At 52.1% G+C, this 137,652-nt stretch overlaps 7 protein-coding genes across 8 annotated transcripts in view; 2 read left to right on the plus strand and 5 right to left on the minus strand.

Moving 5' to 3' along the window:
* Positions 1-9,643: 9,643 nt before the first annotated feature.
* Podnl1 (podocan like 1) lies at positions 9,644-17,481 on the plus strand. The gene is made up of 10 exons (XM_051169330.1): positions 9,644-9,661; positions 10,424-10,645; positions 11,780-11,873; positions 12,212-12,276; positions 12,395-12,504; positions 13,145-13,301; positions 13,707-13,822; positions 15,741-16,398; positions 17,093-17,241; positions 17,318-17,481. The coding sequence occupies exons 1-10, from the start codon at positions 9,644-9,646 to the stop codon at positions 17,448-17,450; spliced, it is 1,722 nt and encodes a 573-aa protein (XP_051025287.1). The 3' UTR covers positions 17,451-17,481.
* Positions 17,482-18,010: 529 nt separating this feature from the next.
* Cc2d1a (coiled-coil and C2 domain containing 1A) lies at positions 18,011-33,275 on the minus strand. Its single transcript, XM_051168729.1, has 29 exons — positions 32,991-33,275; positions 31,449-31,584; positions 29,257-29,369; positions 29,100-29,165; positions 28,748-28,882; positions 28,434-28,656; positions 26,070-26,188; positions 25,804-25,876; positions 25,629-25,700; positions 25,407-25,537; positions 25,266-25,338; positions 24,490-24,623; positions 24,002-24,113; positions 23,744-23,916; positions 22,251-22,373; positions 22,107-22,165; positions 21,916-22,032; positions 21,072-21,145; positions 20,943-21,001; positions 20,805-20,856; positions 20,252-20,351; positions 20,087-20,177; positions 19,822-19,959; positions 19,673-19,734; positions 19,117-19,180; positions 18,908-19,034; positions 18,638-18,714; positions 18,506-18,553; positions 18,011-18,429 (listed from the first exon to the last, which is right to left on the minus strand). The coding sequence occupies exons 1-29, from the start codon at positions 33,048-33,050 to the stop codon at positions 18,409-18,411; spliced, it is 2,832 nt and encodes a 943-aa protein (XP_051024686.1). The 5' UTR covers positions 33,051-33,275; the 3' UTR covers positions 18,011-18,408.
* Positions 33,276-33,538: 263 nt separating this feature from the next.
* On the plus strand, positions 33,539-53,554 carry Brme1 (break repair meiotic recombinase recruitment factor 1). The gene is made up of 8 exons (XM_051169331.1): positions 33,539-33,732; positions 34,169-34,219; positions 43,571-43,745; positions 45,059-45,137; positions 48,010-49,248; positions 51,872-51,969; positions 53,037-53,129; positions 53,428-53,554. The coding sequence occupies exons 2-8, from the start codon at positions 34,189-34,191 to the stop codon at positions 53,552-53,554; spliced, it is 1,842 nt and encodes a 613-aa protein (XP_051025288.1). The 5' UTR covers positions 33,539-33,732; positions 34,169-34,188.
* A 1,122-nt stretch (positions 53,555-54,676) lies between these two features.
* On the minus strand, positions 54,677-64,774 carry Nanos3 (nanos C2HC-type zinc finger 3). Of its 2 annotated transcripts, none has more exons than XR_007833199.1 (2): positions 64,676-64,774; positions 54,677-55,069 (listed from the first exon to the last, which is right to left on the minus strand). XR_007833199.1 is itself a non-coding variant. In XM_051169179.1 (2 exons), exons 1-2 carry the CDS (start codon positions 58,384-58,386, stop codon positions 55,002-55,004), a joined length of 525 nt encoding a protein of 174 aa, XP_051025136.1. In that variant the 5' UTR covers positions 58,387-58,493; the 3' UTR covers positions 54,677-55,001. The 2 variants fall into 2 exon arrangements, 1 of the variants encoding a protein (XP_051025136.1); XM_051169179.1 differs by lacking the exon at positions 64,676-64,774 and adding an exon at positions 57,930-58,493.
* A 25,869-nt stretch (positions 64,775-90,643) lies between these two features.
* On the minus strand, positions 90,644-118,459 carry Zswim4 (zinc finger SWIM-type containing 4). Its single transcript, XM_051168681.1, has 14 exons — positions 118,319-118,459; positions 116,157-116,358; positions 113,111-113,467; positions 111,519-111,667; positions 111,292-111,442; positions 108,806-108,973; positions 107,571-107,924; positions 106,166-106,303; positions 105,653-105,907; positions 105,209-105,344; positions 101,982-102,136; positions 98,680-98,843; positions 94,131-94,212; positions 90,644-92,760 (listed from the first exon to the last, which is right to left on the minus strand). Exons 1-14 carry the CDS (start codon positions 118,454-118,456, stop codon positions 91,901-91,903), a joined length of 3,309 nt encoding a protein of 1,102 aa, XP_051024638.1. The 5' UTR covers positions 118,457-118,459; the 3' UTR covers positions 90,644-91,900.
* A 9,593-nt stretch (positions 118,460-128,052) lies between these two features.
* Positions 128,053-132,356, minus strand: C26H19orf53 (chromosome 26 C19orf53 homolog). Its single transcript, XM_051168674.1, has 3 exons — positions 132,190-132,356; positions 132,050-132,105; positions 128,053-128,486 (listed from the first exon to the last, which is right to left on the minus strand). Exons 1-3 carry the CDS (start codon positions 132,275-132,277, stop codon positions 128,349-128,351), a joined length of 282 nt encoding a protein of 93 aa, XP_051024631.1. The 5' UTR covers positions 132,278-132,356; the 3' UTR covers positions 128,053-128,348.
* A 2,322-nt stretch (positions 132,357-134,678) lies between these two features.
* Mri1 (methylthioribose-1-phosphate isomerase 1) overlaps positions 134,679-137,652 on the minus strand; it is a 6,012-nt gene continuing 3,038 nt past the window's right edge. The window contains exons 3-5 of the mRNA XM_051169142.1: positions 137,127-137,303; positions 136,813-137,037; positions 134,679-135,198 (exon numbers count right to left, since the gene is read on the minus strand). Of these exons, the coding sequence (XP_051025099.1) occupies positions 135,038-135,198; positions 136,813-137,037; positions 137,127-137,303 (563 nt within the window). The 3' untranslated portion in view covers positions 134,679-135,037. The remainder of the gene's footprint in view (positions 135,199-136,812; positions 137,038-137,126; positions 137,304-137,652) is intronic.

Here is a 137,652-nt window from a genome sequence, read left to right on the forward strand (position 1 = left end):
CTTTTGGTTCGGTGAGAAACCGTGTCTGAGAGAATATGGATATGCACTTTAGAAAATGACACCCAGCAATCTCCAGGTGTGAATACATCCATAACACACACACACACACACACACACACACACACACACACACACACACACCACAAAAGGGTTTTCTATCCCCAACCCTTTCTTTCCTGAGACTCAAACTAACAGTCATCCTCCTGTCTCAGCCTTCCAAGGGCTGGGATTACGTGTGATACCCACCTCATTCAGTACAAGAACGCTCCTCAACATCTTTGCAAATCTTAGATAAATGTGAACTGCTTTCCAAATAAAAACTTGGGGGCTGTTGGGCATGGTGATGCACACCCTTAATTCCAGCATAGGAGGTAGAGACAGGAAGAGCCTAGCCTGGTCTACATAGTGAGTTCAAAGGCAGACCAAAAACAAAAACAAAAACCATTCGACCTCTGAAATCCAAATGAAAGGCACCAACTCCTACCTAGAGGTTGGCTTAGATGGCAGTTCTGGCATCCAAGAGCATCTGGCTCCGGCCTTTGTATAAGTGAGTTCACTAAGTCATAGTGGAGTAATAACTAGCACGTGGTGTTAACCTGATAATAGACAGATGACAGACAAGTAGGAAGATGGATGGACGGGTGGTGGGTGGGTGGGGGGATGGGTGGGTGGGTGGATGGGTGGATGGGTGGGTGGGTGGATGGATGGATGGGTGGGTGGGTGGGTGGGTGGGTGGATGGGTGGATGGGTGGGTGGGTGGGTGGATGGGTGGGTGGGTGGATGGGTGGATGGGTGGGTGGATGGGTGGATGGATGGGTGGGTGGGTGGATGGGTGGGTGGGTGGATGGGTAAATGGATGGGTGGGTGGGTGGATGGATGGATGAGTGGATGGATGGATGGGTGGGTGGATGGGTGGATGGGTGGGTGGGTGGGTGGGTGGGTGGGTGGATGGGTGGGTGGGTGGGTTGATGGATGGGTGGGTGGATGGGTGGATGGATGGATGGGTGGGTGGGTGGATGGATGGGTGGGTGGATGGATGGGTGGGTGGGTTGATGGATGGGTGGGTGGATGGGTGGATGGATGGATGGGTGGGTGGGTGGATGGGTGGGTGGATGGATGGGTGGATGGATAGATGGGTGGGTGGGTAGATGGGTGGATGGATGGATGGGTGGGTGGGTGGATGGGTGGGTGGGTAGGTGGGTGGATGGATGGGTGGGGGATGGGTGGGTGGATGGGTGGGTGGATGGATGGGTGGGTGTGTGGGTGTGTGGATGGGTGGATGGTTGAATGGGTGGATTGATGTATGGATGGGTGGGTGGGTGGGTAGGTGGATGAATGGGTGGATGGATGAATGGGTGGGTGGATGGATGGATGAGTGGGTGGATGGGTGGGTGGGTGGATGGGTGGATGGGTGGGTGGATGGATGTGTGGATGGATGGGTGGGTGAGTGGGTAGAGGGATGTGCTGTGGGAATTTTTCTGGAATAGGCATCCTGACACCGGTGGACCAAAGCTAGGCCAGCTCCTGAAAGGCCGTGTCCTTGGTTCAGTTTGCATTCTCAATTTATACTCTAAAACCACAAGTTGGGGCAAGCAAGCAAGCAAGAGAGAGTTTTATGGAATCATATGTGACGGTCTGCTTTTTCTCTTTAAAGGCATTTGTCACAAGCTTTTTAAAATTATTGTTAATTTATTTTTATCTTTATGTACATTGGTGCCTTGACTGCACGTTGTCTCAGTGAGGGTGTCGAGTCCTCTATAACAAGAGTAACAGTTATGAGCTGCCATGTGGGTGCTGGGAATCCAACCCGCGTCCTCTTGAAGAGCATCCCTCGTGACAAGCTTCTGTGTAAGCTTTTAAGATGTACGGTTTGAGCCGGGCGTGGTGGCGCACGCCTTTAATCCCAGCACTCGGGAGGCAGAGGCAGGCGGATCGCTGTGAGTTCAAGGCCAGCCTGGTCTACAAAGCGAGTCCAGGATAGCCAAGGCTACACAGAGAAACCCTGTCTCAAAAACTAAAAAAAAAAAAAAAAAAAAGATGTGCGGTTTGGCAGTCAGGTGGTTAACAGCAAAGGCCTACAGTTTCAGCTATTTCCTCCAGTCGTTCTGTTTCATGGAGGAAGCAAAGCTTGGAAAGGAGCGGTACAAGCAGTGCTCTAAGTAAATCTAATGATGGGTCTGCTTGACGGTGTGCTCCTACGGATGGGCGGGTGGGTGGGTGGGGTCTCCGAGCAAGCCTTCTCTCCATGACTGTGCTTCCTGCGGCTGAACTCGCAGCTTCTTTGCCCACTCAGGCACTTTTGTATTATGGGATGAACGGTATGAACAGTCATCGCCACTGTTGGGAATGGTTCATCTTCCAGATGTTCTCACGAGCACTGAACTCCTGGGCTCGTTTCTTGTTCTCTCCTTGCAGTCGCAGAGTTGGGGCAAGAAGGCAGCCGGTTCCCAAAGAAGTGGCCGTTGAGGATGCTTCACACAGAAATGTTTTGGGTCTGAGTTAGGAGTGTCAGCCTTGAGACCGGAAACAGCTCAAGCAGCAGGTGACAATTTACAGATACAATGTGCACCGTGGCCCAGGGCTATCGAATTGGGCATCTTTTGTTTGTTTCCTTTTTGTTTTTTGTTGTTCCCTGCTGAGTTTCTCTGTGTGGCCCTGGCAGTCCCAGAACTCACTCTGTAGACCAGGCTGACAAACTCACAGAGATCTGCCTGCCTCAGCCTCCTGAGTGCCACCAAGCCTGGCTAACGTTGAAAGAATTTTTAGCACATGAGATCTTAAAGCATAAATTCTACCTGTATCTGACGCAGAGTGCACACTAAGCTATTAGGTTCCTTATAATTCAAGTTCTTATCTATAACCTACTTATAACACAATCTGCTTGGAGTCAGCACCATGTCCCACCAGCTGAGGGCTTAGTCTTACAAGACTGCCATATTTCTCAATGCTAGGTGCAAGAATATGTATTTTCTTCCTTCCTTCCTGCCTTCCTTCCTCTCTTTTCTTTTTTCTTTTTTTCTTTTCTTTTCCTTTTTTTTTTTTTTTGAGACAGGGTTTCTCTGTGTAGCCTTGGCTGTCCTGGACTCGCTTTGTAGACCAGGCTGGCCTCGAACTCACAGCAATCCACCTGCCTCTGCCTCCTGAGTGCTGGGATTAAAGGTGTGCGCCACCACACCCATTGTTACATGTACTCTGATCAGTCATTGATCCAGGTTTCTGTTGCTGTGATAAACACCAATGCCAAAAGCAGCTTGGGGAGGAAAGGGTTATTTCACCTTACAACTCTTAGGTAGGTCACACCCAGCCATCACTGTTGGAAGTCAGGGCAGGAACACAAGGAACTGCACCAGAAGCCACTCCCTGGCTGGCTTGGCCGGATTTTTTTCTTAAATATCTCCCAGGATCATTGGTGTGTAACAACCCAAGTGCCGTACAAAACAGCCTCGCTGGGATAGGGTGCATCTCAGTGGTAGAGCACTTGCCTGTACTGCATGAGGCTGGTGGGGTCGCCAGAACCACCATCGATGTATGTGCGCACACACGCGCGCACACACACGCATGCCCACACACATGTACACACATACTCACATGAGTAGTTTGCCTTGCTTTGGGATTGTGTCCAGACAAATCTGTCATAAATTGAATCTAATTGAGTTAACACTGTATTGAGCACATCTCAGTCACTGGGTATCAATGAGGTCATAAGCCATCCTTACAGTGCACAGCAATGGAGCCGTGCTGTGCACTCCAGGGCTGCAGCCTTCTTTAGATGTGTTCTTTGCAAGTCAGAAGCACAGTAGCATCCCCATGGGAATATCCGAATTAAAAATGTATCCTAAACCCAGTGTGGTGGCCTTCGTGTCCATAATCCCTAGCACTTTGTGAGTTCGAGGCCAGCCTGGTTTACAAAGTGAGTCCAGGACAGCCAAGGCTACACAGAGAAACCCTGTCTCAAAAAATAAAAACAAACGAAATGTATCCTAATTATCAAAAAGATACACCCTCAGTATATCATTAAAAATACGCGGCTGCAGCATAGAGATACTGGGTGTAGGTGTGATGGGTTCTCCTGATTTTTGCCACGTGACTCCCAAACTGTCAGGTTGCTTTTGTGGGACTTGGAACGTGGCTTGTGGCTCGGTGGCTTTGTGGCTCTGTGGCTGGGAGCAGCTCAGTAGTCAAAACCCATGCAAACACAAAGACCTGAGTTCAGTCTTCAAATCATGTAAAAAAAAGCCAGGTGTGATGGTTCAAATCTGTCAGCCTAGCGCCGAAAAGGCAGAGACACATGGATCCCTGGGGCTCACTGGTTGACCACTCTTGCTTAGTCAGTGAGCTCCAGGCCAATGATGAGACCTTGTCGCCTGAGAAATGACAGTTGAGGTTGACATTTAGCTTCCACATGCATGTGTACACACACTCTAGTTGTACACATGTGTGCACACACAGACATTTGTGCATGTATGCCCCTAGATATATGCCTACATACATACATAACCACATGCATGCCTACCCATATGTATAACAAATATATGTTGGAGGATGACCTGGTGTATTTTGATGCTAATTACTGCTTGCTGTCTGTGTGACCCACCTTTTGCTTAATAAAAAGCCATCTCACCTGGGCAGGGCAGGAGATAGGTGGGACTTAGAGAGAGAGGAATCCTGGGAAGAAGAAAAGAGAGACCGCCACAAGGAGAAAGGAGAGAGACCTGAAGTGAAGAGAGGAAGGCCGCCATGGGTTAGCTGGAGGAGAAGCACATGGCCGCTGGCGTGGATGGAGAATCCAGCCCAGATGAAGAACATTAACAAGTATTTGGGATTATGGATGGGAGGTAGCTTGATAGAAGTTATTGGAAGCAGCTGGCATGGGATTGAGGCAGGGATCCCATGCCTGTCCCACTATGGAAAGTAGTTTAGAGGATTGACATCTGCCCTGCCCCAGGTTAACTAAGGCTATTTTAACATATAACAAGTGTCTGTGTCTTGATTGCTAGCTGGGCCTACAGATAATACAGATAATTTTATAAAACAATATATATACATATGTATATGTACACAAACACATACACACACACACACACACACACACACACACACACACACACACACCATGTCCTGCCTGGCTCCAGGGACTGACCTCTGGGTGGCAATGGAGTGAAGAGACAGAGACACAGACATGGAGAAGCTGATGTCAAAAGGTCCACGCTCTCGGATGGCTGAACAAGGAGGCCAGCAATCTCCTTAGGAACAGGCTCTGTTGGAAAGCAGCCTTCAGGCTGCCAAGGTTGGAGGAGAAAATCACAGTGGACACTTTCTGCACAAACTGTCAGCATTTGCACTTGGACTGCAGGAAGTCTCTGCCGTCCCTCTCCCCATCGCCTGGGAAGGGGGCTGCCCCTCCCCTGGCTGAGGCGCTGAGGTCCCTGACATTGCTGTACCCCTCTCAAATAATACACATTCACTCAGGGCTTCACCTTTTTCCTACCCCCAACTCTTGCATACTCCCACACACATGTGCATGTACACACACACACATGAGTACACACATGCCTACTATCACGTAAACACATTTCTACACACATGAACAGACACACACATCCCCCCTACAACACACACATGCATTCCTACAGGGTTTTTCTGTGTAGCCCTGGCTGTCCTGGACTCACTTTGCAGAGCAGGCTGGCCTCGAACTCACAGAGATCCTCCTGCCTCTGCCTCCCAAGTGCTGGGATTAAAGGGGTGCACCAGTTTCAGTTTATTTTCTATTACTGTGATAAGATACTATGACCAATTCATAGAGAGGTTTGTTTTTGTTTTTGTTTTTGTTGTGCTTACGGTTTCAGTGTGTTAGAGTCAAAGTTGGCAGAGCAAAGACATGGTAGCAGGCAGATGGAGTAGGAGTTGAGGGCTCACATCTTGACCTATAAACAGGAGGCATAGAGGACTGAGTATTTTAGAATCTCAGAGTCCACCCCCAGTGACACACCTCCTCCATCACAGCCACACCTCCTAATCCTTCCCAAACAGTTCCACCAACTGAGGTCCAAATATTCAAACATACGAGCCTAAGGGGGCCATTCTCATTCAAACTACACACACACCCATACACATGCATTCACATGTGTGTGCACGTATGCAGCCTTGCTTTCTAGTGCCAATGTTGAAAGTTGTTGGGAATTGTAAGAGGCCTCTAGGAAACAGGGTTATTTTCCCTGGTGGCCATGAATGTTTTACTCACAAAAACTGGTCAGGTACCCTGGGTATCCAGACTCCCTTTTCTCTTGTTGTCTTTCTACTATGCATTAGAACTTAATGTGGCACACAGCTCTCAACCAAAGCTCAACAGAAGCGCGAGGATCTCAGTGAATTCAAGGCCAGTACGGTGTGAAAAGGAAGTTTCAGGACAGCCAAGGCTACACAGAGAAACCCTGTTTTGAAAAACCAAATGTTGGTTTGGTTTTTTTGGTTTTTTTGTTTGGTTTTTCGAGACAGGGTTTCTCTATGTAGCCTTGGCCATCCTGGACTCACTTTGTAGACCAGGCTGGCCTCGAACTCACAGCGATCCGCCTGCCTCTGCCTCCTGAGTGCTGGGATTTAAAGGCGTGCGCCACCACGCCCAAATGTTGTTTTTTTGTTTTTTGTTTTTTTTTTTTTGAGACAGGGTTTCTCTGTGTAGCCTTGGCCATCCTGGACTTACTTTGTAGACCAGGCTGGCCTCGAACTCACAGCGATCTGCCAGCCTCTGCCTCCCGAGTGCTGGGATTTAAAGGCGTGCGCCACCACGCCCAAATGTTGTTTTTTTTTTGTTTTTTTGTTTTTGTTTTTTGGTTTTTTTTTTGAGACAGGGTTTCTCTGTATAGCCTTGGCCATCCTGGACTTACTTTGTAGACCAGGCTGGCCTCGAACTCACAGCGATCCTCCAGCCTCTGCCTCCCGAGTGCTGGGATTAAAGGCGTGTGCCACCACGCCCAAATGTTGTTTTATTTATTATTTTACTACTATATGCGTATATAAGTATGCGTGCATATGCTCCATTGTGCTCGTGTGGAGGAGGTTCAAGGCCAACCTGTAGAACTTGGTTGTCTCTTTCACTATGTGTGGGCCTAGAATTGAACTCAAATTGTCAGGCTTGACAGTAAGTGCCTTTGCCTACTGAACCATGTTGCCAACCTGGTTTTGTTGTTCTTGTTGGGTTTGCTTGTATTTGTTTGTTTGTTTTGGTTTTGGTTTGTTTCGTTTTTTGAGACAGGGTTTCTCTGTGTAGCCCTGGCTGACCTGGACTCTTTATAGACCAGGCTGGCCTCGAACTCACAGATTTCAGCCTGCCTCTGCCCCGCAAGTGCTGGGGTTAAAGGCATGAGCTACCATGGCCTAGATCTGTTTTTATTTGTTTGTTTTGAGTTAGGGTCCCTGAACTCGCTTTGTAGAACAGGCTGGCCTCAAACTCATGGTGATCTTCCTGCCTCTGCCTCCCGAGTGCTGGAATTAAAGGCGTGCACCCCCTTAGGCTCATGATCCCCCCTCTACCTTCTTCTGCTGGGCTCACAGGTGTTCTTATCACAGAGGGCTCCCCACGTTCTGATCACAAGACACATTCCAGAATATAGTTGTCAGCACGTCTCAATTACATGTCAGAAATTACAGCAGGGTACACTATGGCAGACCACACTTTCTGTCCTCTGAATCACCAACCCGACACGGAAAACAGGCCTAGGGCACAAGAAAAAAAAACAAACACATGGAATTAGAGGTTATAACCCTCTCCACACCCAGTTTGCACATCCCTGGCTTTTTGTTTTTTTCTTTCTTTCTTTCTTTTGTTTTTCGAGACAGGGTTTCTTTGTGTAGCCTTGACTTATCCTGGACCTGCTTTGTAGACCAGGCTAGCCTCGAACTCACAGAGATCCACCTGCCTCTGCCTTCCGAGTTCTGGGATTACAGGTGTGTGCCACTGTGCCCAGCTCTTTTTCTTTTCTTTCCTTTTCTTTTCTTTTCTTTTTGTTTTGTTCTTTGAGATAGAGTAAAATGTAGCCCAATGTCTTAGTTAAGGTCTCTCTATCTGTGAAAAAAGTACCGTCATCAGAACATCTTGGGGAGGAAAGGGTTTCTTTCCTTTTACAACTCTCAGGTCACACTCCATCCCTGAGAGAAGTCAGGGCAGGAACCCAAGGCAGAAACCTGGAGGCAGGAACCAGTGGAGGATCCGTGGAGGAATGCTGCTTCCTGGCTTGATCTTCACGGCTTGCTTGGCCTGCTTTCCTTTCTTTTTTTTTTTTTTTTTAATATTTTTTGTTTATTTGTTATGTATACTGTGCACATCAGATCACATTACAAATGGTTGTGAGCCACCATGTGGTTGCTGGGAATTGAACTCAGGACCTCTGGAAGAGCAGTCGGTGCTCTTAACCGCTGAGCCATCTCTCCAGCCCAGCCTGCTTTCTTATAGAACCCACGACCACCTGCCCAGGGCTGGAGCTGCCTAACCCTACAAGCTCATCTGATAAAGGTGTTTTGTCAATTGAGAGTCCTTCTCACCAACTCTAACTTACGTCATAAAATTAGCCAGCACACCCGGGTCGCCTTGGGGCTCAATACGTAGCTGAAGGTTTTTGTTTTCTGTGCATTAGTGTTCTGCCTGCATGTGTGTATGTGTAAGGTGTCAGCTCCGCCCCGACACTGGAGTTACAGACAGGTGTGAGCTGGCGTGTGCATGCTGGAATTGAACCCAGGTCCTCTGGGAAAGCAGCCAGTGTTCTGACTACTGAGCAATCTCTCTAGCCCGTCCACTTTCTGAGCCTCCTTTAGAATCTTGGGAGTTCTAGTTTCTTTTTTTTTTTTTTTTTTTTTTTTTTTTTTTTTTTTTTTTTTTTAAGATTTTTTCTTTCTTTTTTTAACTATTTGTCTATGAGTGCTTTATCTGCTAAAGAGGGCATCAGATCACATTATAGATGGTTATGAGCCACCATGTGGTTGCTGGGACTTGAACTCAGGACCTCTGGAGGAGCAGCCAGTGCTCTTAACCTCTGAGCCACCTCTCCAGCCCAACACTTGCTGTTTAGAATCTGCTGCTGGGGGTAGCTGGAGCAGGACCTGAGCAGGAACTTTGTGCAGAAGCTGTGGAGGAAGGCTGCCTGCTAGCCTGCTCTCTGGCTGGCTCCAGCTTGGCTATCTTTCCTACTGCTGAGGACCGCCCGCCCAGCTTGGAGTTCCAGGAGCGCTGGGAACCGAACTCAGATCCTTTGGGGAGAGCAGTCAGTGCTCTTAACCACCACCTCTCCAGCCTCAGAGCTTTTATTTGACAGCCCTTTGAGGAAGGAGTCTTTCTTTCATATACATTTAACTCATTGCTTGTTTCTGAGACAGGGTCTTTTGTTTTGTTTTGTTTTGTTTTTCGAGACAGGGTTTCTCTGTGTAGCCTTGGCTGTCCTGGACCCGCTTTGTAGACCAGGCTGGCCTTGAACTCACAGCGATCCACCTGCCTCTGCCTCCCAAGTGCTGAGATTAAAGGCATGTGCCACCACGCCTGGCTCCGAGACAGGGTCTTATACAGCCGGCACTGGCTGCCTTAGTCTCCCCAGCTGGGCTTGAAACCTGTGCCATATGCTGCCCACCAACCTGCGTTAGCTTATTAAAGTCTGCAATGTTTCTGGAAGGTGAGGTAACCATGACCAGTTACTAAAAGGGAAGCTGGGGCACAGTGCCCAGGTTCAAGTGGGCAGGCCAGGACCCAGCTCCCAAGGCTGGCCACCAGCCTCTGCCTCTCACATGAATTTCTTTCCAAGAGCCGTGACTATTTGGGGAGCGGGCTGTGGCTACCAGGCAGGCATGAAAACAGAAGCCCAGTACTCCCTCATTTGAGCCCTTCTGGCTGGCTTCATCTCCTTGGGGACTCTCTAGTGCCTCCCCCCTATCCACTGGCACCCCCTGTTCCTGTCTGTGGTCAGAGCAAATACCAGATAGAGTGGATGTCAGCTTTTCCTCAAACATTCCTCTTCGTTGTGGCTGAGGTTATGAAAGTAGGGATGGAGAAGTCAGGGAGGGAGGGATGGGCTAGGCGGATCTGCCACCCTATCCAGCCTTCTGCCTGCCCTCTTCAGGGAGGGGAAGGGGATGGTATAACCGCCCCCCGCCCCCAGACCCTGTGGTCTAGCTCTGTGTGTGTGTGTGTGTGTGTCCCTCTGTCCTATGCCGAGAGATGGAGGGCAGCTGTAGTCCCAGCAGACACTGGAGGAAGTGAATGCTGGACGGAAGCTCAGGGGAAAGGCACAGCAGGGCTGACTATGGTAAGGTGGGCAAGGAGGGACTGAGGGCGGGTCTGCCCAGCCCCTGCCTGGTTCTGCTACAGGCTAGGTGGCCAAGCCTGCCCTGCAGAAGGGTACTCCTCACCAGGTAGCCCGCTGACCTCCTGGCTATACTCCAGAGGCCTCAAGAGCTGTTGCTACTGCTGCTGCTGCTGAGGTGGACGACAGCCTTCAGCGAGGACCTGGCCTTCCCACACTTGGGTGACAGCTCACAGCCCCCACTGAGGCCCTGTCCTTGGCGCTGCTCCTGTCCCCGAGACGACATGGTAGACTGTGCTGGCCTGGACCTGAGGGTATTCCCAGAGAATATCACCAGAGCTGCTAGGCACCTCTCCTTGCAGGTGAGGGCTGGGGAGTCAGAGACCCAGGGAGGCATAGGGTCCAGGCAGGGTTCATGGGGGAGGTCCACATGCCAGAGTTGAACATGGCCTTGCTCTGACTAAGCCCAGCCAATGCTAGAGGTAGAAGTGTCAGGAGAGCTGAGTTTGGGGTCAGCATTTTTTTTGTTGTTGTTGCTGTTGGAAAACAATGACATTTATTTGAACAGCTTCATAAAACCTGATTTAAAAGTTTAGAAAGAAAACACAGGTTTCTAGGTTCTTCTGGGTGGAATAACTTCTCTTATATAAAGAAGAGATATTTTCATGTGTAATAGTGTCCTTTCTTTACAGAAACTGTTGTCGTATGACACATATGCACAAGGGTTAATACTGTAACACACTGTACATGGCCAGTGGGGCAGGGCACGTAGCTCACCAGTAGCCCTCATGGCCTGTGTCACGGGGTCAGCATCTTAGAAGGAGTAAAATTACTTTGTTAAAACACAGCTGGGTGGCTGCAGGGGCTACGGTGACGGTGGCAACGGTGGCGGCAGCGCATGTCTTTAATCTCAGTACTTGAAAGGCAGAGGCAGGTGGATCTCTATGTGTTCGAGGCCAGCCTGGTCTACAGAGCTATAGCTGGGATTACACAGAGAATCCCTGTCTTGAAAAATAAACAAACCAACAAAAAGGCAGAGTCCTGGGGCGGTTGTTGTGTTGTTGGAGGTCACTGGGAGCACTCCGGGGTAACTTGGGACAAAAGCGTGTTGGGGGCTGAGGTCAGAGTCTGTTGTGGTGACCGCAGCACTAAGGATGCTGAGGCAAGAGGATGGACACAAGTTCGAGGCCACCCTTTACTGCATAGAGAAAGCCTGTGTTGGGGGAGGCCAGATTCCAAATTAGCAGCCTGCGTGGCCTGGGGGCTCAGGGTAATTGTGTTAATTGTTGGAGCCCAGTGCCTTGCAAGTCTCAAGGTTGTTTGTGGTCAAGGAATCGGATGTTTTCCTTTCTCCCCCTCTTCCTCTTCTCTCTGGAGATATTAATTAGGGCCTTGTGGATGTTAGTTAAGCAAGGGCTCTGGCACTGGGATACCTCTCCAGGTTACAAGTTGAGGAGCAAGGGACAGGCCTTGGTGCGACTGTCTTTCCTTCGCAGAATAACCAGCTGCAGGAGTTGCCCTACAACGAGCTGTCTCGCCTCAGTGGCTTGCGCACCTTGGACCTGCACAGCAACCTCATCTCCTCGGAGGGTGAGAGCCTCAAGCTGGGAACAACCAGGTCCCCGCCTCTCTCCACATCCGCCGTTTTTGCCAGTTGTGGCCAGCTCTTCGGGGGGGGGGGGGGGGTTTCCACAACTGCTGAGCACGGTGGAATTTTGAGGGTTGGGGGCTGGGGGGAAGGAGGTGGCTGTGGCTTTTGAGTAAGGACAGGGTGTGTGTGTTTGTGTGTGTGTGTGTGTGTGTGTGTGTGTGTGTGTGTGTGTGTGTGTGTGTGTTGCGCTTAGGAGCCTATGCTAGTCCCTAGCCTTCAGAGTGGGGTTGCTAGTATCCTGGTTCCCTCATCCATTGCCCACTGTGCTCCCACCCAGGCCTGCCTGATGAGGCATTTGAGTCCCTCACCCAGCTAGAGAACTTCTACGTGGCCCACAACAAGGTGAGCCTGTATCCTTGAGGGCACAGCCTGGCTGGGGTCACCCAGCAGGCGGGACCTGGGGGTGAGGGCTGAGGAGCAGGAAACTGGGCACCAGGACCAGACGCTGTTGCTGTTGCAGCTTTCTGTTGCGCCCCAGCTCCTGCCACGCTCCCTGCGTGTCGCCGATCTGGCTGCCAATGAAGTGGTGGAGATCTTTCCTCTCACCTTTGGGGAGAAGCCTGCACTCCGGTAGCCTTAGCACCTGGCTCCGCGCCCCTCATCCTTTGATTCCAGCATCCTGCCCCGAGGCCAAGGGGAAACAGGCCTGTCCTGGGGAGTGTGGACATGGCCCAGCATAAGGAGAAGCAGAGGGCAGTCCAGTTTTGGAGGCTCTGAGGCATAGCTTTGCTCTGGGGGTGGGGAGTAAGAAAAGGCTGGAGGGCTCTGGGGATCCTGGGGCATGGCCCTGTGCTGGAAGGTGGGGTGTCAGAGAGGGATCAGATCAGTTTTGGGGGGATCTGAGGCACTCAGCTCAGTTTGGGGCTATGTTCCTAAGACACGGCTTCAGCTCTGTGTGTGGAGTCTAGGGTTAAGGCCCTGGACTCGTGGGAGCTTGGGTGCTAAGACAAAGCCTCATACACCATACACTAGACTAGGACCGATGCCATCTACCTCAACACACACACACAAACACACACATACACGATCATGCACACACAAGTGATATACACACATGTATGCACACATATACATGAACATGCATGCACACATGCTGGTCCTTCACTCTCAAACAGGCAACCCCAGCTGGAGTTCAGGGGTCAGGGGCAACAGCTTGGGGAGGGTGGTGCACACAGGCAGAGGCTGATGGCCGCAGCATGGCTCTCCTCAGGTCTGTGTACCTCCACAACAACAGACTGAGCAACACCGGCTTGCCGTCTAACGCCTTCCATGGTTCAGAAGCCATTACCACCCTAAGTCTCTCCAGCAACCAGCTCAGCTACCTACCACCCAGCTTGCCAGCCTCCCTGGAGCGGCTGCACCTGCAGGTACACACACATCTGGGCCTGTGGGCCCTCCCTACTCCTCTGTGGGACTACTCCTCTTTCATCCTTTCAACTGCTGTCTGGAATTCCAAATGTTAGAACAATCACCATACAACAACAGTAACCAGGCGTGGTGGCTCATGTCTGTAATCCCAGCACTCAGGAGACAGAGAGGCAGGAGGATCTCTGTGAGTTTAAGGCCAGCCTGGTCTACAAAGTAAGTTCCAGAACAGCCAAGGCTGCACAGAAAAACCCTGTCTCAAAAAATGAAAACAACAACAACAACAACAACAACAAAAACCCTTCCACTCCCTTGCACAGGGAACTCCTGGCCACTCGAGAACCTTCCATGGCTTCCACGGCCATCCACCACTGACCTTCTCTCTTCTTCTCTTCTCCCTTATGTAGCACAATCTCATCTCCAAGGTGCCCAGAGACGCACTGAGCCTCCAGACTCAACTCCGTGAGCTGTATCTGCAGCATAATCAGTTGACAGATCGTGGCCTGGATGTGACTACCTTCAGGTAGGTGCAAGGCCATCTGTCCCATGCCGGCAGCAGTCCCTTCCTTTGTAGGACTCTCGATCCAGGACTTCATTTAGTGACTACTTAGTGAACACCCAGCTGCCCTGATGACATAAGGGGCATTACTGTATGCTGTGGTGTCCTTGTCCCCTGCCACCCTTGCTTGAGGTTCTCTTACCCAATAGTTATGGTTTTTTGTGTGTTTTTTTTTTTTTGTTCTCACACATGCTAGGAAAGAAAACCACTTGGCCACAGCCAGTCCCTCCCTCCAGGACTCTAGACAGGTAGACGGGAGCTCTGAGTGGAACCTCAGATCTTGTGTTCTTGTTTTGTTTTCAAGACAGGGTTTCTCTGTGTGGCCCTGGATGTCCTGGAACTCACTCTGTAGGTCAGGCTGGCCTCAAACTCAGAAAGCCACCTGTCTATGCCTCCAGAGTGATGGGAATAAAGGGATGTACACCTGATTCCCCACCCACTTTTTTTGGTATAAAAAGATTTATTGTAGAAAGGAGGAAGGGAGAGAAAGAAGGGAGAAAAGGGGACCCCAGGGGGACAAACAGAGGGAACGAAGCTGAGGAAGTGACAAGAGAGAGCCACTGTTTTTCTTTGTTGTTGTTGTTTTTGTTTGTTTTTTCAGACAGGCACTCTCTAGCTATGTGCGGTGATGCACACTCTGGGAGGCAGAGGCAGGCGGATCACTGTGAGTTCAAGGCCAGCCTGGTCTACAAAGCAAGTCCAGGGCAGCCAAGGCTACACAGAAAAACCCAGTCATGAAAAACAAAAACAAGCCGGGCAGTGGTGGTGCACGCCTTTAATCCCAGCACTCGGGAGGCAGAGGCAGGAGGATCGCTGTGAGTTCAAGGCCAGCCTGGTCTACAAAGCAAGTCCAGGATAGTCAAGGCTATACAGAGAAACCCTGTCTCAAAAAAAAAAAAGAAAGAAAGAAAAAAGAAAAACAAAAAATAAAAAATAAAAACAAACAAAACGACACGCTCTGTGTAGCCATGGCTGTCCTGGAACTTGCTGTGTAGACCAGACTGCCCTCCACCTCATCCAGCTCCACCTGTCTCTACCTCTTGATTGCTGGGACTAGGGATATATTGCCACAATGTTTTGTTTATTTTTTATGTTTATGGTTGTTTTCCCTGTGTGGATGTCTGTGCAGCACATGTGTGCAGTACTCAAAGATGGAGGCTGTAAGAGGACAGTGGATCTCCTGGCACTGGGATTAAGACAGCTGTGAGCTGCCATGGGGATGCTGGGAACTGAACCCTGGTCCTCTGGAGGAGCAGCCAGTGCTCTTAACTGCAGGGCCATCTCTCCAGTCCCACCCTAGGTTTTTTTTGTTTTTTTGAGACGGGGTTTCTTTGTGTAGCCTTGGCTGTCCTGAACTCACTTTGTGGACCAGGCTGGCCTCCAACTCACAGCGATCCACCTGCCTCTGCCTCCCAGGTGCTGGATTAAAGGCGTGGCCCCTGTTGTTTGTTTTTAAACTCTGTTTTATTTTATTTCTCTGTGTAGCCTTGGCTGTCCTGGACTCGCTTTGTAGACCAGGCTGGCCTCGAACTCACAGTGATCCGCCTGCCTCTGCCTCCTAAGTGCTGGGATTAAAGGCATGCGCTACCACACACGCCCTGTTTTTAAACTCTGGCTATATGTAGTGCAGGCTGCCATGGAACTCACAATCCTCGTGGCTCCCCTCACGAATGCTGGGGTTCAATACCTATGTCCATGGCCACTCTGGGCACCACATGCATTTCTTCTATGCCGTATCAACCTAGCTTCGTTGCTCCATCACTTTCAACTTGATGTTTAAATGAGTCCCTAAAACCATTTCTTTTCCTTTCTGGTAAGAGCTATGGTCTTGAAAGTGACCATTCCATCACACACACCCCTCGCCCCCTCTCTCTCCCATCAGCAAGCTGAGCAGCCTTGAGTACCTGGACCTGTCCCACAACCAGCTGGCCACAGTGCCTGAGGGTCTACCAGGATCCCTGACCATACTGAACCTGGGTCGCAACTGTATCCAGCAAGTGGAAGCGGTGAGGCTGCGCAGAGCAAGGGGCCTGCGCTACCTGCTGTTGCAGCACAACCGGCTGGGGGCCTCGGCGCTGCCCGCTGGGACGCTGAGGCCTCTGCGAGCCCTGCACACGCTGCACCTCTACGGCAACAGGCTGGAGCGCGTGCCCCCGGCATTGCCCCGCCACTTGCAGGCCCTAGTGATGCCCCACAACCGCGTGGCTGCCCTAGGCGCGCGGGATCTGGTCTCCGCGAGAGCCCTGGCCGAGCTCAACCTGGCCTACAACCGCCTGGCCAGTGCACGCGTGCATCCCGCCGCCTTCCGCCGCCTGCGTGCCTTGCGCAGCTTGGACCTGACTGGTAATCAGCTGAGCCGGCTTCCGGAGGGCCTGCCCGCCAGTTTGCGAATACTTAGACTGCAACGCAACCAACTGCGGGCCCTGGAGCCGGAGCAGCTGGTCGGCCTGAATAAGCTCCGGGAGCTGAGCCTGGCGCACAACCGGCTCCGCGTGGGCGACATTGGGCCCGGCACCTGGCACGAGCTGCAGGCGCTGCAGGTCAGGGGTTAACTGCAATGTGGTTATCTCCACCCCACCTTTGGGCCAGCTCTGAGCCTAAGCATACCACAGAGCCCCATGTGAGCAGCCTGAGCTGGCTAAAACAGACCATGTCAGGCTGTTGCTAAGTTCCCACCTCATGGTGAAAGACTTCTGAGCACTCACTCCTCCATTCTACCCAGAGATTGTGGCCTCTAGTTTCGGGCCATTCAGCTGGGCACAAGACAGGGCCCTTCCTTATCCCTCTCTGACCCCAAACATCCCAGTTAGAGTAAGAGGCCCTTTGGGTAGTCGCAGAAGATAGACCGTGAGGAGGAGCGGAGCCAGGTGTGGGGACTGTGCCTGGCTCCACAGTGTAGGGAGGCTGCGGGAGGATTGAGTTTGAAGCCAGCTGAGGAAAGAAGAAAGGAAGCGGCTGGGAGTAGGGGGAGTCGGGGGGGGGGGGGGGGGGGATGGGTGGGGGATTTGGAGGAAGAGAAAGGAAACTCGCAGGTGGAGACATCTACCTCCCATGGCTAAGACAGAAACAGAAGAGGCGCAGTGGGTGTCTGAAGTGAAGGGATTGGGCAGCCATCAATGAACAGGGATCTGGAGAAGGCCTGAGCTAGGGATGGAAGAGAGAGAGGACTGGGGAGGAGAGGGGCTGGAAGCCCTTGGGGTGCCTGAGCCTGCCATGGTGCTATGTACCTGTCAGGTGCTGGACCTGAGCCACAATGAGCTATCTTTTGTGCCCCCTGATCTGCCTGAGGCCTTGGAGGAGCTACACCTGCAAGCTAACCGGATCAGCCATGTGGGCCCAGAAGCCTTCCTCAGCACACCCCACCTGCGTGCCCTCTTTCTCAGGTGAGGGGCAGGGGAGTCTGGATGATGACCAGTCGCTTTCCTGTCACTGCCCTAACAGCCCTGCCTTTCTGCACAGGGCCAACAAGCTACATATGACAAGCATCGCAGCCGAGGCCTTCCTGGGCCTTTCACACCTACGTGTGGTCGACACTGCAGAAAACCCGGAACAGGTCCTGGTCCAGCTGCCACCCAAGGGCAAGGGGCCCTGAGTCCGGAAGGGCTAGCCAAGTAGCCTGGCCCGACCTCCAGTGGCCTGCGGACTGTGAAGGTTCTCATTTGGGGCCTTGGAGGCTGGGCCTAGTCTGCCCAGAGCTGGCCAGAGAACAACAGGCGGCCAGGGGCTGAAGCAGGAAGCATGCTGACTTGAACATTCTGGGGTGCAGACCACACCCCTCCACCACAGATGGTGATGGGAAAAATAAAGTAGACCTCCTCTCATGTTCACATGGGACTCAGTGCCCAGTGGGATCCATCTCTCCCCTGCATCTCTAAGCAGTGTCTTTTTCCATCCCCGAGTCCAAGTGGGGAGACAGGGCTTTAGGATAGTAAGTCAGTTGGGTCCCATGGCCTACGACTGATGTGGAAGGCCTGAAACAGACACACAGGTCTCCAAATAGTGTCCTGCAGAGTCCAGCCTTACCGTGTAAGCCCAAAAGGCTCAAGCCACAGGCTCACCCAGTCCTTTCCAGGGCACTAGGCTGAGTGGGGAGGCCTGGGTCAGGCACTATGAGGGGCCACATCAAGGCAAAAAGACAAAGCCGAGGCAGTGTGGCCTTGGCTGTTTATTCTGTGTTGGCCCTGGGGGTGTGGGGGCAACAGGGTTGGCACAGTCCCTAGAGAGCCAGCTGAGCTTGACAGCTCAGAGGCATCTTTGGAGAGGGCTGTGGGTCAAGACTGGGGAGGGAAGGATGTAAAGTGCTCGCAGAGGCCCTCTGGGCTGTGTCCCAGCTGCCCTCCCGGCTCCAGATGCTCCTGGATGTGCAACAGGACTCTGCAAGGCTCAACCAGCCAGGCCGGGGTGAGGGTGCTGTCCCGATGCCCCTGTGGCCGGGGGCCTGGACAGGGTGAGTCCAGAACCAACTGTCCGCTGATTGTCTGCTTGTCTGCTCGGTGACCCTGGAGCTCTGCCTGCACTGGGCTGTGGGGCCTGTGGTCCAGGGATGGGCCTCACCTGCGGAGTCGCTGCAGCTGAGGGAGACACAGGGGGTCAGGGGACCACCACCACCACCACATGCAGGGGGCCCCCACCTCTGTGGCCGCTTACCTCGCTCTCCACCAGGTTCCGCCGGTACAATGCCTCCTTTGCAGCCTCCTAGGGGGAGGGGTGATTGGCTGACAGTCCAGGATGACCCCGACTCTGTAACCCAGCACGCCCCCCCACCTAGTTCCAGCTTACCCTGCTTCCGTCATAGCCCAGGCGCCGGGCGGCTTCTGTGTAGAAGTGCAGCTGGCGCTCCAGATGGGTAGCATACTCTTGAGAAGTGGCAGTGGGGGTCAGGGCTAGGCAGCTGCTTCTCCCCACTTTTGTCTCTGTCCCATTCCATGGGATTCTCAGTTCCCTACCCACTGCACACACCTCTCTCCTAGAAAACAGGCCTCTCTCCAGCCCCTTCCTTGATCCTCCCTCTCCAGACCCACCCATCCCCAGACCCACTCCTGCGCCTACCCCTGCGGATGCCAGCACCCCCCTGTTCCAGCTGTGCCCTCTGCCACTGGCTACGTTGTACTATGTCCTGGTACTGCTGGGCCACTTCTGGGGGCACAGGCCGGCGTGCCTGCCTCAGAGCAAGGATCTGGAGGGTACAAAGAGGGTGTGAGCCAATCTGGGGCCCGTCCCTAGGCCCACCCCCTGAGTGCAGCAGGACAGGCACCTACCTTCCTCTCCAGCCGTTCCTGGTCAAAGGCCAGCACACTGAGGCTATGCAGGGGCCGTGTGGACCTGTGGGGTAGAGAGGACGATGAGGGCCTACAGACGAAGTGGTGGGGACCCAGAGGAGTCAGCTAGGCAGAGGCACAGGGAGGATGGGTGGGGCTAGGGGGTCTCAAAGGGCCTCAACAAGTCCAGAGACCAGGAAAGAGTAGACCTGATGCTGGAGGTTCTGGGCTATGCCTGTCATCCCAGCACTCAGGAAGGTGAGGCGGGGGGCCATGAATGAGTTTGAGGCCTGCTTGAGGGAAAGAGAGACAAAGAGAGACAGAGACAGAAGAAAAGTAGAAGATTGAAGAAAGAGGAGGCTAAATATGTTCCTAATGGTCAGATCATACAAGGTCTTAAAGGTCAAGCAGAAGCTTTTAAAGTAAATTCCCCCAGAAAAGGGGTGTCAAGAATGGGTTTAAGTCACACAGGTTATGGTCTGATGGGCCTGATAGAAACTACAGAAGGAACTGAGACAAGTGAGGAGCCCCTTCACTGTGGCCTAGCCAGACTTACCTAGTCCCTGCTTCCCTGGAAGAGGCAGGTATGGGAGGTACCTTTACTTTGGGCCCAGTGACCTGTTTCGGTAGAGAGGCAGTCCTGTGAGTCCTGAGTCCCTGGCCCCAGCTCTGCCCACAGAGGTGACTGATAGGCAGGGGACTCACTGTGGTCACAGTGGCTGGGAGCTGATCGATGACCAGCCACCTCTCAGTTGTCGTCTCCAACTGCTGGGCTGTCAGTGGCTCCCGGATCCGGACCATCACTTCAAGCCGTCCACCTGTGGGCCGGCGACCATCCAAAACCTAGGTAGGAGTAAGAAGTGGGGCTCTGGTCAAAAGCAGCAGTTTCCAACAGGAGCCCTCGGGAGTGTCAGCGATGGCCCTGGTAACAGCAACCAGGGCGCTGAGAGACTGCAAGCGCCTGCCTTACCTCCAGGATCTCATGGACTTCGCAAGCCGTCTCCAGCGTATCCAACTTCAGCTGGGCTGTACCAAGCACCCTGTCAGTCTTGAACAGCCCCCTGTGAGGAGAAGGTGTGGTGCTTGGCATACTGCTCCAGGCACTGGGGGCCCAGAACCTGTGACCCCGGCTCACCCCTTGTGGACCACTTCGAACTTGATGCCCTTGGTTTGGATGGCCCTTCGGAAGCCACGGTGACCGCGGTTAATGCAGAGTTTGAACTGCTCCTTGAATTCTATGCAGGGAAGGAGGGAAGAAAAGAGGCTGGCTGTGTGGGAGTGTACACGGCCTTTTTGTGTGTGCACGCTGTGTACGTATGTTCAACTGGAGGAGAGTGCAGCTTCAGGTGTCAGTCTTCACTGTCCACCTTGTTTGAGACAAGGTCTCACTCATTGCCGTGCACTGCAGTGTGGCCCACAAGCCCTGCTGTCTCCCCCTCACTGAAGGAGTGTGGGGTTAGAGGCATGCTGTCATGCCTCATCCGGGGATCCAAACTTGCACCCTTCTGCCTGCACTGCAATGGCTTCACCTGCTGAGGCAGCTCCTTTCTTCAGTCATTGTTGTTTTGGTGTCTTAGGCAGCTGGGGTGGAGGCCCACGGCCTGTACATGCTCGGGTGTACCTCTGAGGTACAGTTCTACTCTGGCCCTACTTTTAGGTTATCTTCTGCAGAAGGCAAGGCGACTCACCAGGGGAGTCTGTATTTTTGACCACACTAGTCTTGTCTTTCTGAGCTTCTTCCTGTATCAGGGAGGAGACAGAAATGACTGGGGCCCAGACCAGACCTGAACTTCTTGGTCCCCGATCTGCTTAAAGGTTGAACCTACCACATTAGGGTAAGGGAAGTCGAACCGGACAAAGGCATCCAGGTCCCCGGGGGACAGCCCTGCAGGGAGACAAGGGTCAGACCATGGCAGAGAGACCAGCCCACCCTTGCCTGGGGGCTGTCCCCTCACCTGTGGGTGTGGGCAGGTTGATGCCCTTCACGATGAACAGGAGCATGTCGTTGTTGCTCAAATCCGGAAAGATCCTGTCAGTAGGCAGGGAAACAGAGGTAGGCACCTCAGCCCCGACCTGCAGCTCTCATTTCCCTCAGTGGAGCAGGGAGCCCTCCAGACTGTGGGGTGCCATTGCTGGGTTCAGGCTATGGAGTTGGGCCTCCCTTGCCTGGCTACTGGGGTCTCTGTTAAGTGCTCGTGTATTTATCTGGCGCCTACTTCCGTTTGCTTGTGTATTCCTGTATTTGCTGTGTGTGATATGCACATGCCCCTCTCCCTGCTCACCTACCCCACTGGCCCTCATCTGCCAGTTTTATTTGAGCACCTACTATGTACCTGGCAGCATCTTATCTGTGCTCTTTATTCTATATTCCTGGAGTCCCACTGAGTGCCAGCCAGAACTCCAGTGGTTGGAGGATCCTTTTCTTTTGAGATAAAAGTCCTGTGTAGCACAGGCTGGCCTCAAACTCACCATGTAGCCAAGGCTGGCCTTGAATTTCTGATCCTCCTGCCTCTGCCTCCTCAGGGCTGGGGTTACAGGCTTGTACATCGGGTTTATTAGGCCCTGAAGCCCAGGATCTCATGCATGCTGACCGTGGATTCTACCAGCTAAGCTACACACCTAACGTCTTCCTTTCCTTTAACACTTACTTCCTGAGTGTCTGCCCCATGTCAGCAAAAGCCTTTGGATGTCTGTCTTATCTCCCACCATCCACTCCCTGTTGACCAGGATCAAGTGCCACAACAGCTTCCAGAAGTGTCCATCCCTCCCCAGCCATACCCAGGGGACTTCGGGCCCTACTTGATGACACTGAAGGTCCTTTGCTCAAAGCGGGCTGAAGGTGTGGGCAGACTGCGGGCAAAGGCTTGCTTTAAGGTGTCCATGCTCCGCTTACAGTCTTCAGCCAGTTTCTCAAACCTAAAGGAGAAGGTATTGCATAGGCCCTGGCCAGCTGGACTGCCAGCACAGGCACTGGTGAGGCAGGCACTTACTTAATTGTTTCAGCAATGTTGCCCAAGTGGGTGAATTGCGTGGAGTGGTTCAGACACATCTGCAGGGCAAAGAAGTGAGGATGGGTGGGAGGCCAGGAGGAACAGTACAAGGGGACAAGGACAGGGCGACTGTTGGGGACTTACTTCATGTTGCTGTCTCAGGAGTTTGGTAAGCTCCCCATAGCGCCGCACAGCCTCCTGAGACAGGCCCGGGCCAGGCCGCTGCACCAGTACAAAATCGTCCTTGTTGACCGGGGCAGGTGGCACCTGTGGAGGATGAAAAGTGCCTATTGGCTGACTAGGAGCAGCCCGTCTGGTTCTGTGTCATCTTCTCTGCCTGTTGCTCTGGGGCACTATCATCAACCCTGGCCATTATTCTATCTCCTGTGTGGGGTCTTCCCTCAGTTCTTATACTGCCTACCATAACAAAACCATCCTTTGGGCACCCCTGGCTGTGCAGCCCTGTAATGTACACGTGCAGGCCCTGCTTTGTAGCTGGGGATGCAGCAGTGAACAGACAGCCAAGCACTGTAGCACACATGGTGATCTTGGCATATAAGAGTCAAACGTCTGGGGACAGCACAGGACACACAGTGAGTTCAAGGCTTGCCTGTGTACAGAGACCCTACATCGAAAAAATAGAACCAAAAATCTAAGAGGAGGGAGTGAGCCAACAGGTACCTGGGGGAGCATTCGGGGACGAAAAATCACATGCAAAGACCCTATGGCTAGATTGTGGCTGGTGTCTGAGGAGGGAGGGAGGGAGGGAGGGAAGGAAGGAGGGAAGGAGGGAAGGAGGGAAGGAGGGAAGGAGGGAAGGAGGGAGGGATCGAGGCAAACCATGCAAGGCCATGGGCCACAGTAAAGCTCTAGATTTACCTGTGTGTCGCTGTGGTCTCCCTAGCTAGAATGTATGCCCCATGTGCCCCATAAGGGTGGAGGCATTTGTCTATTTTGCTCAACATTTGTTCCCAGGACCCAGTGTGTGCTCCATACAGATTTTCTGTCATTGATGTTGCTATCATACAAGGGATCCTGGGATTCTGCCTGATTTTGAGGTGGGAATGACTGCAGGCCCCCAAGACAAAAATGATGCTCTGAGTGAACAGCCCTACCCAAAGGACAGAATCTGTTAGCCATCTCCAGAGCATAGTGTCTCTTTCCTAGTAATGGCACGCAGCATTGCTCCCCACAAGAAACTACCAGCCCCAGAATCCTTTGGCACCAGGTGTGACTACGTGGCTAGCTTGGGCTAATTAGAGACAAGCAAAATGACAGGTTCTGGAGGCAGCAGGGGGCAGAGGACTAGAAAGAGGTCAGCGTGTTCCCAGCGCCTGCATGACTCCTTTAAGCCACTGTCCTTTCTGTCCCACCCCTTCCATAGGCGCGGGGCAGTGGGTCAGTGGTCCATTAATAGGACAAGACCCTAAGAAGATGAAAAGCAAACCTGGGCCCCACAGGCATCCTGTTGTAGAGCCCAGGCTGTCCTAAGTGACATGCAAGAAATAACTGTCTCCTTTCAACTGCTGTCTTCCAAGGGCCTATCTGTCACAGTAGCTTAATTGATGACCAATACATTCTAGATCACATGGTGCTAAGGGGCCCACAGGCGGCACACATGGGTGCAGAGGCCTCACCTTGGCAATGTCCACAGGCAGCCCATTGCGAGAGGCCTCCAGCATGGGCTCCAGCCCTTTGGCCTGGCGCAGGTGCATCTTGGCGCCCTCTACATCGTTCCTCTGCTTGGCGCGCAGCGCGGCCTGCAGGAGCTGCTTCCTCCGGCCCTCCAGGAAGGTCAGCTGCTGCTGGGCTGAAGGTGGGGAGGCCTTAGCGGGGGCTGCTCAGCCCACTGCAGTCAGGTTGGCCTGGGTAGCCAGGGTAGGTGGGGCACTTACCCCTGGTGGATGTGCCCTTGGAGGCAGCTTTGCCTGCTGGGGCTGGTCCTGAAGGGGGTACCCTAGAGGGCGAGGACTTCAGCTGGGTTGTGGGGGCAGCAGGAGTGTTTTGCTACAGAGGAATAGAGAGGTCAGGGTGTTCCCAACGTCTACAATCACTCATTCCCAGATGTCAGAACCTACTTCTGTGGTTCAGGCTGGCCTCAAGCACACTATGTAGCTGAAGCTGACTTTGAACTTCTGATCCTTCTGCCTCAGCCTCCCCAGGGCTGGCTCATGCTCAGCACTGAACATACCTCCCCTCTGCAACAGCTCTGCACAAGGAGGCTATTCTGTGCCCTAAGGTCCAGGGAGCAAAAAGGCTTGTCAAGAGCCCTATGCCATAAAGTGGCAGGCCTAGGCTATGAGGCTGCCTCACTCCTACTTAGGCCAGACCTCCCAGGACTTTGTCATGTTGTCACTCCCCACCTCAGCCCTGACCCTTGCACCTTCTTAGGAGCTTCATCCTCTTCCTCATCCGAGCCTTCATCGTGGTTGGCAAGCTTCATGGCAGTTTCCAGGACCCCCACCAGGCTCTGCTGGGGGGGCTCTGCAGACTCCAAGCCCTGGATTGGGGGGAAACCTGGGCGGCAGAGTGGCCTGGTCAGTGGCCCCCACTGTTGGAGGCCATCAACCCCCTCCTCCCACTAAGGAATTCGCTTCTTTTTGTTGATTTCCTGAAACAGCCTTACTGTAGCCCAGAGTGGCCTTGTGCTTACAGTCCTTTTGCCTCAGCCTCTCAGCTTCTGGGGTTAGAGGTGTGTACCATGCCAGTCTTACTGCTCTCTGCACACCAGAGATGGGCCCTGGGGCTTTACGTGTGCTAGGTAAGTGCTCTGCACCCTCCTGCCCACCAAGTCTGACCTGCACCCTCCACTTTCCACAGAAGACCTGTAGGCAGCTGAGAACTCAGGTTTCTACTCTGCAGAGGACTCAGCAGAACCAAGGGAGATAGGGAGGGAGGAGGACAGCTGGAAGACAGAACAAGCCCCAGAACAACTCCTGATTTGGAGAGCTTTCTAGTTTCCCTGATGCAAACATTTCTGTCATGACTCACTTCACTATGGTTAAGAGGCCTGCAAAGCTCCTGAGTGCACAGCCATGGCTGTACGAAGCAGGTCATAAGCAGGAACAGACCAGCAAAGGCCAAGAGGAAGGAGTGGGACGGGGGCCTACCCTGGGACAGACCTTACCTGGGAGGAAACACATTTGGGGTGGGGCCTACCTGGGGGCACTGGCAGCTCAGCCACATCCACAGCTCGGCCTGCCTTGTGGGCTCGAATGGCGTCTTGGTATTGCTGCAGGGCACAGAGGTGTTAGGGGGCCAAGAGAGGTCCTCAGAGCATTCATCCGGCCCCCTACACACCTTGACAATGCGCTCATGCATGCGTGCCTTCCGCTGGTCACCCTTGGCCTTGGCCTGGGCTGCAGCCACATGGTACCGTTCCATTCGCTGCTCTAGCGCCTCCAGGAGGGTCCTTGGGGGTTGGGGAACCTCTGGGCCAGAAGAAGTGGGAAGCAGGTTAAGGGTCAAGGACAGTGAGGCCCTGGCCCAGTCTGCCCACCTCAAAGGATCGTAGCAGCCTACCTGGCCTGGTGGGTGCCGAGGCAGGACCCAAAGGTTGGGCTGCTGGCAGGGAAGGCTCTGGGGACAGCTGGTCTGGAGACAGAGAAGGTCAGTCCAGTGAGGGGCTTGCTTGGTGATCTTGGGCAGCACTGAAGTGAACAGTAGGAGCAGGAAGAAGCATAGGACAGGTACTCACCAGGTGGAGGGGGCAGGCGGGACAGGTCCACCAGTTCCCCACGGCTCAGGGCCTCCAAGACAGGGTCGAAACTCTAGGAAAAAAAAAATAAGATAGGTAGGGAGGGGACTACCAGGACCCCAGGGGTGTTTCATACCCTGCCCTGCAGAGGGTTCCCCTCCCCCCAGGACCACCCAACCCATGCTCTACCAATACTGAGCTATTGATACAGGCAGAGAGCAGCGGCTCCCTCCATTGCTAGGCCCTGTATGTGGACCAAAACACACCTTGGCTACTCTCAAGTGTCTGGTGGCCGTAGCAGTGTCACCCTGATGCTTGGCATGGAGTGCAGCCAGTTTGTATTCACGCTGGAGGCTCTGCAACTGGGCTAGGGGGCTGCAGGGATCTAGAAGGAAGAGTAACACACAAGGAGCCTGGGCCGAGCCCACCACACAAACTATATGAGTCTCACAACCAAGTTTTGAGCCCATTTTATAGATGGAAGCCTGAGGTTCAAAGACCAAGCCTTCTGCCAAGATCACTCAGGTTTTTTTGTTTGTTTGGGTTTTTTTTTTTTGTTTTTTTGGTTTTTCGAGACAGGGTTTCTCTGTGTAGCCTTGGCCGTCCTGGACTCACTTTGTAGCCCAGGCTGGCCTCGAACTCACAGCGATCCACCTGCCTCTGCCTCCCGAGTGCTGGGATTAAAGGCGTGCGCCACCACTGCCCGGCGCCCCCAGAATTCTTGAAACCCTGATGGTTTTCATCTTAAATTTAAAAAGTAGCCAAGGTTACCACTCACAGTACCTTAGAACTATAAGCATTACAAAGAGACCATGCAAGCCTCTTTCTGGGTACTTGTGGGCTAATGGTGGAACCGAGGGCCTCACACAAGTAGGCAACTGCATGGTCACCAAATTACATCTAACTTTCATACTAGTCTTTCTCACCAGAAGGGGCAGCAGGTAAAGCGCCTGCCACTACCTGGTGGCCTGAGTTTGGTTTCTGGGGCCCACATAGTAGAAGGTGAGAACCGACTCCTATGGGTTACCCTCCGAACTTCCCATACATTCCATAGCATGCACAGTCCCCCAACCCCAACTTTAAAAAGTGATTGGAGGGCTGGAGAGATGGTTCAGCAGATAAGAGCACTGTCTGCTTTTCCAGAGGTCCTGAGTTCAATTCCCAGCAACCAAATGGTGGCTCACAACCATCTATAATGTGACCTGGTGCCCTCTTCTGGCCTGCAGGGGTACATGCAGGTAAAGCATTCATACATAAAATAAACAAATTATTTTTCAAAAGTGATTGGAAACTCATCAACATTTACTTTAATAAACATTTCTTAGATTTATTTTACGTGTATGAGTGTTTTGCCTGTAGGTACGTGTGGATGCCACATGCATGCGTGGTGCCCTTAGGGGCCAGAGGGGGTATCAGTTCCTTTGAAACTGGAATTACAGACAGTTGTAAGTCACCATATGAGAACCAAACCTGGGTCCTTTACAAGAGCAATAAATGCTCTTCACTGCTGAGCCATCTCTTCTCTTTCTTCTTCCTCTTTCTCTTTTCTTCCTTTTCCTCTTCCTCTTCTTCCTCTTTTCTTTTCCTTCTCCTCTTTTCTTTCTCTTCCTCCTCTTTTTTTTTTTCTTGAGACACAGTCTTATATAGTCCTGTTTGGCCTAGACTTGCTATATAGACCAGGCTAGCCTTGAAACTCAAAGTGGTCTGCTTGCAAGTCCTGGGAGTAAAGGCTGCCATGTATGTGCCAGCGTGTCTGACTCACTGTAACGACAGTTTTGTGTATGTGCTATTATATGTGTGGATATGTGAACCTGTAGAGGTCAGAGGTCAACATCAAGTATCTTCTTCAATTTTGAGGACTTTTTGAGACACTTTCTCATTGAACTCACTATGTAGACCAGGTTAGCCTTGAACTCAAGAGCTCTGCCTGCCTCTGCACCCCAAGTGCTGGGATTAAGGGAATGTGCCACTACGGCCAGTTCTATTAACCACCTTTAAGTGCACAGTTCGGGCCATTTATACACATCCATAAAGTGGTACAGCCGTCTGGACCATCTCTGTAATTATTTCTCCAAACTGAAGCTCCACCTCCATTAAACATTCCCTCCTGTTCCCCCCCCAGCATGCCACCTGCCACTTCATTCCCCGTCCTCGTGATGTGACAGCCCCAGGCCTCCCATGAATGAGTTAGTGTCTCTGTCTTCTACAGCTTCTTCACGTAACATCATGTCCTCATGAGTAAGAAAACAAAAACAAAGCCAGGCATGGTGGCACACATGCCTTTAGTCCCAGCGCCTGGGAGGCAGAGGCAGGCAGATCACTGTGAGTTCGAGGCCAGCTGGTCTACAAAGAGAGTTCAGGACAGCCAAGGCTACACAGAATATCCCTGTCTCAAAAAAAAAAAAAAAAAAAAAAAAAAAAAAACAACAACAAACCCCCCAAAACAAAAAACCAAAACCATCCAAACAAAAGTCATGTCCTCATGGTTCTTCCATGTTAGAGCATATGCTAAAAATAAATTCATTCTTTTTATGGCTAAATAATACCCCATTGTGTGCACAGCCTACACTTTGATGTCTCTGAAGAGCCCACTTAGACCCCAAATCTCCCTGGAGATACCCACCATTTACCTGGGGGGATCTGGGGGTTGGCAGAGGTTTGCACGGTGGTAGATGGAGCCTCTGAGGTAGTGCCAGACTCTGGGACGGACAGATTTACAGAAGCCAGGTGGGGAGTAGCATGGGTGTTGCTGTGCCCAGTCGCTGGTCCCTTCCCTGAGGCCACAGGGGGTGGGATGTCTGCTTCATTGATGATGTTGCCCTTCCTGGCAGAGACCAGCAGGTTTTCCAGCGTCTGAAACAGGATGCAATGTGAGTCTGAGAGGTTAGCTCGGTGTTCTCAGGGTCCAGGTGGGGTCCCAGCACCCAGCCCTTATCCTGCTCACCTTGAGGCCCCGTTCATAGCGTCGCATCTTGGCACTGTCCCCAGCTTGCCTGGCACTCTCCACTGCACACTGGTAGAGGGCTAGCCTCTCCTGCAGTGTGGCCTCTACTCCTGGGTTGGGGCCTGAAGGCTTTTGCTACAGGAGGGTTGGGAATACAAACTGGGTGTTGACCCCACTTAGGCTACCTTGGCCAACCCCTGGACCAATCTTCCCTGACCCCAGTGATGGAGATATCACAGTCCAGAGTTCAGAGGTAGCGTGTCACCTGTGTCCAAGGTCACATGTGCAATGAAGGAAAGGTGAGCCTTGAACCCCAGGCTGTGGGTATCTGTGTGACCTATGGGAGGCATACCTGGGCCACAGGCATCAGGGGCTCCTCGGCCTTCTGCTCTTCTCCAAGGACCTCATTTAGCTCTGCCTGCAGGGACACACGGCCAGGGTAGGAGGCAGAGGCTGCTGGACAGGGCACTGGGATGATACGCTGCCACCCATCCTGGCCCTGTGCTCACCAGCAGGTCCTCATCAGCCTCCACATCGTCCTCATCAGTCCCCTCCTCGTCCTCGTCCAGGTCTCTCATGCAGAGCTGGGCCATCTTCTCAATGGCCTCCATTGGCAGGGGACCTGGAGGCAGGAAGAAGCCTCAGCTAGGGCGGGATCCGCCCAGAGCCCTGACCGCCCAACCTCACACTCATGGCCCCCAAGAAGAGCCACGGCAAACAGCAGAACAGCAGATGCCCTTCCCTGAGCTCTGTGGCATATCCCACTGTCCTGGAGCTCTGTTAGTCTGATGCTATCTACCATCCATCATCCGCCAACACAACCCCCGAGCACCCATTTCTCCCTCTGTTGCCGGGCACCCTGAGTGTGAACCTCAGCTCTGCAGTGTTCTCACTGGGTGACCCTGAGCCTCCCTGGCTTCAGCACAGGGCTAGCTTAACAGCTATCTAAAGGTGAATTAAATTCTTGGAGCGGCAAAGCATACAGCTGCGCCTGCCTCATCCGCAGATAACAGCATCCCTGGGCCTGTGCACTGGCACCTTTACTGCATTCCCACCCTTGTGCTTGGGGTTATAACTAAGTTGGGCAGGGTGAGGGGTGGGGGAGGCTACTACATAAAGCTTTGTCAGATAAGCTGGACAGCCAAGATCACTCCTAGAACTCCCCTGTGGCAGATCCAGCATGGCTACACTGGACAGGAGGGATGACTCACATCCTAGGAAGGGTGGCAGAGATGTTATCCTGGCACTCAGAACATCCTGCAATTGGGCTTATCAATGATTCTGGAATCTGACCATTTAATCACCTCCACGCTGGATGTGGGTAGGTGAAAACACAGCAAACAAAACCATGAGTCAAATGGGGGGCTGTATCTATGGCATCTTGTTGCCATGGCGCTTACGTTTTAAGGAGACGGCGGTCTGTAAAGTTCTACAAGAGTTGAATATTAAATGCTGGGAAATACAATTAAAGTAGCATTTTACATTTACTTAGTGTTTGTGTGTGCATGTGCCCAGTGCACATTTGGGTGCTACAGCACATGTGTAGAGGTCAGAAGACAACTTTCTTTTTTCGGTTTTTCGAGACAGGGTTTCTCTGTGTAGCCTTGGCTGTCTTAGACTCACTTTTCACTTTGTAGACGAGGCTGGCCTCGGACTCAAAGCAATCCACCTGCCTCTGCCTCCCAAGTGCTGGGATTAAAGGCGGGGTTTTTTTCGTTTGGTTGGTTTTTTGTTTTTGTTTTTTTTTTTTTAAACAGGGTTTCTCCTGTAAGTCCTGGCTGGCCTGGACTCTTGCTTGTAGACCAGGCTGGCCTCAAACTCACAGAGGTCTGCCTGCCTGTGCCTCCCTAGTGCTGGGATCAAAGGTGGGCGCCACCACGCCCGGCTACAGGACAACTTTCAAGGGAACATTCTTTCCTTCTACCATGTGGGTCCTGCAGACTGAACTGCAAGGATCAAACCCAGAGTTGGAGTTGTCAGGTTTGAGGTAAGATCCTTTACCCACTGAGCCACCTCAGTGGCCTTCTGGCCATGGTTTTAGTAATGACACACAGCCTTGCCTTCTGTGTGCATCTGTGGAGAGGGTTCCTGCACGTTGACCAGTGCACAACGGACCGGTGACCAAACAGACCTGTGGCTCCCACCTGACGCACGCGTTACTTTCCAGAGGCACAGATTTACTATCTATGCTCTGAAACACCGAGCAGTCCTTTGCTTAGGGCCACTGTGAACAGTGAGATCACTCACATTAAAGCACACAAGCGAGGGGCTGGGAAGATGGCGGTGAAGAGTGGAAACTGCTCTTGCCGAAGAGCTGAGTTTGGTTCCCAGCACCCACGTGCGGTGGGTCACAACCACTTGTAACTTCAGCTCTGGGGAATCTCACGCCCTCTGCTGGCCATGTGGCATGTACACACAGACATATACACACACAAAAAAAGTTCTTTTTAAAAAAAAAAAAAGGCAGAAAAATGAGGCAGGAAACACACTGGAAAAGGCCCAGCTGACCCTGTCGCCCAGACCCTAGACTCCAGGAAGGTGGCGGTGGGTGGGTGGGGTGGGGAATAGGGGGGTGGGGGGTAGGGGGGGGCAGGGGGGCTCCTGTTTTCCTGCCCTACATCCAGCCCAGTGCTCAGCTCCAAGTACTGCCCAAAGCGGAAGTTCCATAAATGCTCGCAACCGTGTTGACCATCACTCTCACCTTTGCCTTTGGGTTTCTCCAGGGCCTGGGGCTGACCCCCCACCAAAGCCAAGAATTCCGCCTCCAGTTCCTCCTCGTTCACTCCGTCCTCAGGGATCATCAGGCCGTCTGGGGAGAAGTCAACCAGCAAACCAAGCTGTGGGGACAACCGTGGTCCAGTCACACCTTTGTATACATACCACTCAGCCCCAGGTGGCCAGGGCGGATCCAGAGAGTTCGCGTGGGACGCCGGAACCAAATCTCTAAGAGTGAGCCGTTTCATGGGGAGACCAAGAGACAAGGACGAATATATCACGCAGCAACACGGCTCAGCAGCAGAGACCCTGCCTAGAATGCACCAGTGTGGGGATGGAAGACGCATACTCATCAAAAAAGTGCTAACCGGAACCCTAGCATGTGCAAAGCCCTGGGTTCCACCTCCAGCATGCCCAAGGGAAAGAATTTAAAAATGAAAGCCCTGGGCTGGAGAGATGGCTCAGAGGTTAAGAGCACTGGCTGCTCTTCCAAAGGTCTTGAGTTCAATTCCCAGCAACCACATGGTGGCTCACAACCATCTACAATGTGATATGATGCCCTCTTCTGACATGCAGGCAGAGCACTGTATACATAATAAATAAATAAATGTTTTTTTTTAAAGTAAAAATAAAAATGAAAGCCCTGACGACAAGTTGAAGCTGGGTCTTGCCTGTAGACCTGCCCTCCTGTTTTGGCTAAGGACCAACAGAATGTGATAAGTTACGTGAAATTACCCTTTCAGTAAGTCTAAACTGGCCAAATACTGGCAATTATGCATGGCTCCACCTACTGGGAATAATAATTAAGCACTATAATCTAGCATTTTCCATAATAATTTCAATAAGTCTCTACAAATGTCCTTTGATTTAAGGACTCTTGCTGGTCTCCATTCCACAGGTGGGCAAACTGAGGCTCAGAGCTACAAATACATCTTTCAAACGTATCAAGAACAGGAGCGAGCCTGTGGTCAGATAGACTCGCACCTGGCCACTGGGCTAGGCCCTGGGTGCTTGGTTCAAAGCTGGGACAAATCAAACTCCCACAGGCTCTGGATCTGGGAGTACCGCGCTGGCCTACAGGCATGCAGGTTTTCCTGTACTCCTGTCTGGACTGACATTTCTGTCTAGCCAGGCTGTTCATCCTTATGACCTTGGTTAGATGCCTGCCTCTCCGATACTCAGTGTCCTACTCTGTGCAATGGGAGTGAAGAGTGTGGCCTGACCCAGCTGATGCAAAGGCTTGAAAAGCCGGTCTGATCGCTTCCCCTTCCCGCCTGGAACTGCTGCAGCAACAGGTGTTCCCCGAAACCAGGGTGGGGAGCCAGAAGCTGAATAGCCCAAGCCAGTAGGCCTTACAGTCGGGGAGCGAGCCTCACCTCGGAGGGGCGGGGACCAGGGTTCACCTGCTGGCGAGGTTCAGGCTTTTCTGGGGGGTGGGGCACTCCCCGTGAGTGTGACGAAGGCTGGGGAGAGGCTCTGAGGAAGGGTGAGAAGGGACCCCTCGGTGGGCAGAGAGGCGCACACTCACCTGGCGGGCGGTGACAGCGCCTCGGCCCGGGGGTGCTGGGGGTCCATTCCTCTTGTGCATTTTCCAGGCTCGAAGCCCGTACTACCGGCCCCAGCACCTTGGCCTTGCCCTTCCTCTTCGGCAAAGCTGGGTCTCGGAGCTCGCGCTTTTCCTGAGCTCCGAGTCCCTTCTCTGCTCCCGGCCCCTGAGATTCTCGAGTTTTGGCCGCCCTGCTTCCGCCTTGGCCTTCAGGAGCCCGGCCAGTAGATTCGTGGGAATCTCTGTAACTAAACTACAATTCCCGGCATCCAGTGCGTGAGCGCGCATGCGCCTGACGTGAGGTGGCGCAGAGAGGAGGCGGAGCGTGCGTAAGGCGCGGGGCCGGTGCTGCGCGATCGGAGGGCGGGGCCTCGAGGGCGGGAAAGAGGCGGAGCGCTGCAGGTGTGAGGGCGCCGTGGCGTGACGTCCTATAAAGGCTGTAGCTTCTCACCGCTGCACCCCGCTCTGTCTGACTTTGTGGGTGTGAGTGTCCCTGCTGTTGGTCACTGTGGGGCAGGTCGCCGCGCGGAGCCGGGTTCATATTGCAAGGCCTCAGGCCTTCGCATCCCTCAGCGCCTGTTTGCCACGCGGTCCTCGCGACTGCCAATGTGGGCATTTCCCCAAAAGGTCACACAAATGATTTAGGCGATTTATTCCCCATCAGATCCAAGCTGACCTCATCCCTACTAAGGACAGCGCGACTTCCATAACTGCTGTGGCCCAGGTTGGTTCTGGCTTGCCGTAGGTCCCACTGCCCGAAGACATGGACCAGAAATGACTCTTGCCTTGGGGTGGCCTTCCTAAAGCATTTCTTGACTTTGATGGGTCTCCAGTGGCCTCTCAAAAGCTCCCAAGTACCCCCACATCCTAGATAATTAGGTTCTGGGCGGGGGCTGGGGGGTGAAACAAAGTTGTCTCCAACCCAGAGACTAGTGCAGGGATCCGGAGGAGGTCAAAAGATAGCACTTTCACACAGGGAAAGGGTGTGAATTTCCACCTGGCCATAGTCCAAGATGGCTGTATGATCTGGCGTCCCACCCAGTGGCCTGGAGTCCAGCTGACTCCCCTTATCCGGCTGCCAGATGGGCTCAGTGGAGGAGGGAAACTGTGGGGGCATATAGTGCTGGCAACAGCTGGAGAGTTTTGTTTGTTGTTTTCAGATTTCTCAGGAAAAGATAAAATGAATAATAAGAAGAAGCTGCGGAACTCAGGTATTTGGCTTATTCAAAATGTTTTTTTTTTTTTTTTTTTTTTTTTGGTTTTTTGAGACAGGGTTTCTCTGTGTAGCCTTGGCCATCCTGGATTCACTTTGTAGACCAGGCTGGCCTCGAACTCACAGCGATCCGCCTGCCTCTGCCTCCCGAGTGCTGGGATTAAAGGCGTGCGCCACCACGCCCAGCTCTCAAAATGTTTTTAAAAATGTATTATTAATGAATTAGTTAATTAATTTTGATTTTTTTTTTTTCCAGGCAGGGTTTCTCTGTGTTGCCCTGGCTGTCCTGGAACTAGCTCTCTATATAGACCAAGCTGGCCTCAAACTTACAGAGATCCACCTGCCTCTGCCTCCTAAGTGCTGGGATTAAAGGCGTGCACCACCACCGCCCAGCCTCAAATAGGCTTTTTAATATGAACACAGGGCCTTCTGCATGATAAAACACTCTACCGTGAAACCACATCTCTGTCCCAAGTTGACCTTTCTGTTTTTGTTTTTGAGATGGCAGATGGGATTCTTGCCATGTGTTCTAACTAGTTTAGTGTCAGTTTGACACAAGCTAGAGTCCTTTGAGAAAGGGAACTCTAAATTGAGAAAATGCCTCCAAGAGATTTGCCTATAGGCAAGCCTGTAAAATGTTTTCTTGATTAATGATTGACGTGGGTGCAGTCAATCTGGGTGGGTCCAGTTTACTGGGGAATTCTGCCTGGGAGCAAGAAGAGTCCTAAGTTATTGAAGAAATCAGGCTGAGTTAGCCATGGGGTGAAAGCCAGCAAGCAGCGTCCCTCCGTAGGCAGTGTGTCAACTCCTGAGGATCCCACCCTGACTTCCTTTGATGACGGGCTATGATGTAAAGGGAAGTAAACTCTTTCTTCCTTGACTTGCTTTTGGTCATAGCGTTTTATCACAGCAATAGAAATCCTAACTGAGACTTCATGTAGGTCAGGCTGGCTTTGAGATTGTGATCCTCCTGCCTCAGCTTTCCAAGGGCAGGTGTTTTGATGTGTAAATACACAGGGGCTGCAGAGGTGGCTCAGCGAAGTGCTTGCCAGACAAGCATGAGGACCTGCGCTCAGACGCCACAACAGTTTTTAATTAATTAATTATTTATTTATCTGCCGTGGTGTTTGCCTGCTTCACACACGTATGTCTGTGTGACGGTGTCAGATCTTGGAGTTACAGACAGTTGTGAGCTGCCATGTGGGTGCTGGGAATTGAACTCAGGTCCTCTGGAGGAGCATTCGGTGCTCCTAACTGCTGAGCCATCTCTCCAGCTCCAACTAGGACCATTTTTTTAAAAAAGATTTATTTATTATGTATAGAATGTTCCACCTGCATGTACCCCCTGCATGCCAGAAGAGGGCACCAGATCTCAGTATGGATGACTGTGAGCCACCATGTGGTTGTTGGGAACTGAGCTTGGGACCTTTGGAAGAGCAGGTAGTGCTCTTAACCTCTGAGCCATCTCTCCAGCCTCAGAACCATTTTTAAAGAGCTAGGCATGGTGGCCCTGACTTGTAATCCCAGTGACTTGGGTCAACTAGTCTAGCCTATTAGGTAAGTTCCAGGTGAGCGAGAGACCCCCTTAAGAAAAGTTGGGGGCTGGGGAGATGGCTCAGTGAGTAAAGTCTTTGCTGCGCGAACAAGGACTTGAGTTTGGATTCCTAACGCACAACAGTTGGGTGTAATAGTGTGCATCTGCAACCCTGGGGAGTGCAGACAGCTAGTCTAGACACAGCATGGAACTTGAGGTGCAGTGAGAGAACTTACCTCAGAAAATAAGATGTGGGGCTGGAGAGGTGGCTCAGAGGTTAGGAGCACTGTTTTTCCAGAGAGCCCAAGTTCAATTCCCAGAACCCACAATGGAAGCTAACAACCATTTTGTAACTCCAGTTCCACCCCGTCTTCTGGCCTCAAGTGGGCATGCATATGGTGCATAAACATACATGCAGAGAAAACACCCATACAAATAAAAAAATGTTAAATGTACAGGATACAAGTAGAGGAAGGAAAATACCTAATATTGACCTCTGACTCCACACGCTCACTTAAATTCAGGCAAGAGCACTGGCATGCCCATGCAGGCACATACACGCACACACACCAAGGAGGGATGCTCCTGAAGACTGACGGCAGGCTTTGGGTTCTGCCCTGCGCACATGTACTCCCTTCAACACACTACCTTCTCAGTCTGGTGCTGAACTTCTGGGCTCAGGTGACTCCTTAGCTTTCTAGGAGGCCGAGACCACAATTACCACCACCACAGCCAGCTCTCGCTAGTACCTTAAAAGAGAGTGAAGAGGCTAGTAGGAATAATAGAAATTATGGAGCAGGGCCTATAATAAAAATGAACATTTTCTAGTACTTCCCCTCGCCTCTGGTCCCAAGGCTAGGAGGCCGAGAGGTTTTGTCTCACTTCAGGTTTCAGGGTCGACGTGTAACTATCGAAGAGATGATTCCTGCAGAGGGCTGATGCCAGATCATCTGATGTGTGACTATTTCTAACCCAGATCCAAAAATCTGCTTGGTTGGGCTCTGTTCACTGTGCTTGTGGATAACCCAGTCTATGTCACAGTTCCAGTTAAATAACTGAGCCATAATAATGGACCTACCGTGAGTTATTTTATATTTTGCAGTGCTGGGGATGAACTCAGGGCCTCACACTCTACTACTATGCTTTACCCCTAGCATAAAAGACAGATAAAGAGCCGGGTGTGGTGGCGCACGCCTTTAATCCCAGCACTCAGGAGGCAGAGGCAGGCAGATTCCTGTGAGTTCAAGGCCAGCCTGGTCTACAAAGCAAGTCTAGGACAACCAAGGCCACACAGAAACCCTGTCTCAAAAACAAAACAAACAAACAACAACAACAACAACAAAAAACAACCAAAAAACAAAAAAAGGCAGATAAAGGTGCCCCTTGGTCCATTTCTGACTGAGCCTGGTATGTCCATGAGTGCCACTGTGGCTAATGCAAACTGTGACTGACAGTGTATCCAAGGGTAGCCATCTGTTGACTTTGCCCTAGCTAAATAATAATAACAACAAAATTGGCCATCATCTGTGAGGCCTGTCTGTACAGAGTGTGGCTCCTGGTGATGGTGGCCGTCAAACAGCCACTACCTGGCTTCACTCTCTGTGCGCCCTCTCGTGGGGAAGGAGATGCTCTGGGTTTCTGATGTCCTAAGCTATTTATCACACGTGTGTACGTATTTAGGTGAAGTTTGTGCATCTGAAGATTTTTGTTTGGAAATACTGTGCATGGTTTTGAGAGAAAGCCATTTTTTTCCCCTTAAAACTAAAAACTTGAGTCTACCATTTCTGGGTTGCACTGAAAAAACTACCTAGCCTGTGGTTTTCCCACTGACAGCCCCTCCCCCACCAAGTCCCTGTCTTGCACACCGCACTCCTCTGTTCATCTCCCTGGAATCTGAATAAGTTTAGGGAGCCCAGGATCTGTGTCTCCTTTCCCCTTCCCAGGAGAGGCCACCATTCCCCACACTGGCTGGCTTAGCAAAGTTCCAGTAGGACCCTGATGCCTGAGAGGCGGGGACGTGAGGACTTTGAGAGGATGTACCCCTCCTGGGTCTTTTTTTACAGTTAATAGTCAGTTTCACACTTTCTTTAAAAAGTATATAAATTTGCCACAAATAAATCTCATAACATTTATAATAGAACATACAATTTTAACATTTTAAGCCGAAAATTAAAATAAAACTCAGTTTTTAGGGACCCAGGGATTGCTCAGTTGATAAAGTGCTTGCCTTGAAACCATAAAGACCCTCACAGCCCATGTAAACGCTGGGCGTGGTGACACGTGCTTGTAGTCCCAGCACTGGGCAGAGGAGCAAACAGGCGGATCCCTGGAGCCTGATGGGCAGCTGCCCTGCCTACTTGACAAGCTTCAGGCGAGTGAGAGACCCTGCCTCTAAAGACAGGTGGACAAAACCTGTCTTAGTTACTGCTCTATTGCTGTGAGGAGACGCCATGGCCAAAGCAACTTAGAAAGGATTTAATTGGGGGCTTGCTTACAGTTTCAGAGGATGAGGCCATGACCACATGGCGGGGAACACAGCAGCAGGTAGGCACTGTGCTGGAGCAGTAGCTGAGAGCTTACCGTCTTATCCACAGGCAGCAGGCCCAGGGGAGGTGGCGGGGAGCAGGGGGAGAGAGAGAGAGACTGAGACTAGGTCTGGTGTGGCATTTTGAAACCTCCAGTAAATTCACATCTCCTAATCCTTCTCAAAACTTCTGTCAACTAAGGACCAAACATTCAAATACACGAGCCTGTGGCGGCCATTCTCATCTGAACCCCCACAGCAGCTGAGGAAGCCACTGCCCTCCACACATGTGCACCCTGCCCCCCCCACATTTTTTTTAACTTAAATTTTTTTTTTCTTCTTAGGCTAGCAAGATGACTCAGTGGGTAAAAGTGCTTGCCTCTAAGCCAGTCTACCTCTGTTTGATCCCAGGAGTCTCAAAGGACAGAACTGACTCCTACACATGTCTCCCTGATACACAAATAAATAAATGTAATAAAAAAAAATCAAAGCCAAGGGTGGTGACACGCCTTTAATCCCAGCACTCGGGAGGCAGAGGCAGGTGAATCTCTGTGAGTTCGAGGCCAGCCTGGTCTACAAAGTGAGTCCAGGACAGCCAAGGCTACATAGAGAGACTCTGTCTAAAACAAAAACAAAAACAAAGAAAACAAACAAAAATTTCTCTGTGTATCCCTGCCTGTCCTGGAATGTACTCTGTAGACAAGACTGTCCCAAACTCACAGAGACCCTCCTGCCTCTGCCTCCCGAGTGCTGGGATTAAAATCATGCGGCACCACCACCCAGCATGAAATAAAATGATTCCATTTATTTAAAACCCAAGTTTCTTCATTTTGAAGTACTGGGTATGAACCCGGCCTGGACATGCTAGTCCAGCAGGCCACTTTTACAAACTTGGTTTTTGTTTGCCCGGGCGGAGCTCCTTGGGGGGTAATCAGCAATGGTTGTAAATATTTTTTATTTTCATACTGGGGTGGAGGATATGAGGGAAGATGCTTCTGGCACCTAGTAGGTGGCAGCCAGAGCAGGTGCTTCTAACCTACAATCCCAGGACAGCCCTCAGAACACAGGGTCTCTATGAGGACAGCTGTGCACACTGCTGCTCCCTGCCCTGTCCAGGAGACTGACTTGTTTGCAGTACTGGACTGAAAAAGGTGCCATAGCTCAGCAGCAGAATGCTCAATTGCTTCATCCTTTTAGAGTTGAAAATCCGTTGTGCCAGTTGTGGTGTCTCACACATGTAATGCCAGCACTTGGGAGTCTGAAGCAATCTGAGGCTAGCCTGGATCTCTCAGTTGAAAAAATAAACTTTTCATTTCGAAATAATTTGGGGCCTAAATGATAAGTCTCAGAAATAGTTTGAGGAGTTCTATCTTTTCTTCCCTAGCTTCCCCTGTCATCAATATCTAACAGAATAAAAGGACAGTGGTCACACTATGAAGAACAGAAAACCATGGGCTGGGGACATGGCTCACAGGTTAACAGCACTGTCTGCTCCTCCAGAGGTCCTGAGTTCAATTCCCAGCAACCACATGGTGGCTCACAGCCATCTAGAGTGTGATCTGATGCCCTCTTCTGGCCTGCAGGTGTACGTGCAGCTAGAGCTGCACATCAATAAATATTAAAAATAAACCAGGCTGGGCATGGTGGCACATGCCTTTAATCCCAGCACTCGGAAGGCAGAGGCAGGAGGATTGCCGTGAATTTGAGGCCAGCCTGGTCTGCAAAGTGAGTCTAGGACAGTCAAGGCTACACAGAGAAACCCTGTCTCAAAAAGCCAAAATAAAATAAATAAATAAATAAAAACCAAGAGTGTGCTGGTGCACACCTTTAATCCCAGCACTCAGGAGGCAGAGGTAGGTAGATCACTGTGAGTTCAAGGCCAGCCTGGTCAACAAAGCAAGTTCAGGACAGCCAGGGTTACATAGAGAAACCCTATCTGGAAATGCGCCCCCCCCCAAAAAGAAAAGAACAGGAAACCAACCTCATTATATTAGTACTTAAAAAAAAAATTTATTACTCCTTTCATACTCTTCTGTGTACAGCTGGACTCATTCAGGACTCCCACTCCTACCAGAATCCGCAATGTCCAAGTGCCTTATATAGAACACCGGAGTGTTCGCATAGCGTCTACCAGTGGACTCAATCCCTAGATGACTAAGAATGCGGAGCAGGATGTAAATGATATGTAAATCATTACACTGTATTGCTTGGGGATGCAGCTAGGAAATGTCTCTACTCCATTAGTATACAGTTTTTCTCCATGATTGGTTAAACCTGTAAATGAGGAACCTATAGCTACAGAAAACTGTCTGCACACTCAAATACTGAGGTCCCGAGATTGCCTCCCGCCCCCGTGTGTGTGTGTGTGTGTGTGTGTGTGTGTGTGTGTGTATGTGTACATGCGCATGTGTTATACATGGCTGTCTTAGTGGTATGTGCAGGTGTGTATGCATGTTGAGGTCAGATGTCAGCATCAGGTATTTTCCTCGATAACTCTCCGCTTTATTTTTGAGACAGGGTCTCTCTCTGAACCTGAAGCTCATCAGTTCAGCAAGACTGTTTCCATGCCCCACCCCGCCTCTGAGCGCTGGGCTTATGGGCAGATATGTGATTGCCTTGGCTTTTACAAGTGTACTGGGAATCCAAACTCAAGTCCTTATGTTTGCATGACAGGCCCTTTCCTGACAGCCATTGCGCTAGCCCCTGTGTTTTTACTGAGTACAACCACCACACACCACACATGCTGACTTACCAATTCTGGGTCTGTTTGGTTTGTTTTGGTTTTAGATACAGGGTTTCTCTGTGGAGCTCTGGCTGGTCTGGAACTTACCTCTGTAGACCAGGTTGGCCTCAAACTCACAGCTGTGTGCCACCATTCCTGGCCCTTAATGGCTTTAAAACACCCAGTGTTATTTGAGGTATTGCAGCTTCCCTGTTACTAGGGTATCTGTCTTTCCTAGGGTGGAGGTGAACCATGGATTTGCTCATTTCTTTCTGAGACAAGGTTTTACTGTGTAGCTTGTTAGTATGTAGACTAGGCTGACTTAAAGGTGTCATCACACCTGGCCAGGAGGGAGGAATTTAAAGAATGGTACACATTTTCCCCTCATAGTGAGACAAAAATAATCAACAGCTTGTACCTGTTTTGTGCAGAGTGTCTAGGCCACTTAAGAGGCACAGGGATTTCTCTGACCTTTGAGGAGAAAACAGGATAATTGGGTCCACCCATGGCAGGTCACTTCTCTTGGCCTTGGACTGCACAGCCCTATGGACCTTTTCCTGTGTGTCCACAGATGGGGTAGAAAACTAGGAAGAAGGCCCTGGCAGGTGATGAAAACAGGCCCTTTACTTCCTGTATCTTCAGTTTTTGGTGTGGAACATGAGGTTCTGCTTTATTTTATTTGAATTAGTCCTGTGGGGACTAATCATAGGAAGTACTGTTCATGGCTGTTGATATTTTTGCCTTTTATTTTGGTACAAATGTCCATTGAGTCAGCCAAGCAAGCTGGTGTTTAGGATCAGTCTCAGGCAACCAACCAAACAAAGAAATTTATTTTTGCCTTTTGTGGCAGAATGAGAGGTGGAAACCTAAGACACATCCTCAGGAACTTCCTGGGCTCACAGTGCTGGCTGGAGCAGGCACCTGTGGGATGACAGCCTGGACAGCTGCAGGGCCTTAGGGAGGACAGTGTGTGCCATGGAGACTGCTCAGCAAATGCACAGCAACAGAACAACAGAAAAAGAAAGTACTGGAAGGCTGGGGCATGGCTTAGTACTAGAATACTTGCCTGACATGACCACGGTCTTCAGTTCTATCGTAGCCCTGTTGTATGTTTATGTGTTCATGTTTGTGCATGTAGGTACAGTGCGTGTGCATTTGTGTCTGCCTATGTCTGGTAGAGGTCAGGTGTCTTCCTCAGTCACTCCCCCCTTGTTGAGTCGGGGTCTCTCCTGGGCCTGTAGCTCACCAACTGGTTCCCATGCTGTGCTTCAAGCACTTTGCAGCTAAAGTCATCTCCCCAACTCTCTAGATTTTAATATTTATTTATTTATTTATTTAGGTTTTTCGAGACAGGGTTTCTCTGTGTAGCCTTGGCTGTCCTGGACTCGCTTTGTAGACCAGGCTGGCCTCAAACTCACAGCGATCCGCCTGCCTCTACCTCCCGAGTGCTGGGATTAAAGGCTTATTATTCATTTTTAGCCTGAGCTGAGCCTAGGAGGAGTTTGACTGAATTCCAAACAAGGCAGTATTCAGGTTTGGCTTTTCTATTTTTTTTCTACTTACCTGGGAAGAGGCCCATTATACAACAGGTGCTCTATAGACATGCAAGGGAGTCGGGAATGTGTGGGCTCTAGACATGGGCCAGATCTGGCTCTTGGTTGCTGGGCCACAACTGGCTCAGTTGGTGAAGCGTATGTGAGGTGGCACACTTGTAATCCCAGTCCTGGGGAGGCAGGGACAGAATGTTCCCTGGGGCTTGCTGCCACCCAGCCAGCCTAGCCTACTTGATGAGTTCCAGGTCCCAGTGAGAATGCCTGTCAACAAACAATAAGCTGAGTGATTCCTCAGAAATTACACTACATGTTCACTCCTGACCTCCACACACATGCACATGTATAAACAGGTACACTTGCATGTACACATACAAAGTCCTGGAATCAGCTTCCGAAATGTAGGTCACCTGTCATTCCTGCATTTTGGAAGCTGAGGCAGCAGGATGGAGAGTTCATAGCCAGCCTGGGCTACACAGTAAGATGCCACGTCACCAGAAAAGAAAAAATCTAAATGTATGGCTTTTATTATTAATAATAACATGATAATAAAATGTAAATTACCAGGCAGCAGATACTAGGTTATATGAGGTTTATTAAATGAGCATGGGGAAAGAAGGAAAGGGGGAGGAGTGCCCCAGAGAGACAGAGGAAGAGAGAAAGAGGTAGCGGGGAGGGGTGGGGGGGGGGAAGGAGTAAGGAGGTAAGAGAGGATAAGAGAGGGGTCGGTCTGTCCTTTTATACACTGGGCAAGGCCACGCCCCTGTGGCACATAGGCAATGACATCACAGGTAGGCAGACTTAAGCAGAATACTAACATTGGCCACAAAGGGAATGGGTCCCCCATCTTGAATGGGGCTCCCTCCCATCTCCCCCTCACCCAGTAAGCATCAGAACTAGCCTTCCACCCTCATCACAGACCCACTCAACTACAGACCAGCTGTGGTCCTGCCGTGCTAAGCTGACAACTAACTAAACCTGATCTGCATCCCTGCCCCTCACTTCCCTCTCTAAACCAGGGACTGGCCTCCATTCCCCAAAGCCTTCTAAGAACCCACGGCTGACAGACTCCCACGGAAGCCCCCAGAGCTCCATGCTGGTCCACTCACAACACTCCAGAGAGCCAGCCAACAGCTCAGAACCTGCTGCCTCTGCAGAGCAAGCTGGGGAGGGACCACTGCCCGAAGTTTCCAGGTAGGTGGCTCAGACTTTGCAGCAGCCTTCTCCTACTTCAGTCACTCACAGCAAGCCCATGGGAAAGGCAGAATGGAGTGGGCCAGGATGACCTGCCGGCACTGCAACCCTTTCTGAGGCTCAGGCTCAAGCCTTGCTTCTCAGAGCTCTCTTCCTGAGAGAACGGCCACAGGTGACACCGATTCAGTCTCAATCTCACCACACTATAGAACAGAGCTGGGAGAAGCTCAGGTGGTAAGCAACTCCTTTGACAAGCACAAAGACCTGGGTTTCATCTCTAGAACCCATGTGGAAAAGTCTCATCATGGTGCTGAGTCCTGTAACCAGTGCTGGGGAGACTCGGTGTCCTGAGGATGACAACTGACATTTCCCTTTGGACTCCACACGCATGCATGTACATGCACACATGCGTGCATGCACATGCACACATGTGTTAGAAAAACAGTTCAGTCAGGGTAACATATGCCTTTAACCCCAGCATGTGGAAGCTGAGGCAGGTAGACTTCTGTGAGCTTGAGGCCAGCTTGGTTACATAGCAAGATCCTATCTCCAAAAGGAAGGAAAGAGCGTGGAATTAGGAGGAGCAAGTGACTGGTGACTGAAGTCTTTGGGGAAGACACTGGCCTAGGTGACCACACTTACTGAATTTAAAATGTTGAGGCATGTGTTCAGCCCACCACAGCTCTTTTGTATGTGGGTCTGTCTGACTTCAGTCACAGCAGTCTTGTTCACAGTGGCACCATGAAGCCACAAATGTTCACGCTGCAGACTTGTGTCAGGCCTGTGGGGGAGGAAAATGGAATTGATGTATCTTTTAAACTCTAAAAAGGACTTTCAGGGCCTCCCTGGAGGATTCAGAATGACCTTTTCTTTTTTTAAAGGTTGTATTTATTTTATGTGTTAAGTGCTCTGTCTGCATGTGCAACTGCAGGCCAGAAGAGTGAGTCACCATGTGGTTGCTGGGAATTGAACTCATGACTTATGAAAGAACAGACAGTGCTCTTAACCTCTGAGCCATCTCTCCAGCCCAGAATGACTTTTCATTTAGGTTCTCATTTACTTTTGTCCTTTGAGTGTGTGTGTGGGGGGGCTGGGGGTGGTGTGCTATATATTTCCGTGTGTGTGTATATGTGTGTGTGTGTGTGTGTGTGTGTGTGTGTGTGTGTGTGTGTGTGTGTGTTGGGGATAGAACCCATAGCCTCACATACTAGGCTCCACTGCGGGAACTGGACCTGACCTTCCTTTGGGTCTTGGTATGTAAATGACATCAGGAAGGACTTGGGTCCTTCTCTGTTTTGCTTCTGTCCACTCAGCTGCCCTGTGGAGGATGCAGGAGCCGCCTCTGATCTCCCAGGGTCCCCAGAAGAGCTGAGCCCCCTGCCTCCTTCCCAGGTGAGCCTCCTGTTGTAAGTTCTGTATCCTGTTCCCAGCCAGCAGCATGTCACTGCCCACAGGGCTGCAGGGACAGAAGACAACTGCTGTGTGTGAGAGCACAAGAACGGAAATCAAGGCCAAATGTGGTGGTATACACCTTTAATCCCACAACTTGACAAACAGAAACAGGTGAATCTGAGTTCAAGGCCTGCCTGGACTAGCCTGGGCTATAAAGTTAGACTTTGTCTTGAGAAACAAGCCCAGTGTATGCCTTTAATCACAGCACTTAGGAGGCAGAGGCAGGGGGATCTCTGTGAGTTTGAGGCCAGCCTGGTCTACTGAGCTAGTTTAGGACAGCCAGGGCTACACAGAAAAACCCTGTTTCAAAAAACCAAAAACTAAAAATAGAGGAAACAAGGTAAGGGGGTGAAAGGTTAGGGATGGTGGGTAACAGAGGTATGGTTGGGGTGTAGCTCAGTTGGAATGCTTTCCCTACCGTGCATGAAGCCCTGGGTTTTATCCCCAAGGCTGTATAACCAGGCATGATAGGACAGACCTGTAATTCTAGTACTCCAGAGATGAGGAGAGGAGGACCAGGAATTAAAGGAAGTCAAAGTCAACTTCAGCTATATATCAAGATCTAGGCAAATCTCATCTCAAAAAATCAAAAATCCAGAAAACAAACAAACAAAACAAAAACCACCTTAAAGTAAGGAGGAGTTTGGCATAGTGGCACACACCTTTGGTCCCGGCACTCAGGAGACAAGAGCCAGGCCTGGTCTACATAGTGAATTCCAAGACAGCCAGGGCTACACAGAGAGACCTTATCTCAAGAAAAAGAAAAAAAGAAAAGGTTGCACAGTAAGGGCTCGCCTGTACCTGAGCACAGTGCTCTAGCAAGCATGAAGCTCAGTCCCAGCACTGCACAAAGAGAAGAGAAAGGAAGGGATGTGCTAAGGCTACTCTTCTGAGACCCTGCTTTGTTCTTGTGTTGCTCTTACAGAACTCGGTTGGGAGGTTTGTCCCTCAGTTTTCCAAACCAAAGAGGACAAGAGTAAGAAAAGCCACGGCATTGGAAGAGGACCCAGAGAGCTGCAACGCAAGCCAGGTAAGCGCCTGCCTTAGTCGGCTGCTCCTGCTGCTTAGCCATGCTCTTCCCTGACTTCTGCAGCTCTGTGCCCCGTAAGCACTGCATGCTAAGCATTGTCTCTGAGACTACTGCGTGTACCATGATACAGAAATCATCAAATTCAGAAAGGTAGTGTGCTTTTCCTGAACCTCCTCTGCTTCTTTGGGCTTCTTTAGCAGCCTTTTTTTAAACATAGGGGCTGGAGAGATGGCTCAGCAGTTAAAAGCTCTGCCTGCTCTTCAGAGAATCTAGGTTCAATTCCCAGCACCAACATGGCAGCTCATAATGATCTGTAACTCTGGTTCCAGAGAATAAGATGCTCTCTTCTGGTCTTCAAGGGCACATGTAGTGGTGCAGGCAAAATACCCATATCATGCACATACATATAAAGTCAGAATGTGTGTGTGCGCATGTGAGTGTCAATGCCATCAGAGGCAGAAAAGGGCACCAGTGTCTCTGGAGCTGGAGTTGTAGTAGTTGTAAGCACCCTAAAGTGTGCCAGGAATCAAATTTGGCCCTCTGCAAGAATAGTATACTCTGGTAACTGCTGGGCTGTCTCCAGCCCTCGAGGGTCCTAGGATTGCCCCTGCCTTCATGAACCCTGGGGTTGACAATGCCACTTAGGACACATGCCCTGATCCTTCTACCTCTCCCTGAAGTGCTGGCAGGTAGGTCTTCACAAACTCATGTCCAGGTCAGGATGGCATGCATGCGTGAGCAACACAGGCGTCCGCACTGGAAGATGTGAGTAAAAGGAAGTGATCTGTACCATTTGTTGCACTAGGACTACAGTGAGCTATAGTGAGCTCACAATAGAAAACCTCTGTTTTCACCATTATCGTTGGGTTTTTGAGACAAACTCTCACTTTGTGGTCTAGACCAGCCTCAAAGTCTGATTCCCTCCTCAATTTCTAAATGTGATACACATGTGCCACCAATTCTAGCCCTGCTGTTTTTGTAATGATGTATTTCTTATTGTCCAGATGCATGTATGTGGGTGTGTGTACATGTGCCACAGTGTGGGTGTGGGAGAAAGCAACTCTGTAGTCTCTTCTCTTCACCTTGTGGATTCCAGGATCAAACTCAGGTCATCAGGCTTGACAGAAAGTGCCACCGCTACCCACTGAGCCATCTCACTGGCTCTGGTATATCTTATCTAACAGGTAAAGGGTCTTGTCACCAGATATGACAACCTGGGGACCCTCATTGCGGAAGAGAGACTCCCACAAGTTGTCCTATGGCCTCCATATGTATAACATGGCAAGTGTGCGCGCGTACACACACACACACAAAATCTGATGAGTCTTATCATTGGGCCAACTGGTAGCAGAGACTTTTTTTTTTCCTTCCATTTTTCAAGACAGGATTTCTCTGTGTAGCCTTGGCTATCCTAGACTCCCTTTATACATCAGGCTGGTCTCAAACTCACAGCAGTCTCCCTGCCTTTGCCTCCTGAGTGCTGCAATTAAAGGCGTGTGCCACCACGCCTGGCTTCGGTAGCAGAGCCTTTAAATCCTTCACTGATGTGGAGATAGGACTCAGGGCCTTGTGCAGCTAGCAAGCGCTCTCTTACGGAGCCACCCCTACAGCCTACCACCTGGGTTTTTATGCTTTGACCTCCTAAGTGCTTGGTGCTGGCAGGAAAGGACCCATAAAAAGAGGGGCTTTTATGTTTCTTGTCGTCCTGCCTCAGCACAAAGCTCTGCCTGGAGCAGCCCCTGGTATCTAGTGATGGGTGTAACCATCTGATCTTGAAGACAGGGTCCTCAACTAGAGGACCTAGAACTAGGAAAGTTCCTCAGAGTGCTTCATTATCTAAGGCCAGGGTCGAATCTTTTATTTCCACAGGGAACAGAGCCAGAGCTGGGTGCCCTCCAGGCGGGCAGCCAGCCACAGGAAAAGACCCCAGGGTTCCCTCTCCATGATGCCAAAACACCAGAAGACCATACATGGGTAGATGCTACCTGCTCAAAGGCGAGGACTATCTCACCAGATATCGGAAGCCCAGAGAACAATGGTTTTGAGATGCAGAGGACCACAGTTCAAGACAGTAGTAGCCAGGAAAGGCACCTATCAGATGCTGATGCTGAAGGGAGGGAGGCAGAAAGAAGAGTCCCACAGGAAGGAGGTGCCCAAGGAGAGGGAGCAGGGGACCAGCAGTCTGAGGAGCCCCAGGAAGGAGAGGACATCCTCTACACTTCAGCATCAGTCTCTGCCTCAGACCCTACCACACCATGCCTAAAGACCTGGTCTGTGACCCAAGACCTCCCTCTCCCCACACACGTTCTCAGCAGCCCAGCAGATGCCCCTCTTATGGACAGTGTCACCACAGATGAGAGCTTAGATCCCTCTGTGCTGCAACGGAGGGCTCCAGAGGTGGCTGGGCTGCTGGGCTCTCTGGATGGGCAGACCCCTGGTGGAGGCTGCTGTGGGACTCTGCTGGGCTACACGCCTCTTGCTGAGGAGACCACAGCAGGCAGAGAGGAAGCCAGCTGGGAGGAGAGGTCCCCTGGAAACATCCTAGGGAGCTTCACTGAGGCTGCAGTTCTTGGGAAACAAGAGCTCCTGGTGGAAACTGGAGAGTCAGGCCATATAGCCCAGGAAATGGGTCCAGGGGTCAACACCAAGGACCCTGGCTCTGATGGACAGTTGCTAGGAGTGACAGAAATGCAGCCTTTACAGGCACAGCCCACAAGCCAAAAGGAAGTGGAGTTAAGTAGCCTGGACTGCCCTCAAGACTGTGAGGGCCTCAGTCTGTCCCCTCATGCCTCCTCTCAGCTAGAGCATACTTGCTCAGCTAGTGACCTTCCCCAGGAGACCAAAGCCTGTCACAGCAGCCCAGACATTCCCACAGACCTGGCAGGGCAGCAGCAGACAGATGTCAGTTCCAGAGACCAGGCTGCATGGCAGGAGTCCTCAACAATGGAACTAGACTTCCTGCCTGACAGCCAGATACAGGGTGCCTTGGATGACCCCAATGTGGAGGCCCGACCTGACCAGGTAAGAGCTTTCCTGTACTCAGCAGACTCCCACCTCCTCCTAGGTGACAAGATGGGGCTGATGTACCTGACACCTCAGTTACACAGCACAGGTGTCTGGGGTGGGGGCTCACAGCAGCTTTGGGTAAGGTGGTTTTCTGCAAAGGTAGACCTATTGGCTATTGGTGTGGGCCTGGCCTGTATGCTGCTAAGGAGCCCTAGGATAGGGACAGACAGGGACTTTGTCAGCCTGGACCTCCCTCCCATAACTAGAGCCCTCAGGTGTGCCACCCATGCCCAGCATCTGCCCCTGGCTCTCAGGGGAGGTGGAGGACCATTACCAGCTACACAGGTCAGGAAGCCAGTGAGTGTCCTCACAGCAGAGAACTGGAAAGAGTCCGCACACCTTTGAGCCTCACTGCACATCTTCACTGATCTTCCTACACTTGCACGTGTAACTGTGCTTTGTGTTGTAGTTCACACCACACTAAGGGTCTTGTCTATCCACAGCTGCCCGGATGTGACCTTCCGTGCCTCTGAGCAGAGGTCAGCCATTCGAGGCTACCTGTCAGCCCCACCCCTGGGAAAAAGCACTTGATCTGACATAGGGATAATACTGCCACATGCTGAGACTAGGTAGCTTTCTCCCACACCGAGTGTGGTACAGGGGCTGAAGGAGGCCAGGCAGCTGCTGGAGATGGGGAGCCTGTGGTGCACCCATGTCTCCTGGAGTCTAAAGCTGCTCTGCCTTGGAACATCAGGCTGGGTGGCCTCCAGAAAGCTATGGGAGTGTCCTCCCAAAGAGCCAGGGTGTCACACTGACCCACAACCTTCTGTTGAGACACTTAGACTGTCCATTTTGCCACTCTGAGGGAAGCTTTTCATTAGACAACCTCTCAATGCAAACAGAGTTTTACCTCGCGCTCCATCAGAGAAACAGGCAGCCACACTTCAAGGAGGGAGCCTGCTCTTCCATCCTTCTTGGGGATCTTGGGCTGTAGGCGTATCCCAGTGTGGCTTGTCTTAGCACAGGGAGAGCCCTGGGTTCCATCCCACTTCTGTAAACAAAACCTATCAGGACTACAGGAACCTGACACAGCCTATGCCAAAGTTAACAGGCAGCACCAGCCTGGGAACAGTTAGCTTTTGACACTGGGCATTCCTAGAAGGTAGAGGCTAGCTCTCCCAACATAGGGACACTTGGGAACAGAACAGGGAGAGTCTCCTGCTGACCTTACACACAGCCACACAGCCATCCCAGAGGAAGGCGTGCCTCTAGGTCACCCTACAGTGACAGACTCTCTGCCCTCTGTACAGTGCTCTCCTCTCAAGAATGTGGTTTTCCCTCAGCTCTGTGTGTCTGTGCAGGACACTTCGGTGTGTTGGTCTGACCCTAGTGCAGCTGACATGGCTGAATAACAGGAATGGAGCCCTGGGCTCTATCCCTTGTACTTGGGGGGAAAAGCAGATTTTTTTGGTCCCTCCTAGGGTTTGGGCACCTGCTGGTCCTATCTGGCTGGGGTTTCTGGGCCTTCCAGGGCCCCTTCTGTCAAAGGCAACACCCCACAGGCCTGGTGGGATGTGCTCCTTTTAGGGGGAGATCGCAGTGTAGTAAGGTGGGCAAAGTGACATCAGATTTCATTTCGTTCTAGATGGGTCTTGTTGCCAGGCATGGTGGCGCACACCTTTAATCCCAGCACTCAGAAGGCAGAGGCAGGCAGATCTCTGTGAGTTTGAGGCCAGCCTGGTCTACAATGCGAGTTCAGGACAGCCAGAGTAACAGAGAAACCCTGTCTCAAAAGACAAAACAAAGAACCACCTAGATAGGTCATGCAAGGTTGCCCTGGCTGGGCTCTAATGATCCTCCCAGGTCTGTACCACCAGCCCAGCCACTGTCTGCTCATGAACCCCATGCCAGCCTAGATGCAGATTCCTTTCCGTATAGGATACTTATGCCTGAGGCAGGTAACACCACCTCTTTTCAATGGCTGCCACTTGGGTCCTGAGACAGTGTCTCATTCGCAGGCCACACTGACCTCAACCCTTCCCCCACCCCATGTTTTCCTGTCTCAGTCTCCCAATTGCCAGTGTTTCACGTGCCCTGGCTCCAGGGTGTCTGTCTCTCTCTTTTTTTTTAAAGAGGCAGGATCTCAGACTCACACTGACACTCACACAGGGTAGCCTGAAAACCAAGAGGCTAGCCCCAAACTCATAAGCACCAATCCTGCCCCAGCCCCTCAAGTTGCTAGGATTGTAGGTGTGTACCATCTTGCCTGGATGTGTTGTTTTTTCAAGATCGTCTATGTACTTACTCCTGGCTGTCCTGGAACTCTGCATGTAGACCAGGCTGGCCTTGAACTCACAGGATCTGCCTGCTTCTGCCCCAAAAGTGGTGGGGTTAAAGGCGTGCACCATTGCACCCAGGATTTTTAAGATACTTTGGGACACTTCCACTGTGATCGGGATAGAGCTCATCAGTGTGTACCACATGCACAGCAGCCTGTTGTGAGGACACTAAAGGGGACAGCATGACAGTTGTGTCTGGAGCCCCTTGATGGCATCCTGCTGCTTCTGTGGAAACTCAGCTGAAGTCTTAGGGGCTGCTTCCCTGTTGGTGACTCACACGCTGTCCCTACTCCTTCCAGGATTTTGCTGCAGGGGATGTGCCAGGCCTTGGCTGCCCTGTCCCTAACCCAAATGCTGTTGGAGGATCCCCAAAGGCAGTGGCCAAACCTCAGCCCAGGTAGGCTTCCAAGTCAGTCTCCAATTCAGAATGGGAGCCCATATGCTCCTGGGAACCTAGGTGACACCCAAAGGGCCTGTCCTTAGGAGCTGGGTCCCTTGGGGCAGTCGCTCCAGCATGTTGAACTGTTGGAGCCTCCTTGTATATGGGTGTCCTAAGAGGAGGAGCCTAGGCATTCCTGAGTCCCATGAACTGGTCTAAGTGAGGCTAGGAACTGTGGGCAGACACAGTCTTGAGGCTGCCCTCAACTCTGGCTCTGGGCAGCTACTCTGGGCACTCTAGCCCACCCTTTCCCCTTCCTACCCTGTCTGGCCTGGGGACGCCTTCCCTCCACAAGCCTGTGTCTGCAGGCTTATCAATGATTTACTGCCAAGTTTCTGTTTCCATCAAGCAATCATCAAACAGGGCTAGGTTGCCAACCTGACCTCCTTTGTCCCTTTTCCTCCCCAGCCTCCCTTCTGCCACGTGTCAGCACACTTCCTCCTTCAGTGTACCACAAGCAGGTTAGCCCTGTTACCCACTGTTACTGAGAAAGATCTCAGTCAATGGTGCTCCAGCGAGGTGACACTCAGACCAAGCTAGCTATTAACCTGAGCTGACAAGGCCCTTACTGTGCCCATACATAGAGGCTGCATTTCCTACAGGGATATGCATGTCCCCGTCAGACTGTCTTGTGTGCCAGAGATCATGGGGAACAAATCAGAGTCAGATGACCAAGTGTTGAGAGGGGGCAGTCCAAGGAGTTAGTCTAACCATCAAGACAAACTAGGGAAGAATATTCCAGAGTCCTTAGAGGCCCTGGAAAAATGGTCAGGAAGGAATTCGGTGCACTTTGAGCAGACAATGGAGGAGCCAAGGTCCTTTTCAGGTGGTGCCTGTTAGTGGGAAGGGTCAAGGAATGGCAGGAGCCCAGGCATGGCAGTACATGGTGGCAGGGGCTGGAGCCCAGGATGTTGGGTGGGGGTAGGAAAATGGGCAAGACATTACAGAGAAGCCCTTCTAACCCAATGACTGACTGATCATTTTGAGTCCTCAGGCCAATCCTTCCTTTCTCCCCTTCCTGACAGACCCGCTATAGGGACCTGGGCCCAGGAGGCCTGCAGGATGCAAGATGCCACAGACACGGTGCGAGGCCTCGTGGTGGAGCTTTCCAGTCTCAAGTAAGGGCAACTCTAGTCACTAGAGGGATAAGGAACAGAGTAGACACTGAGGTCGGACTACAGGTAGTGAGGGAATCAGGTAGCCCAGCCCTGGCTATCTCTGCCTCAGCATTGTGCAGTGGAATCCAGATTGTCGGCTCTAACCTGCATGTCCCAGGCTGTTATGTTCATAAAGCAGGCTGTGCTTACACCTGCCATCTGGCACCTGTGAGGAGCCACTGGCAGGTGTGGCTGAGACAGGGCCCTGTGCAATGGGGAGGCCACAGCTAGTTCTGCCCTGCTTCTGCTTCTTCTACAGCCGGCTGATTATGAGCACCCACCGGGACCTGGAGGCCTTCAAGCGCAGGAAGACCAAACCTCTGCCTTACCTGACAAAGGGGTTGGGGAGCCTTGCTAGAGGGGATCAGGGCTGGAGGGACCTGTAGACTGCTGCAGCCTGTGGGGGTCAGCTTACCATGGGCTCTATGCAGGAGGCTGAGGGTAACCTCTTGGCCAGGGTCAATATTGTTCCAATGGGAGAGGGTGCCTGAGCTTCAGCAAGTCATTTGACAGAGCATGGCCCCACCTAGATGCTCATCCCGGTTTGCCAGCCCAGGCTCAGGAGCTGAGCTGCAGTGGTCCTTGTTTGTGGAGGGGCTGGTGTCTTTTCCTCTTGTGCCTGTCTTTCCCCCGTGCTTTCCATGTGACTTTTGGGAAGGCAGAAATAAACGATGCAGTAGCAGCCAATGATGTGTAGCTGTGGGGGAGAGGGTCCTGGTCCCTATTCTAACCTCAGCTTTCCTGCCACTGCCTTCACCCTCAGAAGGCTGGGTGGAGGCCGCCAAAACACAGGTCAGGGGCTCTCTAGGAGAAGGGCTATGTGTGCATGGGCAACACATCCACACACAGGTTGGAGGGCACCGAGCCTCCCTGAGGTATTACAGCCAAGGTCCCCATCTACCGAGCTCTGATCACCCATCTCACCCCACCTGCCAATTGGACCTGACAGTAAGGGCTGTGCCAGGGGTAGCCACCCTATTTACAGAAATCTGTGCCTGGGATGGCTTAGGCCTCAACTCTCACACCCTCCTTATAGGGGAAACTCCATGTAGGAGGCTGAGTGACAGGCAAGGTCTTGACTGGAGGGGCAGCAGACCCATGTCTCATCCAGCCCCCCCTGCTCCTAGGCTCACTTTGGTTGGTGCTCTGTCTTATGCAAGGAGCTGCTGCCCCAGAGCCACTCACAGACCTGGACTACCAAGGACCCCTCCTCCTGTCACCTTCCTCCTTTCTGGCTCCCAACCCACCCCAGGCCAGGAGCAAGGGGATCCCTGGAAATCTAATTCCCATCCCCAGAAAAATATGGGCTGAGGGTAAAGCCTCTCAGCTTTCCCCACAAGACATCGCGCTGAAGAAGGCACACAAAACTGTGAGGAGCAGCTCCTCACCCCGTCAAGCCACTGCCCTTTGTGCTAGCCTGAGGTACCCGGAGAGGCAGCGACAGTTCTTGAGGGATTCTAATTTGGTTCTCAGTCCCCTCAAGTCCTGTGCAGCTTCAGGGCAAGGGGAGGCCCTCATTTTGCATACCAGTATGCAGGGAGTGCCCTAATGCAGTCCACTCCTGCTTCAGCTCCCCAAGGTGACCCCAAGATTCAAAGAGCAGTTTGTCAGGTGGGAGGTGACAGAGCAAGGGTGTGATCTATAGAGTAAAGGTGTCCCTGCCAGCCAGATTCACACCCGCTGTCCCAAGACCAGGCTCCACTCCTCAACGTTTATTGGGCGCTGATGCAACAACACAAGCAGGAACAGGGTAGGGGAAGGCCTAGCGATCTGACAAGACTGTGTCCAGACCCCTGGCACGGGTGCCACCACGGTCCTTCCTACTCCAAGCTCCTAGGCCTTCGTGGAGGGACAGCAGGCCGAGGGTGAAGGTCCAGAGGGCTTCCTGCCACTTTTGGAACCTAGAGGTTGAAAGCAGAGAAGAGAAATACTGAGTGGCTCAGATGGCCAAGTGGCACCTAGGGCCTCCCGTGTTGCTGCGCCACCTGGTGGCCATACCTGGGGTTGTCAGTCTGGGGCCCAAAGCTGAGCCAAAAGCACAGAAATGGTACTCAAGTGAAGGTGGCTGCAAGGAACCTTGCATCTCTTCACCCAGAAGGCAATGCGTAGCTTGCTGGACAGTATGCTACTGAGAGCACTCTCCAATACCAGGGAGGTTCCCGTCACTCCGCCATCTATGGCTCCTCATTGCCTGCTTCTCCAGACTGGATCCCTTTCAGGCCTCAGTGGGAGGGACAGGGCTGTGGTATAACAGGCAGAAGGTCCTGGCTTCCAGCCCCAGGATCAGACAACTAAGACTCTAAAAGGAAGACATGGTAGCTCATGTCTACCCCAGCAACAGGGAGGCTGAGGCAGATCCAGGTCTGGCCGGAGCTGAGTGCAGGGGCTGACTCAACAAGAGAAACTGCTGCACACAGCCATGGCTCAGCAGCCAGCTGACTGCCTGCATCAGCTTCAGTGTCCCGCCCACGAACTTTCATTTTCTTCCTGTGGCCTCACACGAGGCCTGCAGAGCTATTAGACATACAAGCACCTGACATTCTGCATTTTGCAGGCGGATGCAGGGCAGCCTGAGCTACAAAATAACATGCTGTCTCAAGAAACCATTTGCTGGGGCTGGAGAGATGGCTCAGTGGTTAAGAGCACCGCCTGCTCTTCCAAAGGTCCTGAGTTCAATTCCCAACAACCACATGGTGGCTCACAACCATCTATAATATGATCTGATCCCCTCTTCTGGCCTGCAGGTGTACATGCAGACAGAACACTGTATACATAATAATAAATAAATAAATCTTTAAAAAAAAAAAAAAAAAAAAAAAAAAGAAACCATTTGCTGGGTATGGTGGCACATGCCTTTAATCCCAGCACTGGGGAGGCAGAGGCAGGTGGATCCCTGTCAGTTCAAGGCCAGCCTGGTCTACAAAGCAAGTCCAGGACAGCCAAGGCTACAGAGAAACCCTGACTCAGGAGAAAAAAAAATTAAAAAGAAGTCTAGCCAGTAAGACCACTTGCAGTTCTGCAGAGGACCTCCCATTTGGTTCCCAGGACCCATATGGCCACTCAACCAGCTGTGACTCAAGTTCCTGGATTTCCTCTATCTTCTGGATTGCTCACAGCTGATGCACATACATGCATAAAGGCAAAACATCTACACACATGAAATAAAATTGTCTACATCTCTTGAGGGCTGGTGAAGTGGCTCGGTGGGTGTAAGGGAGCTTGTAGTCAAGCCTGACCACCTGAATTCTGTCCCTAGGACTCACATGGTAGAAGAGAAAAACTGACTCCTGCAAGGTGTAGGGGTGTGTGTGTGTGTGTGTGTGTGTGTGTGTCTGTCTGTGTGTCTGTGCGCGTGTGTGCATGCACACGGGCATCCATGCATATACAACCACAAATGAAAACGCCAGGATACCCTGCACTAGGGTGCTATTGTCTCTCTGTAGACACTTGGCTCTGAGATACTGACTCTAGGGTTCATCAGCATGGAAAAACATTAAACTTAATAGGGCTGGAAAGGTGACTCAGTGGTTAAGAGTACTGGCTGCTCTTCTAGAGGACCAGGGTTCAATTCCTGGCACCCACATGGTGACTCTTAGCCATCTCTAACCGGTTCCAGGGGATCCCAGACCATCTTCTCAAGTGTATGGGCATGACATTACATGCAGGCAAACCACTACCATATATAAAATCTTTTAAAAACCTTTTAGTTTCAGGCACCCAGGACAGGCCCTGGAGGATGGTGTTCTTCCTTTGTGGGGGAGATGGGGAGGCCCCATACCTTAACAGCACACAGACCCACCACCCCAGTTCCAGACAGGGTCAAACTGCAGTCTCCTCAAACCACTCCCTACCTGCCCTGCGGGGTAGATAGGGCCTTGAGAACCATGACAGCCACTTTCCTGGGGCTCTGCAACCCCTTGGCTCTGGTCGGATGTTCCTGCCAGAATTCTGATGAAGCCTTCCTGCCCATCCCTGCCCACCCCACCACATGCCTTGTGCATGCCTTGTGCTGTGCCTGTGGAGATTAGAGGACAACTTGAAGGAAGTCAGTTGTCTCCTTCAGCGACATCCCCAGAACAAACTTGGGGCTTCAGGGTTAGAGGCAAAGTCTTTACAAACCACGGGGTCATCTTGCTGGTACCCCAAACTCACTTTTTATGTTACTGACTGGGGAGCAAACTCAGGATCTCATAAACATTTACGCATGAGTCCTCACTCCAAACTCCCAAAAGTGACACCCTGGGATCCAATGATTCCTAGCCACCCACCCCACGGCACACACCCAACCCCAGTCACTTCCCACCCCCCAAACAAGAAATTAAGACTCCCAGAAGTCACCTCCTCCAGGAAGCCTTTCTGGGACCTCCTACCCCATCTGAGCCAACTGCTCCCCCCTCAGCATTGTCTTAACCTCCACCCTGATTTCTTCCCAGAAGCCAGCGAGGGACAGGTGTGAATGAACAAATGATTTCAGGGTTCAGAAAGGGTTAGCATCTCCCCCCCCCAAACTTCACAACTCTTAGCCCCCAAGTAGAAATCAGAGCTCACCACAACACCCAAGAACATCTCTAACTACCATGCGTGCCTGGGTTGCTCAAAGAGGGAGAATAACCTGTGAACAACCAACACAGCAAGCACAGGCCCCCTCCAGCAGCTCTACACTGTGGGGTCTGGCATCAAACACACTTAAGTACCCCAAAAACCTGAGAGCCTAGAATAAGTCCCCTCTCCACCCAGTCCCTAAGCCACCTGCATAGCCACCTGCTGCTGCTTCTCCTCCAGGGCGGTGGCCAGCATCCTGTGTCTTTGCCTTGTCAGGCCGGGGCAGCTTTTTGCCTGCAGAATTCCGGGTGGTGTAGCAGTAGACGGAAGTGTAGCCCTGGACGGTGAGTGGGCAGAAGCGTCGGGTGTGGGCGTGTTCCTGAGTGGCCCCACACTGGGGACATACATAATCCCGCAAGATGGGACACAGGACCCGGCCTGCCTCATCTTTCAGGACATGGGACTGATAAATGGCCCGGGACTCTCCATTGTGTTTGCAGAATGAACAGAGCCGTTCTGGTGCTGGTGAGGAGTCTTTGCTGGCTTGCTGGCTTGCTGGGCTTGGTTTGGGCTCTGGCTTGGGATCCAGCCTGACGCTGGGCTCCTCTTCCTCATGCAGGGCCCCAACCAGGCTTGCAAGACCCAGGTAATCTGTCCACAGATTGAAAGTCCCCATGGCTGGGCAGAGGAGCTGAGAAGAAACTCCGGCCTGCTCAGCCTGTCTCCAACTTCCCTTCTTCCCTGAAGCTCTGGTTTACCTGGCTGCTTTCTCTTTTATCTTGAGGTGGGGTGTGAAAGGGTGGAGCAGGCAGCTCTGGGGGGGTCCCTGATTGTCACTGGGGGCTTCTTACATACCTACCCAGGGGGTATATGGTGTTTGTGTAGGCAGGAGGTAGCCAGAGGCCGACAGGAGCCTCTGAACCCCCAGGCTTCTCCAGGGTCTCCTCCCCCTCCCTGTGGGAGGTCAACCCCTGCTGGCCAGTAGCTGAGGAGGTAGGAAGGCTAAGAATTCTGCCCCCAGGGCCAAACACACTGACCCGGTGATTTACTAATTTTTTTTCCCTCCTCCTCCTTTCCCCAAGGCTGAGGAAGGTGCCAGGTGGCCTTGAGCTCTTGTTAGGTCAGGTAAAGCAGCACAGTCTCTCAGGAAGGGGGCCTATGGACGAGTGGGGGTGGGCGTAGGACCAAGGACAGTTGAGGGCTGGGTCCCGAAGCTCTGGCCTCTCTAAGGGACTTTCATGCCCACTCCACAGGCCAAGAACTCGGTCATTAAGTGTGAACTTAAAACAAGAAATTAAAAAATAAAAAATTAAAAAACAAGAAATAAAAGGAAGACATGACTACTCCTAATTAGCAGAGAAGATAAAAGGACAATTGCAGGCAGAGTCAGAGACATCTGATAAACCCCAGAGTGGACATGAGCCCAGGCCATGTAAGGGACCGAGGGGAGCCTGGAGCAGAGGCCAAGAGGCCAAAAATAAATAAATAAATAAATAGGCGCATGACCAAAATGGCTGGGCTAATCAGAGAAGCTGGGGACAGGAAAGCCTGGTCTAGTTCCTTGGCTGGAGAAGTTCAGGGTAGGGGCAAGGTATGCCAGCCAGGAGGACCTGGTAACAGGCAGGGCCTGAGGGATGCTGGGAGAACAAGGTAGCCAGCTTTGATATGTTAATAGGCACCTTAGCCATTTGCCCTGGGCTTGAGACCTGAAGAGAGAAGCTCCCAAAACTCTTCCTCTTCCAATTAGCTCAGTTAGGAGCCTCAAAGTTGGAGTCTAGAAGCACAGAAGGACAGGCTGCACTGAGGAATCCCAGCTGTGCCAGCTCCCTCATCGCCCCCACCACCCCCCTACCTGTCAAAGAAGGCCTCAGGCCTGAGACATGCTTGGGTTGGAAGTCACCACTGGCTGGGGCAGAATTCCATCCCACTCACTCACCCAACCTGCCCATCTATCTGTCACATGTCTGTCTACCAATTCACTCATTCCAGAAACCTCACTGAGCAGACAGCCACCCTCTTGGGAAGTTTCTGCCCACTGAACCTCCCACTCTACGATTTCCTCCCAACACTTAAACCATCCAGGGTTCACTTCCCATCGAGGTCCCAGACACCAGATGGGGAACGAACGACAGGCTGAAGAAGTCAGAGTGCCTCTAAGGGGTCCTGCCCTCCCTCCCCATCCCCGAAGGCTGTGGTGTGGCCCAGGCACAGTGACATTCATCCCCCGGTGGGTCTGGCCTCCTCCTCACAACCCACCGACAACAATGAATGTTGATTGTGACCTTTGCTGTGGCCTGAGGGAGGGGACGGCAGGCTGCCTGGGGCTCTTCCAGATCTAGAAAGGGGGTGATGGTGAAGGGGTAGACGGCAGTTCCAGGTCTCAGGGTCCACTCAACGGTCGATGGTTTGTCTGAGCTGCCCAAACTCACCGACAGGTTGAATGTTCCCCCAAACCCTTGGCAAGTTCTTGGAGAACTGAAGTGGGCCAGAGAGGTGGGGAGCATGTCGTGTAATGGAGAAACCAGGGTCCCTTTGACTCAGGAAATCAGCCACCAGTTAGTCGGCATCAACTACCCTTTTGGAGACTGGGGAGAAGCAGCCCTGGCCACGTGCCTGCCTCGATTCATGTGCTTTATTTAAGGGGGTGCATGGAAGGCTGGCATTACAAAACTCTGGGATCTGGGGCTTGGGGATTGCGGCAGCAGGTTCCAGGCCAGCCTGGGCTTAAGAGTGAGTTCCTGGTGAGGGCTATGGAAAGAAAAATAAATAAACAAAATGCTCCAAAGCCCACGTGAGAGGAGCAGATTCCCTTCATTGGTTAGCTGGAAAGACTGAGGCCAAAAGAGCACAAAGCAGGGCTGCAATTCGCAGCCACCACTCTAGGAAGTCTGGCCTGGGTGGGCACAGTAGCAACTGAAGCGTAAACAAGTTACTTTAACACAATGTAACAGGGCTCCTCCGGCAAGCTTGACTGAGGGATAAATAAAACTTTCAATACAATGTAAACCTTTCTGCCTTCCCATGATCCTAAGCTTAGGTTGGACTGCTTCTGAGCCCACCGCTGGCTGTGGAACAGGAACAAGCAGGTCGGGAGCACCAAGTGTATTATGCTTGTATGAAACTCCAGAGGGGGCAGCTCTGGGGCAGGGGGGTGGGCAGCACCAGCCTATGCAGGCCACCCTTTCAGACTTGCCCTCAATTCAGGCTTCTGCCAGGGTCCGCTAGTTCTCCAAACTCAACCACCTGACAGCTTAGGTCATGTCTAGCACCTCCCTGTGGTGCCAGAGTATCGCCAGAAGTCCCCTGTAAGTTCAGTCTCTTCTAAGGTCCACCCCAAGCCGCAGACCCAAACCAGGGTCCTGACCCCAGCAAGACTCAGGAAGCACTCTCATTAGGAGTGCCTTTACCCGGCTTCCTCAACCCACGCTCCACAGCTGGGAGGCAGCCCCTGCCCCCCCTCCTCCCCCAGCCTGTGTACCTAGCCAACAGCCCCTTTCCGGCTAGGGGCTAAGGGGGGGGGCAGCCCTACCTGGGAAAGGTGAGTCTCTTGCCTTGGGTGCTCTTGGCCCTGTGGAGGTAAACGTCTAGACAGGTCAGAGGGAGCCAGGTGCAGGGGCTTTGTACAGATCCCCACTGTACCCCTGAGGAAAGGGATGCTGCGAGTTCAGAAGAGTTTTAGGGGTTCCTGTGAGCTAAGAATATTCATGTTTGTGAGGCACGTAAGACACCCTGGTCAGCGAGGGTCATCCTGCCGACACCCCTCTTTTATTCTGTAAATCCACTTTGCTTACTTCCCGCGGCAGAACTCTGATTTCGTCTTTAGGCCAAGGGAGGTGTCTGCTAAGGGTATTCCCAGCAGGACAGCAGGCCTGTGGGAGTCTGGCAGAGGGAGGGGGCGTGGCGAGCTGGAGACGCCAGGCCCCGCCCCCTCTTGTCTCTTTGTCTGCAGGCGTGGTGCAGGCTTCCCGCCCTCTGTGTCTGTCTGCGCGCTTGCCTGCCCTTTGTCGGCGGGGGTCGCGTTGTCTGGGGCTGCCTGCACCCTTCCTGTGCGTCTGTACGTCTGTCCCTTCTCAGTTTGGTTCCGCGAGGGTGTTGGCAGCCATGCCCCGCTGGTGTGTGAGGATCACAGCCCTGCCCTGAGATCCTGGGTCTGGGGACTTCCCGCCAAGTGTCTGCTGCTCTAGAGTGCTTGGGCGGGAGGTTTGACTTTGAAGTCCTTTAGGGTGGGGGGTAGGAAACTCTGCTCCACTCCAGCTCCCGGCGCCGCAGCGGGGACGGTTGGTTTGGGAATGACCTAGGTGGTCCTGCCCCAGCTCACTCTGGGCAGCAGAAAAGCTGGCAGCTGGCTCATACCCTAGAGGTCAGGTTGAGGTTAAATGCCAGTCCCAGCCAGATGGGGCTAGCTCTACCATCAAGGGAAAGTTGTGGATGGGTCAGCTGTCTGCTGTGTTTGCTCCAGTAGTCTGCTGTCGTCAGTGTGCAATGTGCAATGCCTGTGTGTAAGTCGGGGGGGGGGGGGGTAGGGGACAGAAGCTAGGGCCTGGGAAACAGCCTATTATTGGGGTTATTGGGGTCTAGTGACAAGACAGGTGGGACTCTCCGTGGTGTATGTAGCCCAGGTTGACTAGACCTCTTTTCTGCCACACTTACGAGGTTTCTGAGGTACCACCCACCCTTCCCTCCCAAGCTTGGGGCTCCCGCATCCTCCTCAGCCTATGTGTAAAGGACAGGCCAAAAGCCCAAATTTTCCAGGCTGGATGGAATGTGAGGCTAGGGGTGTGAGCAAGGGAGAGGGGTCTGGCTTCTCCTGGGTTGAGGGCTATGATGAAGGGCTGATGGGAACTGCAGACAGTCTTCTGAACTCCTTTAGCTCCAGAGGGGTCCTGGGTATGCATCAAGGTGGGCGATCTACACAAACTCAGTTATCTACTACGCCTGTTAACTGATTAGTGGTGTGTGTGTGTGTGTGTGTGTGTGTGTGTGTGTACACACCATAGTAGGTGGCACTACTAGTGTCCCTGTGTCTGTGTATGCAGTCCCGTGAGCTTGTTTGTGAGTAGATGTCAGCATTGTAAGTGGGCGTGTCAAGTTCATTGTGTGTAATTGCAGGTCGATGTGTGAACGTATGTGGGCGTCGGGGTTTGTTAGAGGAGCTGGGTGACTGCAGTCTGTCAGATGATGGCATCCTTCAGGCCCAGCCGCTCAACTATCAGCTGTTAAGGAAGGGAATTCACTCTGAGTCACAGGGATGTCCCCAGAGCTGCTGCTGCCTGGCACACGGTAGCTGCTTAATAAGTAAGCGTTGTTGGATGTGGTGGCTGTGGGACCTGTCACCTCTGTACTCGGAGGCAGGATGCCTTTCATCCCAGCACTCAAGAGGCAGAGGCAGGCAGATCTCTGAATCTGAAGCCAGCCTGGTCTCTGTATAGTGAGTCTCAGTCCAGACAGGGCTCTACATAGGGAGACCCTGTTCTCAGTAACAACAAAGTAATGAATTGTTGCATGCGAGTGTCCTTTCCCTGGGGGGGAGGGGGGGTCTGTGTGTCCTGTATGCATGTAACCACTAGCGTCTTCAGTCTTCGTGTACACAATGAAAGTGCTGCGGTAAGTGACTATGGATGCAGGGTCCATGGGTCGGTTTTTTTGTTTTTGTGTTGGGCACCAAATGCCAGGGCCCTGTCACCACTCCAGGTCAGCACAGAGCTTTACCACTGATGCAACACCCCCTGCTTTATGGGTTTTGTGGAGATTTGTTTGTTTGTTTGTTTGTTTGAGCCAGGGTCTCCCTAGTTGGCCTGGAATTCACTATATAAACCACGCTGGCCAGGAACTCGAGATAGCTGCTTGCTTCTACCTCACAAGTGGAGGGATTAAAGCTCCCTCACACCTGGACTTTTAAAGGCAGAGACTCTAAATTGCCCATGTTGGCCTCAGATTCCCACTGAAGCCCACATAGGCTTTGAGTTTCCCATTGTCCGGTCTTGGCCTCCCAAGGGCTAGGAGGACAGGTCTGTGCCACCATGTCCAGCTCCAATAAGGAGTCATAGCGTTTATGGGTGACTATTTCTGTAAGTGTCTATGTCAGCATGCACACCTGAGTTCTGGTGACTTTGTCAGGATAGCTGGACCTTTTTTGGGCTCATATGAGGGGTGTGCTTGTTTGGGAGTGTGTTTGCCAACTAAGTTACTATGGGGGCCATCCCGCACCTGTGGTTGTCAGTTATCCTGGGTATGTGAGTGACCAAGTGAGAGTGGGCATCACCAGTGTGTCTCTATACTGTGCCACCTTCCACTGGTGACTGTTCCTTTGCAGGGGAATTTTCCCAGCCTTTGTGGGTGCAGTGTGTACACGGGTGTCGGTGTTGTGGTTGACTGTGTGCTTAAGAAATAATTACAATGGGATCGTGTGTGTGTCTGTGTCATGCCGTATGGCTTTTAGGACTTTGTCTGATGACTTGAGACTAATTTTGGTTTGGCAAGTGCATCTGTGAGCGTTGGGGGATGGGTGGGAAGGAAATGGGGTAACCCAAGTGTGATGGGGGTACTTTCCCAGCCCCCAGTTAGCCAAAGAGGTGGCTTCTGCAGCCCCTGGCCCCAGCATGCATGCCCTCTTGGGCGAGGTCCCTAGGAAAGGCGCCCAGTCGCTTTAAAGCTAGGGCTCCTCAGCAGAGTGATCGGGGCCATCTTTCCTTTCTGCGGCCACTTTTGGAGGGTGGGATCCAGTCGGCAAACCTTGCCCCTACAATCACCATGCAGAAGCGGTCCGTGCCCCGGGCCAGAGGCGGCCTCCCGCCCCGCGCCCCGAGAACAAAGCGCCCCGGCCCCGCGCCCCGGTCGGCCCGGCCCAGGCGCTCGCGGCCGCGTCCGGGTGCAGGCGGCGTCCCGGGCCGCACGGCCGGGAACAATGGAGGCCTCGGCCGTGGCCGTGACCGGCAGGTGCGCCCCCCGCCCCGGCCCGCGCTCACCTCGTCTCCGCCGCTGCAGCGCCCTCCGCTCCGTCAGGGCCCGGGAGCCCACCCCGCCGCCCGCGCGGGAAGGGACCGAGCGGTTCGAACCCGCGGCCACGCGCCCGCGCCCCCGAGGCCCCCGCGCGGCGCCGGCCGGTGGGTCCAGCTGCGGCCGTGCGCGCCCCGGGCCGCCTGCAAGCCCCCGCGCTCCAGGCTGCGGCTCACGGGGGACTTGGGGCGCGGGCAGGGACCCTGACTGCACGCAGCCCTCCAGGCGCGGCGGGAGCACGCGCGCACAAAGGCACGCGGGCCACAGACAGGGAAGGTGCGCGGGGGGCCTTGGGGCGTACACCCGCCGCCGGACGAAGGGGGTGGCGGCCACACACGAAGGGACACCTGGGAGCAGCAGACGCCTCTTTGAGGGACAGCATGGAATGTTCTTAGAACTGAATATGCCTAGCCAGAGCCCAGGTTCACAGATCACACCCCACCATGTACACACAACCGGGTGCACAGCCCAGGAAAACCTGAAGATGAAGGTACAAACCCAGAACACTGCTGGTGAGCGAGTCTACACCTGTAAACCTCGGAACTCAGGGGGCTGAAGCAGGAGGAAAATCGCGGTGTCAAGCCAGCGTGGACTTCAGAAGTGAGTTTCAGACCAACCTGAGTTATGTGAGGTTCTGTCTTAAACAAAAACCAAACAAACCAGAGCATGTCCACCACGGGGACCACCACACCATCCCCTCTGAGCACACACAGTTAATGGGTACCCAAATGTGCACACAGCCATTCATGGTTGAGGACCACCAGGTATTTGGTAGGACCTAACACTTGCTTCTGGGACCATGGGGCAGAAACATGCACGCAGTCTGGTTGTGCAAGCTCCTCCTGTGGTGGGGGCACACAGGGAGGTGGCAGGGACTCCAGGTCTGCCCGAGATGCATATGTAGAACCCCAAAGTAGCAGCACTTTGAACACCACACAGTCAGGGAGCACTAGCTGAGCCCCTCCAGAATCTTCACACAGACCCCTAAGAGTTCCCAAACACCTAGTCTTACCACTAGCTTCAGCTGGTTGGGAGAAGGTCAAACCAGCCTGGGGCTGAGCCAACAGAGGACACTTTATGTATGCCCCCACCCAAGTCCCAGGGCTGAGGACTTTGAGCCCCTCAAACCCAGGCCATTACCTTTGTGGGGCGACAATGCTGGCATTCCTGGCCCCTGCCTCCCTTCCTTTAAGTCCGTGTTTTATCCCTGCCTCAGTTTCTCCTTAGTAGGCCTCCAGACAGCTTCCTACGTAGAAAGACAAGTCCCTGCTGGCCCAGGAAAATTCCCTGGGGTGGAGGGTGAGGCTTATGCAAAGAAATACATGGGAGTGTAGAGGAATTTGGGGGCTGAGAATGTGGTCCAAGTTCATAGTGCTAGCGCAGAAGGTCTGGGGTCCATCCCGGCACAGCATAAGCCACGCGTGGTTGTACAGCATTCTGGAACTGTAGGTAAGAGGGCCAGAAGATCCCCGTCATCCTTGGCTATATAGAGTTTGAGGCCAGCCTGAGCTATGTGAAACCCTGTCTCAAAAGAACAAATAAAAAGCCAGGGGTGGGGCGCTGGAGAGATGGCTCAGCAGTTAAGAGCACTGTCTACTCTTCCAGAGGTCCTGAGTTCAATTCCCAGCAACCACATGGTGGCTCACAACCATCTATAATGTGATCTAATGCTCTCCTGGCTTGCACACAGGCAGAGCACTGTATGCATAATAATAAATAAGTCTTTAAGTCTTTAAAAAAAAAAGCCAGGTGTGGTGACGCATGCCTTTACTCACAGCACTTGGGAGTCAGATCTCTGAGTTCGAGGCCAGCCTGGTCTACAAAATGAGTTCCAGGACAGCTGGGGATACATAGAGAAGCCCTGTGTCTAAATAAATAAATAAATAAATAAATAAATAAATAATAAAAATTTTAAAAAAAAAAATTAAAAATAAGAAACCAAAACACCAGGTGGGCAGTGGTGGCATACACCTTTATTCCCAGCTCAGGAGAGGCAGAGAGGCAGGTGGATCTCTTGAGTTTGAGGCATGAGTTCCAACAGGGCCAGGGCTGCACAGAGAAATCCCGTCTCAAAAACAAAAAAAGCAAAACCTCAAAACACCTAAAAGCAATTGGGCCTTCATAGATGAGGTCAGCTGTGTTGAAGCCTCTGCGTGTCCTTTTCCTGTCCCCCTGCAGGAAGTCAAGACTGCCCTTGGACTTCTGATTCTCCTGCCTCCACTTCCCAAGTGCTGGGATTACAAGCCTTGCTGCCATGCCCAACGCGGGCATATCTGTCCACTCACTCATCCACTGACTCACGTCTCTCTCAGCTTTATTTTGGCTTTAACCTTGGATCTACAAAGATTGACATCTCAGAGCCAAACCAGCAAAGTCAGTGAATGGCCTATTGTCCTTTTCACAAACGGACCACTGAGAAGCCGCAGAGGCAAGACCCTACGCCCGACAGCCACAGCAGCCAGGGGATTCTGTGTTTTTTCCCGACCGGGTTTTCTTGCCTGTTTAGTGTCCTTCAGGGGGCAGCAGACTCCAGCGCTCCTCAGTTTTTGGGTCATGCTGCCCTGCAGTGAGCTTCCCTCCTACAGCAAATGCGGAGCCTCGACCTCCCGCCCGAGTCTGAGAAACGACCCCCTCTGCTCCCCTCCCCTTACTAAAATGCTGAAAAAGCTCTTCTGAAAAGAACTCCACCCCTAGAAATGACGTCTGCTCCAGTCTCCCTCTGAGGCGTGTCTCTGAACGTTGGGCTTCTTCCCTTCCTGCGGTGTATTCACTGTGCCCGGACAGGCGCCTTTGCATTCTGAAGCCGGTTAAGGTCGGGAGACAGGCTTTCCGACTACCAGCCAGGTAGTCTCTGCGTTCCGGGAGCCCAGGACAGAATTGGGAGCGGCAGGCAAGCCCGTGCCTGGACCACTGTCCAGAAGACTCTGCTCTTCCCGATTACGCCTTGCGAGCTTCCCGGCCCCCTTTAGGTCTCCTTGGGGACCCAGGTGTAGACATCCTGGGCTTCAGCATCCGAGAGTCCCAGAGTTGACAGCTCTGGGCATTGCCCACGGGTGCTCAAAAGCATGCGGCTCTCGCATTTACAAGTCATCCGAGAAATAAGGCGCAGCCTTCTCGGCACCCCTGTGGGGCCTGGGCGACAACAAACAAGGCTAGACAGACGCTGGCCCTGGAACCAGCTTCTGCCACCTGCAGTAACGACAGTATCATTCTCCAAAACCTTTAGAAACGTGCGGCGAATTTTCAAGTTCTGTTTCCCGTTTCCTGTGTATGCATCTGGAATCCTGCTGCTTTTCAGAGCCCCCACCGGGTCCCCCATATCATCATCTGTCTTGGACAAGGCTACCTGTCTGGCTGGTCTTTTCGCCCTCTACAGCTGTTCCTCCTTGGCCACCAGAGGGCGCTTGGACCACCTATGGGCTACTCCTCAGAACGCAAACCAAAGTCTTGCGCAAGGCCCGCGCGTTGTCCATCTGGCCCCTGCCAGCCCTCTCTTTCCCTATCGCCCAACTCTCTGCCTGTCCTCTTGCCCGACCTTAAGCTAGACAGTGCCTTGGCATAAGCTGTTTCTCTCACGAGGTCTGTATACCCCTAGTGCTGGGAGTGAAGGCCTGCACCACCACATCTACCCATTTCTTCACTTTTGAATACAGTGAAACCTGGCCCTCCTATTGGCCTCCGCTAGCTTTCCAGTGAGCCCCAGAGGGCCTTCAGTCTCCACTTCCCCAATACTGGATTACACACGTGTGCCACCAACCAACTGTTTTGTTTTCCATTTAGTTTTTTTCTACAATTTCCCTTGGTTCTAGCAGAGACAGGTGGTCACATAGCAAGTTCTCCACAAATCAGGGTTACATGGTGAGAGACTCTTCAAAAAAATTTTTTTTTCTCAGCCAGGAGTGGTGGCTCATGCCTTTAATCCCAGCACTCGGGAGGCAGAGGCAGGTGGATAGCTGTGAGTTCAAGGCCAGCCTGGTCTACAAAGTGAGTCCAGGACAGCCATGGCTACACAGAGAAACCCTGTCTCGGAAAACAAAACCAAAATTTTATTTTCTCGTGTGTGTGTGTGTGTGTGTGTGTGTGTGTGTGTGTGTGTGTGTTCAGAGGACAATTTGCAGGAATTGCTTTTCTCCTTCCCTTACGTGAGGGTGGAACGCGGGACACCAGGTGTGACAGCAAGTGCTTTTTACTTGCAGAATCTTCTTTTCTTTTCTTCTTTTTGAGACAGGGTCCGTGTAGCCTCGGCTGCCCTGGACTCTCTTTGTAGACCAGGCTGGCCTCGAACTCACAGAGATCCGCCTGCCTCTGCTGGGATTAAAGGCATGTGGCACCACCGCATCAGCCTTTTTCTATGGGTGCTTGTGTGAGCACTTTACTGACTGGGCTAGCTCTTCAGTCTCCTCTCTCTTACTCCTTCCCTACCTCTTTCTTTCTTTCTTTGTTTCTTTTTAAGATTTATTTATTTGCCGGGCGTGGTGGCGCACGCCTTTAATCCCAGCACTCGGGAGGCAGAGGCAGGTGGATCACTGTGAGTTCGAGGCCAGCCTGGTCTACAAAGTGAGTCCAGGATGGCCAAGGCTACACAGAGAAACCCTGTCTCGAAAAACCAAAAAAAAAAAAAAAAAAAAAAAAAAAAGATTTATTTATTTATTATGTATACAGATCTCATTATAGATGGTTGTGAGCCACCATGTGGTTGCTGGGAGTTGAACTCAGGACCTCTGGAAGAGCAGTCAGTGCCCTTAACCTCTGAGCCATCTCTCCAGCCCCCCTCACCTCTTTCTTTTTCCTCCTTTTCATCCTTCATCCATCTCCACTTCACTTTTACTCTTCTGTCTGTAGCCCAGGCTGCCCCTGACCTCTGTATAGCTGCCCTCCCTCCTCCCTCCCCCCCCCCCTCTCTCTCTCTCTCTCTCGTCTCTCTGCTGGATCCATAAATCATCTGCTTACCTACTTCAAGTCGTAGGTTTGCCTTTTGTTTTGTTTTCACAACCAGGGATTGAACCTGGACCTCGTGGTGAAAGCACTACCACTGAACTGGAGCATCATCAACTATGGTCCTCGCCACCATCTGTTGAGGCCTCATAATCCATCATGACCAGGGAAGAGAACAGATTGAGACCTACCCGCATCGCTGGGAGAGGGGCTGGCAGGCAGCAGGTACTTCTGGGGAGTCTGCTGCTCTGAGAACTCTGGGGGCACAGGGATGTGTGGGAAAGGCTCAAGGCGGGGGGACTGAGCCACCACGGAGGGGCTGTGGCTTTCGGGGCAGGGCTGGTGAAAGAGTGGAGGGGTTGGCTGTGGAGGCCAGAGGACAGCTTTTAGGAGTCTCCTTTCATCACGTAGGTTTTGAGGAGAAAAGACCAGTAGTCATCAGGCAAAGGACCTTAATTCTCTGAGCCTTCTCATCAGCCAGCTTTTATGTTTTTAGACAGGTGCAATGAGATAGTCTTTAATATACAGTAAGATTTACACTTTCTATCGCTCTCAGGTTGTTTTGCTTTGAAACTTTCATCATCATCATCATTATTTATTATTTGGTATGTGTGTTTGTTTTCTTGAGAAGGTATTTCACTGTGGAGGCCAGGCTTACCTCTGACTCCTGAGCCTCCCAAGCGTCTAGCTGTTTAGTGGAATTTCAAGCAACCGGTGACCACATGGCCACTGGCAACAGCCTTTAAGGGTCCCATCTGTCCTCATGTGGCTCCTTGGTGCCACATCATATCCTGTCCTCATTGGAAACTTCAGGCCTAGCTTCCTTGGGGATTTCTCTCTCTCCCTCCCTTCCTTCCGTGGGGGCCGGGATGGAATCCAGTGACTTACTGTAGCTATGCCCTTTCATGTCAAAGCCTGTTTCCTAAGAACCGCCCTGTTTTCACTTTGCACATAGAGCCTTGTACACCAAGCCAGACATGTTAGTGCATGCCCAGAATCCCAGCTGCTAGGGAGGCCGAGGCAGGAGGCTTCAAAGTTCAAAGCCAGTCTGGATCCAAAAGTGAGTTTCAGGCCCACCTGGGAAACTTGGTTAGACCCTGTCTAGAAATTTCTCCTCCCCCCCCCTTTTTCCCCCTCCTGTTTGTTTTTGTTTTTCCAGACAGGGTTTGTCTGTGTAGCTTTGGCTGTTCTGGAACTCACTATGTAGACCAGGCCTCAAACTCACAAAGATCTGCCTGCCTCTGCCTCCCAAGTGCTGGGTGAGCCTAGAAAGGAAAGCAAGCCCCATTTTTTGAGTTCATTTACATATAAAGACTGAGCGCCAGGGTTGCAGGGGCTGCTGTCTAGAAAGAGAAAAGACCTGACCGCTAGTGAACTCAGGGTTTTCTTGGGTGGTGGTGAAAAGTTCTGAAATGGCTTGTGGGCCTTTGTGTGACTTGATATACGCACCTTTGAAAGGCCCAGGCAGGAGGACCCCATGATATCTAGTGTTGAATACTAGTGTGGGTAACACAGCCAGACCCACCCCGCCACCGCAAATAGCAAATATATATATATATATTTTTTTTGTATATATATATATATGGCTATAGTAGTGGCTCAGTAGTTAAAAGCACAGGCTGCTCTTCCAGAGGTCCCAGGTTCTGTTCCCCTCACCCACATGGTTGGCTCCCAACCATTTGTAACTCCAGGTCTCTAAGATCTGATGCCCTCTGCTGGACTTTAGAGGCACTGCACACACTAGGTACACTCAGGAAAAACACTGACGTAAAATTAAAAAGTATCTGTGCTGGGGAGACGACTCAGAGGTTAAGAGCACTGACTGGCTGTTCATCCAGAGGTCCTGAGTTTAATTCCCAGCAACCATATGGTGGCTTACAACCATCTACAATGAGATCTGGTGCCCTCTTCTGGTGTGCAGGTGCACATTTGGGCAGAATACTGTATAAATTATAAATAAAAACTTTTTTTAAAAAGAAGAAGCTTAATCCCAGCACTCAGGAGGCAGAGGCAGGAGGATCGCTGTGAGTTCGAGGCCAGCCAAGGCTACACAGAGAAACCCTGTCTCAAATAACAACAAAAAGCGTCAAATCATATAAAACAATGTGGTACCGGCCTGTAATCTTAGCACTCAGGTTCAGTCTGAGCAACCAAGTGAGACCTTGTTTCAAGACAAACAAGAAAACTCACAAAACAAATAACTTACATTACTTACTTTGTTTTGAACCCCGAGCGAGCCACCCTGCCTGAGTCCTGGGGCTAAAGGTATGTGTCCCACAAACCTAGCGCCTTCTTACATCTTGCACCCATTGGAGGCTTCTTGGTGTCCCCACGCTTGGTTTATATCTATGTCATGCCTGAGAAGGCTCCAAGGTCTCAAGGAGAGAAAGCTGGCCTCCCTCAGCCTAAAGTGGTCCTGAAAAATGGGGAGATGCTTCCAGCACCCGCTTTCCCTGCCGGCATTAGACAGCCTGATTCAATTAGCCTGTTGTGTGCGTGGGCCCTGAAAAAAAAAAAAAAAAAAAAAAAAAAACCGATCCTCTGCTGTCCTGGCAGTGACTCAGGCAGCCAGAAAGCCCCCTCCCTGGGGATGCCAGGCCCTGGATGGTGACTTTCCACATCTGTGGTAGATACCCAGGCCCAGGCTAGGCTCCTGGGGACAGCCCAGAAGTGTCTTGGTCGCACAGTAAGACCAGAGAGGGCCCTAGGGCTGGGTGGGGATCAAGAGCTCTTCTCAAAGGTCCTTTGTAGGAGCGGCTGGTGGGGGAGGTGCGGGGGACCCCGCCCTGTGACTCAGCCTCATTGCTGGGCAGTGACTCATGCCTAGGCCCCCTCCGGACGCCACCCGCAGCAGGTGCTGCCCGCTCCAGCTTCCACAAGTGTCCTTTACACTCACTTCCATGGCAACTACTCCGGCCTATGACACACACTCACGTCCGGGAGTGCCCACGTTGCTCTGCCTGCCTCGGGCTGCTGGGTACAGCCATAGAGGGCACCTGCACCCTGCCTGCCCCTCATTGTGGCAACGGGATGTGCTCCTAGGAAGTGCTAGCTAGCCTTTGATTCACTTTTGATATGGAATTCTTTTTGTTGTTGTTGTGTTTTTGTTTTTTCGACACAGGGTTTCTCCGTGTTAGCCTTAGCTGTTCTGGGCTGGCATTGTAAATCAGCCTGCCCTCAAACTCAAAGCGATCCTCCTGCCTCTGACTCCCGAGTGCTGGGATTCAAGGCAATACATGGAATTCTTAAACCCCGTCCAGAGTTAGCCTCCTCCTGCCTCCTTTAAAAAGTGGGGCAACTAAGGCTACTGTGCAGGCAGGAGACCACTTTAAGTAGTGGTATGTGGAGGCACCAGAGCTGCTTACTCTTGTAAGGGGGCCTCCATTTTACTTATGTAAAAGGTAAACTGAGGCAGCAACCCAAAGCCCAGGCTTGCCCGACTGTGCCCCCGCCGCAGTCCTCCCGTCGCCGCCAGCCCTGGGCTGCCTGCCAGCCCGCCCGGCGCCCGCCGGTCCGCGTCACGTCGCGGTGAGTCACCGCCTGCCCCGCCCCCGCCCCAACAAACAGCTCGTTGCCCAGCAACGAGCCGCCAGCCTCCTTCAGCCCAGGTTCGAGCCTCCAGCCAGGACAGGAACCAGGCAGGGGCCCTCCCCTGGTGACTTTACCTGCGTCGGGGTGCAGATCAGCCCTGCAGAGGTTAAAGGGGACGTAAGAACAGTCGAGTTTTCACCTCTGGATCCCTGAAGAAAGGCTGGTGGGAACTGGATCTCGAGAGTCAAAGTTGCTCTTGCTAAATGCCCAGTTCTAGGCATGTGTTTGAGATCTGTCATTAACAAGTTAATTGTTTTGTTTTGTTTGTTGGGGGTGTGCTTGGTTAGACAGGGTTTCTTGTAGTACAGGCTAACCTGGAACTCACTATGTAGGCAAGGATGACTTACAACTCCAGACCCTCCTGTCTCCACCGGGGTCTGGGGATTCCTAGTTTGAGGTGAAGACAGTCTCAAAGCATTGACACTGCCATCTCTTGAGGGTGGAGGACAGACTCCCAGGTGTGTGATTTGAGTGGCTGCTGGAATTGTTACGTCTGGAATCTTCTGGTGTGTGGGCATGAAAGCCAAGTCCACCCTGGAGCTCTGGACGCAGTTAAACTCTTCCTTTGACGCCTTCCCTGAGGAGGCAGAGACAGAACTCCCTAAGTGTCAATACCTTCCTTTAGGCTCCCAGCAACCCTTAATAGTCATCACTCACCTGGCCTTCTGTACAGAATGACCTGAAGAGAGGTGGTTTTTATCCCATTTTAGGACAAACGTAAGGGCTGCAGAGATGGCTCGGTAGTTAAGAGCATTTGCTGCCTCAACAGGGGGCCTGAGATCAGTTCGGGACACTTAAGGCTGATTGTAACTCCAGTTTAAAGGATGCTATGCTCCCTCTGGGCTTTAAGGGCATCTGCACTCATGTGTGTGCGCGTGCACACACACACACACACACACACACACACACAATCTTAATTTCTAAATTTTATTTATTTATGTGTATGAATGTTTTGCCTGTAGGAGTGTATGTGCACACCATGTGTTGTAGAAGCCAGAAGTGCGTGTCTGAACCCCAGAAACTGGAGTTCCAGGCAGATGTGCTCTTAACCCTCTAGTCATCTCTCTAGTACGGCATATACCCATAATTTAAAAAATAAATACAGGGGCTGGAGAGATGGCTTAGTGGTTAAGAGCGCCGCCTGCTCTTCCAAAGGTCCTGAGTTCAATTCCCAGCAACCACATGGTGGCTCACAACCATCTGTAACATGATCTGACACCCTCTTCTGGCATACAGGTGTATACATAATAATTAATAAAAAGCTAAATACAATCTTTTAAAAAACAGAAATGAGAAAATATTCAGCTATATCATGATGGTATATGCCTGTGACCCTGTCACTCTGGGAGGCAGAAGCAGGAGGATTGCTTCAAGTTTAAGGCCAGCCTTAGCTGTATAGTGAGTTCCCTCAAGCCTAGACTATACAACAAAATCTGTCTTAATTTTTTTTAAATAAAAAGTAATGTTTAGTTAGCATACGTGATGGTGCACACCTGTAACCCCAGACTTTGGGAACTGAGGCAGGGCTGGGGATGTGCCTCTGCTGGTGGCAGCCTGGCTTGGCACGTACAGAGGCATGGTGTGGTTCCTCTTAATGCACTTGGTAACTGGAGGTAGGAGGGTCAGGAGTTCAAGGTTATCTCTGGCTACCTGGGGAAGTGTGAGGCTAGCCTGGGATATCTGAGATCCTGTGTCAAAACAAGCCAACAAGACTGAAATCCCAAGGCCGGGCGGTGGTGGCGCACGCCTTTAATCCCAGCACTCGGGAGGCAGAGGCAGGCGGATCGCTGTGAGTTCGAGGCCAGCCTGGTCTACAAAGTGAGTCCAGGACAGTCAAGGCTACACAGAGAAACCCTGTCTCGAAAAACCAAAAAAAAAAAAAAAAAAGACTGAAATCCCAATATCAGCAGGAAAATGCGGGAGATACCAGGACAGGGGTGGGGAGTGTGTGTGGAGGGGGTAGGGGGGAGGGAGAGGTAAGGTGCAAAAGGAGTTGGGGCTTTGAAGCGGGTGGGAGAATAGAGCAAGAGGGGAAACCAGGACTAGATTTCATTGTTTTCTGGAGAACAGAGGGCAGAAGAGATCAGGCTGAGAGTAGGGAGCTGTGTGCTGTTGGAATGTTTTTAAGCTAGAGACCCCAGCACCCTCCTGGGACGACAAAGCCAGCTGTTAACTGCAGCTGCTGGAAATCCTAGGCTCTTCTGGGCTCACTGGCCCCTGCACACACAGACAGACACAGGACAAACATGCATGTTTTCTGGAATTTTTGTTTTTGTTTGTTTGTTTTTTTAAGAGACAAGGTTTCTGGCTGTCCTAGACTCACTCTGTGGACCAGGCTGGCCTCAAACTCACAAAGATCCTCCTGCCTCTGCCTCCTTGAGTGTTGGGATAAAAGGTGTGTGACACCACCAACTGGCAATAAAATATATTTTTATAAAAGTCATGCTAGAAGCCAGGTGTGGTGGGGCACACCTTTAATCCCAGCACTTGGGAGGCAGGCAATCGCTGGAGTTCAAGGCCAGCCTGGTCTACAAAGTGAGTCCAGGACAGCCAAGGCTACACAGAGAAACCCTGTCTCAAAAAACCAAAAAGAACAAACAAATTTAGACTGAGGTCTAGTGGTGGTGGAGCACGCCTTTAATCCCAGAATTTGGGAAGGTGAGGCAGTCTGATATCTGTTGAGTTCAAAGCCAGGCTGGTCTACAAACTGAGTCCAAGACAGCCACGGCTGTTACACAGAGAAACCCTGTCTCAAAAAACAAAACCAAACAAATTCGTGCTGGGCCAGGCAGTAGTGGTGCACTCTTTTAATCTCAGCATTCAGGAGTCAGAGGCAGGAAGATCTTTGTGAGTTTGAGGCCAGCTTGGTCTAGAGAATGAGTTCCACAGCCAGGGCTACCCAGTTTAAAAAAACCAAAAACTAGGGGCTGGAGAGATGGCTCAGCAGTTAAGAGCACCGTCTGCTTTTCTAAAGGTCCTGAGTTCAATTCCCAGCAACCACATTGGTGACTCATAACCATCTATACCTTCTAAAGCCTTCTTCCAGTGGATAGGTGTACATGCAGATAGAACACTCATATACGTAAAATAAATAAATAAAATCTTTAAAACAAACAAACAAACAAGAAAACTTAACAAATTTATGCTGGGCATGGTGGCACACACTTTTAATGTCTGCACTCAGAAGGCAGGTGGACCTCTGCAGGTCAAGGACAGCCTCGTCTACAGAGTGAATTTCAGGCCAGCCAGGTTTGCATAGTGAGACTCTGTCTCAAAAAAATGCACTAGCTGAAGACAAAAGGCATGATGGCACACACCTTTAATCCCAATACTCTGGAGGCAGAAGCAGGTAGATTTCTGTGAATTCAAGGCCACCTTGGTCTACAAACTGAGGCCAGGACAGCCAGGGCTACCCATAGAAACCCTGTCGAGAAAAACCATAGTATATTTGCCTCCTAATATTATACAGGACATAGACACATATTTTGTTGTTACTGTTGTTTCTTCAAAATGGTCCACAATGTAGCTCTGGCTGTCCTGAAACTCACTCTGTATACCAGGCTGTCCTCCAACTCACAGAGATCCTTCTGCCTCTGCCTCACAAGTGCTGGGATTAAATGTATGCACCACTAAACCAGATTTACAGTTACATACTGGAAAAAAAAATCTGGGCATGGGTGGCACACGCCTGTAATCCCAGCACTCAGGGTAGCAGAAAAGATGGATCTCTGTGAGTTCGAGGACAGCCAAGGCTACACAAAGAAACCCGAGGGGGGGGGTGAGGGCAGAGAAAGAAAGAAGGGACAGCCGGGCATGGTGGGGGCACACACCTTTAATGCCAGCACTCGAGAGGCAGAGGTAGGCAGATCGCTGTGAATTCGAGGCTAGCCGGGTCTACAAAGCAAGTCCAGGACAGCCAAGGGTACACAGAGAGACCCTGTCTCGAAAAACCAAAGTAAAATAAAATAAAATAAAATAAAGGTGAGGCGGGGAGCGTCGGTGGTGACACAGGCCTTTAATCCTAGCAGTTGGGAGACAGAGGCAGGAGTATCTTTGTGAGTTCAAGGCCAGCCTGGGGTAGTCTACAGAGCTATTTCCAGGACAGCCAAGGCTACACAGTGAAACCTTGTCTCAAAAAAAAAAAAAAAAAAAAAATTCCCCAAAACAAAACAAAAAAATAAAAACAAAAATCAAAACCAAAAAGAAAGAAAGAAAGAAAGAAAGAAAGAAAAAGACTATGGCTGGGCCGGTAATTCCACCACTTAGAATGCTGAGGAAAACTGACTGGAGATTTGGGGCAACCTAAACCCTAAGCTAAACACTCAATTCCTGTCTGGGCTATGATAGGAAACCCTTTTCTTCCAAAAACACGCCTTCCCCGCCCAGCGAAACAAAGACTGCACCGAGTATTTGGAAATCAAATGGAATTGCATGCTTTGTGGTCTGGAAACCCCACTTGGGGGAGGCGGGTACGAAGCACACCTGAAGCAAGAATCATTTCATTGGCCTTTGCCCCAGCCTGGGGGTCTCTCCCTGCACCTGACAGAAGCCGACGGATGCGAATCTGTTGCCATTTCACAGAGGTTAGGTGAGGCCAGGGGAGATTACCACTAGTTTTTAAGTACGTGGGTGATGGGTTTGGCTGGTACGGCGAGCCTGGTCCCTGCTCGGGTTGTTGCCTGCTCGCTTGTTTTACCTCCTCCCGCAGCCGGCGACAGGAAGTACACACGCGTGGGAGCGGCAGGGACGTCCGCTCAGTCGCCTTCTCCGGACCCATCGCCTAGAATCCTGTGACAGGGATCCCCCATCCCCCGATCCGGCGTCGGGACCCCCGTGCCGAGCCCCGCCCCTGCCATTGTTTACTCCGCCGCCGACTCCAGGAAACTTTGCTCGCTCGCAGTAATTTTATTTGGGAAAGTCGGTCGGTTGCCATAGCAACCCCGCTGACGTCAGAGGGGCTGGGGCCCGAAATCCCCCGGAAGGGAGGGGGTGTTGAGAGGAGACCCCAGAAGAGCTCTCTTTAACCCTGTGCGCTCCAGCGCCTAGTGGCCTCCTACAACCAAATTTAGCATCTTGAGCCGCCTCCGAGACTTGCCCCTGCCAGTGCTCCATGTCAGCCCTAGTGCTGGACTAGGCCTGGGGTCACTCCTGTGTCACTCACCCCAACATCTTCCTGGTAACTACTGTGCCACCTACCCCAAAAGCGCCCTGGTAACTACCCATCCAGTGGGCCACTCTTGTGTCACCTATCCCAACAGTGCTCTGGTAACTACCCATCCAGTGGGCCACTCTTGTGTCACCCACTCCAACAGCTTCCTTGTAACTATCCACCTCGGGGGCCACTCGTGGCCACCCACCCCTCCAGAGACCCTGGCAACGCTGTTCATCTCCAGGGCACCCCTCTGAGCAGCAAAAAACTGGCCACTCTGCCGGGCCCTGGGCCCCATACCGGCGGTTGAATGACAGAGCTGGGCGCCTTCCCCGGATGCGGGGAGCGGCAGTGCCCCAGCGAGGGGGCAGGGATCTGGTGGGCCTGGGACAGTCCACAACACAGCCGGTCGCCACGGCGACAGGAGGCAGGCTGCCTGACTGCTTGAGGAGCCAGCCGCCAGCCAGTGGGGAGGAGTCTCCCTAACCGCAGTGACGTGTGGCCTCCCTGTTTGAAGTCTCTGTGCTGCGTTGCCATGGGGCCCCGGGGAGCCCTGCGTGTGTGCCCGGGTGACCTGTGGGGCGACCTTCAGACCTAACAGGATCCCTTGACACAGCTCTCCCCCGCTCCACCAACCTGGTGGGATCTAAGATGTTCGACTTCCTGTGGGCCAGAGCATGACAGAACCAGCATCCAGACATTTCAGCCTTGTGTATGTCTGTGTATGTCTATGTGTGTGTATCTATGTACATATGTGTGTGCCCCCATATCTGGTCTTACCCTGTCCTCAACTTCCCCACTTCTTCCATGGTCAAAAAGTCAATAGCTGAGCTGGATGTGGTGGCGCACGCCTGTAATCCCAGCACTTGGGAGGCAGAGGCAGGTGGATCCACTGTGAGTTCGAGGCCAGCCTGGTCTATAAATCGACTCCAGGACAGCCGAGGCTACACAGAGAAGCCCTGTCTCAGAAAAAAAACAAAAACAAAAACAAAAAAACCAAACAAACAACAAAACAAAACAAAAAGTCAATAGCTGAGTTTGGTGAGGTGAGATCCCATTGGCTCCCACTTTGGGGTTAGGGACAGACAATGAGGTTAGAGGTCCTGGGGGCTCCTTCCTTTGGGCCGTGGAGTTTTAAAGTTGTTGGCGTGAGCCAGACAGAGCCAAGCCACACACCGGAGTGATGAAACAGTCCACCCACTGGTGAGTGGAAGTGATGGGGCATGCCTTTCATCTCAGCTCTGGGGAAACTGAGGCAGGAAGCTCATGAATCCCTAGCCGGCTGAGCCTGGGCTCCACAGTCAGTAGACTCACTCTCACCACAGCAAAATGGAAAGAAAAGAGAGGTGTCCACAGACAACAGGTAAGCTTTTGGCAGTGTGTGTCTGACGACAGGGTGATAGGGTCTGGTGCCCGAGTCTTTTTGGATTACTTCTGTGTGTACACTGGACACCCGGGGAACCCCATGCGTACTGCCCTTGTGCTTTCTCAACACCCACCCACCCCCACCGCCCACCCCAGTCTTCATATCTTTCTATGGGTCTATTTTTCTTTTTTTCTTTTCTTTCTTTCTTTCTTTTTTTTTTTTTTTTTTTTTTTTTTTTTTTTTTTGAGAGACAGGGTCTCATGTAGTTCAAACTGGCCTCAAACTCACTGCATAGCACAAGGGTGACTTTTAACTCCTGATCCTTATCCCTCCAGCCTTCCAGACGGGGTCACACTCTCCGTAGCCCAGGCTAGCCTTCAGCTTGTGGTGCTCCTGCCTCAGCCTCTGGAGTGCTGGGGCCGATGAGCTAGAACCCAACTTTTGGTCCCCATTTATACCTGCTCAGGGGGCCAGGGGGCCATCTCTCCCACCTTCCAGGCCCCGCCCTGAGTTGGAGAATTCTGTGCCACTTCAAATCCTCCCCTGGGGCCCCAGTAGGGTGGGCCCCTCTTTCTCCTCCTGCCCCAACCTGTCAGATCCTGCACTCTGGACCAGCCTGTCTGTTGGGCCCCACGTGGAAGGAAGCTTTAGAGTCGCCCCCCATTCCTCCCCTTGGGCCTCTGGGGTGACAACTTGGTACAACTTCCACCCCAATCCTAGGCACACCCCAAAGTGTGCTGACCTGAACCACTGAAGAGGTCTGGGAGGGATGGGTTGAAGAGGTGACTGAGGGGCTGTCTGTCCCTCCAGTGCCCTATCTGGCATGTGCCAGGTCAGCCATCTCCCCTAGCATTATTCAAAGTGGAGGTGTCCCCTCCCTCAGAAGATGGGGACTCTGTGGCAGTCTTTGGAAATGTTGGGGGTGGTTGGGAAAAACTGGGCCCAGAGCGATAGCAGCTCAGTTGGGGGGGTGCGGGGGGGGAAGCCCTGACCCCGTGCTGTGGCATTTGGTGTGCAGTGTGGGCTGGGGTCCACCCCGCCCTGTCCTGCCCTGCAGAGGGCCAAGTGGCAGGCCGACATGCCCAAGGTTGGCGTGGCCACAGAGGGCACCCTGCCCCTCCTTGGCTGGGTTTTGTTCCCGGGCCCCCTACCTGGGCACCAGGCCAGGCCCCAAGGCAGGGCCTCGGTCTGGGGGAAACAAAGCCACCGTGTTCCTAATGGTGGTGGGGAGGCCTAAGGACGAAGAGGAAGAGACACGCACAGAACAAGAGAGAGGATGGGGTTGGGGGAGGGGGCTCCTCGGGGATATTCCCAGTAGCGTGGAGTCTCCCTGAGGTCCCTGGATGGGGTGCCAGGAAGCCTGGAAAGGGGAGGAGGGGCACAGACTTAGGGGTCTCCTGGCCTAGAGTCAGGAATTCTTTTCCACAGCAGCAAGAGAGGATTGGGTGAGATAAACGAAGGGACTTCCTAGGATGGTGAGAAGGTGCTGTCGAAGTGAAGATTTCTGTTTGGCAGGACCCCAGAGTACCCAGGCCCATGCCGGATATGGAGAAAGTTGGGCCTGAGTTGGGGGGACAGGCGAGTGAGCGTGGGGCGGGCCGCCTCGGGGGCACATGACGGCGGCGCCCGCCCCGCCCCGCGCCCGCCCCCTGCCCGGCCGTGGGGGGAGGAGACGCGGAGGTTTTAAAGGCGATCTGGGCCGGCCGGCGGGGTGGGGCGCGGCCGGCGTCGTCTCGCCCGCGCGCTGCCCGGCTCCCCTCCCCCGCGGGGAAGTGGGGTCCGACCCGGGAGAGAGACTCGCGGGGCGCGGGTGGCGACAACTTTCTCGCGCGGTCCGGGAAGGAGAGAGGGGCCGTGACTGGCCCGGGAGGCAAGAGCTGGATCTCACGGCGGGGGACAGCAGGTAGACTTGCGGGGCGCCCGAAGAAGGCCTGACCCCGGCGTGCTGCAGCGCCGAGGCCACAGCCCTTGGTCTTGACCGGAGGCCTGGTGTCCTGTGCTAGCCCCAGACTGACCTCTAGATTTGCAGGCCACTGAACCCCTCAGCTGTGTGTGACCTTCCAACCTGGCCAGGCCCCACTAGGCATTTGAGTGTCTAGGAAGTGCCTTGGCTCTCTGTACCTGCCCCCTTCCTAGCCTGCAGCAGCTGCCCTCCTCTGGCTGGGTGGCCTGAGAAGGTAAGTCTGAGGGCTGGAGGACCCCTGGCTCCGGGGGCTACCCCAGCCAGCCTAGCTTAAAGCCCGCACGACCCGACAGGTGCGCAGGCTTCCAGGAGAGGTGATGGCAGGCTCGCCCAGGCCGCTCACCCATGCACCATGCCTGGGCCAGCCTGGGCACATGTGTTCACACCACCACAGTGCTGGTAAGAGAGGATCCTGCACTGAGGCCCTTGCCCAGGGGAGCGTCATAGCTCTCCGTCCTTGTTGGGGAAGGGTCCCCTGAGAGCATCCCTAAGACCCTTCAACTGGGCAGGCCTTGCTTTTGAGGACCTAGCAGGGGGCCTTAAAATAGCTGTGGGCCCAGCCCATGGCTGGCACGCGGCGCATATGCGTGACAGGGCGTGTCCAGGGGGTCGGGCCTGTCTGTGCTGGCCCGGCCTCTGAGCTTGGCAGATTCTTGCTTGCTGGAGAAAGGCAGCCAAGGCGGATGCCCCACGAGGCACCCCCATGCCATGGCCACCCTATGCCTGTTGCAAGTGGAGGCCAGATGTTCCCAGCAGGGCCCAGCTGGCCCCATCCTATTGCAGTTCCCTGTAACAGGCCTGTGTGGGAACTGGAGGGTCTCGCGGGAGCACAGGCCAACTTGGAGCTTGTGTGGCCCAGGTTGGTTTGGGACACAGTGCAATACTCCTGCCTCAGCTTTGCGAGTGCCGGGATGACAGAAGGCTGCATTGTATTGTTTCAATAAGCAGCATCGGGCTAGTTAACTATTGTTTTCTGAGACAGAGTCTCGGGGTAACCCAGGCTGGCCTCAAACTTTTGATCCTCCTGTCTCCACACCTGAGTGCTGAGGTCCCAGGCTACCATCCCTGGCTTTCACAACACTCAGGGCTTGTGCATGCCAGGCAAACATTACTCGAGATCCATCTCCATCCCTTTTTTAGTTGACAGAGACAGGGTTTCTTGTGTCCTGGGCTGGCCTCAAACTTGTCCCAAAACTTGAACTCTCCATTCTCCTGCCTGCGACTCTCATGGGCTAGGATGATAAACATGGGCCACCAACCCCCAGCTCAGGTGGCTTTTTTTGGGGGGGGGGGCTTTATGGAGAGTGCAGACAGCACTGGGAACGTCTCTTCCGCCTCAGTTTTCCCATCTGTAAAATGGGACCATTTGGAGACACAGTGGAACAGAATCCACCCCATCCCCTCTCCTCTGGCCTCTTTTCCTGAGTGGACGTGGAGGTGTGTCTTCCTAGCTGGTCATGGGGAAGGATGGAGGGTGGTGGCGTGGGCGTGAGAATTCTTGGGTAGGGAAGGACAGCACCATGCCGGGCATGGCTGAGTCACACTCTAGCGGCGCCTTGCCTCAGGCTGCTGCGGGAGCTGGAGCTGGCGCCACCCTGGGTGTGGCTACTGAGCCCTGGCCTTGGGCAGAGCAGGGCTGGGTAGCCAGGATGGGTGCATGGACCTTGAGGGGCTGAGGGAAGCAAATGGAAATGTCCTTGGTGTCTCCCTTTTGTCTCCGGGGTCGCCTTGTAGGACTGAGGCCATTCAGCCACAAGTAAGCGTTGGGGCTCTGGAACCCTAAGCCTTGGGCTTAGTAATAATAATAATTATTATTAATTGTATTTAATCAAAAGAACTTGTTTTGAGGCATGGCCTGGGAATGGATAAGTAGTCCAGGATGGCCTTGAACTCCTCCTGAGCCTTAAACCTCTACCTCCTGAGTGGTAGAGTTACTTGTGTGCACAAGATGGAACCGGCTGATCCTATGCATCCTACAAAAAAGCCAAGAACTCAATTTTGGGTGGTTGAGAGGGTCTCATTTCATAGCCTAGTAGGGGTCTTGAACACACGGCAGTCCTCCTGCCTCAGCCTCCTGAATGGTAGAAAGACAATGCCTGGCTGGTTCCTGGAAGTTTTGGAGTGTTAAGGGAGTGAGCCAAAGCCTCTTCCCGAAGACAGGGAGGGATGGAGGCCAGCGCTCCTATCCCAGGCCAGGCCAGGGCCTCGGATGAACTTCACCCTGTGGACTCTGATTGGCTTGAGGGGAATCCAGCACCGCAAAAAAGAATGCTAAGAAATGTAGTAGGGGATTTGGTTGGGCCGTGTGGCTGGCGGGCAGCGAGGGTGGGACGTGGCTGTCGTCTTTCTCTATTTATACCAAGTGATTCAACCCTCCCTCACCCCTTCCTGCGCCCCCTCCACTCGCGGGTAGGCACCGGGCCCACCCACTTGCCTGTGCCCTGCCCCCCAACCCGGGCGGGCTGTCTGGTCCCTGCGTGGGGACGGGGCGTGGAGGGCCGGCATCTGCGCCGCAGGTCGGGTTGGCCCTGGCCCAGCCGCCAAACTCCTGGGAAGAGTCTGGGCCATTAGCAAGCGCTGGTGACTGGGGCGGGGGCGGGGCGGGGCGGGGCCTGCAGCCCTTGGTATTTTCCGATCCTCGCTGCTTCGCGAGGGTGGAAAGTATTTGGGGATCAGGCTTGAGGACGGCCGCGGGGGCGTCCACCCTGGTTCATTCTTGGGGTCCACCGTGGGTCCGCTAGGGATGCCGAGGGCTACAATTGTAGGCTGTGTGTACAAACATCGGCCGGGATGCCACAGCCCAAGGCCCGCCCTGTTCCCCAAAGCCTCTAGCGCCAGGACCTCTGTCCCGTTGGGTCCCCTCCTTCTGTGAGACCGAGAGGCACAGTGCTTGGTACAGGATGTCCCAGCTCCTGGACACCTGCGTGGTAATGCCCCTCCACGCCAGACACAGACCTCTGGTGTGTGTGAGGATGGGAGTGGCCTTGGCCGCAGCCTTGGGCTCTTTGTAGGGGAAACCCCACAGGAAACCAGCCTGGCCAAATGGCCGCCCTTCCCGTTCTAGTCCCTGGGACGAATATGCTGTCTCACTTCCGGAGTGACTGGGGAGGCTGATCAGCCTATGGCCCTGAGGTGCCCCCAGACCCCAAAGGGACAGAGATGGGCTGGGGCCTGATGGTAGCGTGTGTGTGTGTGTGTGTGTGTGTGTGTGTGTGTGTGTGTGTGTGTGTGTGTGTGTGTTGGGGAGACACAGCAGAATATCGCCCAATTCTTACTCCTCAGACTTAGGTAATGCCAGATGTAGACAGTAGGATTCATTGTCCTACCTGTCATTGATGATATGACAGAATCCTTCTGTCCTGATGTCACAGGTCACCCAAGGACTCTCCCAATTACTTAGAAAGTAGAGATTTTCTTTCTTTTTTAAAATTGTGTGTGCGTGTGTGTGTGTGTGTGTGTGTGTTGGGTATGTGCATGAATGTGTAGGTGCCCGCAGAGGTCAGAAGAGGGCGCTAAACGTGATGGTTGGCACCACAGGCAGCAGCTGTGTTGTGAGCAGAGGAATCCAGCCCAGGTTCTCTGAGAGCAGTATGCAGTCCAAACCACCCAGCCATCTTGTCAGTCCCGAATTTTTCTTTTTGAGAGTCTCATGTACCCCGGGCTGGCCTCCAGCTTGATCCGTAGCCAAATTTCTTGTTTGTTTTTGAGACAGGGTTTCTCTGTATAGCCCTGGTCTTCTCGGAACTCTTCTCTTGCAGACCGGGCTGGCCTTGAACTCAGACATCTGCCTGCCTCTGCCTGTAGAGTACAGAGACTAAAGGTGTGAACCACCACTGCCTGGTGACGTCAAATATCTTATTCCCCATCTCCACTTTCTGACCACTGGGATTACATGTTTGTACTGCCACGCTATTGATACTGCGGATGAAGCCAGGCCCCCAGTGTGCTAGGCTAGTATGTTGCCATTGAGCCTTTGCCGTTGTTGCTTTTCTTTTCTTTCTTTTATTAAAAATTACTTATTTTATGTGTATAGGTGTTTCGTGTGCATGCATGTCTGGTGCCTGCAGAGGCCAGAAGAAGGTGTCAGATTCCCTAGACCTGAAGTTGTGGACAGTTGTGAGCCGCCAGGAATTGTTCTGGAAGCGTAGCCGGCGCTCTTAACCACAGAGCAATCTCTCTAGCCCCTTTCCTTTGAGATACAGTCTTACTTGGTAGCCCAGGCTAGCCTCTAAATGGAGATCCTTTTCCTCCCTCCCAGATGCCAGGATTTCAAGTCTGCCATCATTATCACATCAGATCAAGGTCTTAAGTAATTCATGATTGCTATTTTGCAAATAAAGAGACTTTGTCACCCAGAGAAGGGTTATGTTCTTTCCCCAGATTCAACCAGCAAAGATGCTGCAAGGCTGCATGCAGGCTGACAGCAGCAGAGCCGAGTTCATGTAGCCAGAGGCCTTCAGCCCCCCTTTTCCTTTGCTGTTGTTGTTTTCCTTTTGAGAAGGTCTCATCATGTAGACCAGGCTGGCCTCAAACTCACATAGATCTTCCTGCCTGAGGAGTGCACTGCTGGAGGGCTTTTGGAAGGCCTGGCCCTGGTGCACGGCATGGCATGCCTGCTCCCCGTGTGCGTGTGCAGAGTGCAACCTCAAAAGTAGTTTCTCAGGAATGTGTGCATCTGGTGTCCTCAAAGGTCGAAGACATTGGATCTCTTGGAGCTGGAGGTACAGATGGTTGTGAGCTACCATGTTGGTGCTGGGAACTAAACTCGGGTCCTCTGAAAGGGCAACGCCACTGAGCCATCTCTCCAGCCCCTGGGTCCTGGAGCTGGTAAAGCCAGCTGGTTGTGAGCCCTATGGATTCCTCTAGCTCCACCTCCCAGCACTCCATGACAAGTGTGTGCTACCATGCCAGAGGATAACACAGGTCCTTGTGCTTACGTGGTATCCATTTTCTTGACTGATCTATCACCTCAGACCCTTAAAAGAAGACATGTGTTTTGTCTGGTCTCTGTGTGGTTTGTAGTGTGTCAGTTCGGTGCCCTCAGAGACCAGAAAAGGAAGTGTCACTATGTGGCCCACGCTGGCCTTGAACTCACAGAGATTTGCTTTCCTCTCTGCCTTTCAAGTGCTTAGACTAAGGTGTGCACCACCATTCCTGACTCTTAAATTTATTTTTATTGTATGTTTGTGAATGTTTGCCTACATGTATGTATGTGCACCCTGTGTGTACATACAGAGGCCAGAAGAGCGCATCAGAGCACTGGAGTTAGATAGCTGTAATTGTCATGTACGTTCTGGGAAGAGATCCTGGGTCCTCTGTGAGAGCACCAACTGCTCTTAACTGCCGAGCCATCTCTCCAGCCCTGAAAATCTTTAAGTTTTGTTTGTTTGTTTGTTTTTAACGTGTGTGTGTGTGTGTGTGTGTGTGTGTGTGTGTGTGTGTTCAGAGAACGACTTGCAGGAGTCAGTATGTTTTTCCACTGTGTGGTTCTTGGGGTTTAGGGCAAGTTTATTTGCTGGACCATCTTGCTGGACTTTTTCATTGGCACGTAGAAGGCTGTTCTACATGGGGTGGGTTCTAAACTCTGCGGCTTGCCCTGGTACTGAGTGCCAAATACCTTCTCTACAGATTTACACTGGCATACCTGGTGGAGGGTCTTGGGGTTTGTTTGTTTGTTTTGTTCTTTGAGACTAGGGTCTCAGTCTGTGGCCCAGTTTGTCATAAAACTCATTATGTAAGCCAGGCATGGTGGCGCATGTCTTTAATCCCAGAACTTGGGAGGCAGAGGCAGGCGGATCGCTGTGAGTTCATGGCCAGCCTGGTCTACAAAGTGAGTCCAGGACAGCTAAGAATACACAGAGAAACCCTGTCTCGAAAAACCAAAACCAAAACCAACCAACCAACCAACAAACAAAAAACAAAACAAAACAAAAAACCAAAACCACCACCAACAAAATACCTCACCTCACTATGTAGCTTAAGCAGGCCTTTGATTGGATTTTTGGTACCCTTCCTGCCTCAGTCTCCTCAGTGCTGAGCTTGAGCCACCAACTGCCACTGTTCCCTGTCTGCTTTACAGATGGGGAAACTGAGGCTTGAAGGCCTTTGGGAAACTTGGGGAGCAGGGACTGAAAGTTTGCTGAGTGGATTGGCCTGCTTCTCCCAGCTTGGGTCTGGGATGTATGGTGGGGTGGGGGTGGGGTATGTCTGAGCAGGCTGTGGAGGAGACAGCTATGAGACGGGAGGTGCTGGAGTTTCCTCCTGCCCTTCAGGCTTCTAGGAAGTGGCGCCAGCTGGGGGTGAGGTCACTTCCTCTCTCCAACCGCCCACCTCCCTCAGCTTCCTCTCTCCATGGCCCCATTTGGCCTGCCTTGGGCTCAGGGCTGTGGGTGGGGAGAGAGACAACCCGCTGAGAAGGCGCTGCTGCCTTTAGGGTTTTCTGGAACCTCCAGCTTTGTGGGGCTGGGGCTGGAGGCACTCCTGGGCCCAGAACCCAGCCAGCTCACTCTATCCTCCCTACTGATGCTCCTCAGTGGTTGAATAAGCCTGAGAGAGCCCTGGTTCTGTCTCCAGCACCAGGTAAACTTGGTGTGGTGAGTGTCCAGAGGTGGAGGCAGAAGGACCAGCAGTTCTTAGATCACTTCAGCTATGTGGGACCCTACATGAAATAATAAAAGATAGGCAGACAGGCAGCAAAGTTCCCAATCTCATTTCTCCTCTTTCTTTCTCTCCTGTAGGTGGCTACACTCCGATTCCATCTGCTGTCCCCTCACTATGCCACGGCCGGCTGGGGTTCCTGGGGATGGGATTTGATGCCAGTCACAAATCACATTGCCAGGGATTTCCAACTGACCCTGTGCTCTGCCTTGGGGCCTCCTGTTGCCAAGGATGCCTGTTCTCGGTACTGGGGGACAGAGAAGCCCGCCCTGAAAACTGGCCTGAGGAGCAGGGCTTAGCTGCTTGTGAGCAAGGTCCACAGCAAGTCGTGTTCACAGTGGCTAAGTTCCGCCCCCTGGACCCCATCTCCTCAGGCCGCCGCTGCTGCCCACCCTGCTCTGCCTCCTGGCTGGCATGTCTGTGCCTCTCCCTGGGCTCCGCCTCCTGTGCCTACTGAGCTGAAACAGTTGATTCCAGTGCACTGGCTCAGTTCAGCAGGAACAGGAGTCCAGCCCCCTAGGAGCTGGCACCCCTGCAGAACGTCCACCATGACACAAGACAGGGATGGAGTGGGGAACCTGGAAGCAGTGGGGGGGGGGGGTGATCAGTCCTGCCTAGGCCCTTCCTCTAAGCCTGCATCTAGGTCTCCCATCCCATGTGGCCATACCTTAAGATTTTTGTGGTTCCCAAAAAGATAAGTGGGTCATCCTTGCATTAAAAAGGCAAGCCTTCAGGGCCTGGATGCCCTTCCTCCCCTAAGCCTGGTGAGGCCCAGGCACCAGTCCTTACAGATACCTTCCTAGCAGTCAGTTACCCAAGAGGAAGCTGTTTTAGGCCCGCTAACCGTTAAATGCCAACTCCCAGCTTCCGCACTGATTCATTGTGCCTAACACTCCCAAGGGGCCCGCCGCTTTCTACTGGTGACAGTGAGGCAGGGGACCCTCAAAGGATATGAACAGATTCTGCAACGCCCCCCACCACACCCACCCACTGTACATGTTGGAGTAGTCTCTAGGCTTGGAAGTTAAAAAGGTGCCCACTACCCCCAAATCAGATGCAGGCTAGTTGGCATGGGGCTGACTTAACACTTTCCAGACCACTCAGTGGCCCCTTCCTACCCTAGGCAGGGGTAAATGGAAGCTTGGATGGAGGAACAAGAATCCAAGCTTGTTTTGAGTGTTGTGCCTGATTTCCAAAGAAATAAAAGCTGCCCAGCTCCATTCCTTAAGGCCTGATGTCTCTTCATTCCTGCCTCCCACATACACATATGGGCTGCTGGCTTTATTTTCTCTTATTTTGAGACATCATGTCTCTGTGTAGACCAAGCTGACCTTGAATCAAACCCCGTTCAGTGTCTGGAGTTTTGGGATACCAGTTGCACCTCTGTGCCCGACCCTGGGCTACTGATTGCACCTATCCCCAACCCTGTCCCCCCTGCTTCTAGGAAGAAGGTTTAAGTTTATTTCTGTGGTCGGAAGTGTCCTGACCAGAAAGTGCTGTGTTTAGACAGCTGGGGCCTAAAGATCCTGAGCAGTGACAACTGGGGGTGGCTTGGACCAGAGGGGTGCCTCAGGCCTGGGGTGTCCCATGAGAATGAATGAGAAGAGACCTTAGGTCTGAGGTGTGGTATGGAGACTCTAGGCCTAACTGGGCGACAGTGAGTAACTGGCAACCTGTGTGCACCCGTTCTGTGAGGGACTCTTGTTCTTGACCGAGATGTAGTGTCCCAGGTCCAAGTATGTAAGCTGCACAGATTGGATTCACTGGCCGACAAGGTGTTAGGGCTTCAGGCACTGTGAGTGCTGAGCGAGGGGGGGGGGGGCGCACGTGTGTGTGCGCGCGTGCGTGTGCGCGCGCGCGCACACACACACACACACACACACACACGAGAGATGGGTCGTCCTCATGGGCTTCCTCCAGGGAAGGGCAGTGCCATAGGCCAGTAGTCACAGCCAGCTCCTATAGTGCCCGACCTGGAGGGCTGCTAAAGCAGCCAGAATCCCTGCCCCCAACGTTCCCCACCGCCCCCCACCCCAGCCATGGGAGAACTGCTTTCAACAATGACACAGTGGGTAAAGGATACAAAGAGCCGGAAAATGAGAAAAACCAAGGTACCAACCCCTGGATGAATCCACCTGAGGGATAGGAGCCGTACTGCCAGCCCAGATGCTCAATGGGCAGGTCACTGGGGACACAAGAGTCGTGTCCCCGCCCCCCCCCCACCCCCCCAGCTGCACCTGGAACAACCTCCCGAGCTCCAGACGACGGTGTCTGGAGCCAGGCGCCCTCTGGTGGTCATTTCCCCCGATGACCACTTTCCTAAAACTTGCAGTCTGTAATTTGGGCATTGTAAGCCTCCTAACTAGCAGAGAAGTTATGACATGCAGATGGTAAAGCAGTACAGCTTCCAGCGAGAGCTGGTTCTTTGTGTCACCAACATGCTACTGGAGGAAGTCCGCAACCCCTCTCTGTCCCAATCTTGAAGCTGTGCCCAAAAACTAAGACGGAAATTTTTTTGGTTGATAGAACATGGTGGACTTGGGTGTGTGTGGCAATGCAACCCGATCTCAAAGTTAAAAAGTTGTGTTCAATCTTTTAAAAAAAAATAATAAAGAATACAGTATGGGCTTCAATAAATAGGAAAAAAAAGTTACAAAATGATGCCAACTTTTTCCTTAATACACGAGAGAAGACAGGTTCATCTGGGGTGGAGTCTCCCTTCTCTTCCTCCCTGGGCCTGGGATAGAGGGCGGCCTCTGTGAGCAGCTGGGAGATACAGACATGGCTAAACTACAAAGTGGGGAAACAAACGGAGGTGTAGAGCAAGAGAGACAGGACGGGGGTCCCTGGCTGTCTGCCTGTGCCCCCCACAACAGGTTGGAGGGCAGCCTGGTTCCTGAGTTGTGTGTCCAGTTACTAGTGGTGGAGTCTAGGCAGCAGAGAGGAGCCCCAGTCTACCCTGTGACCTTGGTGCCCAAGACAAGACAGGTCCTGGCTGGACAAGGGTGCTTGGGGGTGAGGTATGTGGCAGAGGCCCAAGACCTCTTAATATCCTTCAGTGGGGGTGAGGCATAGGTTTGTGCTGGGAAGCTTAGGCCAGGAGCACAGGGCGTGGACAGGACCCCTGAGCTGTGGGAGAAGAAACATAATGGGATTTAACTACCCTGATGGCAAGTCCCCAGCACCTGGGTGGGCTCTGGAAGATCTGCTATAGTGAACTTAAGGATGAATTTCTGGAACGTTCTGCCTCCCAACCCTTCTCCTGAAGTCCTAGGTAACCCTGTGAGTTTGGGAGAGCCAGAGCTTGCTTCTTGCTAATGGGGTGCCCAGGCACATGCCCCTGCAGGCGGTTAGTGGTATGGCTTCGGATCCTCAGACCGCCTCCCATTTGTCTGTATGCTCCTAGGCACACACTTGGAATGGTGTCACCTCCTGCCTCCCACATTCTGTGACTTAACCCTGAAGTGGCCAAAGGCCTCCTGTTTCAGGTAGGCAGGCCAGGGGATCCCATGCTCCCAGCTTCCTGCAGCCCCTCAGCCAAACCGCTCCCGAACCAAGAGCATCAACTTCTTCTTCCCCTTGTAGGTCTGTTTAAGGTTCTCTAAGAACTGTGCGAACTGGAGGTGCCCGTCTGGTGCCAGAAGGAAGGTCTCACGGGCTTTGCCCAGGAACTCAATGAAGTCGCCATAGTGACGTGGGCTGATGTGAGTGAGGCGTGAGTGGCTGGTGGTGATGTAGGCAGCTACCGCAGCATCTAGGAGCTGGCAAAGTGGTGCCCTGTCAGTCCCAAGTGGCTTGGCAGCCCTGCGGGCCCCCAGTGGGCCCAGACCGGGTGCTGAGAGTGTCCAACGGCGGAGGATGTCCGAGAGCATCGGTGCACAGTGGATGCTGCGGATGATGAGAGGGACAATGGCTGACAACTCATGCCGCCCCAGTGAGTGGCTGAGCGAGCAGGCCCACAGCACATCATTGACTGCGGGGTGGCTGTCTTGGTTGAAGGCGATGCTCAGTTGTGCCAAGGCTAGCGTGGCCAGCTTGTAGGCCCGCAAAGGCAGGCCTCGATGCTCCATGTATCGGGCAACCGTGAAGAGATGGGCGTGGCCGAGGCCACCAGCTGCGGCATCTAGCACTATCTGGTAGGCAGCCTCAAAGGCTGCGTGGTTCTTTTCACACAGGGTCAGGGCTGGCAAGGCGCAGTTTTGGGGGTCCTTCATGGCGCACTGTAGTGCTAAGGTGCGAGCACAGGCCCAGAGCTCCTCTCTCCCAGTTGTGTCTAGCTGCAGTCGCAGCAAAGTGGCATGCGTGGTGCCTGTCACTGCCACTATGGTGACTGCCTCCACCGGGGTGAACAAGGAGTACCAGTTCTTCATGACGCTCATCAGCGCTGGTGGGCCTGTGTGTGGGCAGAGGGCAGGGCAGGGTGTGTAAGTGTGCACAAGACCCTGCCACTTCTCTTCCCACCCTGCCACCGGCACCCTCCCAGCTTCACCATGCACAAACTTTTTTGGGAGGAGGGGTATCCTCACTATGCAGCCCCACTTGACCTCAAATTCAAGAGATCCACTTACTTCTGCCTTTCAAGAGCTGGGATAACAGATGTGGGTGGGTCATCATGCCTAACTAGGGTTTTTTTGTTTTGTTTTGTTTTGTTTTTGAGACAGTGTTTCTCTGTATAATCCTGGATGTCCTAGAACTCACTCTGTAGACCAGGCTGGCCTTGAACTCACAGAGATCCTCCTCTGCCTCCCAAGTACTGGGATTAAAGGTGTACATCACCACTGCCTGGCTTTGTTTTTGTTTTTATGAAAACAAGGTCTATAGTGCTGGAGAGAGGCTTGGTTAAAAGCACTAGCTACCCTTCCAGAGGACCTGGGTTTGAGTCCTAGCACCCATGTGGCTTACACCTATTCCTAACTCCAAGGGACCCTCTGGCCTCCACAAACACCAGGTATGCATACGGCACACAGATACACAGGCAGGCAACACACACATACACATAAAATTAAGTAAGTTTTAACAAACAACAGGCAAGGTCTCCTACAAAAAGTTCAGGCTCACCTCAAATTTGCTATGTAGCTAAAGATCAACTTCTGGTCCTCCTGTCTCTACCTCCCAAGTGCCAAGTCACGTGCCCACACGTCCAGAGAGAACACAAGGTAGTGTGCACTAGGCCTGTGCTCTTATCTTCTCTACTGGTGCTGGGGAGATGTAGTTAGGAGCCTCGCCCCGCCAAACAATCACTCTACTGCTGGGCCACACCTCTAGCCCGTGGAGTTTTGAGCCCAGACTGTCCACAACGTCGGCACTCCTGACTCAACCTCCTCAGCACTTGGATTCTAGGTGCACCACCATGTCTAGATAGAAAAATTTCCCCTTTTCAAACGAGCAGGAGAGGCTGGGCTGAGTGGACAGCATGGCGGAGGCTAGCATCTGGGCCTCCCCACTCCTGACTCCTTCAGCCTGGCCAACCACCAGACTGTGACCCTCCGCCCACCTGCATGTTGTTCCCCCAGCTGGCCTAGTGCTGGGACAGGCGAGGAGGGGCCTGCTTTTGTTTTATTTTTATCTTTGCTTTTAGGCAGTTCTACTACAAAGGCTTAGCTGTCTTGGATCACACTATACGGACCAGGCTGGCCTCAAACTCATACACCCGCCTGCCTCTGCCTCCTGAGTGCTGGGGTAAAAGGCCCGCACAGCGTGCCAGGCAGAGCCGGTGTTTCTGGTGCCTGTCTGGTTTCCTCGGTGGCTCCCCTGGGTGCTCACCAATCTCCGTGGCACAGCTAACCAGCCAGCGAACCATCTCCCTGCGCCGCCACGTCATTGTGCTCAGTGTCATCCGCATCACCTGGAGGGAGAGAGAAGGGTGGCAACTCAGAGTCCTGCTGACGGCTCAGGCCCAAGGAGGGCGGCAGAGCCGATGCAGCAGACCTGAGGATGGCCTTCATCTCATGGCCGCTTTATGGCTCAGTGCAACAGGGATAAAAATACAAACTGGGAGGAGGTGCTGAGATAGGAGCTTCGTGGCTAAGAGCCCGTGTTGCTCTTGCAAAGCGTGGTGTTTGGTTCCTAGCATCCTAGCTCCTGGGGATCAGAAGCCTCTAAGGGCACACACACATGGGCGCACATAGCCACACACAGCACAAATGCCCTTGCGCACACGCACACTCACACATAATTAAAAATAAAATATTTTTTAGAAAATGAACTTGGCATGATTGCAGATGGTTTTAGTCCTAGAATTTGGGAGGCTGAGGCCAGCAGATCTCCGAGTTCAAGGCAAGCCTAGTCTACAGAGCAAGCTCCAGGACAGCCAGAGCTACACGGTGAGGCCCCATCTGCAACAACCGGGAAATGCCGTGGTTAGTAAAGGCCTGCCAGGCCAGCATGAGAGCCTGAGTTTGATTCTCAGTAGCCATGTCAAACAAAGCTCAGAAGCTAGAGACGGCTCGGTGGCTTAAATGCTTGCTACTCTCCCAGAGGACTCAAGTTCAGTTCCCAGCACCCCTGCCCCAACTCCAGCTCCAAGAGATGCCCTCTTTTCTGGTCTTCATGAGTACCTGCATGTACATGTGCCTGCTAACACACAAACACACACAGATGCACAAAAATAAAAATAGATCTGAAAAAAGAAGACTCTACTGCATGGCGGTGCTGTACAAGTAGCCGAGTGTCTCTGCAGCAATGCTGACTACCCCTGCTATCATCTAAGGCCACCCTCAAAATCTGACTTGTAACGAACCAACTGGCCCTTCTTTCTAGAAAGCTCTATACCTCAAAGTCAGAAGACTCTTCCCTGTAGTCCCAAAGCACACGACCTTCAGTCCGTGCCCTCTTACATTTGCCTGTCCTGAGGCCGCAGCCCTGAACTTGTCTCTGTAAGCTCCCACACTGGTCTTTTCTCACTGGTTTTGTCTTCCCTTCCTTCACCAATCCCTATAGCTATTAGGACCTACTGTGTAAACTGTGCTAGGTTGTCTTTTCAGTTGTGTCCATGTGCCTCGTGGACACAGTGTGCACGCACACGTGCATGTGGAGGTCAGAGAGCAACCTTGAGTGTGTTACTCAGGAGTTGTCCACTTTGTTGTTTTACATTTTTTTTTTTTTTTGGTTTTGGCCAGGCAGTAATAGCGCACACCTTTAATCCCAGCACTTGGGAGGCAGAGGCAGGTGATCTGTGAGTTTGAGGCCAGCCAGGTCTACAGAGTGAGTTCCAGAATAACCAGGGCTACACAGAAAGCCTGTCTTAAACACCCCTCTCTCCCAAACTGTTTTTAATTGTATGTGTATGTATGTGAGTATGTGCATGTTAGAACAGGTTCTTAGGGGCCAGAGGAGGTGGATCCCTCAGAACTGGAGTTACAGGTGGTAGTGAGCTGCCACACGTGGGTGATGGGAACTGAACTTGGGTCCTTTGGAAGAATAGCAAGTGCTTCTTTTTTGTTTTTTGAAGACAGGGTTTCTCTGTGTAGCCTTGGTTGTCCTGAACTCTCTTTGTAGACCAGGCTACCATCTGCCTCTGCCTCCCTGCCTCCCTGAGTGCTGGATTAAAGGTGTGTGCCACCACGCCTGGCTCAGTGAGTGCTCTTAACTAGTGAGCCAGCTCTCCAGTCCCCACCTTGGCCTCACCTGTTAGGCTGCACTGGTAGATCAGAAAACCCTAGGGCTCTGCCTGTTTCCACCTCCCCAGTGCTGAGATTACAGTTTCCCCTGGGCCCCTCAAATTTCCCTGGGTTTCTATGTGTAGCCCTGGCTGTCCTGGAATTTGCTCTGTAGACCAGGCTGGCCTCAAACCCAAAGCTCCTCCTGCTTCTGCCTCTCCAATGCTGAGATCAAAGCTATATGCTAATATACCCAGCTGATTAGATTTTTAATTTTTTTGTTTTTCTTTTATTTATTTATTTTCTTTTTCTTTTTAAAAATTTCGTTAATTTATTCAGATTACATCTAATTTTTTTTTTTTGGTTTTTTCAAGACAGGGTTTCTGTGTAGCCTTGGCTGTCCCAGACTCACGTTGTAGACCAGGCAGGCGTTAAACTCACAGCCTCTGCCTCCTGAGTACTGGGATAAAGGTGTGCACCACTATGTCTGGCAGCTTTTAAAAAAAAATTTTTTTTTTAAACCTGGGTTCTGGGGACCTAGTTTTCTGCCTGTATGTCTGTGTGAGGGTGTTGGATACCCTGGAATAAATTATGGACAGTTGTAAGCTGCCATGTGGGTACTGGGATTTGAGCCAAGGACCTTTGGAAGAACAGGCTGTGCTTTTAAACCCTGAGCCATCTCTCCAGCCCCTGGAGACCTAATTTTCATACAAGCACTTTATTGACTGTATGGCCACCTTGAGAGCCACTCTTAGCTTCTTTAATTTGTCTGATCTTTTTTTGAGTCAGGTCTGTAGCCCACACTGGCTGTCAACTTAGGTCCTCCTGCTCAGCCTCCTTAGTGGCAGGTGTGCCTCACCACATGCTCTTTTTCTTTTTGGGTTTTTGAGACAGTTTCTCTGCATAGACCTTGCTGTCCTAAACTCTATGCCAGGCTGTCCTCAAACTCACAGAGATCCACCTGCTTCTACCTCCCAAGTACTGAGATTAAAGGTGTGTACCACCACGCCCTACTATGAAGCTGCTTTTCACTTATTTACTAAGCCTCTGCAACTGTCTGAGGTGTCCCCAGTCCCCATGCCTGTCTAGCTCTTTGTTTTCTAGGCATCCTAGGACCCCGGGTATCAGTGCCCTTGACTGGCGACTTACCTATGGGCTGCATGCAGGCTGCCTCAGCCTTATAATGGCAGGACACTGATATGCAGCCATAGCCCTAGCTTACAGAGCCCAAGCTGAGGGAAGGAAGCCCTTCTCCCAAGCTATAACCTCCCCCCCACCCCCAGCTAGCCTTACTCTATATCCTGTTTCCAAGGGTGCTCCTTATTGGCTGAGTCTGCCCCATTCATGGTCCTTGATTGCACTTTATCTATCTCTTTTTTTTCCTCCGGTTTTTCGAGACAGCGTTTTTCTGTATAGCTTTAGCTTTGTACACCAGGCTGGCCTCTCATGGAGATCCACCTGCCTCTGCCTCCCAGAGTCCTGGGATTATAAGTGTGCACCACCACGCCCAGCCCAGCTCTATTTATGAATGTGTATGGATGTTTTTGCCTCCATTTGTGTCTGTTCACCACATCTGTGTAGTAGTAGAGGCCAGAAAAGGGCATCAGATCCCCTGTTGGGAGCTGCTATGTGGGTGTTGGGAATTGAACATGGGTCTTTTTTGTTGTTGTTTTTGTTTTTTGAGACAGGGTTTCTGTGTGTAACCCTAGCTGTCCTGGACTCACTTTGTAGACCAGGATGGACTTGAACTCACAGTCATCCACCTGCCTCTGCCTCCCCGATCCCCGAGCGCTGGGACTAAAGGTGAGTGCTGTTTAATTAGACTCAATCATTACTTTTCCTAGGAACAGCCCCTTTCAACACCAAGCAACATTTGTTTCAATTGTTTGTTTGTTTTTGAGACAAGGTTTCTCTGAGTAGCCTTAGCTGTCCTGGAGCTGGCTGTGCAGACCAGGCTGGCCTTGAACTCAGACACTACCACCTCAGTCTTCTGAGTCCTAGTGGTGAGTGTGCACCACTACCACCCAGAGAATATGGATCTTTTGGGAGAACAATCAGCTTAACTGGTTGAGATATCTCTTTAGCCTCCCTGTTTTTATTTTAAGCAACAACACAAGCGGCGACTCCAGGCTCTATTTCTTTCTTTTCTGTTAAAAAAAAAAAATCAATACTGGAGCTGAAACACAAGACCCATCCAGCATCTGTTCTGGTTTTGTTAATTTTTTTTATGGGTTTATTTACGTTTGAGACAGAGTCTGAAATAGCTCAGGCTAGCCTCCAATTCTTTATGTAGCCAAGGTTGACCCTGAACTTCTGATACTCCTGCCTACACTTCCTGAATGCTAGAATTATGGTTGCGTACCAACACACCTGGCTCACATGGTGCTGAGGCTGAAACCCAGGGCTGTGTGTGTGTTAGGCAGGTGCATTCTACCAACATTCTCAGCCCCTCTTATGTCCCTTTTCATGGCCGGTCCACTAGCTTACTGACCCTGCCCTGTTCCCTCAGGATCCTCTTCATTTTCAACCACAGTCCTGGAGAAGGGTTCCCACTCACAAGTCTCAAACCTATGGTGATCTCATATCACCTCAATTTTGGCCCATAACTCCACCCTCAGAGGTGTAACTCCTAAGTCAGCCTTTGCCCGAGGGGCAGAGCTCCCACTCAGCCATCACAGGCTGCAACATCCTCCTGGTGCTGTTAGCTGGAGTACCTGAAGGCCGAGCTCCAGTGCGATGCCCAGCAGCATGGTGTCTGGTGGAGCGCTGGCTGGTGTGGCTGTCTTGCAGGCATCCTGGGCCAACTTGAAGAGCAGGGCTGGGGAGTGGATGTTTTGCTGGACGGAGCCCAGGACTGCATGCAGCCACTTGGTATCTCCTGGGCAGAAGGAGTAATAGAGACCACAGTTGTACACCAGTGTAAGTGGAGCCGAATGAACCCCCCACATCAAGCCTCCACTCAGGACCTTGTGTGAACGGCAGCTCTAAGAGGCTCCACAAATGCTAGGTGTTTTGTTTGTTTTATAAGGCTAGGGGATCCACCTTGTGTGTGTTAACCATGTGCTCTCTTCAGGAGCTGTATCTACAGCCTAATGCTGGCTTTACTAAAATTGTCACCATTGCCCTAGATTCTATACTTTCATCACTGCTCTGGTTACACTGGTCTTCTGTTTATCATTATCAGAACTTTCCAGTGTTGGGGATGGAACCCAGGGCATCACACATACTAGGTTAGCACCCTATCTCTAAGCCACACCCCCAACCCATCACTGGGGGATTCTAGGCAGGGGCTCTACTACTGAGCTGCAGCCCTCCATCCCACCCCACCCACCATATCTGATCATCTCTTGTTCCTCAGATATCACAGTTGGGACCCTCAGGGCCTCTGCGCTGAATATATCTGCCTGGAAGGTGTGGAGGCCAGTGTGGTGGCACACGCCTTTAATCCCAGCACTCAGGAGGTAGAGGCTGCTCTGTGAGTTTGAGGCCTGCCTGGTCTACAAAGAGAGTCCAGGACAGCCAAGTCTACCCAGAGAAACCTGTCTCAAAAAACGAAAAAAAAGGGGGGGGGGCAGGGAGAGAGAGGGAGAGAGAAGTTTACACTGTGTCCCCATGTCCTTCCAAATTCTTGTGTTGGAAACCCCTGATGGACGGGTTAGATGAGGTCAGAGGGTAGGCCCTGTGGGTGCCTTTATCAGAGACAATGAAAACTTTGTGTTTCCTTCCCTCTCCCTCCCCTCCACCGAGGACAGTATGTGTAAACCAAGAAGGGAGCCCTCACCGCCAACCAACCCTTCTGACTCCTTCATCTTGGACCCTGGCCTCCTCAGCTGTAAGGGTCCCACTGGAGCTGCTCCGCTTGTGCTACTGTGCTACGGAAACCCAAGCACAGCTCTGCACTCACATGGCTCTGTGTTTACGGCTCCTGCAGGCTGAGCTGGGGTGGGGCTCAGTGGCAGAGTGCTGGCCTGGGCCCCCCTCAGCACCACAGGAAAAAACAAAGTTGCCTGCTTTAGTGTTCCTTATGACACTGGTACCCTCTTTCTTCGTACATGGTGATCTTCTCCTTGTTTTCTGTCAGTGTTGTGCATGTTCATATGAGCGTGGACATGTGTCTATACACGTATGTGGAGACCAGAGGTCAACCTTGAGTGTCACTCCTCAGGCACTGTCCACCTTTTAAAAATATATTATTTTGGGCTGGAGAGAGGTTAGGAGCACTGGCTGCTCTTCCAGAGGTCCTGAGTTCAATTCCCAACAACCACAAGGTGGCTCACAGCCATCTATAATGAGATCTGATGCCCTCTTCTGACCTGCAGGTGTACATGCAGATAGAACACTGTATACATAATAAATACATGAATATTTTTAAAAAATATATGTATATTATTTTATTTTTATGTGTATGGGTGTTTTGTCTGGCGCCTGCAGAGGCCAGAAGAAAGTGTTGGGGGGAGGGGAGGCTGCAGTGACGGCTCAGAGGTCAAACGCACTGATTGCTCCTCCAGAGGTCCTGAGTTCAATTCCCAGCAACTATGGTGGCTCATAACCATCTATAATGTGATCTGATGCTCTCTTCTGGCATGCAGGTATAAAATGCAGGCAGAGCACTGTATACATAATAATAAATAAATAAATCTTTTTAAAAAAAGAAAGAATTTGTTGGGTCCCTGGAACTGGAGTTACAGATGATTGTGAGCCAATACATAGGTGCTGGGAATTGAACTCTGGTCCTGTGCAGGAGCAGACAGTGCCCTTAAGCCACCTCTCCAGCCTTCCCACATTTTTTTGAGACTAGGTTTCTCACTGGCATGGAGTTCACAATTACGCCAAAACTGACCAGAGAGCAGAGTCCGAGGATCCTTTGTCTCTACTTCCCCAGTGCTGGGGTGACAAGTGTGTGCCATCACCTTCAGCCTTTTAAAAAAATTTACTTCAAAGTCAGGTCTTAGTATGTAGCCCTGGCCATCCTGGAACTTACTATGTAGACCAGGATGGCCTCAAACTCACTGAAACATGTCTGCCTCTGCATCTGCCTCCCAAGTGCTGGGATTAAAGGCAGGTGTACCTAGCCATATGCTCATCTTTTTATAGGATCTGGGGACTAAACTCAGGTCCTCCCCTCATGCTTGTGTGTGTGGCAAGTGCTTTACCACATGAGCCATCACCCCCAGGCCATCTGTCTGTTCCCGTGTGCTGGGGAGCTCAGGCTTCACAGAGGGTGAGCAAGGGCCTGGCTAGTTGATTCCACATCTTCACAGAACGGGGTCGGGGGCAGTATCGTTACCTGCCGCCTCCCAGCACTGGGCAGAGCTCCTGCTTGGTGCTCTCAGAGGATGTGCAAACAGTAGTGGGGAAAAGCAATTTGTTAAAAGGAGCAGAGCAGGTGTTGTGGAATAGAAGGCCAAGGGAGGAAGATCAAGGTTCAAGGTCAGTGTGGGCTAAACAGTGCATTCCAGGCAAGCCTGGGATTCACTGTGAGGCCATGTCCTAAAACAAAAGTGGGCTGGAGAGATGGCTCAGCGGCTAAGAGCACGGGTGCAGAGAACCAGAGTTTGATTCCTGGCCATGCCTACTACCCACATGGCAGCTCACAACTGTTAACTCCAGTTCCAAGCAGTCTGATTTCCTCCATGGGCATAGCACACACATGGTGCACAGCCAAATGTTCAGGTAAATGCTCATACACATAAAAAAATAAATGAGGGCTGGAGAGATGGCTCAGCGGTTAAGAGCACTGTCTGCTCTTCCAGAGGTCCTGAGTTCAATTCCCAGCAACCACATAGTGGTTCACAACCTTCTATAATGTGATCTGATGCCCTCTTCTGGCCTGCAGGTGTACATGCAGATAGAGCACTCATATACATAAAATAAACAAACCTTTAAAATAAATAAATGAAATCTAAAAAGAAAGACAACTAAAACCAAAATTAGCAAACAAATGAAGAGTAAGAGTGGGTAGGAACTGGATGAGGGAAGGAGAGGAAGTCCGGGGAACGAACACCACTGCTCTCACCCTTGGCAGCGGTCAGCATGGTGGAGGCCAGTTCACACTGGCGCGTCTCCAGGTGGCCTAGGATGAACCATCGGGGGAAGCGGTTGCTGATGATGGAGTCCAGTGGGTTGGGGTGAGCTTCTCCAGTGGGGACTGTGGTCTCCAGCACAGGCAGCCTGCGACAGGAGAAGCAAGCACAGAGTGAGCTCGGGCTGCCACTGCTACCTTCTGTCCCTACCTAGACTCTCCCAGTGAGGGGCTGGGGTCGGGGTCAAGACTCAGTTGGTAGAGTCTGGCATGCCAATGGCCCTGGGTTCCATCCCCAGCACTGTAACAAAAAAGGGCTGGGACTTTAATGGCTACCATGACACAGAGAGACATACATCCTAGCAAGGATGGGGAGAAGAGAGAACTTGAAGCTCTAGAATCTGAACTCAATATTAGAGAAACTGCGCAGTAAGCACTATGCCCTGCATTTGGTCCTCAGCTCCAAAAACAAAACAAAAGAAAACAAAAGCTTCCACAGGTTAGTGAGTTAGTACAACCATCATAGAAAGCAGACATTCCTTGGGAAACTAAAACAGAAACACGCATGCACGCATGCACGCACACACACAACCCAACAAGCTAACAGCCCCAATGTGATATTTAACACCCGTGAACACAACTACAGAAAATGTAACACCTGCACACAAAGGAATACTATTCATCCACTTGCAGCTATGGTATTACATTCACTCAAAGAAGCCAGGCACAGGGAGAAACACCACACTCAATCATCAACAGGAGCTAAAGCAGGTAACAAGCCAGGTGTGCTGGCCCACACCTGCCCCAGCAGCACTCCAAAGGCTAAGGCAATAAGGTTGAGTCTTAAGCCAGGGGCTGGAGAGATGGCTCAGTGGTTAAGAGCCCTGGCTGCTCTTCCAGAGGACCTGGGTTCAATTCCTAGCACCCAGCTCATAACTGTCTGACTCCAGCTTTAGAGGATCTGACACCCTCAAACAGACATACACATGCAGGCAAGACACCAATACACATAAAGTAAAAATAAATGAGTTACTTTAAAAAAAGAAACTACTTAAAAAAAAAAAAAAAAAGGAGTCTCAGGGCTGGACCGGGCTGGACCTGGTGGCCACGCCTTTAATCCCAGCACTGAGAGGCAGAGGCAGGTGATCCCTGTGAGTTCAAGGCCAGCCTGGTCTATGGAGCAACCAGGACAGCTAGAGTTGTTACACAAAGAAATCCAGGCTCCAAACAAACAAACAAACAAACAGCCCAAAAAATAAACAAACAAAAAAAGAGTCTCAGGCCAGCTTTGGTAACACGGAAAGAACCCACCCTAAAAAAAGAGAAAGAAAAAAAAAAAAAAAAAAAAAAAAAAGACAAACAACAGGTGATACTGTAAAAGGGAATGGTGAACACTGGCTAGTAGAGTTTACTCTAGGGAGTGCAGCTGAGGATTGAGAGAGGTCCATCCAACTGTAACTACCCACCTCCTCCCCACCACCACCCGTTCTCTCTCTTACTGGGGATCAACTATCTAGGTTTTGAGATCCAGTCTTGTTATGTAGCCCAACCTGTTTTGGAACTTGAGATCTTAACTCAGACTCAATGTGCTGGGATTACAGGCCTGTGTCATCACAGCTGGCTATTAAGAAAATGCACTTAGGCCTGGCAGTGGTGGTGCATGCCTTTAATCCAAGCACTTGGGAGGCAGAGGTAGGTGGATCTCTGTGAGTTCGAGGGCAGCCTGGTCTATAGACCAAACTCCACAACAGCCAGGCTACACAGAGAAACTGTCTCAAACAAACAAACAAATAACAACAACAACAAAGAAAAGAAAAGAAAGAAAGGAGGCTGGGCATGGTGGCATACACCTTTAATCCCAGCGCTCAGGAGGAAGAAGCAGGTGGATCGCTGTGAGTTTGAGGCCAGCCTGGTCTACAAAGCGAGTCCAGGATGGCTACACAGAGAAACCTGTCTCGAAAAACCAAAATAAATAAATAAATAAAGAAAGAAAGAAAGAAAGAAAGAAAGAAAAGAAAATGCATTTAAGTCAGGTTGCTGGTGTATGGCTTTAGTCCCTGCACTCAGCAAACAGTAGGTGAATCTGATCTCAGAGTTTGAGGCTGGTCTGGTCTACAGAGCGAATTCCAGGACAGCCAGGGCTACACAGAGAAACCCTATCTCAAAACAAAACAAAACAAAGAAAATGAAAAAGATTTAGTAAGTATGGTGAAGCATGTCTATCATCCCAGGTGCAGGCAGAAGAATGCTGAGCTCAAGGCTGGCCTTGGCTACATAGAGTCTGAGGCCAGCCTAAGCTACATGAGACTGCTGCAGAACAAAACAACCCTCACCAGAGAGGCCCACACATTGCAAAGATGACCTGAGAACCGGTCAGTTTGTGACAGGGAGGAGCTGTGTGTATGTAGATACCCCCTCCCCCTTGCTGGCTTCAAAACCACAGATCTACCGGGAGCTCAGACGCTGCATTTTCTCTGTATGAGCCACCACAGAAGGGAAAATGACGCTATCACTCCTGTAGATGCTCCGGAAACCAGTGTGCCCACAGGGAGCTAGCCAGGCTCTGCTGGGCAGCCCAGGCCACTGCCTGGAGCACCCCTCCCACCCATACAGCTCTTCTGCTCCCCTCCAGGGGCTTAAGTATTTCTCTGCCAGGTTCCCTTGAAGCCCACATGTAAACTGGGCTTTCTGTCCAAGCCCCGCCCCCTCTGTTCTCTTCTCCCCATCTCCTGGAGCACCACCAGCTGCACTAGGTTTGTTTGTGTTGCACTTGCGACCACCAGCACACTGCTAGGTCCAGCTGGGGCAGGAGCATTTGTGAATGACTTAAATGTTTCCACTGCCCTAGAGGTATTTTAAACATGAATAGAAATAGACCTGCTGAAAATGAACATAAGTTATATGGGCAATGCGGGGCACTGGCCCCAACCTCTCGACCCCAGGCCAGCACAGCACTGCTGAGTCATGCCCCATTGCTTGACCCTGACCCTAACCTTCCACTGAGCCTCAGGAACTGAGCAACCCCGCCCCTGGAAAAAGCCTGTACCCTGAGTGCGTTTGGGGTCTGTAGCTGTGAACCGTCTCAAGTTCACCTTATTACATACTTCCATTTCACAGGGAAACACACCCTGTTGCACGGGCCTCGGGAGGCCTGATTAACCAGACTGAGGCCCAGCGTGGAGGTGGGGCTCCTAGTCCTTTATTCTCTCTCCCGCCCTTACCTCATGGCTCGGAGCGCCAGGCGGAAGGCCAGATCTGGGTCGTGGGGCAGCAGCGCAGCGAACAAGTATCGGGCACAGGTGTGCATGGGTACGCTCTCCCGGAAAATCACTTCTCCGAAGCCACTAAAAGGACCTCCTACAGGGACAGAATGACCTCAGCCTCCACTATTCCTGCACTCCAGATGCATGTGGAGGAGCAGAAGAAAAGAGGGGTCCCTAGGCAACACTGTGGTGAAGGAGAATGAGGTTACGGGATGAGGTGCGCCAGCCCCAGCCACAGCAGCAGGGGGAGAACACTTAGCAAGGAGCCAATAGGGACGGACCATGGGAGGGGCTAGAACGTGGGGCGGGGCTTACAATGTGGTGGGTTGACAGGTCAGAACACCTTTGGACTAGTAGAAGACTAAAGGCAGGAGGCCTCATACCCGGTCCCACAGGGCTCACCTTCCAGCAGCAGCGCGGCCTGCTTGCGCAGCACTTGCACCAGCCGCTCGTCCAGCTCCACCTCCTCCAGCAGGGCCAGCAGCTGCTCTTCGTTGCGCACCACTTTGTCCTGAGCGTACAGGCCCTCGGGCAGGGCCCGCTGCTGCCCTAGCCCCAGCAGTGCCACCTCCAGGGCCAGGGCCAGGTAGGACTCTCCGGGGCTGCCCGGCACCGGCACGTGCTGATAGGCCAGCTTTCGCTTCTCTGGGGCTGAGTCTGGGGGAGACACATTCACAACTGCTGAGGTCTAGACTCCCTCCCCCAACCCTGCCCCCTTCTTCAGCCCCAAGCTTGGTGACAGAGGTGGAGAGAGGTGGTTCAGGCAGAGCTCCAACCCTCTTAGCCCTGGCCAGTGGCCCCTCATTGTGAGGTAGGCCCACGGCCAAAGCTAGCAAGCTTGCCACAAGATCTTCTACAGCATCTGGCCAACAGAGTGGGTGCAGGCCCTCCTGCTGGGGTCCTCAGGGTAGGTACCTGGGAAAAGATTGTGAGGTTCTTCCTCCAGGCGGCAGGCCTCCAGCAGTGCTCTGCAGAGGCAGCCAATGGGATCCAGGGGATGGCCCACCCAACCTTCAGTGCTTGTGACACAGGTAGCACCTTTCTGGAGCAGCTCTGAAATGGGAAGAGGTGGGCTCTGTCCAGCCACCCACCCAAGCTCTGGAGGCTTCCTCTCCCACCCCCACAGTAGTCTCCCAGTGCCATCCGCCAGCCCGGGAGCCGCCTCATCTTCCTCAGACCCTCATCTTCCTGAGACGTGCAAAGCAGTATTCTTTTCTCCTAGGCCCGACTTCCTCCCCATCTCTGCAGCCAAGCTCCAGCTGCCTTGAGGCCTCCCGTGGGGCAATATGAAAGCTCTCCTAAGGCTGACACCTAAGTGCCCTGTAGGGCTGCTTGTCCACTGGCCTCAGAATGATGCACCACTGGCTCTGAGCTCTGCCCGTGGCCCCTGGGGATCAGCTGACTCCACCATTTGAACGCCTGTTCCTTTCTCACATGCTTCAATGTCATCAGCTTCGCTGCTAAACACGCAGCTAATGGCTTTTCTGTCCCCAGATGTAGTCCCAGCATTTCCTTTTGCTCAGTGCGACTGGTGCATTTGTGTGCATAACTTGTGTGCATGTTCCCAAGTGCTAGGACTAAAAGTTTGCACCGCCATGCCTGGCATCTTCCTTTCTTTTGAGACAGCGTCTCACACAGTCTAGGTAGGCCTTGACCTCTGACCTTTAAGTTCTGACTCTCTTGCCTCCACTTCCTGAGTGCTACAGTTAAGAGTTAGAACCATGTCTGACTATAAAGTGCTAAGGTATAAAATGCATGCTAGGCAAAGCCCTCTACCAAATAAACCATACCCTCTGCCCATATTTGTTGGATGTGGAACACATTTATTGCCCATATTTAAAATCGAGCAAACTCTACATCAAACAGCCTAGTCTTCCAGCTTCTCTCTACCTGCAGCCGGTCACGTAGAGGAAACCTGTCTACTGCAGGGTCTGGAAGCTTCTACATTTCCCAGCCTCCCTTGCATGAAATGTGGATGAACAAAGGGGATACCATCAATACTCTGTGACAACTGCCCTATGAGTAGGGGTGGCTAAGGCAAGTTGAGGCAAGTTCCCTCTTGGGAACTGGCCCAGGAGCCATACACAGCTGTTAACAGTTTGACCTAAGGCCTAAGGCATTAATAAATGGCTTCTACCATAGAACTACACCTGGCCCATTGAGTTCTCCCACTTCAACCAACAGTGCTGCTTATGATAAAATCTTTTCTGTCTGTGATACTAAGAGTGGGAGCTAAGGCCGTGCCCAGGCCGTCTTTGCCACCTTTCATGGGCTAGCGTATGTCCTGGGCACCTGGTCTGGAGCCTGTGTCCCCACGCACCTTTTTTTTGCTGCTTGTAGCTCTCAAGCTGGTGTTGCCGCTGCAGCCGTAGGGTGTTGATTATGGCACATGCCAGCCGCAGAGCCTTGTGGGGATAACCGTGGGCACGCAAAGTATCTACCCGTGCACAGGCAGTAGGCAAAGGTTCGCCCAGCCAGATGGGGTGGCCCTGAGGGTCAAAGGTTAGCTTGTCACCTCCCATATTGCCAGTGAGGCCGGGGCCACAAGAATCACTGGCTAGGATCCTCTGCAGGTGGCTGTCATTCCAGTGCAACTCTCCAGCCTGCAGGGCTCGGCTGAACACTGTGCGGCGGGGGCTGGCGCCTGTCACCTCCTCCTCTTCATCCTCTGAGCCTGCAGGAGAGGTGGCAAATGTGGTAATGGTAGTGCTGATGGCTAAGACATAGCCAGCTTCTCCCACCAGGTGCCAACCCTGGGCTCCACCCTGGGCAGGTAATGGATGTGAATTCTTTTTTTTTTTAATTACTTTATTTTATGTGCATTGATGTGAGTGGTAGGAAGAGCAGGCAGTGCTCTTAACCACTGAGACATCTCTCCAGCCCCAGATGTGAATTCTTTTTTTTTTTTTTTTTTTTTTTTTTTTTTTTTTTGGTTTTTCGAGACAGGGTTTCTCTGTGTAGCCTTGGCCATCATGGACTCGCTTTGTAGACCAGGCTGGCCTCGAACTCACAGCGATCCGCCTGCCTCTGCCTCCCGAGTGCTGGGATTAAAGGCGTGCGCCACCACGCCCGGCTTTTCAGATGTGAATTCTTGAAGCAAATCTTCAAAGGGAAAGTGGGGCTGGTGTCTGTCACAGCACTGGCACACAGGTGAGGTCTCTTTGCTCCCTGCTTGCCCACTCTTGTTCCGCCTCTCCTCAGTCTCTTTGCCCCCTCTAATCTCTCTGCTGTTTTCCTTCCATCTCCCTCTTTTCTTGTCTCACCCATACCCATACCACTGTCCCTTCCTATTGGCCTGTCCTTGCCCTTAGCCATCTGCTCACTGTATCTTTTGCTAACTGGAGGCCTAGAAAGCACTGTATTTCTCTGTTCTCATGGATGTCATTACTCTTGCCCTTGGCACTTGCTCCCTCTGGCTAGGAGGACAACTAACGGCTAGGGCCCTTTAGTCTCTCCTATCCCCGCTCTCCTGGGACACGGTGCTGTGAGAGAAGGGCGGACTGCAGTGAGTGGTGATGGCTGTGTTGCAAACAGGTGGTAGGGCCCCTCTCCTACCTGTCCTGGAGGTCAAGGCAAGCTGTAGGCTGGGGCTGTCGAAGGAGTAGTTGCCCTCTTCCAGTGGGCACACATCTAGCTTGTCCCATGTGGCCAGCAGCTGCAGCCAGCCTGACCGCTCATCTGGTTTGCAGTGGGGGCTCAGAATGACACAGACCCACAAAGCCCCTGAAGAGCAGAGAGAGGATCAGCATCCAGGCCAGCGTCGTTACCACAGGCTGACAAGCAGCTGCTGCAGCCTGGGCACATGACCTCCCCTGAGGCTGGGCTGCAGCGCAGTGTCTCTTCACATTATGGTAAGGAATGAAACAGGGCCAGTGGGAGGGCGCAGGAGGTAAAAGTGCTTGCCCCCAAGACTGATGGCCTGCATTCAGTCCCTTGGACCCACACACAGAAGGAGAACACTAGCCCCTCAAAGTTGTCCCTTGACCTCCACATGTGCAGCATGGCATGCCTCCCTCCATATATATATATACAATATAAACAGATATAATTCAGAGAGAGAGAGGAACAGCAGTATGGCAAAGAAATTCTATTCATCCTAGGTCACACTGCATGCAAGCTGGAAGTCAGGGCTCAAGTCAGGGTTCTGTGGTGTTTCTTTCTCCTTTTCCACATTTTATCACCTGACACAGGGCACAGCAGCCAATGGGAAAAATACTGCACACATGGAAAGATAAACACATAATCTGTTTTTTCCATTTGGGATCTCTCGTCGAATGACTATTCCACTAAGATTTGTCTTTGCTTTTTTTTTTGAGGCAGGGTCTTACCCTATAGCCCAGGCTAGCCTGGAACTTAGCACTTTCCTGCCTCAGCCTCCAACTAGCCTTGCCATATTTTCACATTTTTGAGTGGTGAGGATATTTGTTTTTTGGCTTTTTGCTTTGTTTTTTTGAGATAGGGTTTCTTTGTGTAGCCTTGGCTGTTCTGGTCTCACTTTGTAGAACTAAGAGCAATCCACTTTTGCCTCTGCCTCTCTAGTGCTGGGATTAAAGGTGTGCACCACCATGCACAGCAGGTGAGGAGAATATTAAAAAGAAAAAGATTATTTTGTGATTTGTGCATATGATCCAAAATTCAAAGAAACAAGAGTAGCTGTGGGTTGTGCATGTCTGTAACCAAGCACTCAGGAGGCAAGACAGGACTGTGGCCAGCCTGGGACACAGAGTGAGACTGTCCAAAAACACAAAGTGGCTGCGTGGTGGCGCATGCCTTTAATCCCAGCACCCAGGAGGCAGAGGCAGGCGGATTGCTGTGAGTTCGAGGCCAGCCAGGTCTGCAAAGTGAGTCTAGGACATCCAAGGCTACACAGAGAAACCCTGTCTCGAAAAAGACAAAAGCATAAACAAAAACAAAAAAACCAGGAAGTGTTCATAACTATGTTTTACTGGAACGCTTCCCTTCGTGTTCTGTAACTGTGTACATGTGGGCTGGGGGCGATCCTGAGGCCTTGTTCCTGCCACACAAATACGCAACCACTGGCTGCACCCCAGCCCCTTGGTGACATAGGTCTGGCTGTTTAATGCTACACTGGTGGAGCCCAATAAAGCTGAAGCAACTATTTAGCTTCGTGAAACTGTGAGATGTGGCCTGATCTAAATTGTCATCCCCAAATTTGAGGATCCAGTATTTGCTGGTTCTATCAAACATAAAATGAATTGGAAGTAATTTTTGGAAAAGGCTGTATCTTTACTGGACTGGAACATGCATCTTTTTCTTGTTATTATTCTTCAAACAATACAATGACAACTATTTCTGGGGCCCTAAATTTATACTTTAAGTCACCAGAAGTAACTTAGAGAACACAAGGGCTAGTGAGTCCCAGCACAGGGGTGCAGCACATGTTTAACAGGCAAGAGGCCTGGGGTTCTATTTTCAGCATCCATCCATCAATCAATCAGCCATCTCTGGGGGTGACCACTGAATGTGGGACGCAGAGGATGAAAGACCAGGAACCTAGGGTCATCCCTGGCAACACTGTGAGCTTAAGGTCAGCTTGGCCTACATTGAGACCCTGTATCAAAACCAAAACTCTACAGAAAGGGTATGTATAGAGTAGACACTGTCTGGTTTTATGTAAGGGTCCTGAGCATCTCAGATTGCCTGTGTCTTGGAGGATTTGGGACCAATTTTCTAGGGACACGTAACCATCTATGCAAGCATGACTCCTCCCATCCACCTACCATCCACAGACATATCCATCACATTTGCTGGAGCTGGAACTCAGGGTCTCACGCATGGCAGGTGCCCCTTCAACCACTGAGTTATACCTCCAGCCCTAACCATATATCACCAATCATGAGTCCTCCCCCACTGAATTTCAGTCCCAGTAGGGCCAGAGTTTTGTGTCTTGTTCTTTCTCTTGGGGAGTCCCAGCACCCAGTAGGGTGGCTGGCATGTTGGCAGTGCTTAGGAGTGTTAAGTGGAGGGAAGGTTTGGGGCGCCAATGCTAATGTGGGTGGGAGCCAGGGTCTAGGCCTTACCCAGCTCATCCCAGAGCTGCCGGCACTTGTCTGTCATGCCAGCACCCTGCTGTCGCCACAGGGCCAGGCGAGGGTCCTGCAGGAATTGCTCAGTCATTAGGATTAGCATGCGTGCCCCATTAGAGTCTCGTGCCCGAAGCATCTCCCGCACCTGTGCAGAGAAGCCGGCGGTAAGAAAGGGAAGGGCACTCCAAGACCTCTGTACTGCCCACCCCTAGCCCTGGCACCTTGCTGAACATGGAGCGCAGTTGCTGGCTGGCCCCATAGTGGCCACCATTGGACAGCAGCTGCTTCACCTGCTCCTGGATCTGCTCCTCATCCAGATGCCAGCAGTTGGCATCTTCAGTGCCTGCCCCCGCCGTGGGATCTGGAGCACCTGCAAGTGAACAGAACAGTGCAGAGTGGGAGAGAGGGTGTCAATCTGTCCTCTGTCCATTCCTCCAGAATCAACAATCTATCCCATCAGAAGCAACACCCACCAGTGTGTCTGTCCACCCACACCAGCATCCATCTGTCCCTCCACCCACTCGTTTACTCAGCCATCCAGCCTTCATTCTCTTCCGTCCACCTAACATTCATCAATCCATATGCCCACTGGTCCATCCACTGATTTGTCCCTAACAGTACAAGCCCCTCCACTCACTCAGCCAGGTACGCAGTCCACTCACCCATGGAAACCCTGTGCGTACCCACTCATCACCCACAGAGCCCCAGCCACTCACCCATCATCTCACCCAGAACACTGCCCATCCATACTAAGCCAGTTCTTATCCTTCATCTCCATACTAGTGCCTCCACACCCACATCCATCCCTTACACTGCCTACTTCACTCGTCCTGCCTCCAACCCACCCACAATGTGCGCACTCACCCCATGACCCCACCTGCCCACTATCCTGCTTGTCCTGCCACTCAAAACACCCACCCTCCCATTTCTGAACCAATCAGCCATGCTGCCCACTCACTGAGCTACTCCAGCTCACAAACATGCTTTCCCACAAACCCATCACTTCGACATGTTCCTCCCAGAACACCTACCCATCAGCCCCTGGTGTGTGCACGGCTGGCATGTCTTTCTTTCTTGTTTTCAAGACAGACTCTTACTCTATAGTTCTGGCTGTCTTGGAACTCACTCTGTAGACCAGGCTGGCCTCAAACTCACAGAGATCTATCTGACTCAGCCTCTCGAGTGCTGGAATTAAAGGCCTGGCTACCCACTGGCCTTTCACAGCATCCCATCAAAGCCATCTCTACCCAGCTGCCCATCCCCCCTTCCAATGGTCAGCCCCACTCATCTGCCTCTGTACTTAGCTAGCCATCTGCTCATGCCAATACTCTTCCAGGATGAATCATGGCCTCCTGGACCCACCCAGTACCCACTGACCCACCTGAGCTCCTATCCATTACTCCCCTGCCTTCCTACCCGTGCAGCCAAACAAACCAGCAGCAGACCCCCCTCCTAGCATCTCCTGAATCCATCTATACCTCAACTCATCATGACACCTACCTTCAGGCCTTTACCCTGGGACTCTGAGACACGCCACCCTGTGGGGGCACCTCACACCACAACTGAACCCTTCTGCCCTTGCCTGCTGCCTCATGTCCCTCTTTCAACATAAGACAGGGTGTCACTATGTTCCACTCCACCTCAGCTTCCCTGGTCCTGAGATGACAGGCCAGTGCCACCACACCTACCCTATTTCTAACTGCTCAGATGCCCTAGGGTCAGACACCTCAGGATGTGTGACATCTCCCAAAGCAGGACGATGACACCCGCTCTGCTGGCCTCAGCGCCATGGCCCCTCCTTCCCAGCACTCACCATGCACCAGGTTGATCTCAGAGCCCAGCAGGAGGATCTCGTCAGCAAGGCGCTGGGCGGTGGGCAGCACCTCAGTGTGATGTGCGCTGATGAGGTACTGCACAAACTTCTGAAGCTGATCGCGGTTCATCTGGGACAGCGTCTCTGAGATGGGCAGCCGCAGCTCCACCTGGCGCGCGTGACGGATGCGGTACAGGGACAGTGCCACCACGTGGGCGCAGTAGAAGAGGTCTCGGTTGTCGCAGCCACAACTCACGGATGTGATCTTGCAGCGGTCAAAGCTGATGGAGACGCGGTAGAGCTGCTCTGGCTCTCCTGGGGCCCCCAGTTCTCGGATGTTCCCACTCAGGTGGAACCCTACGACAGACAAAAACACATGTGGTAGAAACTGGACCGTCCCGGCCAGACCTGGATGTGCGGTCCTGCTGAGAAAGCCAGCGCCAATCAGTTACCCAACTGCCTCAGCAGCAGCAATGACCTCCTTATACAGCTCCAACAACTCTTGACAAGCATTTAGAATGGCTTGGCATAAAGTTAAGTCACAAGCAAACCCCTATTCTTATTTTTGAGGGATGGCCTCATTTTTCTTCACCGTGTTTATTTATCTTTGGCTATGCAGCCCTGGCTGTCCCGATACTGGCCATGTAGACCAGGCTGGCCTCAAACTCATAGAGATATGCCTGCCTCTGCCTCCTGAGTGCCAGGAATAAAGGTTGAGCAACTAGCTGGGTGGTGGTGGCGGCGGCGGCGGCGCGCACGCCTTTAATCCCAGCACTAGGGAGGCAGAGGCAGGTGGATCTCTGTGAGTTCAAGGCCAGCTTGGTCAAGGCTACACAGAGAAACCTTGTCTCAAAATAACAACAACAACAACAACAAAAGGTTGAGCAACTATGCCGGGCTTCCACATTATTTTTTTGAGACAGGTTCTCTCCTTGAACATGAAGCTATCCCCTTTGGCTAGACTTGCCAGCCAGCTAGCTATGGAGATCCTCCTGTCTCTGTCTTCTCAGTGCTGGGGTTACAGGCATGCAACACCATACCTGAGCTCTACATGGATGCTGAGCATCCGATCCCAGGCCCTCACACGTCAACAGCAGGCACCTTACCCTGCTCCTCTGTCCTTACCCTAACGATCAATACATAGCATTACCGATGTTGACACAATGTTTGAAATGCTTTCACCAGCCCTTGGGTTGCTATGGTTACAACTGAGCTTCAGAAGCTCTGAGCTTCCTGAGAGCATGCCAAAGGCCCGTGGCACTTGAGGGCAAGGGGCTGATGGAGCAAGTCCTGGGCAGTCCTGAGTGTCTGTCAGGCTCATCCAACTGGTTGGGCAGCCTGATGCAACCTGCGTCACGCAAGGCATGGCTTCCTCATACCAGGGGTGCCAGGGGGCCTGAGGCTGGGTTATGCCCAGACAAAGGGGTACAAAGAGGCTGCCAGGCAGGGACACCATGGCCGAACCAGGCAGCTATCATGAGACGCCAAGGATCAAGTCTTAATCATTTTTTTGGCTCATTACTGGTCATCTTCTAAGCTCCATGCTAGTGTCTATGACCTCTTTTCCTCATCTTCTTTCCCATTTTCCCAAATCCAGCCTTTTCTGACCCTTTTCTTTCCTCCTCCTTCACAGCTACTGGGCCCACTAGCTGACGTCAGAGCCTGCTTCCTCCTCTAGCCCTAACTTCTGCTCCTCAGCCTGACTTAGAGGCCTGAGGTGTGATGTCAGCTCTGACAACTGATCCTAGCTTTCCACATTCCAAGATCCACTGCCTGAGGTCTGAGCCCACCCCTCATGGCCTTAGCTTTACTTTGTTGTTCAATTGGTGCTGTGTGTGTGTGTGTGTGTGTGTGTGTGTGTGTGTGTGTGTGTACCCTAAGTCATCTTCCCCATCACACACAATAATTGTACACATTCATGGCATACGGTGTGGTACTCGATGCAGTGCACAACACATGATGATCAGAACAGGGTAACTGGCTTTTCCTGCTCCGTGAACAATGATTACTTCTGTGTTTGGAAGCTTCCAACTTCTTCCCTTCAGTTCTTTATAAAATACATAGTAAATTTTTGTAAACTATAGTCACTCTACTGTTCTACACATAGCTACAAACCTTTGATCACAATCTCTCCCAGGACATGACGACCTAGCCTCAAAGTGTCTGCCCCTGAATCTGTGTGACCAGCTGTGGGATCAGCCACCCAGGCGTGGGTTTATTCTGTTTGTTGTTGAGACAGGGACTCACTGTGAGGCCTTAGCTGGCTTGGAACTCGCAGAGACCCATGGACCTGCGCCTTAGGCACCAACCACCACACTGGGGGCTGTTTTGAGTTTTCGAAGCAGGGTTTCACCTATTTAGTCCAGGTTGGTCATTAATAGAGACTCTCTGGTCCCAGGCTCCTGAGCACTGGGGTTACAAGTGTGTGCCACCATCTCCAGCCTTAGCATCATTTGTCCCTTGGCGTTGTGCTCCACTGTGTAGTCAGGAACTTCTCTTCCTGTGGCTAGCCCTCTGGCCTTCCCTGGGACCTCGTTTCCTCCCTGTTTCCCCACTTCTTCTTCCATTCTCAGCTCAGCGGTCTGAGGTCTGTCTTTCACCTTCAGCTCACAATCCTGTCTCCAAGTCCAGCCTGAAGCCCAAATTCTAGAACTGTCACTCATGTCTCAATCCCTACAGCACTCCCCCACCCCCCAAATCTGAGATCTACAATGAGTTCCACTTCTGTTCACTTCCCTTCCCCAGTCCTTCTCTACCCCCAACTTTCTGCTTCACCTCTTCTCCCCGAGTTTCCCCCAAGTCCTGATCTCTGAGGTCTACTGTATCCCCAGCTTTAGTACTCCCCCCAACCCCCAGCGAAACAGGATGTTACTATGTAGTGCAGGCTGGCTCTGCCTCCCCAGTGCTGTGCCTGGAGAATGCCACAGTTTCTCACCCACTGCACCAGAGCAGGCGGCTTGAAAGCTCCCCAGCCCCTAGCCTGTCTCCCTCCTCCAGCATACCCCAGTCTTTGCTGCCCGCCCCCAGGGTGAGGGTGCTCACTCACCCACTTGCAGCACGCGATCCACAGCCCCACTCTGCAGCAGGTGTAGCCCCCGAGTGAATGGCACCCTGGTGTCCTGCTCGCCTTCTGGGGGCTGGTAGCCTAGGGATGAGTACATGCAGATCTCCCGCTCACTTCGTGGAAAAGACCAGAACACTATGCGCTTCTGAACTGGCTCTGGCACCCGAGAGAACCGCTCCTCCACCTATAAAAAGGGCCAGTGGGTTAGAAACCTGCGATGGAATCCTGGCTTTGCTGTTTACAAGCAGCACAACCTATGTTGATTGGGAAGATAAAATATACACAAGTGAGCCAAGCACGGTGGGGCACCTTGGAATCCTAACTACTTGGGAGGCTGCACTTTAGCCAAGGAGTTCGACACCAGCTTGGGTAATGCAGTGAACCCCCCAGCAACAAAACAGCTTTTGATACAATAGTATTTATTCATAATAGTGTCTTATCATTACTGTTCTGGAAGTTTTTACAGCCAGGTCTCAAGGGTCTGGGGTAAAGCCCTCTTTCACCTCGGATTTTGTGAGGGATAAGAAGTTAGATATGAACATAAGAATGACCAAGGACTGGGTGTGGTGGCGCACGCCTTTAATAACCAACACTCAGGAGGCAGAGGCAGGCAGATCTCTGTGAGTTCGAGGCCAGCCTGGTCTACAAGGTGAGTCCAGGACAGCTGGGGCTCTTGTTACTCAGAGAAACCAGGTCTCAAAAAAGAAAAAAAAACTTCAAGTCTTCCCTCTGTTCAGCTCCATACGGAGAAGGCTTCTTATCCTCACAGAGGCACAAGATGCTGAAACCACAGCACTGGGTCAGGGTCACTGCCTCAGAACCTGAGGGGGTCAGCGTCACTGCCTCAGAACCTGAGGGGGTCAGCATCACTGCCTCAGAACCTGAGGGGGTCAGCATCACTACCTCAGAACCTGAGGGGGTCAGCATCACTGCCTCAGAACCTGAGAGGGGTCAGCATCACTGCCTCAGAACCTGAGGGGGTCAGCATCACTGCCTCAGAACCTGAGGGGGTCAGCATCACTGCCTCAGAGATGAACAGAACTCTCTTGAGGATTCCTAAACCAAGGAGCTCAAAACTCCCAAGACCACCCTGGGTGTTTTCCTCCTGCCCCTCCCCTGAGAAGAATCCCCTAGAAGGCAAGGACTGTCTTGCCATCCCGTGGCCTCCAAGGAACAGAACCAGCTATTTGAGGCTGTGTTCCAATCTCAGTTGGCTAGTCACTGGCTGGGTGACTTGGGACAAGTTTCTCAACCTCTCTGTGCCCCAGTTTCCGCAAAGTGAGAGCAACTCCCAAAGGGCCCCAAAAGCTTTCCAGAGAGTTCTTTTTGCACCTGGCTGGGCCCGAGGCAGCTGGGTGGGAGTCCTGAAGATGGTTTTAGGCTTACTCTGTCCGTGTCACATAGGGTGAACAGCACAGAGGCCCTACCCAGGAATCTAGGAGAAGGGGGAGTCAGTGACTGGGCTCCTGACAGTTGGCAGATGACTAAGGAGGGATTTTCCGGTCATGAATCAGAGCCTGTTCAAACCACGGTCAGTCCAAACCCATCCATCCGAACGCAGGAAGAGTTGTGGAGCAAAGAGCACCCTCAAAGTCAGACTAATAGACGCCTGTATGGGACTGAGAGGAGCCCCCTTGCACCGTCCCGTCTCCTTGGGGGGCACTAAGAAAAAGAGAGATTTCCGGGGCTCCACCCACAAGTCACAGAGTAGGGGTTCCTGGTGTCCCTGCCCTATGTATCCCAATCTTGGCTCTGGAATGGCTCAAGGGAGGGGGAAGAGAAGGAGGAGGGGGCATAGAGCCCTTCTCTCAGTGACCCCGCCTCTTGTCCCCCTGTCGTGGGATCTGGAGAGGACAGGTGGGCTTTTGTAGGCTGGAGACCAGGGATACAGGGGTGTCCTGTGTAGGCCCTGCAGAGACGGGGGGGGGGGTGTCTTCCTCCTGGAGGGTGGGACAGGGGAATGTAAGGCAGGAGCGGAGCGGTGTGGGTCCCTCGGCAGTTGTCCCTCGCGGGGAGAGATGTAGCCTGAATAGGGACCGGGAGGGTCGCGGGCGGAGAGGCTCGGGGTGCGGGGCCCCGGGGGGTGGGGCTAGCCACTGGGAAAGGGGGCGAGGTGCGAGGCCTGGGGCAGGCCGGGGCCTTACCTGCTCGAAGGCCCAGCTCTCGGCCACCCGCTTGGCACTGAGGTCCAGCAGCGGTTCGGGGCGGCTGCGACGGGCCCCGGTCCCGGGCTCGTCCCCCGCGGGGCAGCCCCGGCTGCGCTTGGCCGCCGGGGGCTCCATCCGGCCGAGCCGGCCGGGCGACGCGGCCCCTTTAAGAGTCTTCACAACAATGAAGCCGTCTCGGCAGCCGCTGCCTCCTCAGCCGAGGCCCCGCCCCCGCCGCCCTACCTCTCCCTCGCCATTGGCTGTCTTTGCGCACCCGCCCCCGAGAAGCCGCTTGTCGTTCGACCATCCCCACGTCCGTCTTTTCGGTACCATCCAGTAAGAGGTCGCAGAGAGAGGCGCTGTCCATCACGGGGCGGTGTGAGCCAATCAAATCGAGGGGGCCCTCCACGGCTCGGCCTTGTGAGGAGTTTCGGGGCTGTCCCACGTTCATTCACAACATTCCTCCCCCGCCCCCATGGGCCGGCCTTGGAGCCGGGCGGCTGGGGCTGCGCCTACACACGGCTTTGTTTACGGAGGGTCGCTTCCGGGCGCCCCGGGGCCCGGGCTGACTCTCTCTGGGCTCCGTGACCCCTGAAACTCACGAAACCTCTCGGGACGACCGGGACGGTGGCTTTAAGAGACGACTGGGACCAGCACAGCCTTCTAGCAGCGCACTTGCGGGCTGTTCACCTCTGGAGCAGCGAGCTAAGACACCCCAATCTTTTCTTCATATGTGGAATGACGATCATGAAATTGCACCTTGCAATTGACCCATGAGTGTCGTTAGGTTCGATTTAATGCATGTCATATCCCCCCCCCCTCACCTTTTTGTTGTTATTTTTGTTTTTTACTTCGGCTTATCTTTTCCAAAGCACGGAAAGCCACCATTACCCACTCCACCACCGTGACCTTTTAAAAGAACCCTGCGTTTTCCTCCCCACGCGGCCTCTCCAGCATTGTTTATTCGCCTAGCACAGGATTAGGCTCCCCTCGCCCTGCCTCTAGCTCCCTGGCCCCTTCTCTCAGCATTCCCTCATATAACCCCCAAATTAATCTGTGATTGGCGATCCTCCTGCCTCATCCTCTGGAAGTCTGAGATGCCAGGCATGTGCCTAGATGCCGACGTTGTTAACCGTCTCTCTGGGCTCTGAGCTCCGTGGAGCAAGGCACTTGTCTCCACTGGGAGACAAGTCAGCAGGTGGAACCGCGTTGAACATATAGTCGATTCTCAGTCTAAAACCTGTTGACCCAGCCAATTTATGCTGTGATTCCCTTTAGTTGACATGGCCCTCAAAGCAGGAAAAACCCCAAGCCTCACAAGCCAGGCCTCACAACTGCACACCCTATGACGCTGGTCCACTGGTCCTCCTGGACCTAGCCTGTGAACCTTTGAAACGGGGCTGGTTCATAAGGGGCCATGCTGGAGGGGTAAAGAACACTTTGGAGGAACTGGAGAGACGGCTCAGAGGTTAAGAGCACTGCTTGATCTTCCAGAAGACTTGGGTTTGATTCCCAGAATCAAACTGCTATTGACTCCAGCTCCCGGGGAATCTTACGTCCTCAGCAGACCCTGTTCGACACCAGTAGTAATACCCTAGCTTTCTTTGTTTCTTTTCGTTTTGTTTTATTTCGTTTTGAGACTAGGTTTCTCTATGTAGCCCTGACTGTCCTGGAACTCTGTAGTCCAGGCTGGCCTAGAATTCACAGAGATCTGCCTACTTTGGCCTACTGAGTGATGGGACTAAAGGCGTGCACCACCACGCCCAGCTCTTTGTTTCTTTATTTTGTTTTGTTTGTTTGTTTGTTTGTTTTGAGACAGTGTTTCTCTGTGTGGCCCTGGCTATCCTGGAACTCAATCTGGAGACCAGGCTGGCCTTGAATTTAGAGAGATCCACCTGCTCCTGCCTCCTGAGTGCAGGGATTAAAGGTGTGCGCCACTTGTCCTAGCTCTCTATGTGACCAAAAGCATTTGGGTTGGAGAGGGCTGATTTGCCTTACATGTCCTGATCGCTGTCCTTCATTGAGGGACTTAAGGCAGGAGCCTGGGGGCAGGAGCTGAAGCGGAAACTACAGAAAAATGGTCCTCACTGCTTTGCTCCCCTGGCTTCCCAGCCTGTTTCCTTATACAACCCAGGACTGCCTGCCTAGGGGATGGCTCTACCCACTGTGGGCTGGGCCCTCCCACATCAGTCATTAAACAAGAGATGCCCCACAGACTCGCTTAGAAGTCAATCTGATGGAGGTGTTTTCTCAGTTGAAGTTCCTATTTCCCAGGTGGTAATAGCTCACATCAAGGTAACAAAAATAAAATAAAATAAAACAAAACAACCAGCACTAACAATCTAATCATTAACATAGCCCTAGCTGTCTTGGAACAAACTTACTTGAGATCTGTCTGCTTCTGCCTGTGGAATGCTGGGATTAAAGGCATATGCCACCATGCCTGGCCTGAAATCTTTTTTCTTTTTCTTTTTTCTTTTTTTTTTTTTTTAAAGGCTTTTTAGGATAAGATGGGGGACACTGAGACTTAGAGAGACGCAAAGTAGGGCTGCTCTATAGGCTCAGATGAGGGAGGGGACACAGATCTGAAGCTTGGGGGACATGTCTACCCTGAGAGTTCCCTGAGGGTTCCCTGAGGCTCAGCTGCTTACTGAGGTCACCTAGCAGGAAGAGGTAGGCTAGAAGGCTTGCAAACCTGGATTACTGGGTATCTTGATGTTTACTTTTCAGTTTGCAGGGCTGGGACAGCAGTCAGGGCCTCCATGCTGAGCATGCTGGGCCAAAGACAGACCCCTGGGAAGGAGTAGCCAGGGCCAGGGGAGGCTGGGGGACTTGGGGTCTTCCCTTCTGAGTGTGCCTTGGGGTGGGGATGTGGTGGTGCTGGGGAGGCTGCCCAGGGAACTTGCCAGCATCTGATCATGTTCCAGGACAGGAGGGATCAAGTGTCCTTGACCATGACCATCATTCGACAAAAGATGAGGGCAGCGTCTGTATTTTCATTTGCTGGCACAGGGTCTCAGTGGACCAGACTGGCTTTGAACTGTGTTGTTGAGAACGACCTTGAATTCCTGACGCTATGCAGAGTTGAGCTTATAGGCCTGTGCCACCACACAGTTTATTCAGTGCTAGGGATCCATTCCCGGGCATTCTGCCAACTAAACTCTGCTTTATCCTTTGAGACGGGTCTTCCTATGTATCCCTGACTAGCCTAGAATCTGCTATGTAGTCCAGGCTAGCCTTGAACCCCTGATGCTCCTGCCCCAGCTTCCCAAGGGCTGAGATAACAGATGTATTCCAGAATACGTGGCTGCTTATTTCCTTTATTCTGATCCCATCTCACAGATGAGCCAGCTGGGGAGCAGAAAAGCTGAGTGTTGACCTGACTGGGGTCACAGGAGACAGCAGAATCTGCATTCAGGAAACTGGACCGATTGAAGTGAGGTCCAGCGAGGTAAGGAAGCTGCCTGTGGTCACACAGAGATCCTGGTAAAATATCGAGGTCAGAATAGAGCAGAACAGTGGAGGGTCTCTCAAGACTTACTTCAAGCGTGCTCCCCCCTCAGGAAAAGAGGTGGCAGTGGTGGTGACCCAGACACTGGTGCCCTCCCTGTGCTGGAGCCCCGAGGCTCTGGCGTCAGGAAGTGGCAGCCATTTGTATTCAGCCTGCACTGTGAGCTCACTGTCTAAGCATCTCCAGCTCCTGACCCCAAACCCAAGCAAAGTAGGGCTGCCCTACAGGCTCAGATGAGGGAGGGGACAGGGATCTGTGGCCTGAGGGGCATGTCTACCCTGAGCGTTCCCTGTTCTCGCAGCCTTGCCAGCAGCAGCCAGCTGACTCAGGCAGTCTGCCTTTGCTTGTGGTGGCGCCGCAGCTCGGCAGCCCCTGCTGGCCAGTTCAGCTTTGTGACTCTGCTTCCTTTTGGAAACACAAGCTCATAGGTAGAGTGTTGCCAGGAAAAGCAGCATTCCAGACAGGGAAAAAAATGGGGTCTGAAATCACATTTGATGGTTCCCTGGCCCTGGAGAAGGAGCCTCCAATGGCTAAGGACAGTTCATCTGCACACTAAAGAGCCTTGAGTTCTCTAGGCTCCTGCTTTGCCCAACTAGGGTGGGATTCTGGGTCTCCATTTAATTTTCTTATTTTTAATAATAATAATGTTATTATTATTGTTGTTGTTGTTATTATTGAGACAGGGTTTTCTCTGTGTAGCCTAGGCTGCCCTGGACTCACTTAGTAGACCAAGCTGGCCTCGAACTCACAGAGATCTACCTGCCTCTGCCTCCCCGGTGCTGGGATTAAAGGCGTGCGCCACCACTGCCTGGTCTTGGGTCTCCATTTTAAATAGATGAGGCCATGGGGGCTCAGAGAGGTTAAATGACTAGCTGAAGGTCTCACACACACAGCCAGCCAGGAGGTGGCTGGGCCTGCCTGCTACCCCAGCACAGGCTAAGTTTGAGGCCAACCTGAGCTACACACAACTGTCTTAGAGCACAAGAGCAAAACACCTTCATGTAGAATTTGAGGTGTGGAACTAGTGGCATCTCAGTGGAGGGACGCGAGGAGAAAGCTCATCCAGAAGGCCTAGGAGACAGGTGTCATTCCAGATCCCTGGCCACAGGGGCTTTTGAAGAGGACCACTAAGCTGGTATCAGAGCCACAGGGCAGCTGTTCTCAGGGTCTCTTGGCTTGCTTGCAGGCTAGTTGTGGGCAGGCCTGGCTGGGTTCTTTTTTTTTTTTTTTTCTTTTTTCCTTCTTTTTTTTCTTTTTTAGTTATTACTATATATACAGTGCTCTGCCTGCATGTACACCTGCAGGCCAGAAGAGGGCATCCTATCACATTATAGATGGTTGTGGGCCACCATGTGGTTGCTGGGAATTGAACTCAGGACCTCCAGAGGAGCACTCAGTGCCCTTAACCTCTGAGCTACCTCTCCAGCCCCTGGATGGGTTCTTCGTAAACAAAGCACCCCAAACAAACCCAATTATTTTTTTGTATATGCACAAGTGCCACCGCATGTATGTGAGGTCAGAGAACCACCTGTGTGGGATCTGGTCTCTCCTTCCACCTTGTGGGTTCTCGGGGGAGTCAAGCTCATCTTGCAGGCCCCAGTTGTTCTTGGAGAAGAGCAAAGTTAGGCAGTTTTAGGCTCCCCCTATGTCAGAAGATGATGCTGGAAAGCATGAGGGATGCAATCTGGGCTAGAAGCTCCACCTTAAAAGAAGGATGCTCTTCATTGTTTGCGGTGGTCTCAGGTGGCCAAGAGCCCTGATTCCCAAGTGGAGCAAGGGTGTGGCTCTGGAGTCGTGAAGACCAGTCCGTTAGGGACAGGGGAGGAAAGAGGCTTGACCCCTATGGAGCTCCAATCCCAGAGGGCAGTCTGGCTCTCTCCTCTGTTGGCTTCCTGAGCAGAAGCTGAAAGTGAGCTTCCTGGCGCACAAGAACCCAGAAACCAGATAGCAGGTCCTTGCATGCTGAGCTGGCCCTCCTAGCTTTAGTTTTCCCCAGTGAACGTCCCTTACACTTCTTTCCTTTCTGTGGTACTGGGGATGGAAGTGAGGGCCTTGCTAGTGGCAGACAAGCTCTCTACCACTGACACCCCAGCTCCTGGCTTTTGGATAGTCTTAACTCTACAACCCAGGCTGTCCTGGCAAACCTCACACTGCTGGCAATCCTCGTGCCTCAGCCTTCCAAGGACAGGGTTTATAGGTACCCATTACAATTAATGGCAGCATTGTGTGTGTGTGTGTGTGTGTGTGTGTGTGTGTGTGTGTGTGTGGTGTGTGTGTGTGTGTGTGTGTCTAAACATGTATATCGAAAGAGCCAGCATCTCATTTGACTCTGTGGCTGGCCCTCAACTACCCATTCCAAAGGGCTCTTAGTTCAACTTAATGAAGCTTGTGGTCTTGCATAGACATGGGCACACTGCAGGCACTTGGTCTGAGAATGAGGTGGTCTGTATTCTTCACGGGGACTCCAGAGGAGCTGTTGATGCCAGACACAGGAGCGAGCCTATCATGAAATGGATTTCCACTGCTGTTAGCACACACGAGTGGAAGGTTCACCTCTATTTGGCGCTAGAACTTTCTGGCCAGGAGGAAACCCAGTTCACCGCCCACCATGCCCGTCTCCTCCCAGGCAGCCTGCTGCCTACCCTGCCCTTTCACAGAGCTGTACCTAGCTACCCTCTGCACCTGGTTTGTTACAGGGGCAACCTCGGACTCCCCTGCTTCTGCCTCCTGAGCACTGATATTAAAGGCATGTACCACCAGGCCATTTTTAATTTATCTTCTTTTTGTGGAGGCAGGGTCTCAAGTAGCTCAGGCCTGCCTTGACCTTGACCTGGGTGCTGGCTGATCTTCAAGTTCTTGAGTTTTCCTGCCTCCACCCCGAGTGCTGGGTTTACAGGTATGTAGGCCCTATGCCCAGTGTCAGCATCATTTTTTGAGGGCTCATCTATGTTGTAACCTGGATCAATGCTTGCTTTCTTTTCTTTTCTTTTTTGGTTTGGAACAGAGTTTTTCCATATAGCCCTGGCTGGCTTTGAACTCCCAGAAATCTCCCTGAGTGCTGGGATTAAACGTGTGCGCCACCATTCCCGGCACACACTTTATCTATACATACATACATGTATCTCTATTGTTTATGTAGGAGGCCATAAAATATTTTTATAATATACATAAGAACCACATTTAAATGAGTAAGAAATATAATGGTGATAGAACTTAGCATTTATAAATGAAACTATCAATAATTAACAGAGAAGAAATTCAAACAGTATTTAAAAATTAAAGCCATGCATTTCATTATTTCTAAATTGCAAGAAGGTATTGGGCTTTCTTTCTCTCTCTTTTTTTTGAGACAGGGTTTCTCTGTGTAGCCTTGGCTGTTCTAGACTCACTCTGTAGACCAGGCTGGCCTCGAACTCACAATGATCCGCCTGCCTCTGTCTCCCGAGTGCTGGGATTAATGGCATGCGCCACCACACCCAGCAGTATTGGGCTTTTTTTTTTTTTGTATTGGGCTTTTAAAGGTACTACATGGCTTATCATTTTTTTCAGTGATCTCAAAACAGATTTCTAGAAAATGTCATAGATGGACAGGACGGCCTGGCAAAACTTTATGTAAATCACACCTGATATATTTTTTATGAGTGTCTTCACACATGTAAACACACCATTTCCATGCAGTGCCCACAGAGGGAAGAGGGCATTTGGAAGGCCAGGTCAGGTAGTAGTGGTGCACGCCTTTAATCCCAGCTCGTATGTGGCAGAGGCTGTGAATCTCTGAGTTTGAGGCCAGCCTGGTTTACAGAGCAAGTTCCAGGACAGCCAGGGCTAGACAGAGACCATTTCAAAACAACAAAGGGCATTGGATTCTCTTGACCTGAAGTTACAGGCATTGTGAGCTGCTGTGGGTGCTGGGGGCAGAAACCCAGATCCACTGCCAGAGCAGTAAGTGCTCTTAACCACTGAGCTGCTGTTTGGTTGGTTTTTTTGAGACAAGGGTTTCTCTGTGTAGAGCTAGCTGTTCTGGAACTCTTTGTAGACCAAACTGGCCGCGAACTCCCAGAGATCCACCTGACTACGTCACCGAGTACTAGGAGTGAGGGCGTGCACCACCACGCCTGGCCTTCATTTCACTTTTATTTACACTTATGTAGGATGTGAATGTGTGGGAGCATATGCACGCCATGATGCAGGAATGCAGGTCATGGAACAACTTAATTTTGGTTTTCTTCTTCTACCATGTTGGCTCTGGGCATGGAACTCAGGTTGTCAAACCTGGTGGCAAATTCTTTTTTTTTTTTTGGTTTTTTGAGACAGGGTTGGATGTGAGGGTGATCTGGCTGCGACATCTGTCACCCCATTGATCGCCAGGGTTGATTTGGCTGATCTGGCTGGCTAGGCGGGTGTCCCCTTCCTCCCTCACCGCTCCATGTGCGTCCCTCCCGAAGCTGCGCGCTCGGTCGAAGAGGACGACCTTCCCCGAATAGAGGAGGACCGGTCTTCGGTCAAGGGTATACGAGTAGCTGAGACAGGGTTTCTCTGTGTAATAGTCCTTGGCTATTCTGGACTCCCTGTTGTAGACCAGGCTGGCCTTGAACTCACAGTGATCTGCCTGCCTCTGTCTCCTAGGTGCTGGGATTAAAGGTGTGAGCCACCATGCCCGGCTGGTGGCAAATTCTTACCCCGTGAGCAATTTTTTCATTTTCGTGGCTGAATATCCCACTGTAGCCAGAGCAGATTCTTGCTCAGCCCAGTTAATGCAGACAGGTTGTTTCTGCCTTTGTGCTAGTGCAAAGTGCTCTACAAATACTGGTGCACGCACCCATGTGAGTGTTTTGCAAGGTTCTTTGTTGATACATTAGGAAGGGTATTTATTGGATTAGTTTACTTAAAAGTGCTGAGTGCCAGAGACACTGAGAGACAGGAAGCTCCTGGGGTGCTGCTGTTGTTTCGGGGTACAGGGAAAGCTTGACAGTGGCAGACACTGGGGAGGGGGGGTCACATACTAGGACAGGGTCTTCCATCTGTGCTTCCATGGTGTGGTTCAGTCAAGGTGGTCATTAGCCAGCCTGCACCCTGCATCCCTCCTCTGCATGTGCCACCTCAGACACAGAAGCTGCTGTCATGTCAAGCTGACCACCCAGTCCATCCATCCCACGCTTCTGATGTTCTGAGACAGGGTCTATGTAGCCCTGAGTGGTCTGGAACCCACCCTGTAGTAGACTAGGCTAAACTTGAGTCGGAGCTAGAGCTGGGCTGAGCCCAGCAGCTTCCACTGCTCTTTGCACCGACGTAGGGTGGCTCACAGCTATCTGTAGATGACATGTTATCCTACCCATACCCGTAGGCACACATATACATAGACAAAAAATGACCCAGGCCCTTGGGCGTGTTAGTCTCAGAACATGGTAGGCAGAGGCAGGTAAGAGTTTGAGGCCAGCCTGGTCCCTTTCAAAGCCCAGCCTTAAAGTAAGCCACAGCCACTAAGGGTGCCTCCCGTCTTGGTAGGATTAAGAGCCAGCAGGTCCATCCCATGCCTCGCAAGTGCCTTGGGAGGTTAGACTAGGGTGTGGCTCATATCAGAACCCCAGCAGCCAGCTACGGTGAGTCAGAAGCCAGCCTGGAGCACTAGACAGACTCATCACTGTATGGGACCAGATCCCCTGAGCCAGGCTAGGAGCAGTCACTGCTGACCCGACACTTTGCTGCCTCCTTAGTGGGTGAAATGACTGGACACAAAGGGATGGGCCACCAGCATACTCACCGATTGCTCCAGGGCCACACTAAGGGAAGATGCCACTGGGCCAAGCAACCCTGCAAAGGACAGGATCAGCTTGTGGTCCAGCAGGTCTGAGTGACTACCTGGGCTGTGAGCCACTCAACGGACAGGCAGAGCTGTGCTGTGGAGGAGGGTGGGCAAGTGGGCAGCTCATAGCTCTGGAGTGTCAGCAGGCCGGCTCGCCCAAGACAGAGGTGGGGATGGAGCAAGACCACAAAAAGGGCACACAGCCTCTGCGAGCACAGCTTTATTGGCTAACACCGGAGCGTCCCCAAATGGATCTGGATCAGTAGAGTGACAGGGTGAGGTGGCAACTCACTGAAGACATGGAACCCTTCTTTACCTATGGGGCAGTGATGATTAACATTAGATGACTGGAAGGGGTGACCCCGAAGAGACTCTTCCCAGCTGCCAGCTTCAGATGTGGATGTCATTGCACTTTCTTGGGTCAGAGGCTGTCGAGGGCACCATGTGTGAGAAGTTTCTTGCGGAGACCCATGAAGCTCACCTGGCCCCCAGACAGCCTCCTCATCAAACCGCATGAGAGCTAGAAGGACCACAGAGCCAAGTTTATCACCCGCCGCCACACCAGTAGAGGAAACTCCAACATCCTGAAGAGCTGGCCTAAGGCTTTACCACCACCTGCCCATTGCTGTTCCAGGGGCCAGCAGGACTGGAGCAGGGTCCTCTTCCCTCAAGTCCAGCCAGCCTGTGGGGTCACCTGCCAAGTCTCAGTGCCTTTAGGATGGTGTCTTGCTGTGGGGGGTGGCCCCTGTCTTTGATGCTCCTTTCAGCAGTGCAAGCTTTTTAGGAAGGCTGGAGCTGGCCTTCATCACCACGTCATGCTCAATCTTCTTCCGGATCCCCACTTCCAGGTTCTGTAGTGGGGGACACAGAACAAGCCCTCACTCTCCTTAGCTTGAATACACACACACACACACCTTGCTTTTGTTCCTTGTTTGAGGACGGCCTCAGACTTGAGGTCCACCTGCCTTGATGTACTACTGCCTGTGCGACTGTGCTCAGGTCAAAAGCAGACTGACTCCTTCCACCTCTGTGTCTCTGCTGAGGTCTGTTTTACAGAAGGGGAAACAAGCTCCTGCAATAAGACGGGGTTGATGGCGATTACCCCTTCTGTCCCACAACTCACCTACTTTCTGGGGGGCCCCAAGTGAGGCCACGAGCCAGTTTAAGTCATTGACTGGCAGCTTGGTTGCCTGAGCTCCTATGACCATGATGGCTTTGAGGGTGAGCACAGGAGTTATGAGGAAGATAACACTGTGTCAGGCATGAGAAAAAAAAACTGCTAATAAGAAAAGATTCCACAAGTGGTGGTGGTGCACACCTTTCATCCCAATCCCAGCACACTGGAGGAAGGGGCAGGTGGACCCTGTGAGTTCGAGGCCACCCTGGTCTACAGAGTGAGTCCAGATACTTGGGAGGCAGAGGCAGGTGGATCTCTGTGAGTTTGAGGCCAGCCTGGTCTACCAAGCAAGTCCAGGACAGCCAAGGCAACACAGAGAAACCCTGTCTCCAAAAACCAAACCAAACCAAACTAAAACAATAAAACCAAACAGAGTGAGTCCAGGACTGCCCGGGCTACCCAGAGAAACCCTATCTCAATCAAAACTAATGTTGGGCGTGGTGGTGCACGCCTTTAATCCCAGTACTCGGGAGGCAGAGGCAGGCGGATCGCTGTGAGTTCGAGGCCAGCTTGGTCTACAAAGCGAGTCCAGGATAGCCAAGGCTAACACAGAGAGACTTTGTCTTGAAGGAAAAAAAAAAAAAAAAAGAAAGAAAAACAACAAAAAACAAAACAAAACACCAAACCAAATAACAACAACAACAACAACAACAAAACCCCAAAAAACTCCCAAAACAAAAAAACAAACAAACAAAAAAATAAAAATAAAAAAATAAATAAAAAAATAAAAAAATAAGAAAAAAGAAAAAATAAGAAAAAAGATTCTAGGGACAATGTATGCTGTGTGGAAAAGAACAAAGGACAAATGGCCACGAGGAAGGTGAGGTGAAGGAGTCAAGCTTCTCTTGGGCAGGAAGCAGCCATGGAATGTTCTGGGCATAGGGGAACCAGTTTTGAGCCCAGGCAGGTGTTTTGGCTGCTATAGCAGAAGAGGGCAGAGTTGGCTAGGAGCTGACCTTGAGGGTGGGCGGGAGGTGAGGGGGCAGAAGTAGGTGGACTCCAGATGTAAAGGTGCTAAAGGGACTGGATTGGACTTGAGTCTGTCTCAGTCAAGGCTGACCTCTGAACCTGGGAGGGCAAAAGTTAAAGTGGTTCCATGGTGAACTGTGGGGTTCACTTAGGACCTGAGAGTGGAGCTTCTGGTCTCCTTACTGATTTTTTGCCTGCATATCACATGCATATAGTGCCTGTAGGGACCAGAAGAGGGCGCTGGAGATCTCCCGGGACTGGAGTTACAGATGGTTGGGAGCTGCTGTGTGGGTGCTAGAAACTGAACTGACTTTGCTCCTAAACATTGCCTTGCTCCTGAATCTCCAATGTCCTAATCAGCTCAATGCTTTCCACCTGGATTATCATGTGACTCTGATAATAAAGAGTTAGATCTGGTGTGCAACAGCCCCAGACTGTCCCCCTCAAACTGCAGCACTCAGGTGATAAACATAGGCCCAGATAGAGTTCAAGACAAGCCCAGGCTAGAGTGAGGCCTTGTTTCAAAAAAGAGGGAGGCTGCCGGGCGAGGTCATGCCTGTAATCCAAAAGCCAGGCAGTGGTGGTGCATGACTTAATTCCAGCACTCAGGAGGCAGAGGCTGGCGATTCTCTTTGAGTTCAAGGCCAGCCTGGTCTACAAACCAAGTCCAGGACAACCAAGGTTACACAGAGAAACCCTGTCTCGAAAAACCAAAATAGACGCCAGCTGTGGTGGCGCATGCCTTTGATCCCAGCACTCGGGAGGCAGAGGTAGGCGGATTGCGGTGAGTTCGAGGCCAGCCTGGTCTACAGAGCCAGTCCAGGACAGTGAAGGTTACACAGAGAGACCCTGTCTCAGAAAAAGAAAAAGAAAAAAAAAAGAAAAGAGGGGGAGCTGAGTTTTGTGGTTCACACCTTTAACCCCAGCCCTCTGTAAACTCAAGGCCTGCCTGGTCTACAAAGTGAGTTCCAGACCAGCCAGGGCTACATAGGAAGGCATTATCTTAGGGGAAAAGGGGGGTAGGGAGTGGACAGGCCCCTCTGTTGGAGGGCCTGACTAGCATGCGCAAGTCTGAGTTCAATCTACAGTACTACATAAACAGGGTTGGTGGCCCTTGTCAGTAGCCTCGGCACTCTGGAGGCTGGGCTATGCAGCTCGAGGCTAGCCTAGGCTTGTGTGACGCTCTGTCCCAAAAGCACAGCAGCAGACAGAACAAAAGACAAAAAAGGGGCTGGGGAGACGGCTCAGTGGTTAGGAGCACTGGCTCCTCCGGGTTCCCAGCACCCACACACCAGGCACAACCATCTGTAACGGCAACGCTGGGGACTCTCTGGTCTATGTGGTGCGACATGCAAGCAGGGAAAATGCCCAGGCAGATCAACAGAAATACAATTCTTAAAGGAGAGGAGGAGGCAGCCTAGGGAGGTGGCTCGGTAGTTAAGAGCACATACTTCTTTCACAGAGGACCTGACTTCTGTTCCTAGCATCCACGTGGGGCTCATAGCTCATGCTACCTGCAACTCCAGATCAGATGCCCTGTTCTGGCTTCTGTGGTGCACAACACACACACACACACACACACCCCCCCAATATTATTTTGGAGGCTAGAATATCACTCAGCTGTTAAAAGCACACACACACACACTATTATTTTGGAGACTAGAATATCACTCAGCTGTTAAAAGCACTTGTTACTTGGCCAGGTGTAGTAGCTCAGGCCTTTAATCCCAGCTCTCGGGAAGCAGAGGCAGGCAGATCTTGGTGACATCGAGGCCAGCCTGGTCTACAAATCGAGTCCAGGACAGCCAAGGCTACACAGAGAAACCCTGTCTCAAAGCAAAACAAAACAACGCCACACCCAAAGCACTTGTTACTCTTATTTGTAGACCAGACTGGCCTTGAACTCAGATCCACCTGCACAAGCCTGTCCAGCGCTGGGATTAAATAAAGGCTTGCACTTCCGACTCTTAAAGACCAGGATTCAGTTGCCAGCACATACCAGATGGTTCGAATCCATCAGTAACTCTAGTTCTAGGGGACTGGACATCCTCTTCGGGTACCAGGCACACACTTGGCGCATGCACACACACAGGCAAAACGTATTAAAAAAAAAAAATAAACAACAACCAAAAAAACCAAACCACAGATCCGAGGCTATCTGCTGACAGTCCCTAAGGTGCTAAGTGAGGGAGGACACAGAATCGGAGCTGGGAGTCCTCCCGGCAGCCCGCCGCCGCGGGTCACCGATCGCTGCATCGGTTCACTCACCTTCTTCAGTTTTTGCTGCTGCACAACGCGCGCCTTCTTGGGAGCGATGACTCGACCTAGGGGAGCGACATCATCCGGTGAGCCTGGGCCGTCCTCCCCAAGTTCGCCGCTCTCTTCCTCCTCCCCACCCCGCTACTTACCGCCTTTCCGCGGCCCGCGGCTCCGCTCCGCCGCAGCTGCCTTGCTTTTAGGTTTTTGCGCCTGGAACTTGCGCTGTCCCTGCGCCATGTTGCACCACGAGCCGGAATAGGCGGGGCTACGAGGAGGAGGAGGGCCGGAAGTCACGGAAAGACTCAAGGCCTCACCGGACGCCGACCGGCACACTTAAAGGAACGGCTGTCAAAAAAAAAAAAAAAAAAAAATCGAAGGAAAATTGTTATCATTTTCAGGGGTCAGATCACACTTGTGTATTATAAAACATATGGTATTTTGTACTTTTTGGAGGAAGATTAAAGGAGTGCCCCCAGACTTCAGTAATCGTGAGATAGATGGCTTGGTGAATAAGAGTGCTTGCCGCCAGGTCCTCAGTTCCATCCTGGATGGTGGCGCAAGGGTTTATCTCAGCACTTGGGAGGCAGAGAACTGACTCCTGTAGATTGTTTCCACACAGATTATAAAGAAATATAAATGTCACTTAAAAAAAAAAAAAATCCCCGCTGGGCAGTAGTGGCGCACGCCTTTAATCCCAGCACTTGGGAGGCAGAGGCAGCTGGATCTTCGTGAGTTCGAGGCCAGCCTGGTCTACAGAGCGAGTTCAAGGACAGCCAGAGCTGTTACACAGAAAAACCCTGTCTTGAAAAACAAACAAACAAAAAAGGGGGGGAAGGGCTGGGCGCGGTGGTACACGCCTTTAATTCCAACTCTCCGGAGTTTTAGGCTAGCCTGGTCTACAAAGCGAGTCCAGGACAGCCAAGGCTACACAGAGACCCTGTCTCAACACCCCCCCACCAAAAAAAACAAAAACAAAAGGTGGGGGGGCAACCTCTTTATGATACATTTATTTTGCAGCTGTGCTGGGGACAAAACACAGCTTGATACCTGCAGCACAGCCACAACATCCGCTATGTTCTTTTTACTTTTTTTTTTTTTGGTTTTTTTTTTTGTTTTTGTTTTTCGAGACAGGGTTTCTCTGTGTAGCCTTGGCCATCCTGGACTCACTTTGTAGACCAGGCTGGCCTCGAACTCACAGCGATCCGCCTGCCTCTGCCTCCCGAATGCTGGGATTAAAGGCGTGCGCCACCACGCCCGGCTTCTTTTTTACTTTTTAAAAGGTTTAAAATATGGCCAGGTGTGGTGGGGAACACCTTTAATCCCAGCACTAGGGAGGCAAAGGCAGGTGGATTGCTGTGAGTTTGAGGCCAGCCTGGTCTATAAAGTGAGTCTGGGATAGCCAAGGCTACACAGAGAAACCCTGTCTTGAAAAAACAAAAAACAAAAGGTTTAAAATATGCACCTGCAGCCGGGCGTGGTGGCGCACACCTTTGATCCCAGCACTCAGGAGGCAGAGGCAGGCGGATCGCTGTGAGTTCGAAGTGAGTCCAGGATGGCCAAGGCTACACAAAGAAACCCTGTCTTGAAAAACCAAAAAAAAAAAAAAAAAAAAAAAAAAAAAAAAATGCACCTGGTGGCTGGGAACACGGCTCAGTGGGTGAAGGCTTATAGCTCACGCATGAAGACCTGATTGCACCCCAGTGCCCTGGAGTGATGATGCACAGCACTTCATCCCAGTGCTGAGAAGGCTGAAGACAGGAGGGTCCCTGCAGCCTAGCCTAATTGTTGAGGTTCAGGTTCAGAGACATTCTCAAAAAATAAAGGGAAAGTTGTAGGGGCACAGGCAGAGGCAGGTGGACCTCTGTGAGTTGGGGGCCAGCATGGTACCCAGAGCAAGTTAAAGGACAGGCAGGCAGGGCTATGCAGAGACTCTGTCTTAAAAAGCAAACAAAACTTTTTACTTAACTTTGGTGTTCTCACCAGGCATGGTGACACACGCCTGTAATCCCAGTACTTGGGAGGCAGAGGCAGGTGGATCTCAGTGAGTTCAAGGCCAGCCTGGTCTACACAGAGAAACCCTATCTGGAAAAACCAAACCAAACCTAAACTTTGGTGTTCTCTTTTAAAGCACTTGTTGCTCTTGCGGAGAGGAGTGGCTTCAGTTGCCCGCACTCATGTGGCGGCTCACAACCATCTGTAATTCCGCTTTTAGGAGATCCAGTGCCCCTTTCTGGCCTGAGAGAGCACCAAGTACTTGCACATAAACTGCTCATACGCAGAGGCTGGGCATGGTGGTGTACACCTTTAATCCCAGCACTCAGGAGACAGAGACCTGCCTGGTCTAGAAAGTGATCCAGGACAGCCAGGGCTGTTACCCAGAGAAACTCTGTCTCAAAAAAACCAAACCCAAAAAACCCAAAACCATTCATATAAGTAAAAATAAACAGCTAGGTGGTGGTGGTGCACACATCTAATCCCAGCAGCAGGGAGCCTGAGGCAGGTCAATCTCTGTGACTCTGAGGCCAGCTTGGTCTACATCTACAGAGAATTCCAGGACAGCCAGGGCTATACAGAGAAACCCTGTTTCAAAAAACAAAACAAAAGAAATAAATCTTCAAATGTAACTAAAAAGACCATCTTGATTATCCTATGCCTGCTTTGGATTCTTTGGGTTTTCAATCTGTAGGCCAGTGTAGCCTAAAATCCAAAGAAATCCTGCTGCCTCAGCCTTCCAGGAGCTAGGACTACAGGTGTGTACCCCCACAGCTGGCTTTTCACCCCATGCATAGATCATTCAAAGGACGGACCTGGGACATGAACTTGGGCAGCTCTGTTGTGGATGCTGGGACTCTGCAGAGCCTGGAGAATCCTGCCTGGTCCTGTAGCCGGAAGAGGGGCTGTGGGTGAGGATGAACTTCTGGGTAGCCGGTTGAGAACTTTATTATAAAACCACAGGAAAGCAGGGCAGGGCAGGGCAGGGCAGGGACAGCCAGCTAGTCACATCTGGGGACTGTCTAGGGTCTGTCCTTCTGAAAAGATGGAGGCACTTAGAGCTGTCCGGAGCTCCTCAGGGGCAAAGACGCCCAGCTCAGTGATGATGCCACCGGTGATGAGCTCGTGGGGGGTGACGTCAAAGGCAGGATTCCAAACCCGTATTCCTGCAGGGGAGAGAGGGCGCATAAGGTGGGCTTGGCTCTGAGAACTCCCTGGCTGTCGTCATCTGTCCTTACCACAGTAATCCCTGGGCTAGAGAGTACTGAGAATCTAGGGGTTCACACACACCAAATATAAGGGTGCACAGCTTCTTCCTGCTGCCCAAGAAGGCTTCAGCCTTACAGATTTCTACCCCACTTTTGACTGCTCCTAAGATTTTAAGGATATCAGAATCCACCCCAGGGCCTTTGCACTGACTCAAATGTGGGTGTGCTTTGCTGCTGCATCTGTTTTTCCAGTTCTGGGGATGGGGTGGAGTCCTCCATGCTTTGAAAATCAATTAAAAAAAAAAAGAGGGCCGGATGTGGTGGCGCACGCCTTTAATCCCAGCACTCGGGAGGCAAAGGCAGGTGGGTCTCTATGAGTTCGGGGCCAGCCTGGTCCGCAAAACTAGTCCAGGACAGCCAGGGCTACACAGAGAGATCCTGTCTCCCTGAGTGCGGGGATTAGAGGTGTTCACCACCATGCCCAGATGTATATGATGTATTTTGATTGTTTACAATTGAAAATGTTTCTGATGTAGTGTTGGAGTTAAATCCCAGGCCCTGCACATCCTGACAAGGACTCCATGGCTGAGTTATATCCTTGGCCCTCTTTCAAATGTTTATTTGGAGGTAGAGTTTATAATGACTAGACAGGCCTTGAACTGGTGATCTTTCTGCCTCAACCCGAGCAGTCACCAGGGCTTGGGTTTCTGATTTGTTTATTTTGTTGTTTTGTTTTGAGATAGGGTTTCTCTGTGTAGCCCTGGCTGTCCTAGAACTCACTCTGAAGACCAGGCTGGCCTCGATCTTGGGAAATCTGCCTGCCTCTGCAATTGCTGGGGTTAAAGACGTGCACTGCTACCACCACAACCCAGCTCTTTCTGATTTTTGAGACTCAGTTCTCACTGTGTATCCCAGGCTGACCCCAAACTCTCAGTAGTCCTCCTGCCTCAGCCTATCTAGTTCTGGCATCACAGGAATGTTCCACCATCCCTGGCTGTTTTATATAGACATTTGTCCAGGCAGAGACTTGTTGGTTTTATGCTTTTTCTTTTCTTTTCTTTCTTTTTTTTTTGGGGGGGGGTGGTGTTTCTGACAGGTCCTCACTTGTGTCATCTGGTCTTGAGTTTGTTGTGTGGCTCCTCCTGCCTGGACTTCTGGTGGATTCTAGGCCATACCCCAACACCCAGCACTGTTCTTGACCTGTGTGTATATGATCTTGCCTATAGAAGCTGGTGGCCAACCTCGGTCATGGTTCCTTAGGAACCGTCCAACTTATTTTGTGAGACAGAACCGGAACCTGGGCTTGCTGTCTAGACTCTGCTGGCCAGAAGCCCCAGGGATCTGCCTTCTGTCACCCCATTGCTGGGATTACAAACCCATGCTGCCACACCTGGCTCTTTGCTTCTGGGTACCAAACTCAGGTCCTTATCCTAAGGCTCTAGCAACTGGGCTCCATCTCCAGCTACCCAGTACTAGTGACAAAGTCTGACGCTGAATTTAACCCACACTGTCAGAATCCAGCCGAGGAGGAGCTGAGCCAAGCAGCTCATGCCTCCGAAGCTCACACCTTACCCTGTGCTGCAATCCTGACTCCATTCAAGTCAGTCAGCTCCTGGCTGGGGCGTTCCTCTATGACAATCTCCTTTCCAGTCTCCAGATGGAGGTCACAGGATGAGCTGGGGGCAGCCACGTAGAAGGGGACACCGTGGTGCTTGGCGACGATGGCCAGCTGGTAGGTGCCTATTTTGTTGGCTGTGTCTCCGTTGGCAACGACACGGTCAGCTCCTACCACCACCGCTGGAGATTGAGGGGTGAATTGGGGAGGTCACATCCCTGGCTCTGAATGCCCAAGGCACTGCCTGCCCCACCGTGCCCAGCCCACTGACCTGATACACCCTGGTGTGCCATGGCAGCAGCTGCCATGCTATCCGTGATGAGAGTAGCAGGGATCTGCTCATACACCAGCTCAAAGGCCGTCAGCCGGGCTCCCTGGTTGTAGGGCCGGGTCTCCGTGCAGAAGGTGTGCTCCAGCCGGCCCATCTCATGCAGGGAACGGATCACACCTGGAGGCACACCAGCAGACAAGCAGGGTGGTTCTGAGACCATGGCTACAAGTGCTTAGGCTAGTGCAGAGCACTCATGGCTCCCAGTCTTTCCGGTTCCTGACACACCATTCCCACCTTCCCACTCCCCCCCCCCAAGACAGGGTTTCTCAGTGTAGCCTTGTCTATCTTGGACTCACTTTGTAGACCAGGCTGGCCTCGAACTCACAGCAATCCACCTGCCTCTGCCTCCCAAGTGCTGGGATTAAAGACATACACCACCACCGTCCCGCGTTTTTTGTTGTTTGTTTTGTTTTTTTGAGACAGGGTTTCTCTGTGTAGCCTTGGCTGTCCTGGACTTGCTTTGTAA

Source organism: Acomys russatus, chromosome 26, assembly GCF_903995435.1.
Source record: "Acomys russatus chromosome 26, mAcoRus1.1, whole genome shotgun sequence".
Taxonomy (NCBI): domain Eukaryota; kingdom Metazoa; phylum Chordata; class Mammalia; order Rodentia; family Muridae; genus Acomys; species Acomys russatus.

Coding starts and splice junctions, on each gene's coding strand:
- Brme1 (XM_051169331.1), top strand. CDS start 34,189: ATGAATAATAAGAAGAAGCTGCGGAACTCAG. Junction 45,138..48,009: donor GCCCCCTGCCTCCTTCCCAG/GTGAGCCTCCTG, acceptor TCTTGAAGACAG/GGTCCTCAACTAGAGGACCT. Junction 53,130..53,427: donor GTGGAGCTTTCCAGTCTCAA/GTAAGGGCAACT, acceptor CTTCTTCTACAG/CCGGCTGATTATGAGCACCC.
- Podnl1 (XM_051169330.1), top strand. Junction 11,874..12,211: donor CAACCTCATCTCCTCGGAGG/GTGAGAGCCTCA, acceptor GCTCCCACCCAG/GCCTGCCTGATGAGGCATTT. Junction 12,505..13,144: donor GGGGAGAAGCCTGCACTCCG/GTAGCCTTAGCA, acceptor GGCTCTCCTCAG/GTCTGTGTACCTCCACAACA.
- Cc2d1a (XM_051168729.1), bottom strand. CDS start 33,050: ATGCACAAGAGGAATGGACCCCCAGCACCCCCGGGCCGAGGCGCTGTC. Junction 26,189..28,433: donor CAACCCCCAGATCCCCCCAG/GTAAATGGTGGG, acceptor TCTTCCTTCTAG/ATCCCTGCAGCCCCCTAGCC. Junction 25,701..25,803: donor CCGCCTGCCCCCTCCACCTG/GTGAGTACCTGT, acceptor CTCTGTCTCCAG/ACCAGCTGTCCCCAGAGCCT.
- C26H19orf53 (XM_051168674.1), bottom strand. CDS start 132,277: ATGGCGCAGGGACAGCGCAAGTTCCAGGCGCAAAAACCTAAAAGCAAG. Junction 132,106..132,189: donor CCGCGGGCCGCGGAAAGGCG/GTAAGTAGCGGG, acceptor TCGCTCCCCTAG/GTCGAGTCATCGCTCCCAAG. Junction 128,487..132,049: donor AGCAGCAAAAACTGAAGAAG/GTGAGTGAACCG, acceptor CCCCCACTACAG/AACCTGGAAGTGGGGATCCG.
- Nanos3 (XM_051169179.1), bottom strand. CDS start 58,386: ATGGGGACTTTCAATCTGTGGACAGATTACCTGGGTCTTGCAAGCCTG. Junction 55,070..57,929: donor TGGAGGAGAAGCAGCAGCAG/GTGGCTATGCAG, acceptor TTCAACCTCTAG/GTTCCAAAAGTGGCAGGAAG.
- Zswim4 (XM_051168681.1), bottom strand. CDS start 118,456: ATGGAGCCCCCGGCGGCCAAGCGCAGCCGGGGCTGCCCCGCGGGGGAC. Junction 116,359..118,318: donor AGAGCTGGGCCTTCGAGCAG/GTAAGGCCCCGG, acceptor CCCTTTTTATAG/GTGGAGGAGCGGTTCTCTCG. Junction 106,304..107,570: donor CTACAAGCAGCAAAAAAAAG/GTGCGTGGGGAC, acceptor TTCCCATTTCAG/AGCTGCTCCAGAAAGGTGCT.